The sequence below is a fragment of the Lepisma saccharinum genome, chromosome 1, assembly GCF_977018435.1.
Source record: "Lepisma saccharinum chromosome 1, izLepSacc3.1, whole genome shotgun sequence".
Classification (NCBI taxonomy): domain Eukaryota; kingdom Metazoa; phylum Arthropoda; class Insecta; order Zygentoma; family Lepismatidae; genus Lepisma; species Lepisma saccharinum.
This window is the reverse complement of record NC_139229.1, coordinates 47,486,709-47,597,102: the sequence shown is the minus strand read 5'-3', so window position 1 is coordinate 47,597,102 and position 110,394 is coordinate 47,486,709. Positions and strand designations below refer to the sequence as shown.

The 110,394-nt window shown below is 37.9% G+C and overlaps 3 protein-coding genes across 4 annotated transcripts in view; 2 read left to right on the top strand and 1 right to left on the bottom strand.

The window, feature by feature from the left end:
* The first annotated feature begins 32,528 nt into the window (after positions 1 to 32,528).
* Positions 32,529 to 74,117, top strand: Ufsp1 (UFM1 specific peptidase 1). The gene is made up of 5 exons (XM_083112276.1): positions 32,529 to 32,588; positions 62,063 to 62,220; positions 66,196 to 66,366; positions 69,048 to 69,257; positions 73,980 to 74,117. Exons 2-5 carry the CDS (start codon positions 62,083 to 62,085, stop codon positions 74,115 to 74,117), a joined length of 657 nt encoding a protein of 218 aa, XP_082968402.1. The 5' UTR covers positions 32,529 to 32,588; positions 62,063 to 62,082.
* On the top strand, positions 32,577 to 40,667 carry LOC145994888 (uncharacterized). The gene is made up of 2 exons (XM_083131344.1): positions 32,577 to 33,813; positions 40,530 to 40,667. Exon 1 carries the CDS (start codon positions 32,690 to 32,692, stop codon positions 33,791 to 33,793), a length of 1,104 nt encoding a protein of 367 aa, XP_082987470.1. The 5' UTR covers positions 32,577 to 32,689; the 3' UTR covers positions 33,794 to 33,813; positions 40,530 to 40,667.
* A 2,643-nt stretch (positions 74,118 to 76,760) lies between the features above and the next one.
* Positions 76,761 to 110,394, bottom strand: part of Dhc98D (Dynein heavy chain at 89D) — a 519,777-nt gene continuing 486,143 nt past the window's right edge. Inside the window, exons 73-80 of one of the 2 annotated variants that reach the window (XM_083131330.1) lie at positions 107,525 to 107,696; positions 106,456 to 106,587; positions 104,372 to 104,392; positions 102,338 to 102,549; positions 94,869 to 95,036; positions 90,475 to 90,654; positions 84,592 to 84,738; positions 76,761 to 77,248 (exon numbers count right to left, since the gene is read on the bottom strand). In XM_083131330.1, the coding sequence (XP_082987456.1) occupies positions 77,102 to 77,248; positions 84,592 to 84,738; positions 90,475 to 90,654; positions 94,869 to 95,036; positions 102,338 to 102,549; positions 104,372 to 104,392; positions 106,456 to 106,587; positions 107,525 to 107,696 (1,179 nt within the window). In that variant the 3' untranslated portion in view covers positions 76,761 to 77,101. The remainder of the gene's footprint in view (positions 77,249 to 84,591; positions 84,739 to 90,474; positions 90,655 to 94,868; positions 95,037 to 102,337; positions 102,550 to 104,371; positions 104,393 to 106,455; positions 106,588 to 107,524; positions 107,697 to 110,394) is intronic. The other variant, XM_083131320.1, reaches the window with a different exon arrangement.

Here is a 110,394-nt window from a genome sequence, read left to right as displayed (position 1 = left end):
TTTCAAAAACTCAAAAATATAAGAAGTAACCAATAAACAGACTGTATCACAGTTACAATATTCTTGTTGCAAACAACCAATATCTAGATTTTTTACTTCCACTTGGCAGATATAAAATAATAATAAACTCAGTACTATATAAATTAAAATTCTGATATAATGTAGATTGTTAAATATAAATGTTACCATTTACATTGTGCAATACTTATGAATTACTTCTTGCCTAAATGTATGTAGATAAGTGTATGTATGTTGCCATGTGTTATAGGTATATACAGGGTGATTGGTAATTCGACCTATTCCTGGAAAGGGGTAATACTAGAGCACATTTGCAACAAATTTGACCCTATGCACCGGGGGTCGGAAATCAATGGGTTTCGAGTGATTCCAGTTTGTAGATTTGCGTATTCCGACTTGCGACCAAAAAACTACTAATTGTGAAAAAACTACTATACACTGGACACTGAATCGACATGTTGCTAACAGCTGACGAATGAGTGACTACTGGGGAATAAATCCATGCCCAAAATTCCCATACCCACAGAAAGAAACAGTCATTGGAGCACACGTCATGAAGAAATTTGGAAATTATCGTTTAAATCGAAGAGGATTACTCAAAAAATTGGTAACACACTTAGCGTAAAAATTACGGAAAAAACTTCCTCGTTTCATAAGCTCTCCAAAAAGATACAAATTTTGTCAACTGGCACGCGGGTTGGGGGGAAAATCTGAATAAAAAGCGGAGAAAGCGCGTTGTAGACCTCTTTGTAAAGTGAAAAGAAGTTGTCGGTTGTGAGAAATAAACGAACGAAAATGAGTGAAATAATAATGTTATTTACCATTCTCATGATTCCAGGTTGTCAGAATTAACTGTTACAAAAACTAGAAATCCTGTTAAAATTGCCTCCTCCGGTTACGTATGCAAGCACGCAGCCTGCGGCGTACTTCAGACACAGTCACTCGCGTTGACACTCAGTCTCTTATGTATTGGGCGGCTGTCACAATTCTCTCTCTCAACTTCTTGGGAATCCACTGGTGTACTGTAGACCAACTCTTTCATGTGACCCGAAATGCAAAAGTTGCATGGCGTCAAATCCGGACTCCTCGCCGGCCAGGGGGTTGGGCCGCCTCGACCTATCCATCGCATGGGATAATTGTCGTCCAGCCACTGTCGCACACCCCGGAAATAGTGGGCTGGACAGCCATCATGTTGGTAAATCATACCCCTATCTTGTGGCGAGCGGCACATCCTTCAGCAGCGTCGTCAATTCTCCCCTTAGGAAGTTTTCGTAGGTAATGCCGTTTAGGTTTTGTGGCAGAAAGAGTGGCCCGATCACATGATTGTAGATGATTCCCATCTACACATTTAGTGAGAATTTTCTCTGGTGAGCATTTTCTTTAGAATTTCTTGTCAGGTGATGGGGGTCTTCAGTGTCGGTATGTAGTAAAAATCGACAAAAATCCATCCTTCTGACAGGATCTCCCTCCTCAATAGCATGCGACTTTTGCATTTGGGGTTAGTTAGTTTACAGTACACCAGTGGATTCCCATGAAGAGTTGAGAGATAGAATTCAGACATAAGAGACAGAGTGTCAACGCGAGTGACTGTGTCTGAAGTACGCCGCAGGCTGCGTGCTTGCATAGGTAACCGGGTGAGGCAATTTGAACAGGATTTGTAGTTTTTGTAACAGTTAATTCTGACAACCTGGAATCATGAGAATGGTAAATAACATTATTATTTCACTCATTTTCGTTCGTTTATTTCTCACAACCGACAACTTCTTTTCACTTTACAAAGAGGTCTACAACGCGCCTTCTCCGCTTTTTATTCAGATTTTTCTCCCAACCCGTGTACCAGCTGACAACATTTGTATCTTTTTGGAGAGCTTATGAAACGAGGAAGTTTTTTCCGTAATTTTTACGCTAAGTGTGTTACCAATTTTTTGAGTAATCCTTTTCGATTTAAACGATAATTTCCAAATTTCTTCATGACGTGTGCACCAATGACTGTTTCTTTCTGTGGGTATGAGAATTTTTTGCATGGATTTTTTCCCCAGTAGTCACTCATTCGTCAGCTGTTAGCAACATTTCGATTCAGTGTCCAGTGTATAGTAGTTTTTTCACAATTAGTAGTTTTTTGGTCGCAAGTCGGAATACGCAAATCTACAAATTGGAATCACTCGAAACCCATTGATTTCCGACCCCCGGTGCATAGGGTCAAATTTGTTGCAAATGTGCTCTAGTATTACCCCTTTCCAGGAATAGGTCGAATTACCAATCACCCTGTGTGTGTGTGTGTGTGTGTATATATATATATATATATGTGTGTGTGTGTGTGTGTGTGTGTGTGTGTGTGTGTGTGTGTGTGTGTGTGTGTGTGTTGTGCATGAATGAAAATGTGTTTGTATATTCCACGCAATTTGTATTACATTAACTAAACGCAGTCTACGCCTTCTGTAATTGGAGGTTCTATCCTCTGTAGAAGTACAAAGCATAAATAAATAAATAATGAGTTGTAGGTTTCTATGTGCATGTAGCTGAAACGATAAATTATTTTCGAAAACTACACCAAGATCCGTTGTTTAGTCTGTTCTGTCTATTTATGTGACTGCTATTTTGTAATTATAATGTACCGGGAATTTCAACCGAATAAATATTACGGCCCTGCATTTGTTATGGTTTAGATTAACTTTATTTACTTTACACCATTAGTTGAGATTTTCAGTATCCTCTTGTAATTTAATGGAATCTTCCTCGTTATGAACGCTTCTATAGAATTTTAAATCGTCAGAGAATAAAAGTTTCTCGGATATTTTAATCTGTTTTGGGAAGTCATTAATTATGTCTGTCTTGAGTATCCAACCAACACACACTAGTCGCGAATTAGCAGACATGAAATTCTTGCATAAAATCATGAACAGCAAAATGAAATCCGAATTTCTGATCAGCAAATTTCATCTACGAGTCCCCACACGGCCAACCCGCAACGTAAAAGCTCTTTCACAATCCCACTACAAGGCTCTCCCTTTTACAGCGGTCTCTTTTTCTACACGCTTCCTCGCTCATATAATAACCTGCCTCCAAAGGTTGATATATTCTTACCAGAGCACAATTTCAGAAATTGTTAACAATGAATTATTTTTTTCTGTGCCATCTTGTACTCTACTGCATCTGAAACTTTTGCTAAATAAATAAATAATATATTAAGGGGCCAGCTACAAATTCATTGGAGCTGTAACCTTGATATAACGAGATGGTTTTTGATGTATAAACGCATCAAATCTATGAGGAAAGAGGAGAAATTATAAAATGCTAACTTTTCAATGTTTACGGTTCACAGAAATTTATGTGTACCTGACCTCTGTTGTCAAGTTCAACGGAAATAATTTCTACGAGGTGTGTTAGAACACATCTCTTTGGTACGAATCCGTGCTGTTGCGAGGAGGGAATTGATTATACGTGAGCAAAAAAGTGTTTGTGAAGAATTTGTTCTAAGAGTTTAACTGGTGCAAGAGTATCGAAATTATTCAATAGTTTGAAGTACGAGATTTTTATGATGTTCTTGCTGTGGTACAAATTAGCGACAATTCCCATTTACCAGATATGTTAGATTTTCAGTACACCCCTTGATTACATAGGAGGGGGGATAATATCAGATCAGGCCGTTTTTTGCTGCTGATGGTTCTTGACGGTGGCGTAGCAACATAACGATGTCAGCAAATTTATATCTATTATATATTCAAATATAATATATAAAATTATATATCATATTATTATATTTAAATAATAATAATAAATTACTGACGAAAATGATATTTAATAATTTCATGCACCCTAAAACTGCCTTCCTTGAGTTGAAAAAAAAACGCAAGCATTTAAATGCCTCACGCCTTACATTGTAGCAGTTGGAGGTGCTCTATTGTTAACATATTATAATCGGGAGTGCAAGGTCAAGAGAAAGAAGAAAGAACAAGGCAGTCTTTTTTATTCAATAAAAGAAAAATGGTTAAAGATTTCCAAGCAAGTTATCGTGAATTTTTGCGTAAATGTGTCACATGAGAAATACGAAAATAATTTTTACTATTTTCGAGACCCTTAGGCTTAGTACCCGCCCACTTGTATGTTACGCCCCTTATTTGATGTATTCGTTTAAATTATAACATTTAGCTAGATTTTAAAGTCAGATAAAAACATAATGTTTTAATTTTATTGCGCACAAAAATTACCCTTCTCCAAATTTTGACTCACTTCTATTATTACATTTTTCGAATCAACTTCATGGGACGCGAGGCCACTTCAGGTACGTATCCCGGGCGGTCGGCCACTTCGCCCATCCCTTGCTACGCCACTGGTTCTTGATTGCTTCCTCTACTTCAGTGACTGATATATGTGATAAGGTTAGAGAAGATAGCAGGGTATCGCTTTCAGACAGAGGGGTTGGTGGCTCGTAAGAAGATGGTTCCTGTACGTAAACAAAGTGAAGTGTTTCGCAAACGCTTCGGCAATTCGGTTGTTGCTGCGGACTTCTTAATTTTCCTTAAAGATAAATTATCTGTATGATGATCGTTTCATATTACTTATAAGCGCCTCCCCGATGGCGTAGTGTTAACGTCGTCGTCTTGTAATTAAGGAGTCCCGGGTTCGATACCTGCTGGAGTCACATTGCACAGTGGTTCGGATCCAAGTTTAAGATGTAGGTCCAGTCCCGATTAGCTATCTGTACATAAAGAGGGCTTAAAACAGGAACATTTGTTATGAAGAAGAATAATTGTTTCATGTTCCCTGTTATAACATTACATTCAATGCTTCTTAAATAGCTTGAGTATGATCCATGCATTCTTTTATTTTATATTTATTTATTTTATTTTATGTTACTCTTTTTTCATATGTTTCTGAATTTTGTTGCATGCATTTGGGTAATCCCTAGGTAATGCTTCATTTTTTCATGTTGCTCTACTTGGATCCAGATTTGTTATAATTTGTCGCGTGAACCACCAACAAGGATAGTGGCGGGAAGAGGACTTGAGAGGGAATTAATTGGACGTGACCATCTGATAATTCTTTCACGGCAATATTAACGCTTGCGAAAATTTTAATTATTCCCACTGTATTGATTTAATATATATATAAAGTTAAAATCCGGTTTTCTAAAATTATAGCGCTTCTCATTTGGTTCTGGACTTTTTGATTTAAAATGTACGACATACTTTCAAATATAAGGTAGGGTGATGCTTAACCTCAGGAAGGGATAGAGGCTTTCCCTGGACAATTATAGGTGGTGCAGATTTATTTATTAAAACCAGGTCGAGCATTGTCCATTAAGCATTTTTAATATTAATTTTTATTTGTAGGTGTAGGCCAGTTAGCTGAAGAAAGTTAGAGAATTGTTGACAGCTTTTATTGTTGTTTAATACTTTGCAATCTGTATCGCAAATTTCACTGTGTCGGTGTAGAAAATGAAATACGCATGATAAAAGCTAGAAGTAAGGTTATACTCGGATACTTCGTGCCGCATCTGTTTTTACAGGTTGAAGGCGCTTCAACAGCAATGTTATGCAAAAGTAACACAGTCATATTACCGCGGCTGCTCTTTGGATTCTTTTCTGATTATGAAAGATGTTAAAGGACTGTTTGAGGATCACGTTCAGAATGGCACACAATGACAAGAACGTGCTGTTCTGTTGTAAAACAATAACGTTCGACCATATCGCATTGCCAGAGCCTGCCAAGTGAGTTATAACATCTATGAACTTGACTCGTTCTCGCATTTAACATTTTAGAGGTTCCGCTGAACATTCATTTAAGAGGACCACAGCGAAGTTACAATCTATCACCATTCGATTCGCCTTAAAGTTTTCTTGCAATGACATGAAACATTTTTACTATTTGACAGTGGCGTCTCGTGGCCTCAAATTTGGCCGGGGCATATTTTTTAAAGAATTTAAAATATAATGACAATTCACATGAATTACAAAAAAAAAGGTATTTTTCTCTTCTGGACTACAAAACTGGACTTACTTTTTTGAAAGAATTTAAAATGTAATGACAAATTACATGAATTACAAAAAAACGGGTATTTATCTTCTAAACTACAAAACTGGACTTATTTTTTTAAAGAATTTAAAATATAATGACAATTCACATAATTGACATCAATGCCGCTAGGAGCGCTGTCGTATCCATTGCAACAGACGATGAATTTTACGTGGGTAAAAATCGCCTTTTAAAAGACTGTGTGATAGTTATGCGTTATGGTGATTGATAATTACGTGAATACGTCCGTTTTTCTTTAGGGGCTAAGCCCCGGAAGCCCCAAGGGACGAGACGCCACTGCTATTTGGTCTCCTTTGTGAAAATATTAGCCTATTGTAATATTGGAGATTCCTTAAAATAGTTTGGGTACCCATTTATAGATAGAAGTGATTGATTCGTTTGCCTTTTTTAAGTGGCGTTTGGCTAATCGCGGTATGATTAAATTCACCAAACCCGGCACCCCCTGGCGTTATAGCTCGCTGTGCTAACCACTACTTGGGATTTATATAAATATAGAAGGAAATCATTTGTTTGAGTTTTAGTATTAAGTTCAATTAATGAATAGAGTAAGCCCACTCTGGGTAATCAGGATTTCACACAGTTTAGTTGGGTAAAATTATTATGTTATTGTTCAGAAATTTTTAACAGATTGTAACAAATTTGCTTGCTCTCTATACGAGTGTGAACTATCTTTTGAGTGGATAAATAGAAGAAAACATGAATGTAATACAGTGCAACCTTGATAACTCGAACCTCAACATCTCGAATTCCTTGATAAGTCGATTTTTTTGTAATCCCCTTGAATTGTCCATAACATTCAATACTAATTTTACCTCAACAACTCGAATAAAACCTTGATAAGACGCATTTTTGTACAGTTTATGTGATGCCGTTCGAGCTCAATAACTCGAAGGTAGAGTATGAAAAACCTCTATGAGTCGAAGTTAAATTCTAATCACCTCTATAACTCGAAGTTTTAGTCGCACAGACCTCAATAAGTCGAAGTGTAGGGTGCGTACGTACAATGTCAGGTGATCAACAATCGTGTCGGAACTTGAACTCCCTACCCTGCCGTGTATGTAACCATCATTGTTAATGTGCTTATTGCTTTAGACCTCTATAACTCGAAGTCGGCGATTTTGGCCCTCAATAACTCGAACCTTGGTAAGTCGATATCCTTCATACCTCGATTTTTTCTTTTTTCCCCTCAAGTTCGAGTTATCAAGGTTCCACTGTGTATATATAAAACTACATAATGAACCAATCATACACTCGCATAAATGTATTTCTCATATTTATATTTCTACCGTTGGATTTGGATACAATCGCATGCGGCATATGCAGAAAATAAATAAGAAAAGAGAAACTGTAAAATAAATAGAAATTCATCATGAAAACTCTTGTGGTGCGACGGCCATATTTAAGGAAAGAAGTTCAAAGTATATTTTGATACAGGCATCAGGGGCGCCGACTTGTCAAAATTATTGGGGGGGCTCTGATCACCGAAATAAATGAATGAATGACTCACTCCCTCCCTTTTTGAAAAATAAAAATTACGTCTTCGTATAGCAGTTTTTAAGCAGCTATTATATTCCTCATGCAAATGAAATGTAACATGAAAAACGTGTGTCTGCTCATTTGTTTTTTAGATAACTATTAACATTTTTATTTAAAAGTAGGCTATGTATTAACATTAAGAGGCCAACATAAGTTTTATGCCGGCCTCGGTAGCCGAGCATGTTGGGTGGTCGGCTCAACTCGCTTTGATACGAAGGTCTCGGGTTCGAGTCCCGGCGAGGGCATGGGTGTGTTTTAATGTCCGCAACAGACTTGTAAAGAAAGGACATGTGACGGGTGTAAAGAACCTTAGTGTTGACGTATCCATAAAAATAAAGAATATTTACAATATTTAAGTTTTAATTATTTACATAAATGCTAAGACAAATCGCAGGCAATTAGTTTTCCTTTTTGTTCTTGCTACAATATTTTACTTTTTAAATTTAATTTTGCAATAATAAATAAACACATAGCACGCCGTGGTTTAGCAATAATGCCTTTGATCATAGCCGTTCCCGCTTTCGCAATACAGACTTTTCGTAAGCTTTCCTTGCGTACTTTACTGCAAGCCAGTGTTAAATAAACTCAAAGACTTTAGAATTATTTTGCCCTTATTCTTTGGACTAGAGGAAGAGATTTCGAGGATAACTAAATACCGTACATATCAATATTGCCTGAAAGTCGTGTTTACGACCTCAAAGTGTTCGGAATTCACTAAACAACATACTGGTACATATCACCTCGTTATTTTGAAACTCTTTAGTAAAAATGTTAACAATACTCATAATTATATACTTAGTATATGAGTCATTCCATGCCAAATCAACACAGATATGTGCAATTTTTAACCTGACCATCTCCGATTTTCATGAAATTTGGGGAGTTGAAATTATGCATAGAACTTAGTAACTATGGAAATTTTTAGTCTCGTGCGTCTTGTAATTGTTAAATTATTCAAGGTCAAAGTTTGCAGAAATTGCCTTTTTTGAGCCCGCTTAGCTATACTAAATCTACTGTAACTCCACCCCTATTTTGCCTAGGAAGCTCAAATAAAGCTTATTGTACAGGGAATTGAACAAGCTTTCCAGTGATATATAACAAGCTCACCTTTCGATAAAAATATAATTTTGTCACGTGACCTTGACCTTTGACCTTGAATATCTCAAAACATGTCATCACCAAAAATCGTGAAAAAAATATATTTCGTCCCTCATACCATACTCTAAAACATATCAAAAAAACATTCTGGAACTGCAATGGGATCAGAAGATACAAAATAATATGTGTAACTATGTGACTGATAAAAACCCGATTACATGAACTATGAAGAGTCAAATGTCCCTTAACACCCCCTACAAAATGTGAATGAGTTATCCTGGGTATAATTGGTCATGAAAGAAATAGGTTAGGCACAGGGAGATCCCTTGCCGTTTGTGTCAAGCGCAGATCCGGCATATTGTTGACCGCCATATTGAATTCAAAGCAAAAATTTCAAAGGAAAGGGGGTGATGTGATATATCAAATGAGGCTAGAATTTCACGAGAAATGAAGTGACGAAGGTTTATCCAACATATATTTAACCAGCAAAAATTTATTACTGCATGCTTGTAACCATTTTCTCCTTTTCGAGGTGTTAAAAACAAAGCATTGGAATTCTCCTAAACGTGTTAGGAACTCATCGAGATCCCGCTGACACCTTTTTTGAGAGAAAGAAGTATACGCACCATTGCATATGATTTTAATCAGCTACATTCACCAAATAGTTGAATAGTGAAGAATATTGGGAAAAGTATCTCAAACAATTACGTGACACTTCCTTTGGAATGAAAAATTCTTCAGTGACGAGGCAAATTTTTATGTTCACGTTAAATTAATAAAAATAATACGCAATACCTGTGATTTGCTCAGTCGAATGGTTGTTGCTGGTAAGCTAATTATGTGGTATAATGTATGGCGAACGGAAATGGTTGGTCCATATTCAACAACGGAACCTTAAATGGTGAGGGCTTCTTGAATTTGTTAAGTGATCAAGTTTTTTCACCCTTGCTTACGGGATATGGCACTTTTCGAGAGTTTTGAAACAGGACAGAGTGTGACCACACTATGGAGACATTTTCGCAATTTCTTCATGGTAATTTTCTAGGTAGATTGATGGGCACACGGGAATCTATTAAAAGGCCTGCACATTCCCCAGATCTAACATCTTAGGAGGACTTTTACCTTCAGAAACATTTGAAGAGAATGGTGCATGCACTAAAAGTCCCTGATATTGACCATCTGAGAGAAGGCATAATTGCTGCTTGCGATGTTGTTGCACATGCTACATTACCAAATGTTCTATGCGAGTGTGAGAGACGTCAACGAGTGTGCTCACAGGAACATTGACAACATTATAATGTGCATATATCGTAAGTGAAAGATATGTGTATAACTTTTTTGCTGGCGTAAGACACGTTGGAAAATCCTTCGTCACTTCATTTCTCGTGAAATTCTAGCCTCATTTGATATATCACATCACCCCCTTTCCTTTGAAATTTTTGCGTTGAATTCAATATGGCGGTCAACAATATGCCGGATCTGCGCTTGACACACACGGCTAGGGATCTCCCTGTGCCTAACCTATTTCTTTCATGACCAATTATACCCAGGATAACTCATTCACATTTTGTAGGGGGTGTTAAGGGACATTTGACTCTTCATAGTTCATGTAATCGGGCTTTTATCAGTCACATAGTTTCACATATTATTTTGTATCTTCTGATCCCATTGCAGTCCCAGAATGTTTTTTTTTGATATGTTTTAGAGTATGGTATGAGGGACGAAATATATTTTTTTCACGATTTTTGGTGATGACACGTTTTGAGATATTCAAGGTCAAAGGTCAAGGTCACGTGACAAAATTATATTTTTATCCAAATGTAGGCTTGTTATATATCATTGGAAAGCTTGTTCAATTCCCTGTACAATAAGCTTAATTTGAGCTTCCTAGGCAAAATAGGGGTGGAGTTACAGCAGATTTAGTATAGCTAAGCGGGCTCAAAAAGGGCAATTTATGCTAACTTTGACCTTGAATAATTTAACAATTACAAGACGCACGGAACTAAAAATTTCCATAGTTACTAAGTTCCATGCATAGTTTCAATTCCCCAAATTTCATGAAAATCGGAGATGGTCAGGTCAAAGGCTGTGTTGATTTCGCATGGAATGACTCATATAGTAATAAGTCATGTGTTTTGCTGTCTCCTTTCATAGCCCCCCCCCCCCAAATTTGATGGTCTAGAACATTTCAAATGTGTATTTAAAGTTAAGTTCATGTTGCACAATTCAGAGTAAACTTTACAAGAGAAGCAAAACAATACATGAGATCCTCTTAAGCAAAATTATTTGAGGGGCTCTGCCCCCACATCATTAACATTGGGGGGCTCGAGCCCCCCCCCCCAAGCCCCATGGAGTCGACGCCTATGACAGGCATATACAACAGAAGATAAATGCAGGGTGTGATTTACGGACAAGATTTCAAAGAAAATATATCACCGTTATATCTATTGATATTCCACCTTGGATCGCAAGGTAAACAAACAATAATGTTGCTTTCAAACAATAGCTATGGCATACAGTGTTAACATAATTGGAGTCTTTCAACAATGACTTCCTACAATTGAGTTTTTCTGAACATGAAAAAGAGCCGTGATTGTAGACACATGGCATCAAGGGATCTCTGGTTCGGAACCTGGTGGAGGCACATTACACAGTGGTTCGGATCCCAATTTAAACTGTAGGTCCAGTCCCGATTAGCTTACATGTGAATGAAGTGGACTTAGAAATTAACAATAGCAATTGATTGTAGAGACTTGGATAGAATAACAGTTTTGATGGGGAAAAGGCGTCAGAGCAAAAAGTGAAGTTAGTTCCTGTGGATCTGCATTGCATCCGGGTCATTCAAAAATGTAGAGTCCAGCACAGATATTTCTGCCGTGCGATGCGCGACACAACTCAAGAAGCAGTGTTGCTAATGGAGCAGATAGAAAAATCGCTGCAGTGCACCGATGCACAGCTGTTACGTACAACAAGAAAATTAGAGAATTCAGGTCTATCTAACGTTGAGTTTTAAACGTCATGCATTATACCAGGACTAGGATTAATATGTACTAACAAGTGGCTTTGTATGTAGCTACATATATATGGACTAAAAATTCGCAAAATATGAACTAACACATACGTAAAATTACCAAAAATGCTGCAAAGAAGACTTCTTCATACGATTCCTTATTTGAGTGACTTCAAACAAAATAAAAAAAAAATATTATTTTCCATTGCATTATTGCACTGGTTCTAACTATTCACTCCCAAAACCCGTATACACTGGTACTGAACTGCAACAGCAGATAATAACATGCCAACGTGTCAAACCGCGACAATTGGACCACAACACTCCGTCTCAAGCAGTATTATTATTTCCTCTCTGTGATCGGCGACAGTCGGTTGCCTTTGTTGTACATTTACAAACGATGCCGGCTTCCAAAACATTAACAATATATACTGCCACTAGACGATAACCTGGGCGGCTTTTTCATTTGCTATGAACCAGGGCCGGCGCTAGTCATTTTGCCTCCCTGGGCGGTGGCGGCAAATGCCGCTCCATTTCGAACCCCCACCCCCAACCCCGTCATTATGCAGGAACGGGAAATTGCAAATCAATATATTCCTAAGTAAAACATCAAAATATAAAATAAATAATGAGACTTCTTATGCTATTTCAATACTAATAAGCGCAAAAGAATATCTCGCTCGACCACAGTTTTCAATAGGCTTATTTTTTTCTTCTCTTCAAATTTTGCCGTCCTGAAAATTTGCCGCTGGGGGGGGGGGATGGCACTGTTCGCCCTTCCCTTCCGCCGGCCCTGCTATGAACTTGGTCACACATCAAAGCATGGCAATTTTAACACAGAAAACAATATGCATTGCATTAAGCAGCAAAAATGATTGCCTCCTCTATGCCATTTCTACAAGAACACGTGCCGGAGCCAAGAGTTGAAATGCTGTTGGAGCCACATAATTTATTTATTTTGAACAATTCCAATATTATGAAATATGAACAATTTGTGAATTAAACCTGTTGAAATATGTAAAATTAATTTTCAAAAAAACAAAAAACTTCTAATTGGATCGTATTATCGCCCACATAAGAACTCTCCTATTTCCATCCTAGAAGCCTGCAGGGATTCGGTATTAGCAGCAATGAAAAGTGGTGATATTATGCTATTTGGTGATTTCAACCTGTCCATCGATTGGGAAAGCCCAAATACGGGAACTATAAACTGCCAAAATGATCAGTGGTTTATTGATACGTTCATTCACGGAATAGGGTTAAACCAGTTCAACTTGCATAAAACACGTGGTGACAGTAACCTTGACTATGTACTGGCAACCCTGCCTAATATGCAGGTAACTACAGGAAAAAATCTTCTAACCTCCGACCATGACTCACTCGACGTCACAATGCACCTGCCTACCACGAAGAAAGACAAGGAATCCGTCAAGCAGAACCAACGCCCCCACCACCTATGGCGAAAAGCTCCATGGAATGCCATCCAGCGGGCGCTCAATGTCTACCCTTGGTTTTTGCTGATGGAAGAGGAAGTGAACGAAGCCGTTGAGAACTTTGTCGAAATTCTGCATGCCACGATAAAGGACTTCGTGCCCACTGCGAGACCGAGATCTACCAAATACCCCGTCTGGTTCGACAGAGAAGTTCTCTTTGTGTTAAAAAATAAAAAACAGGCTTGGTACCTATGGAAGCAGCACCCTAATGTTCACACTCACGGTACCTATTGTGACATCAGACGTCATTCAAAATACCTACTCAGAAAAAAATATAGTGAACATATAAATAACATAACAACCGAATGTACTACAAACCCTAAGAGATTCTTCACTTTACTAAATTCAAGAAAACAAAGCCCAGTTATACCTAAAGAAATTGTTCATAATACTGATATTGCTAGTGGAGAAGAAAGAGCCGAACTTTTTAATGTTTTTTTTCATCAGAACTTCTCACCTCCCTCACTTTCCGACCCTCTCCCCCACTTAAATGCTGTCTGTCCTCACACACTATCTTCAATCAAAACATCCCCCGAGGAAGTAAAATACCTTCTCGCTTCATTGCCCCTCCACCGGTCCCTAGGTCCAGATGAAATCCCCACAATATTCCTACGTAAAACTGCCAACTCCTTGGCTCTTCCTCTGTCTGCCTTACTCAACAAATGTTTCTCTAAGGGTGTGTTTCCTAAAAACTTCAAACGGGCCAACATTGTGCCCATTCACAAAACTGGAGATAAAAAATGTGTAAAATCCTATAGACCAATCTCGCTTCTATCGCCACTATCAATTATTTGTGAAAAAATCATCAAAAACAGGTTACTTCAGTTTACGTCACCATATATCAACACAGCACAACATGGTTTTCTTCCAGGCAGCTCTTGCCTAACAAATCTTTCCGTCTTACTTTCGCATGCTGCCAGAGCTATTGATAATAACTCCCAACTTGACACTATATATTTGGACATTTCGAAAGCCTTTGACAAAATTAATCATAAATTTCTCCTTCATAAATTATCATCCAGATTTAACATCCATGGCAAATTTCTCTCTTTACTCCAGGACTACCTCCATGAGCGTGAACAACGTGTTGTTCTTTCAGGTACCTCTTCTAACTTTCTTCCCGTTTTGTCTGGAGTTCCCCAGGGGAGTGTCTTAGGGCCGCTCCTATTCCTTCTGTACATGGATGACCTCCCTGAAAAACTGTCCTCCCTCCCTATCAATATACTTTTGTTTGCGGATGATTGTAAACTCTTTAAGGAGATCTCATCGCATCATGACATGATGATTCTTCAAAATGCTCTCACAGAACTTGTTAAGTGGTGTCGTCAGTGGAATTTAGAACTAAACCCTCAGAAATGCTCTTTCCTTACTTATTCCCTAAAAAAGAACAAAGTGGTGTCTACTTATACTATTGAAAACAAACCAATCCAAAACGTTTCCACCCAAAAGGACCTAGGTATTATCATGGATGAAAAACTCACTTTTAATTATCATATTATCGCTACCACTAAAAAAGCCATGCGCCTTCTCGGTCTTCTATACAGATTTAGCGAAATTCAAAACCCATCATCTCTTGCTTTATTCTTTAAATCTTTCATCTCGCCCATCCTTGAATACTGTTCCCCAATTTGGGCAATGGCCTCAAAAACCAATCTCACCAGAATAGATTCTGTTCTCAGTTTCTTTCTTGCAATTGTTCGCCATAGAATACCTTCCTTTCGACATGTATCCAAATCAGACACCATGGCTGCTCTGAATATTCACGCTCCATCCTTTCGTCGTGATCTAGCTGACATGAAATTTTTATACAAAATAATAAATGGCAAAATCAGAACAGATCTCCTAATCAGTGAATTCTCACTTAGGGTACCCCAAAAGCTAACGCGCAACCTGCAACTCTTCCACAACCCAACCACTAGGCTATCCCTTCTACAACGCTCCTTGTTTTACAGGCTCCCAGAAATCTACAACAAACTTCCCCTGAATGTAGATATATTCCTTCCAGAACGTAACTTTTGTATATTACTGACGAAGAACATGTAAATCTATCCCATCTTGTTATTGTTTTTTATCTTTTGTTATTATTTGTTTCTACTTTATGTTGTTTCAGTGTAAAATGGCCAAATAAGACTGTATCTGAAACTCTGAGTAAATAAATAAATAAATAAATAAATATTTTCCTTAAATATGTAAAAGTAAGTATTTATTAAAGTTACAAATATGGAAAAATATTGACAATAAAATGTACCTTAAATCACTACAAACATTACTATTCGCAAAGATATCACAAAATTTCAGCGATATTTCATCAAACTAAAAGTATGTATTTACCTATAAATCCTAGCCCTGATTATAACCAGTAGATAACATTGAACACAGCTATGGGTTTGGTAAATTGTCTACAGTTCAGAAGCACTTGCACACAACGTCAAACAGGTCAAATACTTAGTATAAAATAAAAATATGGTGCTTCCAATCCAACAAAACTCACCGTCACTTTACCTGCCCTTCCCCTTCCGTGACAGAAATAGTGTTTCATTATTACAGTTGGCAACACTAGTTACTAGCTAGCCAATGAACATGCACTGCATAAAAGAAGCAACCACTACGCCGTGCTATATTGCCACATTACCGTCCCTGCCGAACGGTGTGGACCGCGAGCTGGAGCGTTATTCAATTGTTTTCAATGATGTTTGCGCGAGTGTGTCCAGGAATGGAATGACAATATGGCAACAATAGCGAAGGTTAGCGGGCAGGGTAGAACACGTGATGCTAAGAGAGAGGGAGACGAAACGAAAATTGGTATCTACGCAACGGCAACGATATGTGTGTTGTACTCTACACCTGAATGTCGTGTGAATGTAAATGTGTCGCGATTGTGCAGAAGCGGCTCAGTTACACTAAAACGCGTGTATGTATGTATATACGTAGTACGGTGCTATTTTCTGGCGGTATGCAACGGTGACCATATCACAATATTTTGACTATACGACGCAAGGTTTTAGAAGCGATATCGGGCGGAGTTACGGAGAGCGTGTCCTTGGCGACCAGCCAATATCAGGAGTGCAACGTTGTACAGTTAGGAAACTGCGGTGAGCAAGTTAAGCGCCGTGCTCTGTATTTTATGCGCGCAAGAAGTTCTTTATAAAACTTACCACTTTAAGGTTCATCATTGCATGGGACACGACATTATGAACCTGACTGTCCAAGTCCCATGCATTTCCGTCGCCTACAGCCGGAGATATCGTTTCTCGGAGAAACAAGGGAAACAGCGCGTCTCTACACACACACCATGACCCTTCGTTTTCCTTCAGTGTTCCGTCTTTTTGTTTTTTTATTTGCCAACTTGTTTTGAACGCCACTGAGTTGGGTCTTGGTAAAGCTATGGGTGTCAAATTCGGCTGAATATGAATAATGGCCCTTCATTGTCGTGAGCGTAAACGCAGAGATTGCGAGTCTGAGTCACTTTCAGTTCAGAGTTTTCGTAACAAGGACGGTGTAAGATAATTGTACTCGTACGCCACGAAGAACAGTTGTGAGACGATTCAATATGGCCCTTATTGATTGATTAAATGTTGGTTTATTTTACTTCGCTTTTCTGCTACCTTTGGCTAATCGCAAATATGAGGATGGATGATGATATGATGAAATTGATGAAGGGACACTTACAAACACCTATGCCCGGGCCGAGATTCGAACCCGGGACCCCTGAAGTCCAGCCCTTATGTTCGATAGTTATGCAATAGTGTGTTTTCCGCGAGTGTTACTTCATAATTTGGCTCCCATGGTGGAGTGGTTAGCATATCGCGCTACGACGCCAGGGATCCCGGGTTCAAATTCCGGCCTGGACATGGATTTTGTGAATGTCCATCCATCAATTTCATCATATCATCACTTATTCCCATCTTCGCAATTAGCCAAAAGTGACAGAAAAGTTAAATAAAATAAAGTAAATCAAATCAAATTAATAATGTCGCTCTCGAAACCTATTACAAGTATCTATTACAGATACCAAGGGTAATATATTACGTTCACAAGACAGAAATCTAGTGTATTCTTGCTTCAAGGAATTGGCGTCGGAAGAAGTGCGTGCTGAAACAGTGTTTTTTCTGCGAGTCGAGAACTTACGGCTAAAGCGTGTGGTGTCTGTGTGCACTGTGTTGCGTATTATAAAACATGGTAACGTATCTACCACAGAAATCGGTGAACCCCAGGGGGTGCCCGTTCGGCGGCGCAGATCGTATGCGCAGTTGTCCGTGGATGCATGACGTCATCATCGAAACACTCGGCACGGAAAAGGCTGGTTCCTTATGCAAATATTGAGAAATTTGACAACGAATATCTTCTAAAATATAGTAGCAAGGGAAAAGTCACAACTTTCATTGTTAAGATTCATCCTTTCTAATCAATTTATCACAAAGTTGATTCAAATCTGTAAAATGGTTTTCAAGAAATCGTGTTCCGAAGGAACCCCTATCTTGTTCTCTCCAGGCTTCCAATGTAAGGGAGTTTTAACTTAAGCGCGTTGGATTTCTTTTTGCTCTATGTTTTGAAATAAGATTATTTTGTTCTTGCCAACTGAAATCATGCCTAAATGCTATGGAAAGCTGTGAAAACTATTATCAGAAAACTAACGGAAGAAATCTAAAATATCACAGCTTGATTGATATAAAAAAATGCGAGATTGCCCATTTTTGTGAAAAAGGCATTGTGCGAGATCTAAAAGCAGAATTTTATAATATTGTATGTAAATGTAAGGGTGTAATAAACGTGACTGCTTCCCAGGCACGTATCCAAGGGGGGTGGGGTTAGGGGGCCCAAGCCCCCCCGAAAGTTTACACTAGACAAAATGAGATTTTTTGTTTCTTGTCGTGTCAAATAAAATAATGTGACGTTAATTTAAGGAGAGAAATAATTATCGAGGAAAGACGGAGAATATTCTATAACCCTGTTATTGGTAACAGCTCGTATCCAAGGTGGGAATCAGGGGGCTCAAGCCCCCCTTCAGAAAATTTTCAGTTTACGCTAGATAAAATTAGGTTTTTGGCTTCTTGAATAATATGGTGATAATTTGAGAGATAATTATCTAGGCAAGACGGAGAATGTTCTATAAGCCTGTTATTGTTAATAGCGCGTATCCAAGGTAGGGATCAGGTGGTTCGAGGCCCCCCCCCGCTCCCCAAGGAAATTTTTTCAGTTTACACTGATAAAATTAGGTTTTTGACTTCTTGAATAATGTGACGATAATTTAAGGAGAGGAATAATTATCGAGACAATACGGAGAATGTTCTATAACCCTGTTATTGTTAATAGTGCGTATCTAAGGTGGTTATCAGGTGTCTCGAGCCCCCTCCCCCAGGAACTTTTTCAGTTTACACGAGATAAAATTGGGTTTTTGTCTTCTTTAATAATGTGACGATAATTTAAGGAGATAAATAATTATCGAGGCAGGACGGGGAATGTTCTACGGACCCTGTTATTGTTTATAGCGCGTATCCAAGGTGGGGATCGTAACTCGTGGACTCCCCCCACCAGGAAAGTTTTCATTTTACACTAGATAAAATTAGGTTTTTGTCTTCTTGAATAATGTGACGATAATTTTAGGAGAGAAATACTTATCAAGGCAAGACGGAGAATGTTCTGTAACCCTGTTGTTGATAATATTGCACGTAAACTTTTCTTGCGCTTTCGGTGAACTTGAACACTATGTAGAAGAGACTTGTCAGCATTTGGAAGGTGCACAACAAAGGTAGCGCCGCAGGTAGGGCGATTCAGATTCATTGTAATTTTTTAATCTCTGGAAAGCGCGAGAGGGAACGTTCTTGAAAAAGAGAAGGAGTCGAACTACTGGCAATATTTGCGAATCGTTTTATCTGCGAAACGTTCTAGAATATAATGAGGATATTAATACGCGGCTTCAATTTCCCGGTTGATCTGTACAACAGAATAGGTGGAGACTTCAGAGGTAAGTGTGACAATTCATACAGTCGATTAGTGATCAGTCAGTGTCCATTGGTTGCTTTATAAGATCTAGTGATTCGAAAGAAAATGAAATGGACTAAATACCGTAAAGTAACGAAGTCTACCACTAGTTCCAGTTCGGTCCGAAAGCTAAAGACATTGACGACAGCGGAACTTCGAGTAGTGCTACGAGTAGTTCGGGTCGAAAGACGAAGAGATCGAAGGTCTCTCTCTCTAAAGTGAATATTTCGGCAGTATCGGGCTGGGCATTGGAGCGATTTATTAAAAAAGAAATAAGCTGCACAAATCAACTGAAAATCAAAGTTTTGAGTGATGATTTGGTTGTGCCAGGACCAAATTTTGTGTATGCAGTCCGAGAATTTCATGGCATAAAAAATACTTTTGTTTAAGGCTACTGGGTTCGACACACACTCAACAGACAATTTTGGACACTTGCGAGTGAATATGAACAATTTGGTGGGTTTCGGCTTTTATAAGAGCTGCAAACATGGGAGGACAAGACACATTAGTGGTGTTCAGGCTCGAATGAGAGAGAAATATTCGTGAACTGTCTGATTCCAGTTCCCAGCACACAGTTTGAATCTTGTGTTGTCGAGTGGATTGTGCATTCCGTGCATGTGTAACACCTTCGTAAAAACACTTCTGGTACATAGATGTTTTGATGCCTGACGAGAAGAAATGGACAAACATACATACTGAGATGGTTCCGGCACACAATATTAATGCATGGAAACAGAGGATTTGAGTGGTAGAAAATGTCCCGATTTCACGTTCTGATTAAAATGACAGCCTTAAACAGTGGCGACGATTTAGGAGATAGTTGCTCCCCATTCTTTTGCCTCCACACTATCACACTATGGCCTCTTAATGCTTATCTCCTTGTCCACCCCCTCCCCACACACATTTTGGAACCCAATTGCCACCACTGGCCTTAAACATACAATTGTGATACCCCTTTAAAAAATTGTGTTCAGCCGCCACCCCGAAAGGAATTCTTGGATACGTGCCTGCTGCTTCCCGTAAAATATCACTGCACTCTCCACGTTCTTCTTCTTCTGTCTTTTCTTTGGCGCCGTCAATAGCTTCAACACGTTGTTTTTTATATATATATATATATATATATTTGTCACATATTTGTTTTAATTAGTATTCTGCTCGTTCCGCCACCTGAACGCAGCAGCTAGGGCTCAAAGGGCAGTGCAGTTACACCGGAAGAAGGCTCGGAAATGGCAGGATTCAGAAGTTAACTCATCCAAATTAAATTAAACAGGCATGTGCTCTCTCTAAATTTAAATCATAGTTCACAAATAATTTGATTAAAAGTTTTAAAAGTATCTGTTTTATTTAATAGCTGACCAAGGCAGTAATTTATTTTATTAAAAACATAAACTAAACGTAACGTTTCAACCTTCTAGCAAGGCCTTCATCAGACTCTGTATCAAGTACAAAAGTAACAAGATACCAAAACCAGGGCATTATATATACACAAAACATTACTCCCTCCAGACTATTAGAAAGTTGTTTTGGAACTTCCTAGCAGGTGGCTTTCACTATTGAACTGTACTTTCACCTAAAAGGCGAAAAATATATACTTTCATTTAGAATGTGGATTGGGCTTTATATCTCACGCTCTTTTTCCTTCTTTTTCTTCCTTCTCCTCTCCACTTTCTCTCTTATCCTTTCCACTCTTTCTAACACTTTCTTCCATTCTTTGTTTAACTTCAGTCCCCCATTCCAGTTCATTGTATCTTCTTCACCTTTCTTCTCTATTTCCTTGGCTTCCTTCCATTTTCTCACTAGCATTCTCTTCTCCCTTCCTATCTGCTTAGCCTCATCCCACTCTATGTCATGTCCTGTTTCTCTTGTGTGTTTAAATATCGCATTTCTCTCTCTCTTAAGTCGTACATCATCCCTATGTTGTTTCAACCTATATTTCAGTCTCTTTTTCGTTTCTCCTATGTACACACTCTGACATTCTTTACATTTTACTTCGTAGATAATCCCTTCCTCTTCCTCTTCTTTGTTTTCCTTTTCCTTGTTTGCATTCTTCGCTATTCCTAAGATGCTTCTCCCTCCCTTCCTGTAAGTTTTAATGCCCGCTTTCCTAAGCACTTTGCATATCTTTTCTGTGGTCTCCCCCATACTCCTTATTCCAAACCACCTCTCTTTTTCTTTCTCTTCATCTTTTTCTTTCTCTTCCAATTCTCCACTTCCTCTTTTCTTCATTCTTCTGTTTATGTCCAGTCTATCCTGCTTCTCATAGCCATTCTTTTCCAGCTGTTTCCATAGGCTATTTATTTTGCCTTCTTTTTCACATTCCTTCGTGCATATTTTCGTTATTCTGTCCTCCATATTCTTTATGAAATTTATTTTTGTCACCTCACTTACATCACTTCTTTTGTGGCAGAATACCCCTGCTGCACACTTCTTCTGATGCCAAGCGGTTTCAATTTCTTCTCCTCTCTTCCTTTTCATCAATATATCAAGGTAGCTTAACTTGCCTTCTTCTTCTATTTCAAGTTCCAATAACATCCCTCTTTCTACATCTTGTATTTCTTTGGCAAAAATGTCAAGCTGCCTCTTTGTTCCCTTCCATATACCAAAACAATCGTCCACATATCTGCAAAACAAAATTATTTTGTCACCTCCTTTTTCTATCACTTTCTCTTCCCATTCATTCATAACCAATTCAGCCAATGCTGGGCTTAGGCTAGAACCTATATTCAGTCCTTCACTCATTAACATTATTTTATCTCCCATTATACTGTAACCGTTATTCCAAATGGTTTCCAGCGCCTTCACTACCCTTTCACTATCCCATTCTCCTATAATTTCCTTTCCCATTATCTTTTTAATAATGTCCAAAACGTGTCCCCTCTTGATGCTTGGGAACATACTTTTTACATCTAAGCTAAACATTGTCGTCTTCATCTCATTTAACTTAAGTCCTTTTATGAGGTCTACTACTTGCTCACTGTTCTTAACTGCTCTGCTTTCTTGCTGTGTTACTAACACTTCAATAACTTTCTTTAATTTCTTTTCCAAGGGTTCCAAAATATTGTTTCTGCAATTCATTACTGGTCTTAACTTTATCTCCTCTTTGTGTATCTTTGGAAATCCCTTCAAGCTTGGTAGTCTTCCTGTCTCCTTTATGCATTTCTTGAATCCACTCCTCCTACAGTCTTGTATGACCCTTTCTTTTATAGTTTGTTCTTCTTCTGTTCCACAAATCTCCTCATATCCGTTTTCTTTTAGGTCTTCAAACTTCCTCTCGTACCATTCTCTTTCCATCACCACAATTGCTCCTCCTTTATCTGCCTGCTCTATCACCACTTCATTTCTTTTCTTGATTTTCTTCATCCCTTCCCTTTCTTTCTGACTCAAATTATCTACCTTTCTTTGTTTTCCCATTTCTTTCTTCAGTATGGCTGCTGTTCTTCTTCTAATCTTGTCTCTAGCTGGTTCTTCTTTTATATGGAGTACTGCTTCTTCAATGTCATATATAACTTCCTCATAATCTACATTTCTTTCTTTAACTTTGAAACCTCTTCCTAGTTTTAAAAAAGCTTCCTCTTCTTTTGATAGGTCTACGTTCCCTATTACCACAACTCTTCTTCTGGTATCCTCTTCTTCTTCCTCTTCTCCCCTTTCTTCTTTCCATCCTAGTCCCTCCCCTTTCTTCTTCAACTTCATTTTTATTTTCTCTCTAAATTTCTCCTGTCAGCTTTTCATTTCGTAAAATGTATATTCTCTCGTAAAAATGGTGAGACCATCTTCAATAGCTTTTTCAATTCTTTTAAGGTTCTCCTATATTATTTTTATCTCCTTTCTTCTTGCCCTTATTTCATTCCATATCAGTTCTTTTTCCATTTTCTGAACCAATATCTTCCATCTCCTGGTATTGCAAACCACTCCCTTCTTACTTATTTTTAATCCTTTAGGCGCTGTGTCTCTCTCCAAACATTTTCTCAGAAACTTCTCTTGTTCGTCTTTGTGTATTTCTTTCCTCTTCAACTCCTTCCAGTTGTTAATTTTCCTCATCAGCCTTGGAAAATGTCCAATTATAACACCATTAAGCCTTGTGACCACACTACGGGTCACTACGACAAAATAAATAAATGAATGAATGCTCTTTTAGCCAAAATATGCATTTTTGTGTCGTATGTAACGGAATAATAAAAATGATTGTCCCGGGAAAATATGATTTACCCCTCTATCTTTACTATTGCGCTGTCACTAGCTACAACATATTTTGATTTCTATTGTTCCCACATATTTATTTTAATGTTAGTATTGTGAATCATATTCCCTCACGTAGCCCCCCCCCCCCCACACACAAACACGTACGTACGACGTAGTTTTAAACTAAGCTTGTCAAATATCCACTTATATCTTTGTATTCTTGAGCCATTTAAAAAAAATAATTTCGCCCCTTCTTCTGGACTATTTCATAGCAATGTTTTCCCACTGGAAGCCCCTTCGCAGATCGAGATCCGGGGCTATAGCCTTCCCAAGCCACCGTCCCCTCCAAATACTCTCTTGGCCTCATGAAAGACAAATATATGTATTTCTACGAAATATTAATTTGACTTGGCAGTTTCTCTTTTCGAACAGGAATAAGTTTTAAATTTTAATAGCTTATAAATTTACACTAGCAATTTTGAGTAAAGATTTTGCGTAACCCTAAAAGTACATTTAGAGACTGCAAGGTCAAATCTCGATATTTCAGATATATTAATAATTTTCATCACAACGTCTTGTAATAATTATTTGTTACTTCAATAACCTCCTCGCAAATGTTTCTCGCATATTAAAACATAGATGCCAATTTCTGTTTATTTCCTAGTAATGCTGACCTCCGTGGCGAAGTGGTTAGCACAACGCTTTACAATGTCAAGTGCCCCCAGGTTCGAATCCCCGCCCGGGCATGGGTCTACTTTCCTTTCTTCAATTTCATCATATCATCACGCATCCTCATCTTTGCGATTAGCCATATGTGACAGATAAGCGAAGTAAAATAAACTAAGTGTATTAATGAATTATTTTTTTGAACTCTTTAATTCTTCTTTAGCATGCCACGTTTTTGTTAAAATTATATTACGATTTGTAAAATGACGAAATTCTAAAGAACACGCAACTTTCTTTGTAGCGCATCGGTCAGAAAGTTTCAGGAATATGGACTTTCAAAATACATTTTTTTCACATGTACTTTGCCTCCTTTTAAAAGTAGCGCGTTTTCAATTATGTTACTAATCATTAAAAGGATGCCTCAATACATCTTGGAGGATGACAATTATTATTTTCCCCCTCCTAAAAGTAATAATACACTTTCGCTGTCTGAATCTCCCATATAAATGCTAGGGGCCGTCTGCTTCAGCCGAGCTCACTGCTTCTCCGGTGACGTCACGCGTTCGTGGAAGATCGGCAATCTTCGGATGGCTTTACCTAATCTCTCTATTCCTTGGGTGAACCCCTATTCAAATCTCCTGGGAAACATGCCAGAAAACAGAAACGAGAGCGCTGATGATGACCTTGTAGTTCCTTTATAATAAATACCTTCAAACTTCTTTCAGTACGAGTTTCTCTTATATGCTGCAGTGATATGATATAATCCTGTGTAGAATTCTTTACTATATATTTCATTCTACTCAAATATCAAGTGCATGCATTATAAATAAAAAGCTGAATATTGGACACTGCGAAATCTCTGCGTTTCCTTTCCGCTAGCAGTTGGTTTGGCAGGAGCGCGACAGCACTGGCTGCGTATTGGCTGAACTCATGTTCCTTCTAAAAGCGTACGCCGTATAGTTCTTTCGATGAACACCTGGAACGTAGCCAGGGTGAGGACTAAGGTGGCTGAGCTCCCCCCGAAATCCTACAAATATTTAATTTATATGTTATTGTTAATAACAGAAGAATATAACTACAGTAATAACTGCATTACATCGAAAAAAGTTCAGTGTATAATAGAGGAACCAGATTATTTTACATTCTACCATTTAATCCAAAGCAGGGTTGGCAATTTTTTTAAAAAGAAACAAAACAAACAGTTTTCTTGTTTTAAAAAGTGTTTCAAACAAGATCTGAAAAAAAAACATGTTTTAACAAATAAAACGTTTAAAACATAATGCCAAGAAAACTTATTTGCTAAGAATAATGATTAATAAGGAATCTGTTAATCATCCAAGGATGGACTGTGTTCCAATTATAAAGTAAACAATTTACTAACTTCTTAAAATACACATTTATGTTAGTCTTAAATGTCAAACTCGCATGCAGACCCTTCGAGAACTTAACTAATCCATAGTTGCCAGCAGGGACGTTGTTAGGGGGGCACTAGCCCTACCAAACCTCCATGTGGCTCCGGCAAACTGTTCTGTATTTGTTGGAAATGTTACTTTGATGACAAGCATTGTAAAATAGTTCTACAGCAAATTTTTCTTGCAGTTTGAAACACTGTTTTTGAATTTTCAGTACCATGAACCCAAGGTCTGTTGACTTGTTTGCCGCCTGCTTTGGAAGATCCGTTCATAACGGCTCTTTTGAGTAAGCCGTGGTGGTTGTAAAACTGTGGAGGAAGTTTGGTGATCGCTAGTTTTAGCAAGGGAAACGTGTTTCTCTATTTTTTCCTTGCTCTGATATTCGTGAATATCCAGTTATTTTTGTATGCGATTCATATTGTAGTGCCTGAGTGACAATAAATAATATCTCACTGTGCTGCAAGAGCATGAATATCTCAAGAAAACGAAAAAAATACAATATTGTTTACAGTATATTTCCGTCCGATGAGAAGTTCCGAAGAGCAAATGCTATCGAAAAAACAAATCTCAGTTTGATATTTTTCTTTTTATACCAGATTGTTACGAATGTGATTTAAAATCCTAATAAGTAGTAATTACACCAAAGAAGAGCCTGAAGAAAGGTGCTATTCCTACAATGATAATCCCAGTTACACTAGCTTAGTGATTATAACAGTATTCTTGCAAGACGTGTGAAGTTGGGATTGCTAAATGCGGATTTTTTTACGGAGTATATGAACTGACTACCATGAGAAAGACTCGGGTTCGATCCCCGGCAGGGGAGAACCTGTTTTTTTCTTCCACTTGTTCAAGCGGCTCCTGCGCCCAGTCAGTGTCGTATAAATTGGGTACCTGGAGGAAACTTTGGGGGGAGATTTAGATGTTAAAGGCGGCCATGGGCGTGGTGCTGATCACACAACCACCACCTTCGGCCATGATCGAGATAGTGTGGAGCCCTTACTCCCTCCCCTATAGGCCTTCACAGCGTTGTGTAAAGCACAGGCGAGCACTTTACTTTTACTTACGGAGTATATGGTTGTGAAATGAGGAAGACTAAGCCAAGCGTCAAGTCAACCTTGCAGCAGGTTTTCGCATATGTAGTTCCAAACGTGCGCGCAATAATATAGTTCCACTGAGACTGGTTCTATTCCGACACAACTGCATACTTGCAAGAAAACAGTTATTTAATTTGTAATATACAGACAAAATAATACATCCATTAGCAGGTATGGACTTAATTGGTTTCAATCACTGTGCAGACGAACTTAGAACCGCAGATTCACCAACTGCTTGGTGTATTGCGTTGAAGAGACACTGAAACTTTAGAGCGAGTCGAGCGAGACTGAATGCGTTGCAGAACGCGTGGAATCGGTGATACCAGTGTTGCACATCCCACTATTTTAACCCTATGTTTATTGTAGAGCGGCGAGAATGGCTGAATCTCCTGTTCAGCGCGCGGTTTTACCCGAATGTTATTTTCGGCTTAATCCGAAGGGAAATGCTCTTCAAAGTCAAGCAAGTTGTTTTAAATGCATAATCCGCCTTGCGGCAACAATATCAAAGTAAAACAGGGCGTGAGGTGAATGTGCGCACGAATTGAATCACGGATCTTGAATGATTTGCGGTTTGAGTTTAGCAAGCAAGAGGAAACGATTGTTTGTTGTTTGACGACAAAAGAAACCCCGCGGTATTAAAAGATATTGCAGTGAGAAGAAACATGTTTATTATTTGGACGAGACGTCCTTCAACTCGGTGAGTGGGGGAAGGGGGAATAAAACATCGAAGGATACCACCATGCAAAACCACCGCCAGGGCTGAAGAAACCGACAATGAGGGGAAGGGGGAGGCTTATTGTTTCACCCACTCTCGGCAATGAAAGCTTTGTTGAAGGCGCATATTTACTGTTCCGCGCAAAGAAAGGGTGATTATCAGCAAGAAATGGACAGACCAAGATTTGAATCCTGGTTTAGTGAAGTGATTCATAAATTGAAACCAGAGTAATAGCAGCAGACAATGCACCTGAGTGTATATATCACCAATAACAAATCATGCTTTTTTGGTGGTATAACTTGAATTGCGTGCGTGTGTCTTACAGGGACGGATGTATTGCGGACGAAGCAACCACGTTTTTCATAAATGTATTTCTTTCTAAACCAAAAACAATAATTTGTCATTAAATTCAAGAGGGGCCTATTGTTGTTTACTTTTATATCCGTTTATTTTTCGTTTTGCGTGCTCGAAATATACACACATGCTCTCATGTTTAGAAGTTATTTCGCTCTTATATTAGTAATGACACATTTATTAAATAATATATGCGCAGAAAGTAATTTTAAAATTTTATGTTTCAGGAGACAAAGAGAAGCAAAAATACATTCCACTTGACATGCATGCGGGGTTTTGATGTGTTGTGCGGTTGGCAATACTGTGGATTTTCTCAGTGTCTGCGATGTAAGCAGCTCGGCGGTTGAGGAAAGACTGGCACGGAAGATTCTGAGCTCAGTTCTCGCGCGGATTGATACATAAAACCTGCTGCAAACTTAGCCTGACGCGCGGCTTAACTAACTACGTCTCTAGCCTTCTTAAACCCGAAGGTTCATGGCTGCAGCAACACAGGCCTTCCATCTGTCCCTATCCTGAGCAAGATCTATATACTCTTTTCCATTCCTACAAATTCCCTTTTAGGTCCATCTCAACATTATCCCTCCATCTTTGTCTTGGTCTTCCTACTGGTCTCTTACCATCAGGTTTCCCAACAAGAATCCTGTAAACTCTTTTTTCCTCTCCCATTCGTGCCACATGGCCTGCCCACCTAAGTCTTCTTGATTTAATCATTCTAATAATATCTGGACATGAATACAAATTATGTACTTCTAAATTATGTAACCTTCTCCACTCACCTGTCTCATCATCCCTTTTAAGCCCAAATATTTTCCTAAGGATCTTATTTTCAAATACTCTCAATGTTCCTTTTTCAATGTAAGGGACCAAGTTTCGCATCCATATAATATACAGGCAAAATTACTTTTAGTTTCTTAGATATTAAACGAGAAGACAAAAGTTTATGAAGAGAAAAGCAACATGCATTTCCTGAATTGAGCCTGCTTTTTATTTCTTCTTTAATATTATTTTCAATTATTACAATTACTCCTAAGCAGTGGCGGTTATTGATATTGTTGCAGTGTTACACAACGACCGGATATGTTACCATGAAATTTCATGCTTTTTGTTAGTATTTTTTCCGTTGTTTTCCTATTAAATATATTGAATGTAAACAAATAATTTTACCCTTGATTGCTTCAAAAAAGTTAATTCCATTATGATCCGTTAAAAAGAAGTAAGCAACCTGCGAGATATCACAGTATATGAGTAGACGTAGTACAGGTCGACGTTGCAGCGCCGAAGCAACGCCCTGATGTCTACAGCGAGGAGCATTGGATTGGAGCGAAGTTCAAGGCCGTTGTTCCTATCCTCGTGCCTAAGCCGACTCGTCGTTGCAGAGACTGTGCAACAAACCAAGGTCACGCACCAGGCGCAGACAGGGAAGAAGACTTCACGACGGACAGGCAGGGACGCTAATTCCTTTTTATGCCGTTAGACAGCAACAGACAAAATGTCCACGTTAAGCGAAGATAAATATTTTCCTTTGGGGAGAATTTTGACCTAATTTACTAACCTTATCAATCACCAATTCAAATTCAGTTTAAAATCTAACTTATCGTATATGAATAAATGGAGTGCTAGTTATTTTCCTTGATGTTGTGGCGTGGGCGCTGGACTAATTGTCTATTGTCATACAGGAAGTTGCGATATTTTGTGTACTGTTGTTAAGTCGTGTTCCAACCGGTACCGATACCAATGCTTGAAATTTGGAACAATTTAAAATAGTTCAAAATACTGATTAATATTATTGGGCGAGTATTCCAGCCCAATTAGAAGCATCGATTTATCAGAGTTTTCCTTCAAAATATTCAACAGTTGAATCAGAACATTAAAGTATTTCTTCCTTAATCACAAAAATACAATTCTGCATAATATTGTTGCCAAATAAATGGAAACTTCAATTTTTGCATGATACTTATTAATTATACTCCTCGAAAGTGTTACCTGACATTTTTCGTATCCTGCGAAAGACATTATAAATATATATATATATATATATATATATATATATATATATATATATATATATATATATATATATATATTCGCTGCAACCAGCAACATTCCGAACCAGGAGCCGCCACTGCTCCTAAGTACTTGAATATGGAAACAGGTCCAAACGAGTTGTTATTAATAATTAGATTTTGATCATTACTTAACACTTGGTTTCGGCCTGTAAGCATATATTTAGTTTTCTCCTTGCTAACTCCAAACCTATCTCTTTGGCTGCTTTGAAAAATATTTTAGCATTATTCTAACAACTGAGTCACACCTTGTTTTAACCCATCATGAATTGTAAATTTGTCAGACCTATTAATATCCACACGAATTTTATTTTCTGTTTCACTGATGCATAATAATAATAATAGCCCATGGCTCGACAGGGCCTGGGCCTATCTCCTGGCTGTCAGTCTCCCTCCCACAATCCTACCTAGAGGTATGGAGATCTTCAAACGGTAATGGGGTGACGTGGGGTCAGCACGTCGAACCCCTAGCCGTTGTAGGAGATTTCCGAGACCAGGTTACGCTACTCACTCGTAGCTCCCCAATTTCTTCACGATGGTGGGTTGCCACCGGCCCTATACAGCCCGGAGACTCAACCCGGGATCGAACCCATGCCGTCCCGCAGCCGCCGTCCAAAGCAAGGAGGACTTCACTGGTGCATACTTTTATCATATTAACAAGCTTCTTAGGTATTCCAAAACTAGACTAATATATTATATAATTTATCTCTTTTCACCGAATCATATGCTTTTTTGAAATCAATGAATAGCTGATGGACATTTTGATTATATTCCCACTTTTTCAAGTGCCTGTTTAATGTGAAAAATTTGATCTGTAGTTGATCTGTTACGTTTAAATCCACATTGATAATCACATATAATTTCATTAGCATAGGGGGTTAGTCTTGTTAAAAGAATGTTGGAGAATATTTTATATGTTGTTGAGAGTAGAGAAATTCTACGCCGAACGAGGAAAGCAAGATTGTAAGTAAACATCGTGGGATACTGTCGCTATGTTTAATTAATAATATGCATAATCAATTTACAAAGAAATAGTTCTAAAAAAATTCTTGCTCGCTTCGCTCGCAATTTCTTGATTTAATTACGAGTCATATTATATCTGTATTTATTACTACTGCTTCAGACAGGCAAGTTCGCGCACACCCAAGCAATGCATTCTCACTGATATTTCAATTGGGCACCCCCAAGATGAACTCCGAGTTACCATGGCCGTAGGCAGGAAAAAATTTCGGGGGGGTGGGTTCATTCATAATTGTTCCCATGGGCGTCGCCAGAAATTTGAATAATAGAAATAATAACAATAATTGTACAATAATAAATTTCATAATAAAACAATTTTATTCCATATTAATACTAATAATAATTATTATTATATTATTGTTATATCCTTGAGGTGGGTTACTCAATCCAGCAGATGAGTGAATATCCAGCACAAGTTTTTTTTTTTTTTTTTTCATACAGTGTGTATCTACTGAAATGCACAATTATTATACTTCGTCATTAAACTTTAGATGCCTTCAAGAGAAAAGCTTTAAAAGTTAGATGAAAATTTTAGTCATAAAGTTTTTGTTGTTTGACTTTAAAATTATTTTTTTGGAATTTTGAAAAGTGTGGAACCATTTATTCTTTTTAAAAACTTAGCCTGGTGCATGGATTGTAACCTCAATCGCGAACGTAATGCGCTACAAAACTCGAGATCCTAGGTTTGAACTCCTATCAAGGGGGATTTTCGACTTTATCGGACAGGGAATTTAAAAGCTCTAAAGGGAATTTTGGGACAATCATAAGGGAATCTTCAGTCTATATTCCTTGTGACTCAGGAGCAACACTGGAAAGATGACAGCAGAAGTGATAACGAAGGGGTCGCGGGTGGGCTACGATTCTGAGAATAAATCCTGTTTCACTCAAATTTCAGAATTCCAAATGTATGAAAATTCTAGCTCGATCGTTTCAACATTGTCTCCATGTATTTTTGTGATGCTTGGAAAAAAAAATTGAAAATTTGTTACAGATTTTGGTTTCTGAACTTCCATTAATCCAACATGTCAGAAGTTTTGGGGGGGGTTGAACCCTAGAAACCCCTCCTCTAAATACGGCCATGCGAGTTACACCTACGACAAGAACGTTACAAATAATATGTTAAAATTGTGTGTGTTTTTAATGTCATCTCTTGTTTATTGTCTAACGATTGATTAAATCAAATACTGAACATTATCGGAAAGCAACACTCGAAACGTTAAACTGAAATGTTAACATTATCACAAAAAACTATTTGCCATCTTTTCCTGCATTTGACATATATTTTTTCTTCTGACATGTTGCGTGAAGGGAAGGGAATGTCTGGAAACATCTATGAAAAAATTGAAGTAGGGCGAACATTTTTAAAACGGACCAAAATATGCACTTAACTTCCGCAAACTTACACCCCCCAAAAAAGTTTCCAATACCACCCAAGGGGAAAATCCTGGATAAACCCCTGTACAAATAACTGTTGAGCTGGGTGCCAATCCTTTCTTTATTCCTCTTTTATCCACAGATTTATTCTCTCCATGTCCTTCGGAAACCTACGAAGTGATACTTGACTCTGTAAATTTGTTCCCGATCGAACTTTGTAAACATATGCTACACAGCTTGCACCCATTTTCCTTGTACAAAAAATCTCCACTTCGCCGTTTCATATTAACGTCCATAGCACCGTGAGCCTAACCGGAAGTTCGAGGGCGATCAGACGAGTGCGCATGCTCCACAGTAGCTCCACCTTTAACACCGTTCATAAAAACTCAGCAAGAGCCGATTCGGACACCGCCCTCGTTCAGAATAATCGAAAGGAAAGATTTTCGAAATATTCGATATATCGATTATGTAAAATCGATTATATCCATCGATAAACTGGTGTGACTAACGGGCGCGTAGCCCGTGACTTCCGTAGGTACGTAGAAAAGAAAACAGTTTCGAGGAGTTTCAATGTTTATTTCTTGCTAAACTTTGTGTGATAATTTGACATTCCAAAGTGTCAGTATTGTTTAAATCATGGATACACTGAGCAAAGAGAAACTAGCTATAGGCAGAACTAGGTGTTATATTTTTCTTGCTGCAGTTGTTTTAGTAATTTTAACAGCTTCTGTGTATATACAGGTGATTGGAACAAGCAGTTTCCACGTTGCTTTGCTTGTAATTACGTTAATATTTCTAACAGTCTCAATTTACTTGCATACCATGGGAAGAATAAGAACGTGTGTTGTATTAGGAGCAGTTGCACTTGTATTTCTAACTGCTGTATTTTATTTGCAGCATGTTCTCCCTAGTTCTGGCCTTCTAGATTCAATATCAGGAAATGTTTTTCTTTCGTACAGAGTCGATAATTACGAAGAAGTCCTGGTTAAATGGTACAATTACAGTGAGGACTCGAGAGCTTTGAATGGTCCTTCCGTTAGCTTTAGTGATACAACATTAATTAAAAAAATTCGGGAAAATTTTCTTGTGACACCATCAAAAGAAGAATATAATTTAGATAAACCATTCATTTTCGATACGTCAATGGGACAGGGTGAAAGAATACGTCGGATATTAAACTACTCAAGAAATGGATTTTTTATAGAATGCGGCGCGTTAGACGGAGAGACACGTTCGAATACACTATATTTTGAAAGATATTTAAATTGGACTGGTTTGTTGATAGAAGCAGATCCACTTAATTTTGCACAAATGGTGAAAAAGAAACGAAAGTCGTTTCTTTCACCTTCATGTTTGAGCATTACAAAATATCCTACAATAGTTTCCTTTGAACAGAATGAAAATATAGGGAAAATATCTGATAAACCAGCAGGATATTTAGGTCCAGGGTTCGTGGATGTTCAATGTTTCCCCCTATATTCATACCTTCTAGCATTAAATGTTACTCGTGTGGATTATTTTAGTTTGGATGTAGAAGGTGCTGAACTTGATGTGTTGGAAACAATACCCTTTGATATAGTAGATATTCGAACGCTTTCAGTTGAGTTCATTCATGGAAAGAAAGGCAAGGAAGCACTTCAGTTATTCATGGAAATGAAAGGCTACAAAGTTGATAGTGAAGTTACGCATCCAGATTGGTTGGCAAATGATTTCATCTTCGTAAAAAGCACAATAAGATGAACAGAAGAATTGGGAACAATGTAAGTATTTAATGTGGGGAATTTTGAATGATATATTTTATAGCTGTTTATTATATACTATGCCCACGACTATTTTCACCAGGTGGTGAGAATAGCACGTAAGGCTATTTTCACCAGGTGCTGAGAACAGCAAAAGTAATGGCTCCAGTATCCCTTTCTACACCCTCGATTCCATGCACATTTTAAATATTTTCGTGAAAATATTTAGTTCCTCATAACAAACAGTGTTTGCAAATAGCACGGAAGTTAAGTTTTTAGATGTACGTGCTACGAACCTTACGTTTTTTTTTAAAATTAAAATTCCTTGCGTAGACATGGGTACCTGGGGGTAAAGGCAGTCAGGGGTGTGGTGCTGATCACATCACCCTCACTCACGACCAGATCAAGAAAGTGTGGGGCGTTACCACCACACCACCTATACGCCTTCATGGCATGGTGCTAATCACAGGGGAACACTTTACCCTTTTTTTTTTTTAACCTCAAGAAGGGTTTTCAGATCTTCTATGATGGCAGATGATGGATTCATCTTACAGGCGCAAGTCTGAAGATTTCGGATCATGAATTCATGTCACAGGCGCACATCTGAATTTTTTCTTCTTTGATTGACTTGTGCAATGGGAACATTTGCAATTGCGATACGTTATTTGTGTGATATATTGGCGGGTTGGACATTTCAGACATTGGATTTCATTTATGTGACTTCAGAAATTGGAATTAATTATTTCTTTTTGGCAACTGCAGGCCATAAAGGGGAGGGTTGTATTTTTTAAATGACTTGTGGGATGGGATAATTTGCAACTTATTATTTTTATGATGGGAAGGGAGTGGAGGGTGGTATTCTGTGGAAAAGGACAACAAGGACTTTCAAGTTAGGAGTTACTTCATTTTTGGACTTACAAATTTAACTTCGACCTGCAATTCAGTGCTGGCCTTGGTAAAAAGAGGTAAGTTGCCTTCTTAGGTTTAATTTTAGCCTTCATTTTTGGTATCTTCATGTGTCAATGAGGAAAACAGTGAGAAATAGTTTTGGGCACAGGTGACTCCGGCCAATTTCTAACATACCTTTAAAAGGGACTCTATAGATAAAGGCTGGGCCGTGGTAGCGGTAGGTCAATTACCCCAGGGGCGGAGCCCGGATTCAGTGGGAAATTTGGACTCAACAGTTTCAACTGACAATATCTCAACTTCAAACTTCTGTACATTCATAAATACTTGTTTCCGCAAATTTTTGTTCTTCATAATTAGCATCACATAATCTTCATAAGAAAAAAATCCCTCCGAAATCAAGGGTGTAGAATGGGATACCAGACCCAAAGTAATAACCTGACCATAGCATTGTATTTTATCAAATTTTATTACATTCAATGACAGTATTAGAGGCCTCCCTATGGCATAGTGGTAATGTCTTCACCTTGTAATCAAGGTGTCCCATGTTCGATGCCTGGTGGAGGCACAATGTGGTTCGGTTCCCATTTTGAAATGTACGCCCAGTCCCAATTAGCTTAAGTGGGCATTCACAAACAACCAAGCCCGAGCAGGATTCGAACCCGGGACCCTTGCTGTCGCAGCATGATGTGCTAACCAATTGGCCACAGGGTTCGGCTATTAAAAATTGGTGCAACTACTACTGTCACCAGGTAGTGAGAAAAGCAGAAAGTGTTGTAGGCCAGAAATTACATGATCTGATGTTGGGAAGTATTTACAGAAATAATTTTAATGCTAACAGTCCTAAATCTGACATGCCTAGCCTAAGAACGAAAACATTAAGGAATGCAATACACCTTCATAGTTAAGATCATGTGACATATTACTAGCACCATTTCTTAATGGAATACCTTGCAGTATTTTTCCAACTTCATAGTGTGCAGAAATATTACTTGTTGTCCTTACGAAAAAAAATGCATGCTGATGAAAGCTTGATACACAACAACTAAAGTATGCACACATACGTGTAGTAGGCCAGGTAGTAGATCAAGCACATTCATGGTTTAAAACCTGGTGAAAATAGTCACTCCGTAATTATAGTTTAAATTTCGTTGTGGTTTATTATTTTCACCCATTAAACTTTTTTTGTAGCTCACATTTCAAAAGGCAATCATGCAAGGTGTGATTTAATTTTTAAATTTGGAATCACAAGTGACAAATCATTGGCTGTTTACCCACAGTACCCCCCTCGAGAATTAGGTCAAATTTTCTTTGGTACTATTTTACTATCCTTCGGACACATTTCTTCATTTTTACAGAAGAAACTATTTACCATAATAAGTTCCTGTAGCATTGTCTAACATCGGGAAGGTGTTTTGTTTCATAGCGGAAATTCATGTTCTTTGTTGTAAATTAATACTCTGACGGACAATAGCCTTTGGCGCGTACACCTTCGTACATCATCGTGATTGTGTTTTGTTCATGTTCATTGGGTATCCAGTGTTTCGAACTGCCTGTGTTTGCAACGAAAGTTAGAAACATGACGTGTCGTGGATGCGTGGTGAAATTCATACCGGGTGTGGAAGATCCAGTGGATTTTTTAATTTAATTGAACACTGGATCGTGAAGGAAGGAGAGGAATGTCGAAAATGTGGCAGTGAATGTAAACTACTCGTTAGAAGGAATGGGTTGTGGATATATGCCTAATATAACGTGTCATGGATGCGTGGTGATACTCAGGTAAGGTTTCCGTATCTGAACGGATTTCTTCAAATTTAAAAGTTTGGGGCTTATTTGGGGGCAGGTGACTCCGGCCAATTTCTAACATGCCTTTAACAGGGACTATAGAGAAAGCCGGAGCGGAGTGTAGGTGGGGCCACGTTAGCGGTTGGGGGCGATAGGTCAATTACCCCAGGGGCAGAGACCAGAATCGGTGGGAAATTTCAAACGAAAATAATTTTTTTGTTTAAATTTCCCACCAATTCCGGGACGGATAGCCCCAAAAACCATTCACGCACACCGCCACGAAACATTACAATTTTATTAAATTAAAAAAAAATTGGATCAGATGAGCTTTGTTCACTGGTATTTCTTGGGTTCCGAAGGTTGAAACACTGCATAACGAATGAAAATCGACAAAACACAAGCATGATGCGCGATTATGTGGGAAGGTGTACACACCATATTGTGTTTCAGGCAAGTGAAAAGACTACGAGAAAGAAGTACTCGTAATGTGAAAAATTGCAAGTACTTTGATGAAAAAACGTCAATATATCTTAAGGAATGTTCCGTGAAGCAAATAGGTAGATACAAATGTCAAAAATTGACGAAACAAAGAAGTTATAGGTGTCCGAAGGATAGTAAATTTTTACCACTGAGATATTTGATGCCGAAGAATGGGTCACGTAAGTTGAAACCTGCAATTTCTGAGCATTTTCACAGCTTTTTGTTAGTAAAATCTGTTTATGCACACTAAAATGACAAAAAAACATGTCGAAAATAACTATCAGTACCAAACCTATCAATCCTAACCTAACTATGTAAAATTATAGCTGCTGTTGTGCAAATTGTCATTTTTGGGTGCTATATTCACTTGCAGGAAGCATTCAGGCTGTTCTGCTACACGGTAAAGTAACACGCTAAGGTAACAGACGTACAATACTTCACAAGAACACATTTCTGAAAGCTAAAATCAACTGAAAACGTTCTTGAACAACAAAATCTTCATAAACCATGCAAACTATTTCACCAGGGGGTACAGAGGGTCAAGGGTACCGCAAAGCATTTTGTTTGGAAATCTAGGCCCCTCGACAATTTATTTTTAAACTCAATACATATGTTCTTGTAAGATGAAATTAGAAACAAGTTTGGAAGTAAGCTAGCACACTAAAAACTTCACTAAGTATTATTTACTTGTGAAATTATGATTATGCAAGCATCTGCACTTCCCAGTAAGCAGTTGTTCTTGGCTTATGCTCATCTCAAAAACCAGAGTGCCGATAGATTTTCATGGAAGGCTTGAAGGGTACCCTTGCTTGGTACCCTTCAGAAAATTAATTATTTTCATGGTTTATGAAGGATGTGTTGTTTATGAATGTTTTCAGTTGTTTTTAGGTCATGGAAATATGTTATTGTGAAGTAAAGACATCTGTTACCTTAGCATGTTACTTTACCATGTACCCGAAGGCTTTGTGCAAGTGAATATAGCACCTATTTCAACATTTACAACAGCAGCTATAATTTTACAGTGTTAAGTTTGAAACTGATAGCAATTTCATTTTGTGTTCCTTCACTATTTTAGTGTGCATACAAACAGTGGAGGAGTTAGCATAGCGCTCTACAGCACCAGGGGTTCCAGCTTCGAAATCTGTTGATAAAAAGTAACTTAATTCTCAAAGGGGGTTACAGTGGCTGAACGGCCAGTCATGAGTTCGGCCAGATATTAATGTAATCAGGCTTTGGTAGCATTCAGAGGTGTTATTTTAATGCTAAGAGCCATAAACCTGATGTGTCTACCTAACAACAAAAACATTTAGTGGTTCAGTACCTCGCACCTCGTGTCATGTCACATGGCATAGCAGGAGCAGCAGTCCATATACTAGACAACAGTAAACAAATGGCTGTTAACAAATCTCCACACAGAAGTACATGGAGGAAAAAAGTTGTTCTCCAGAAAACACACAGGGTACTACTTTACTATACTGGAGACACCTATCAATGATTTATTTTGCAATTTTTTACATTGCTACCTTACTATTCTGCGGAGCATTTCTTTAGGTGAAGTAATGAATTTCTAATGAAAATAATGTATATTTCTTACATTAATGAGTACTTACTGATGTTCCTTATTTCCCACAAACCATCTACGGGTAGCCCCAAGAACCATTGACGTTAGCCCAAAAATTCATGATAGCCCCACGAACCATCACGGGGACGAGGTATGCCTCCTAGGTTAAGTTAGGCTGTTAGGTTAGGTTCCATTAGCACTCCTTTCATTCAATTTAGCATGTACGGACAACATCGGAATTACAAATTCCACGGCATCTTCCACACCCGGCAACAACTTCACGACCTCGACACGTCATCTTGTAGCAGCAGCAATACAGCAATAGCGCGTCTGAAATAGATTTTCGTAGAAAAACCACATGCATTCGCATTAAAATGGATCAAAACTACATTTCCGAACATCAACAACGCTACAGAAAATGATTTGCGTAAGTACTTTCTCTTGTAAATTTGAAGAAATCAATCTCCGGTATAGTAAAGTGTTACCCACAGTATATGGTCGCTAAGTCTCTGAAGTAAGTGTTAACAGAAGTAAATTGAAATTGAACCATGTTAAAAATGCATGTACACCATAATTAGTTTGGAATTAAGTAATTGGAAGTGAGCTGACAACCAAGATATTTGGTCTCAAAATGTTGCCTTCCTGTGAAATTGCTTGTGTCCCAGTGTTTCTTCTAGTTTTCTTCTCACTTTTTTTGTGACATACTGTTGCATGTCCACTAGTTGAAAGAAATGCTGTTTTTTTACATAATTTTTTAGGAGGATTATCAGGGTATTGACAAAAAAAAAAGAAGTCAGAGAATTAGTAAGGGGCCAGAGCTGTTGACGGGAGGAGGGGGTCTGAACCAATCCAGCACCATGGGATGTCATGGTACAACATTTTGTCAGATGAACATATTTGTTGTGGTGTACAAGATTTGTCGACATCCTATAAAAGTTGAATGCATGAACTGAACTTGGACTGGAATTTTATTACTCTTTTGGCTCACTTGAACTTATGTAATGTAGCAAAGTACACAAAGTTTCATTTTTTAAAGAAACGCTGACATAACTTATTATTTCTGTAAAGGAAAATATAGGTTAAAAACCTAAAATCCGAGGGCTAATCATAACCACTGAGTTATCACAGAGGCCCAGTATAAATTTCTTAGTATATGTGCAGATATAACTGCAAGCCATACTCGAAAGACTGTGTGATTATATGTTGAAAGCGGAAAATAGGACATTACCTAGCAAATTATATAACATGTTTTGGTTATAAAATTTGCTCAGAAATCTTATGTAACAACACTTGATGAGACGTTGACTTGGTCACTTAGTCTGCATAACATGCAAAGGACCCATGTTTAATCTCTGGTTGTGCCAAAATTTTCAATGCATATCTTCTCTGTACTTTGTCTAATGCACTATTTTCATATGTAGTATTAAGATTGCATATTTTCTTTGCATAAAATCTAAGTATGTGACTTAACACTGTGCAAAATGTCTGTGTAGCCACATTCGGTAACAGTTTCTTACATCGGAGACACATTTCTTCATTTTTACAGAACAAACTACGTTGCATCACAGTAAACTATAGTGTGAAATAAATATTTTGCTGTTTATGTGCAAATATGAGAGGACTGTTACACACAAAGTGCAAAGGTATTTCATGTACAGTCACGAACACTTCTGGGTTGTAATTTTTCAATTGAAAGTCAATGGGGTAGTCACAACCCAGAAGTGTCAGTGACTCTACAACCAGTATGTATTGTTATGAATGTTTTTGAATACATTTTTTGGAGTTTCCCTATTTTTTAAAAAAAAAAAACTGTTTTTTTTTTATTATTATTGACGAAAAATCAAGTATTTTGAATGTCTATTCTTGGTACAGACATCAGCATCTGTTGAAAATGATTGGGATCATTGCATTATAGACTACTGGACTCTAGTATTAGTTTAGGATTATGTTAAGCTTTCACTAAATCATATTAGGGTTTTATATGACTATATTAATTTTGTTTCAGTTTCCATTGGGCCAGTGATAAATGCTCAACTGTGATATAAGAGGAACAATGATTAATACTTGAAAAAATGTGATAAACTAATGGTACGAGTACTTAGTGATGCAATGGAAGATATTGATGATTACGTTCATCCTTTCCCCAACATTGTATACACATCAATTAATGTTCCTGGTCCAGGAGTAGACACCTCACTTCTTAATGAACAATATCTTGGATGCAATTGTAGAGAGGACTCTCTCTGTACAGATGGGTGTTTGTGTGTTGACCGATTTGGGAGAAATTACAGTAATGGATACCTGCTTGAGAATAAGTTGAACAGGCCAGTAGTAGAATGCAATGCCACGTGCTCGTGTGGTAGTAAGTGTACAAACAGAATCGTGCAACGTGGACCTAATAAAAATTTAAGGATAGTACAAGTTGGAGATAAAGGATTGGGTGTGATAGCATCTTCTTATATTGAGAGGCTGAGTTTCGTCTGTGAATATGCGGGAGAAGTAATCGGATTAGATGAAGCAAGACGAAGAACAAAATTACAAGATTTTAGTACATGCATGAATTATATTTTTGTGTTGAGGGAACATATTAGAAATTCAGTTGTAGAGACATGTGTAGACCCAACTTACATAGGAAATATCGGAAGATATATAAATCATTCGTGTGAACCTAATACTGTCATTGTTCCTGTGAGGGTAGACAACGATGTTCCAAAGATTTGTTTATTTGCCTTAAGCCATATTTCTCCTGAACAAGAAATAACCTTCAGTTATGGATGTGATGAGTGCATGCAGATTGGTACAATGGGGAGAAAACCATGTTTGTGTGGTACTACGTTATGTAAAGGTTTTCTTCCATGTGACCATACCTTATTTCAAACATAGTATCCATTCTTATATAAGAGTAATTTTTCCTGGGAGTTTTAGTGATAGAATAAGTTCAAGGTTGTTTTGGAGGGGAGGGGGTGATAAGTGTTTATCATTTTTTATCCTCTGGTAAGTGAATCATTGTAGTGAGAATCAAAGAATGTTCAGTATTAATGAATCAGAATTTCAAACTTGTGCTGGCAGTGTATAATTTTCATTAAATGTTAAGTATCCCCGAAACGTCTGGAATTCCTTTATTTTCTTATTTTTCACATTGGTACTTACATATTCTGCATTCCTAAGGATTCTTGAAGGTGCCATTTCATTTTTTTCACGCAAATAATCTCAATTTTCGACATATCGAGTAATTCTTGTTTGTTTGTTTTAGCTTGCATTACATGCAATATGGCAGAGAAATCTTGACTAGCGTTGTCGATGATCAGTGGTTATGCAGTGTTGCAACCTTCTTCATCGAAAAATACCTACTTTCGTGTTACTGATTCTGTATTTTCTTCCAGGTTCGAAAACCGCACGAACCATGCGTGGATAGCCCCACGAACCATTCATAAATAGCCCCACGAACCATTCATAAATAGCCCCACGAACCATGCACGGATAGCCCCACGAACCATTCATAAATGATGCACAGTTACATGCACGTTCATTTACGTTATACTACTGTTACACAGTAGGAAAACTGCATGTTTGGAAACACTGACCGGTTGTTACGTCATCAAGCGCATGCAAAATTTGGTTCATGTAGTAGAAGGACATCAATGGAACAGGTTTCGTGCATCGGAGAGACATTAATGTTGAAAAATAGATGGTTTTCCGCGAAAATTCATTCAGCGAGGGGAAAAAACACTTCCCAGACCTTCATAGAGTATACAGAAACTCTTTTCGGTAAGTACTTTTCCTGTAAAATTGAAGAAATACGTTTCGGGGATACTTAAATTTTACCTCATTTTCTTTCCTTAAACTCTCAGTTACATGAATTACCTTTGTTTTAATTACATTTAATTATCCTCTTTGGAGGAAAGGCATTGTTGAAAGAGAAGTAAGGTCATTACACTGTGACAGGTTACTTCCCTCCAAGATCATCAGAAGATAGATGGCATCCTGTAGATTACATTATATGTTACATTATATACACACACATTGCAGTCCTTAACACTTGAGATCATTTAATGCTAAGCTTTGGATGTTGTACAGAACTAATCTGTTCTCTGACCTCAGCCTTCAATGTGGACAATGTTTTTGGCAATATTTTGCTAAGTAGAATGTGGATAATCTTTTTGTTGGTAATCCATATACAGATTCTGTCTATCTTTTCCAAGTATCTCTAATTTTATATTTCCTTTCATTTACTTATGATATAGAGAGATGAAGATTGTTTTTATCTCTTACTTATAGAGAGATGAAGATTGCCTCTGTGTATATATAGCAACATGCCTCTTTTACCTAACCATTATCTTTTGTGTGTCTTTATCCATAACACTTGACTTTTATTAAAATAAACCTTTTCTATTGAATTTTTCACACTAATTGTTTATACCTGGATAATCATAGAAGAGAAAGTTCATAATTCCTTGCTGAAGCAGCACAACGTCTCAAGACTGCTGCCATCTCCAACTTTTGGGAACCTTTGAACCGTTGTGAGATCATGTATAGTATGAAATGTTTGTTCCTTTTCTTTGTTATATGGATAATGTAATTTTTATTTATTTTTAACTTTGTAATAGGGCTTTATTAGTGTTTCAGATATTTGTGTTTATTATGAAAAATGAATAGCATGTTAGCTATATTTTACCTAGTTAAGGAACCAGTTACTTTCTTTTGTTATTTATAATGCAGTTAATGGCTATCAATTACTTAATCTCATAAAACCAAATTATTTGCTACAAAAGAAAATATTCTGGCTGTGAAGCTGAGATTTCTAAGAAGTCTTAATTCCAATTTAGCGGGAAAAGTAAGCTGAACTTAAACAAATAATGATTGTACAGTCACTGGCAATAAAAATGGGACAGCTATATCCTGAAATACTCACTTCCCTGCAAGGCGTTGTGTGTGTTGCCTAAATGTAGAGGGGTGGTAGAAGTTTCCATTAAAAATTTGCTATTAAAATCTTATTGCCATAGAGTTAGGCAACACACATAATGCCTTGCCGAGAGGCGAGTATTTCAGGATCTAGGTGTCCCATTTTTTTTGCCTGTGACTGTACATTGAAGTCAACAGTACAGCTCTACCAACATGAGAAAAACTTGTGATCTAAATGGACAGTCTTTTGACAAAAAAATCATTAACATAAATATTATGTATGCTTTCGTTGTGTACGATTTTCCCGTTCATGATGATACGAACGCTTGGCCCTCGATAAGGGTGATGGCGATGTGTTAAAGAAAGCAGATTTTGGCAATGCAGGGCCAGTGTTATATAAGCAGATGATTGCATCACTCATGTCCCTTCACTCGTTTAGTAAATTTGACAACAGCACCAGACGGCTTTTCTCTTCTGGCAGAGCAGTAATGTAAATGCCATCATGTAAGTCATATTTAAAATTGTATGATGTAACGACCCTAGTCAGTAAATAGTTCAGGTTTGTTTTTCTCCTGGTAGCATATATTTCTGAGAATGGTGCAGTTATTGCCAGTGATGTTAGATATGTGTCTCATGTAATTTTCTTTTAGTTGCTGATTTTTTGTTATATCTTACAAGAATGGCTTTCTTGTACCCTTAGTATATTTCCTTTCATTATTACTATTATTATTATCACCTTGTAATCAAGGCATCCCCGGTTTGATAACCGGTGGATTCACATAGTGGTTTGGATTCCACTTTAAACTGTAGGTCCAGTCCCGATTAGCCTATCTGTGCATAAAGTGGACTTAAAACAACAGTCAAATATTTCTGTTAATATTATTGTATTTTAAAAACACTAAGTTGCTGACCAAGGCAGTTTATTAAGATAAAAAAACACTTAACAGGTAACGTTTCAACCCTGTATCAGGGTCTTCCTCAGACTAGTTTAGTTCTTCGTCTGAGGAAGATCCTGATACAGGGTTGAAACGTTGCCTGTTAAGTGTTTTTTTATCTTAATGAACTGCCTTGGTCAGCAACTTAGTGTTTTTAATATGGAAACAAGGCTTAATTATATTACAGTGTTGTATTTTGTATAGTTATATTTTTGGGAAGTGTAAGTTGGGGCATATGATGCCTGAACTGCAGAAAATATTTAGAAATTTACAAGACTTTTTATTTTAAATTCACTGTAGATACAGATGTGGTAGGTTTCACATGGTGATGAGTAGTAATAGTAATAATAGAAGATAATCTCACTGTACAGTTGGTGTAAGAAGTGGTTGCAGTTCATTAATGGAGAGGAATGCACCATCTCCACCCTTATGGATAAGGAACCAAAACATTACATGCCTGTAATTGAAACATACAATTTCCTATAGAGCAAACAGTGATGGAATAGGTAATGTCTTTTCTGGAACCAAACCACAACAACTTTTAATGCACACTGCACATTTTCTACTTTGCAAAAAATAAATGTAATTAAAGAGATTCTTGTAGCACCAATTGTAGCATGTAATAAGAATCTCATACTGTCTGTGGCTCAAGGTAATGTTTGTGTACCTCATTAGTTGAATCAATAGTTTTATGCCTTCATGCCTCAAATGAATGTATAAACAGTTCAATGTACTCAGATTTATTGTCTGGATTTTATAATAGAAGTACAATTATTATCTTGGAATGAGTGTCTTATTTTTAATGTTTTTATTAATATCCTCTGAGGTGAGAATGTGACTAAACCTTTACCGCCATATGAATACTGGCCAAAAATGGTTTATTTGAACCAGTAAAAGTTTAATAAACCAGAAAACCTGGTCTGCCAAGTGCCTTTTTTTTTGCTTGTTTGCGTGCGTGGCTAATGGCTTATCTAGGTATTATTTTCAAAACAATAGATATGTCGTTAGTCACTCACAGACTCAGAAACCAGTGGCTTGAAGATCTGACTAATACTGAAAACAAGATTGTGGCGTAAAAGACGAAGGTCGGAATCTCAGCTAGACAGATGGAGGGTGCTGAAAAAACAATCATTGATAAATGGCGACGTTAAAACCACACACCTGGAACTAGAAACCGTGTGCGACCAATGCAGGGTTAACTCAAATAACAGTAACCACATGTGGTTGTTTCCCTTTGGATTTATGGCTCTGCATAGAGCCGTACTCTCATATGAAATAGTTTCTAAGAAGACATTGTTCCAGGTAAAGATATGGTTAAAGGTTGTTAAAACAAAGTAACTAGATAGGATTGATTGATTTGGTGTTTTAAGTCCAGTTTATGCACAGTAAGGCTAATCAGGACTGGACCTACAGTTTAAAGTGGAATCCGAACCACTATGTGCCTCCACCGGGTATCGAACCTGGTACCCCTTAATTACAAGGTGATGATACAACCACTGCTCAGTCGGGAAGGCCCCCTAACTAGATAGGAGTTAGTGTGGTCATCTAGATAGGAGTTAGTGTGGTCATGTGCAATGTGAAGCATCATTCTACAACCCAGAATTAAATACAACGGAAAGGATTTTCTTTAGGAATGTTGTCCAATGTTAGGACAACTCAAATCCAAAATAACAAATGCTGAAAACTTTGGAAAGACATTATATATATGAGGGTCAGTCAGATATTATCTCCACTTTTGCTGCAATTTTCTTCTGGTTGGCTGCACTGCTTTCTGCATATGTATGCCAACTCAGTCTGAGTTTATCGTTGCTTTAGTTCATATTTGGCATTCATCACTCATTTTCTTTTCTTGTTGCACCACTGTATGTTTGCACCAAAGAAGAATAGCAAGCGGTGTTCAATTTCTTCTGTGCTGAAGGTGTATCGAAGTCAATATCTACCAAAGGCTGGCATCACAATATGGGAGATTAATGTGTGGGTGACTTGCTACTTCTTTGATAGCCACTTGTCAGTTTGTCAGAATCATTGCACAGCTTGTGTGTTCTCTTTCATGCTTAACTCTTGTTTAACCTTTTTTAAACTTCTCAATCCAATCCTGGTTAGGACTTCCCCATATCATGGTGAATTTTGGCCCTTGGCAAACCTTAAGACAAAAAAAAGTGCTGAAGCAACAACAAATATACACTATGGAAATGCATGTAGAAAGCAGCATGGAAAGATTATTACAGCAAAAGTGCAGATAATTATTGACTGAACCTGGTACATATTGTTTATGATATGTAGCGCTCGCATGTGAAAATTATAACTTACTATTTTGGTGTGTGCAAGATTATTTCAACTTTGCTTTGAGGTATAATTTTTCATTATTATTATTTGCAAGAAACTGTATGAAAGAGTGAATTCAATTGTTAGCCAAACATGTGATTTCATGGAGAACCTGTGTGTGACATGTCAAAATAAAAGCAGCAAAGTTCTAACAGAAGTTACATGGAGAGCATTGACAGCAATGCTACAAAACTGTTGGGCTCAATATATTTCACCTCTAAAAAATGTCTTACCTCTATGTTTGGATAAAAGTGCACCAAATATCTACTCCTTCACAGCGGCAGCGCCAGGATTAATCATCTAGGGGTGCTGAGGGTGTGCGGAATGAAATTTAAGGGGTGCGACGTTGAAAATAAAGAAAACTTGAAATATGCATGCATGTTTTAGTCCCTACATCAAATATCAATCAACTTTTAGTATCTCATCTATGATAATATGCTAATGAAACTGAAGAATAGCGACTTCCTTCATTTTTGCTTGATTTTAACACGACTATGTTAAAAGAACAGTTTGTTCAAACGAGGCCAATGACATATGTGGACAACTGGAGGATTTTTTCCATGGAGCCATTAAGGTAAGGCATTTTTCCACGGAGAAGGGTTGAGGTATATTATCCCCCCCCCCTAATAGTGTTGCTCACTCTCTTTAAAAAAATCTTCAGTCTGAAGTTACCATGTTCTTGCAACGCTCTTATAATAGTTAACATAACTGACCGTGACCGAAATGTACAATTTTATATTGACATCCAAAGTCCACTTTATGCACATGTATGCTGATGGGGACTGGATCTACAGTTTAAAGTGGGTTTCGAATCACTATATCTGCCTCCATCGGGTATCGAACCTGGGATCCCTTGATTACAAGGTACAGCCAATTGAGGTAGAAAATTCAGTTAATCAAATGTTAAATCCGTTGTATAGGTTAAAACAACTACTGAGTGTTCCATTTGTGTACTTTGGGTGAAAGAAATAAATGGCTACTATGCAACCTAAAGTTCTGTAATTTGAAAAACAACACAATAAATACGAAATCGTGTAGTCACTTTCATGTAATTTTCAATTCACTCTTTTTGGACTGATTCACTTTTCTGAAAATTTTTGTTGCTTTGTTTCTTCTATGCATTTGTTTTACATAATGCATAGCATACCTTCAGTCTGCCCAGATGCTGTGGTGCGAGGACAAAACGCAGAGTGCGCAGCAGGGCCGCAATGTCCCCAACAACAAACTATAATATTTTTTCGCGAATTTCTGGCCTCTTCGTAACATCTTTGAAATGTCTGAAATGATACGCTTACTAGAATAAATAGGCCTAAATATCAAGGAAACTACCGTCACAATACAATTCGCTTTAAATAATTTCCCGAGAACGACCTGATGATACTTGAAAGCAACTGAAATTTTTGTTCCACTGCGACTTGAAGAAAAGAGGAACAAGTAGGCGGACAACAAAACTGTGTATCAACAGTGCAAAGGAAAACATACAACAACTGACAGTGCATAGCTATACATTAATCGAAAAACTCAAACTACTTGAAACACAATAAAAAAACATTCTTAACAATTCTGAAGAAAGAAAGACCAGGGCCATTGGCTGATGTTTATAGACTGCCGACAGTACAGGAAAATAAATGTGGAGTGTGTCTGAGAGTATGATCAATGCTTGCCTGTTGTAAATAATAATAATAATAACAGTAATCTCACTTCAGTACGTAACTTCGGCCCTCAATATGATGACATGACATAATATGACACTGTAAGAGGTAATATTTTCGGTAGAATATAGGTTTTGGATAGGGGGTGCGGAGACCCCTTCGTGCCCCCCCCCCCCCCCTTGCTTCTGGTGGTGAATCATGTTGACAGCAAATATTTTGTGCACACAATTTGCCAATATATGAGGTGCATGTAAAAAATGAAAAAAAACCAATGATTTTTTACTTGGTACTGGCATCACTGACGAAGCTGCGCGTGCGCGGAAGCATGCTTTAGTATTCTGTGCCTGCAACAGGTATATTTCTCAGTGTGGAGGTGCGTATGTGCGAGTAGCAGGAAGTTGAAATGGGTGCTGTAATAGAAAATCCCGCCAAGTCCAAGGTGAGGTAGGTGATGAGATTTCTCAACGTAAAAGGACTGAGTGCATCTGACATTCATCGGGAATTGTGTGCCATTTACGGACCGACAGTAATGAGTGAAAGAAAGTTAAGACAATGGTGCTGTGCTTTTCGGGGAGGACGTTCAAATGTTCATGATGACTAGCGGAGCGGCAGGCCTAGTGTTCAGACGGACGACCTTGCGCAACATGTTGATGAGAAAGTGCGATCCAATTGCCGTTTCACCATTACTGATCTAGGCAATGAGTTTCCTGAAGTGTCTGATAAAACATTGCACCGAATTGTAACGGACAATCTGGGTTATCGCAAACTGTGTGCAAGGTGGGTGTAAAAATGTTGACAAAGATGAAAGAAGGAAATCAGCATGTGATTTTTGGGCCCGCTGGGAGAAGGATGGGGTTGACTTGTTTTCTCACATAGTGACTGGAGGCGAAGCCTGGATATTGTACGTCACTGGTGAGTCGAAGCAGCAATCCATGCAATGGTGTCACTAAGGTTCACCGAAACCGAAGAAATTCAAGCAAACACCATCACATCGCAAAATCATGGCAACCATGTTTTGGGACCGAAAAGGTGTAACCCTTGTGGAATTCCTGGAACTGGGAAGAACCATCCCAGCAGATGTGTATTGCCAAACACTGTCTAATCTGTGACGTGCCATCCAAAACCGGCAAAGAGGAATGTTACGGTCTGGAAATCTGCTTATTTATGACAATGCCCGCCCACACACAGCTGACCATACTGTTGTGACAATTCAAAAAATCCGATGGGAACGTTTTAATCACCCACCATACAGTCCCGATCTTGCCCCCAAGTGATTCCTTTCTGTTCCTTCATCTCAAAAAGTGGCTTGCTTTGGAATGTTTCAATGATAGTGAAGTTCTCAAGACATCAGTTCTCGACTGGCTGAGATCCCAGGTGGCAGATTTCTACGCAGAAGGTTTACGTAAACTTGTTCCATGGTACCAAAAATGCTTGGAGCATCATGGTGAATATGTAGAAAAATAGCTAGGGTATGCACTTGTGTAGCATCAAAATAAATTTTTTCTTGCTTGGTTATATTCTCTGTAATAGCCAATCGGCCCTTTTTTTTTGACGCCCCTCGTATGTAGCTCAGATAATTTTCATCACGAGGATCAGCGACAAGAACAAGGGAAACTTGTTTTCCATTCTGGCAGATTGTTTCTTCTCTCACTTTATTCAATAGGTTCTGGTTGTAAGATTCATTCCCCAACGTAGAGCAGTTCTGCATTTTGCTTGCCCATGCCTGTTAGTTCATCCACTCAAGGAAAGAAGCAGACCACCTCCAGAAACATTTCAACAAAAGGACACCCTTACTCTCTGGCATGGGGGACTAGATACACTGAGTTGGGAATCCCCTTTAGTTAGAGGCCAAAATTAACTTTTTTCTGTAAAATGAATAAACCCCATGATATATGAAAGTATTTAGGCTTGTGTTATTGTTTGAAGGAAACACAAAATACCTGTCTATAGCCATCTACCATTTTATATCATGTTGTGTAAAGTACTTTTTTGTGTGTGTTTTGTTGGATGTAGGGATTTGGTTGTTAATGCTTTAGGCTATCTAAGATTGCATTTATAACCCCCTGTGTCACGTGACATACCAGATGTTGGTGGATTTGCTACCAATGACTAACATATGATGCAAACTGAATAGCAGGTGCTGGATTTCAGGATTGACATCTGCCATGTCAGCAAGGGGGACTTATGAAGCATCTGTATATAATGATGAGTATCCACATCTGATAATACACAGTTTTCTGCTGTGTCTGTTATGGTTACATTTTTAATTGAGTTAAAAACACTTGAGTAAATTATGAGTTATCCTGTGTGTGACTTAAGCAATGCTGAAACCTGTGTATATTTGTAAGAATGAATGGATTAAAATTTATGGGTGTGTGTTTAGGTGTGGCCATTTTACACTCTTCGCACTATGTGGGGGAAGATCCCCTTATCTAAAATCCTTATCTGAAATTTAGAAAAGGTGTAAAAATCCCCGTGAGAAAGTTAAAAGTGCAAGGTTGTATAGAGAACTGCTTATGACATACACAACACCGAAAGAAGTAAGGAGATACTAAAATACTCCAATGATAACACCATTAAGCCTTATTTCCATGATAACCAAAAATCCAATATGCTGACCAAGGCAGAATTTATTTTATTTCAAAAACATAAACTAAACCTTACGTTTCAACCTTCTAGCAAGGTCTTCTTCAGACTCTGTACCAAATACAAATGCAATAAGGTACAAAACAGGAAGATATACACACACACAAAAATCACTCCCCTCCAGACACAAGAATATTAGAAAGTTGTTTATCTGGAACATTCCTTTCCAGGTGTTCCAGCAGGTGGCCTTCTCCTGTCAACTGTTGTTTCACCTGACAGGCAATTTAGATAAACATTTCCTTTCATCTGGAATGTGGTTGGACTCCTTATCTCATGCTCCTTTTCCTTATTCTTTCTTCATTCTTCTTCTTTTCTCCTCCTTCGCTTTTGTCCTTTCCACTCTTTCTAACACCTTCTTCCATTCTTTGTTTATCTTCAGTCCCACATTCCAGTCGATTGTGTCTTCTTCCCCTTTCTCGATTTCCTTGGCCTCCTTCAATTTTCTCACTAGTACTCTCTTCTCCCTTTCTATCTGCTTAGCCTCATCCCACTCGGTCATGTCCTGTTTCTCTCGTGTGCTTAAATATCACATTTCTCTCTCTCTTAAGTCGTACATCATCCCTATGTTCTTTCAACCTGTCATTAAGCCTCTGTCGTTCCTTCTCACAACAAAAACGTGGATGGTAATTATTCGAACTTGATGCATTAGATAAACATGTGCCCAAAATATTTTCTATGTCTCCAGAATTGGTATGTAACATGCTGCAGTGCATCCCTGAATGTGGTGTACTTTGTCCAAATGTCTTTGGACGAAGGCTGTTCCTTCATAGGAGAGACATATTGGACCAAACATGCCAACTTTCTTAACTGGATCAACTAGGAACACCGCAGGCATACATAATAGGGTGGATCGAAAAACCATTTTTTTTTTTCAAAATCTGTCCGCGGCTTGTGCTTAAAGTTTGTGGTTGGTGGTCCTTATAACCCATAAAAAATTTCAACTTGATCGGATATCTTCAGGCTGCGCTTTTTAGTCAAAATTTTAAATTTTTATGAAAAAATGTCAAAAATTTGCAATTTTACCTGATGGTTTCTCGATATTACTGAAGTGATTTATTGGCAAAAAATTACATATATTGCTTGTATGTTGCTTAACATTAACGATTTAGTGTGTTTGAATCAGGGAAAATGGTTTCTTAGTTCGCCAAAATTCGTCAAAAAATGCCAAATATACAGAAATGTTACGGATGTTGGGTAGGCAATAACCCGCTATAATTACTCGACCCCACCGACTTAAATTTACCAAAAACGATAAGGTTATAGGAAAGGAAGTAAACTGTAGCTATTAGTTCATCGACTATCCAACACTTACCATGAAAAGGTAGATGAAAATACTTTAATAATGCCAGAACATGCGTTGCTTATATCCTGCACCTGTAGGACTCTTCTTCTGTCACCCTAGTGCTCCCATCGCCCGTGCGAGGCAAAGCGAAGGATACCTATTCTAACTTGTTTGATGTTGATGGAGTAAGCACGATCCCAGCGACTGTGCCGTTGCGAGTACGGTGTGTGCGCCAGTCAGTTCGGATGGAGCAACTGAAGCGTGACGGTCTTATAAGTCTACGTAACAAGTGTGATATTGCAAAGCGCGTGTCAAAAACTACTGTTGAATCTTGTCAATCTGTGGATTGACAAGAGTGCGAACAGGAAATATAACAATGCCACCCTTGCCTCGAGGGCAGACGAAGTCAGCTGTGTTCGATATTTTAGGGAAATCGGAGGATCTGAATGAAAACCAGTTACCAACATTTTTGAGTGTCATACAGTGTTTTAATTACATTCAAGCGGAAAAAACAGTAGCTTTGAACGGCAAATCCCCTTCTGCGAGAGACATTGCTAACATTGTTGCAAACCGAATAGTGAATATTTGGATGAAAGCTTCGATCCCAACAGTGTCTTTGAAGAGAGTGAAGGACCTTGTAAACTGTGAACATGTTAAAGTGCAGAATTTGAATAAGTCCTACAGTAAATACAAAAGGAAACCTTCACCGGCATTTAAAGTTCAAATGAATACTTACCTCGAAAGTTCGCGATGCCTATTTGACATCGCTTCCTGCAAGTGTGTGAACTACAGTGCCTGCAAATGCTCTCTCAAAATACCTGAAATGGAGAAGGAATTTTTAGAAGACCAGAGAACAGATCAATAAATGTACATTGGAAGAGAAGACATCCCGACAACGAAAATAAATCTGAAAAGAATAAAAAGGAAAGAAACCGACCAGCTTAGCTTGGAAAAACGTATAGAAGAGCGTTCATCGTCAGAAGTGCGGCAAGTGGAAGGAGCTGAAAATGTCGAAGACAAGGAAGACTTGCCTGGCGATGATGAAGATGGAGAATTCATTCCGCAAAAGAAGAAGTTTAACTCGGGAACAAGTAGTCAGACCAGGGTCAATCTGAGTTTGTTTTCGTGTGCATGTGAAAGGCGTGGTGTGTCAGACAGAGTAGCTGCACATTTGGCGTCAAGTCTTCTGAGTGATATAGATAAAACACTACCTCAAAAGGAGAAATTTAACATTGTTATAGACAGAAACAATGTCAGGCGACAGCGCTCACGAATGCGACAAACACTACAAGCACGACAATGTCCCCAGAACAAGAAAATTTTGTCGTACTTCGATGGAAGGAAAGATTCTACTTTGGTGAAAGAGACATGTGAAGAGGCTGGAAAAACGTACCAACGAACTTGTCAAGAAGAGCGCATTTCTCTCATCGAGGAACCTGGTTCATTCTACCTTCCCCATATTACGCCCAAAACAGCCGATGCAGAAGGAGCAACTGCCGCTATTTGGAACTTCCTCTGTGAAGAAGACATAGATTTGACGGAATTGTCGTGCTTAGGATCCGACGGAGAGAGGAAGAACACGGGGAAGCACACCGGCATCATCTGGCGTTTAGAAGAATATATCCAGCGTCCTCTCCAATAGATTGTGTGTCAATTGCATTCTAATGAACTGCCTGCCCCTAAGACACATTTTTGAGAAAATTGACAGCAAGACATCCGGCCCAAAGGGATTTCATGGCGACTTAGGAAATAGCTTGTCTACAGGATTACACTGCCAAGACCGGCCCATCGTCCAGTTCGAAAAAATTGAAGCAGTTCTTCCTGATATTAACGTTGATGTTCTCAGCAAAGACCAGGCTTACCTCTACAAAATGTGCCAGGCTGCAAACAGTGGAGTGTGTCCAAATGATCTTGCGATGTGTCTTCCTGGGCCCATTCACCATGCTCGATGGCTGACTCTTGCAGGGTGCATCCTTCGACTGTATGTAGCAACATCAAATCCATCACCTGGGCTTAAGACATTGACAGAATTTGTCGTTAAAGTTTACGCTCGCATGTGGTTTTACATCAAATGCAATGGAACTATCAAGGATGCATCAAAAAACCTGTGGCTAACATTACAGAAAATGGAGTACTTACCAAACGATTTAAAGACTTTTCTCTATGAACGTCTTCAAAATCATGCTTTCTGGGGGCATCCAGAAAACATAGTTGTTGGTATGTTGGCAGACAGTCGCCCAAATGTGCGTCAAAACGCGACAAAGAAGATCCTGGAAGCAAGAAAAAGCCAAATCCAACCAAACAACACCATTAGAAAATTTGCACCCCCAGTGATTAACTTTAATGCCAAAGATTACACAGATTTACTGCACTGGGGAAAATAAGAAATAACATCGCCTCCAGTAGCACACTTACGTACGAATGAAGACTTAGAAGAGATCGCAGCAGGAAGAGACGATTCCCTAGGAAAACTGCAGACTTTTTTTGACCTGCCGTGCCATAGCCAGGCAGTGGAACGGTGCGTCAAAGATGTAACTGCTGCTTAAATTGCTGTATGTGGTTATGACTCCCGAGATGGCTATATTAGAGCTCGATTGGAGGACAGGAAAATATTACGAAAGTTTGATACCAAAGCGGACTACCTGGGTGGGTGGGTGGGCGTGCGGTGCTCAATTGCAGCCACCTCCTCGTGGTAAGTGTTGGATAGTTGATTAGTCGTTGAACTAAGAGCTGCAGTTTACTTCCTTTCCTATTACCTTATCGTTTTTGGAAAATTTAAGTTGGTGGGGTCAAGTAATTATAGCGGGTTATTGCCTACCCAACATCCGTAACATTTCTGTATATTTGGCATTTTTTGACGAATTTTGGCGAACTAAGAAACCATTTTCCCTGATTCAAACACACTAAATCGTTAATGTTAAGCAACATACAAGCAATATATGTAATTTTTTGCCATTAAATCACTCCAGAAACCTTGAGAAACCATCAGTAAAAATTGCAAATTTTTGACATTTTTCATAAAAATTTAAAATTTTGACTAAAAAGCTCAGCCTGAAGATATTATCCGATAAAGTTGAAATTTTTTATGGGTTATAAGGACCACCAACCACAAACTTTAAGCACTAGCCGCAGACCGATTTCCAAAAAAAATGTTTTTTCGATCCACCCTAATACATAAGGCAGAGTAACTCAAGGTTGGTGGCAGTGGGTATTCCTGTAAAAGCAACTGAAAGCACAATTACGATCCTTAATTGCTGCACTGATCACTGCAGGTCACCAGGGACTGGCCGACACTTTGCAGATCCACTGGGAAGAAGTATGGAAGTTTTTCAGGTGACCTGTGAAGGATGGTCAAAATTGAGTTGTAATGATAGATGATCATCCACTCACAAAATCAGTAGACAGACTTCATGAAAGGTTAGGAGCGAGACCAAGACTGCAAAATATGAGCCAGAAGACAGACTGAAGTAAGTGGGAATACCATCATTTGATTTTTGTTATTTAGCCTCGCTTTTCTGCCACTTTTGGCTAAACACAGGGATGGAGATGAGTAATGATATGATTAAATTTATGGACACACACAAAGAATGAGCGAGTTAAAATGTTTTGGGTTTGCATGTATGGCCCTTTTGCACCCTTCAAAGTGTATGAGGAAAAATCGTGTTTATAGAGACCACAAGGAAAAGAACCTTCGGCCAAAAGTCTCCTTACACCTTCCACTCCAGCGGTTCAACTCCGAGGCCATAAAGAAGCCTGCTCCACTTTACCCCACCTCTCCATGCAGGTGTATGGTGCACAGGAGTCGCGGTTCTGTGCAAGCTCTCTTGCCTGTGGTTACATTATAAAACCCTCACCTTAAAGTTTTAAAAAAGTTTGTAAAGAGCCCATTGATAAAGGTTAAAAGTGCATATGACCTACACAACGCATTAAAGAGGTAAGGAGAAACTAAAAACTTCCTCAGAAAGAGTGTAAAAGTCCCGCTCCTCAAAAAGCTGTAAACCTTTTTTTTTTTTAAATACTGTCACCATCTTTTAACATGGATGATAAAGAGTTGGGAAGATTAACAGTTTGTCTGAATAAAGTAAAATAGACACATTCAATAAAAATATGGTTAACATTTAAAATAATGTTTCAGACACAAATAACACCCAGGCCAGGATTCTAACCTGGGACCCTTTCATGTCGAAGCATGATGTGCTAACCACTCTGCCTCGGAGACTTCATGGAATTAATCCAAAATCTGCCCCCAGGTGTCTGTACGAAGACAGTGGTAGGAATTGAATGAGTTATTATTATTATTTTTTTTTTAAGGGTGCTTCAACACATATTTTACACCCTTATATACAATCATTACTTTAAAGTTAAAAAGTAAGTGTTGAAATTGCTCAAAGAACTAGAGCAGTAGGAAGTTGGTCATATAAGGAGTGAAGCTCCTAACTAGGTGTGTACATGGAGCAAATAAGACTTGCACAGCAGCAGCTTGGATGAGTTCGCAAACACCAATTGCAACCCTTCCGTGAAGCATGGTGACCCTCAGGAAGCTTGTCTATGCAGTAAAGCATGTAGCTAATTTGAATTGATGGTTCTGATAGTAAAATTTACAGTTCCTCAATGTGTGTACACTCACCTTACCTCAGTACTCCGGCAGTTTGTTTCTTTATACAGCATATTTGCAGAAGATAAAATTCAACTTACAAGTATATCAATATACGCTGTATAAAACACAACTAACTTCGTTGACCTTGTCATGTCAAAGCATGATGTGCTAACCACTCTGCCTCAGAGACTTCATGGAATTAATCCAAAATCTGCTCCCAGGTCTCTGTATGAAGACAGTGGTAGGAATTGAATGAGTTATTATTTTTTTCAGATTCCACTAGGGTTATAACATGACGATGGTGGACTTATCTTTCTATGTGTACTTTTTACAAATTCAATATCTATGACTTCACCCTATATTAGGTCCTCGCATAAGGAGAAAGAGGGTGATGTGCATGAGGAAGTGGGGGTAGGAGTATTGGATTACTTTGAGTGGAGATTTGATTTTTTGGATATTTGATACTACCCCAATTGAAGTACTGGTTAATCTCATAAAATATTCCTTCTTCAGTATGATCTTCAGTTGTGAATATTTATTTACTGTCAAGCGAGAACCAGATGTCACTGGCTTGCTTGAAGAAGAATGAGAAGCTTCAAGAGTACCTATTGTTTATCTTGACATTGCTGGTTTGAACACCTATACTGCGACAGGTAAGGGCAGTAGAAAAAGGCAGACAGTGGAGACAGTGCTTCACTTGTGGAGATTTTTTTGGTGATGACCAGCTCCCTGATTTTTTTCTCTTGCTAGTACGTTGTACACTACGGTGCCAGACAAGGTACTCGCCCTTGCACTTCACACACTTGGGATAAGATGGACATAGGTCCTTGCAATGCTCTGATAAACTTCACTTGCAACAAATGGCAGTGATGATCTTGCAGGAGGGCTGGGGGTGGCAAAATTGTGGCATCTAAAGCCTTGCATATGGGTTGGGATGTATGGCCAGACATTAAGGCTGTAATATCCAGACTACACTTTATCCAGGAGAGAAGTCGCACCAAATGTGAGGATGAGGGAAACAGTTGGAACAAGTTCTCCAGACTTTCTGCTCTTAATATACTACACTGCTGTAACATACTGGTCCAAGAGTTTTTTTCAGGACTTCTTCCTCTGTGGCATTTAACAGATCCTAGTTGCATATTACACCTTTACAACTGTTCAGTTGATGGTCAAGTTTAACCTGAACAGTTAAGTCACCCAAAGTTCTTAGTTTTAAAGGTTGTTGCTCTCATGATCTGTGTGTGTATTTGTGAGAAAACTCCATTGCACAGTCTTTTGACATCAGGAACATTAATGCCAGTGCCATAGTAAGTTGCTTCTTAATAGGTCCTTTAATGTAGCAGATTCACCTTTGAAAATGCCATCAGAGCTATCTTTGTCAGCCATTTTGACTGCTAAATATGAGATAATGTGTGGCATGGAAGTGAAGTTACATGTCTGAGCCTTGCATGCTTTCGGGATTTCCCCTTGGTATCCATACAAATAGGAATTTTATTCCAGGATCCAAAAAAGAAGTCACCTCAGCCTCCCCAATATATCAAGAATTGATACTACTCCCAAGAATGAAGGCTACACAAGGTGCAAGCTGAAAATCGTGCAGTCATATGTGCTTCTGCAAGTACCCGTGCAGTCAACACTGTTCCACTGCACGGTGTCTATCAAAATAACATATCCAAAATTCTTGACTTTTTCATGACCTTTTTTTTTCATTTTTCTTTATTTAACCCCTGCTTAGCAATTACAAAAATAAATATTTTTTACTTAATGAAAAACCTCTACCAAAAGGTAGGTTGAGATGGAAACTTAAGTTGCACATTAACAAGAGAATCAGACTTGCTTTATGTATTAATGCATATAATATTTGGTCTAGGAATTAATTCGTGCGGTTGTTACGCACACATTGAAGCTGTAGTTCAAACATAAAATACATAAATACCTTAAGAAAAATATTGTCCATCGTGAGCCACCACTTTTCCCCATCTGTCAGGTAAGTTATGGATTCCGTGGCGAAAGAAGTCCTCATCCTTTGAAGCGATCCAGTCAGAGACCCATTTTTCGATATCTTCTGAAGAAGTGAACCACTGTCCAATCAAATCGTTATTCATGCAATCGAACAAGTAGTAGTCCGAAGGAGCAACGTCTGGTGAATATGGCGGGTGGGGTAAAACTTCCCATCCGACATTTTCTAAATAGGTTTTGACCGGTTTTGCGACATGTGGGCGAGCGTTATCATGTTGAAAAATAAGTTTATCATGTCTGTTCTCCCATTCTGGTCGTTTCCTGGCCAGAGCTTGCTTCAAACGCATTAATTGTCGTCGATAACGTTCTCCATTAATAGTTTCACCTGGTTGCAGCAGCTCATAGTACACCACACCTTTCATATCCCACCATATGCACAGCATAACCTTTGCACAGTGAATATCTCGTTTCGGTTGTGATGGACCTGGTTCACCTGGCTTCACCCAGGCCTTTTTTCATTTTGGGTTCTCGTAATGGATCCACTTCTCATCGCCAGTAACAATGCGATGCAAAAACCCCTTTCTTTTCTGTCTTTGAAGCAGCAATTCGCAAATGGTTTTTCGTCTTTCAACGTCTCTGTCTTTCAATTCATGTGGAACCCAATGTGACATCTTTTGAATCATTCCCATGGCTTTGAGGCGTTTGGAAACTGTTGTTTGATCAACGCCTAATGCTTCTGCAAGTTCTTCCTGCGTTTGACACCAATCCTGATTGAGCAATGCTCTCAATTCTTCGCCTTCAAATTTTTTTGGCTGTCCAGGTCGCTCTTGGTCTTCCAGGCCGAAATCACCACTTCTAAACTGTGCAAACCACTTCTGACATGTTCGCTCAGCTAGCGCATGGTCACCATACACTTCCTAATGTTACTTGTTATATTTTGCCTAATTGTGATGTCAAAGTGTATTGATGTACTTTAATATATGATGAGTTTTTGTTTTTGGATGCACAGAAAGCAAGGAGTATGAATGAATGGTATGAAAAAAAGGATATCTAATATTGTGAAAGGTGATATAAAGGTAAAGTTCACCATGCATATAGCAAGATACCTTAGGGGATTTGGGGGTAGGGCTGCATGCATTCTCGTTCTTGACCATTTTGGAGGTAATGTGATCAGCACCATCCTCCGGCCACAGGGTTGCCCCCAAGTACCCATTGATTTGAGGCTGGGTGAGTCCCAAAGCCACTTTATCCGGATCGAGGCTGGAAAAATTCGTACTGTAGATTACCCAGCCTGAAATTAAACCCGGGTCTCTCACGTGCCAGTCAGACAATCTACCAACTAGACCTCTGTGGATAATCCAAAATAACAAAGGAATGCAATACATCCACAAGGATTGTATGTTGTGAAAAATGTAATGCATGACAAAAACGAATTATAATTTAAATTCTGTAAAAGTTTGAATTTGTTTTTATTAGTGAACGAACAAAGACATATTTTCCCATAATCTGGGGTGATAGGGTTGTATTCTGTGGATCCTAATGTTCAGGTTTGCATGTGCTTATCAGTGGCGTAGCGTTATAGTACGCCCGTACGCCCGGCGTTCCCAGATTTAAAATTTCAAAAATGCTTAAATGCTGTGAATATAAAGTAAAACGTGACTAATTTCATATATGTTTGACCTTCATGGCATTATAATGGCTATTTTTTGTGATCCGCTTGCAACGCTCCACTCTCATCACACATTCTTGCATCTCTTTTCAATGCCTTTCCCGGCCGGACGCCGAGCAGGTTCGGCATACAGGACTCTATATTCCTTGCTGCCTTTCTGGAGGGAAAGCTTCGATTTATACAGCACGTGCGTAAATGCTCTCTCTTACGCCAGCGTACGGAGCAGAGAGGTCTACCGTGATTGGTTCATGTGACCCTTCCTGCCTTCTGAAGCAGACGACAGCGGTAGAATTCTTACCCGGTTCTTCGCTCTTCGCGCTCATGCAACTCGTGCTATGTGATGCTACAATATGCAATATTGACTGACGTAACTTTACCAATCTCAAATATACTGCTTCTTAATGGCCACTGCATTGTATGATTTATCACACGAACAGCGATGTGAATTAGAAACTAAAAGATCAACACAGTTTTTGTCAAGTAAGTTGGTGAAGTCCTCGTGGTAGAAATTCAGCCTGTGGCTGCTCTACCACTTAACCCACAAAACTATTAATTTTTTTTATTGTATTTTTTCGTTATTATCTAACTACTTAATATTGTGTCAATGGAAATGTTTAGCATTCATTTGAAAACTCTTAACATCGAATGGTCTCTGGACAAAATTATTTTAAAATGTTTATCAGCATTCTGAAAATGTAAGAAACAGTGGTCTGAATTACTAATCGGCACTGTTACGTCAGTAGATTGTACAATATTTGGATCATCCACTCTGCTTTGCACAGTGCACCAAGACGACAGAGGTCCCTGGTTCGAATCCCGGCGTGAGCACGGGTGTTCTTTGTCAGTATCCCTTCATCAATATCATCACTCATATTCATATTTGCAATTAACCAAAAGTGGTAGAAAAGCAAAATAAAATAAACCAAATCAATCAGTAGTTGGATCATCCACAACAATGACGTCTACTGTTGTGCAGAGGCGCTTGTGATTCAGGTAGGTTTTTAATGACTTGCGTCATGCAGAAAGGTATAAAAAAAGGTATAAAACACCAGAGTTCAAAACATTTGTGGCATAGTGAGGCATCTAATTTTCTAGCTAAAACATGCATGGATGATGTTTTATTGAAAACCCAGCTGACTTCAGGCAAATAAACAATACCTGTCGCGACTAATTTCATAAGTAAATTATTAAGCAAGAAAGGGCCGAGCCTTCCTTCGGACTTGGCGTTCCCACCTGAAATGTCCATGCTACGCTACTGGTGCTTATATCAGTAGTGTGTTTTACAAAACACATTTTTTGAAATTTTCGTGCAACATGGAATCAGATTGTTTTGTTAGTGTTTACTGTAGTGTACTCCTGAAGTGTAATTGATTGGTGATTCAATTGGGAATTCTTTATAGAAAGCACCAATAAAAGAGAAATGGAATCCAAGCTCTCAGCTTGCCACCTGCCTGGTGAGAGAGGTGAAGTGGCAAAATTTTGTACATGGATTTTTTTCTCCAGTATACACAAGTCAGTAATTTCTTTTTCAGGTTTTGTTTACTTTACTGAGTGTTACATTTTCTTGACAGGTACAGGCTTTATAGTCCTAATGGCTCCAAATTATGTGGATAATCTTCTGACAAATGTGCATGAAGGCCTTCTTCCTCCAAGCACAAATGGTGAAACAATACTAGTTAAAGGACTCTGCAGATACTACCATTATGGTTGTGATGGCTTTGATGACAGAGTAAGTTTCTAAAAATCTTAAGAAGTAAAACATAAGGATTATTTCTGTAACATGTATTATGAAGATCATTTTAAAGAAAAAGTGACGACTCAACAATATATCCACTGTTCGTGACTGGTAGCAAAAATGAATTGTGGATTCAGATAATGGCTTTACTCCCGCTCTAGACATGACATTTTGGAGTTCACAGATTGATGTGTGGCAGGAGCACTGCACTGACTGTAGCCGTATTCAGTAGTAAAACAATGTTCTCAGGAAAAGAATAAATTGCTTTATTCAAAATTCAAGTTGAACGTGGAAGAAATGCTGTTAAGTGTCACAGAGAACTTGTGCAAACTTGTGGTGATGAGCACTTCCATATCCAACAGTGGTTCATTGGTTCACCATACTGATTCGCCAAAGCTGCGAAAGTTTCAAGAAGTGCCTAGCAACATTAAGGATTGCTTCTTGTTGCCTATGAGTATGAGGTCATTCTACTTTGTCACACAGTAGCAAAGGGAGTCACAGTGATATCAGTTATGCATTGGAAATAACTTATGCTTCTGGTGAGACATATATCTGATTCTGCTGCACCACAACTCCAGGTGAAATGTTGCAAATTCAGTGGGGCAATTGCTCAAGGGGTGGGATTGGAAAGTGCTAGAGCACCCCTTTTATAGTCAGGACATGAGTTCTTGCAATTACATGCTTTGGGCTGTGGGACGTGCACAGGTTCGAGTCTCCTGGGGAAGTGTAACAAACTTTTCTCCAGAGATTTCAGCCTGTGTATGAGACCGGTGGCCATCCACCATCACGAGGAAATTGAGGAGCTGTGAATGAGTAGCATAACCTGATCATGGAAACCTACGACGACGACTGGGGGTTCGTTGTGCTGACCACACCTCACCGCATAACTGGTTGGATGATCTTCCACCTCAGCAGGTAGGGGGTGAGGCCGGCAGTCAGTAGGTAGGCCCTGGCCCTCACGGGCTGCTGTCTTAGGTTTGGGCCGGTCCCTCGGTGATGTACAGAAAAACGATTCCACTGACGGCATGAGAAAATTGCCAGAAATTTGTCAACATGTCCTATACAGGCCGGAGACTATTACAAAGGAATGTTGTTACTTCGTCCTCCACAATAATATGAGTAGGCAGTGAGGAGCATGTAATCACTCTTTTTTAAAATGATCCTTGTATATTTCTGGGTGGTTTATGATCAGGGGTTGCAATGAATTAAGAAATTATATGGCTGACTGAGCATGGTTCTCACTCACCTGGAAATAATGGAAAAATCAAAGAAATAGATGTATGTCTGAAGAAGTGGAATAGTTGTATATATTTTATGTACTTGCCTTGAATATGGATTGTTCATATATTTGTAAACTCGATTTGATGCAAGTCATTTCTGAAATATGGCAACTGAAACCACAAGATTCATATTTGCACTAAAAAAATGTGCTTTAAACAGAGTTGAGTTGAGTAAGTTTCCGAAAATTATTGAAAACTTATTTGAAAATTCCTGGCAAACCTGGAAAAACCCAGGAATTTGTTTGGGCAAAACGAGTGAGAACCATGCTGAGGATTTTATGAGTTTTTATTATAATTAAATTTTTTATATTGCAGGAAACACATATTTCAAACTAAGTGTAATTGTGATTGTCATGTGATAATGTTGGAAACTAGCTTGTTCACATATTTTTAGAAAAAGAATTAACACTACAAATGCCAATGGGGAATTATTACCAATTGGTAGGAAAAGAAACAAACCTGTATCAGTTTGTAATGACTAAATACAAATAGTACTAATTCAGTGGTGCAACAGCTAATTGAAGGTCAGTTCCAAGTGGGACATTTCTTAATGAGTGATGCATAGTCAGTGTATTAAGTTCAGTCCAGATCATTGTTGTTATTTCACTTTCTATACCAGAGTCTGTTACTGCACCTTTGACAGTTAAAAGTAAATGTTAACCCAATCTTTCAACTTAAAAAAGATATTGATCAGGTCAAGTTAAGAGATGGCTGACAAAAGCTCTGTCAAGTCGGTCAAAAGTCCAGTCCAGGGTAAGGAAATTTTGAATGGTTCATAACCTAGATGAGCCATCAGTATTATTATGAAGCATTCACTCACCTTCCACCATCTTCAGTTTTTATCCCCCACCCCATCTTTTCATTTGTCCTGATGAAGATCTTTATTTGTACTGCTCTACCAAGAGGAAACCCCTTTGCATTCTCGTCGAATGTTCAACTGGAAGTGAATGATGGGAGCTTGGATGATGCTATCAGGTGCTTACTATGTAATCTTATCCTTATGTTGCCAAAATGTACGTCATTCTTCAACATCCTCGTCACCTTTATTCAGTTTCATGTGTTTGCATCATCACGAAGAAGAAAACCATACACAAGAAAAGTAAAGATGTAATATCTAAATATTTCACGCCCACCACTTCTATTTTTCCAATTTTTCAACTGAAAATTTGCATAAAAATCGAAAATAAATTAAATTTTCCCCTAGGGTGTTCCCAATATTTCTGTATTATCTTCATAAAAACATAAATGTAATGTAAACAGGAGGTTTACACTTGGTGGTATCAGATGCCATGTTTGAATGTGTGTGATTTGAGACACTCGTGCCAGTGACAGTGTACAATTAGGTGGTAATGATGGTAATTTTTGTAATTATTATAATTAATAAACAACTGCATCTCTATAAACAAGAAAACATTAATGAAAAATTATTAAGGTTTTTGTGAGTTTTAGTGAATGGTAAAATACCGTATTTACACGTGTATAGTGCATGTGCGTGTATAATGCGCACTCTGGTGTGGATGGGTAAAAGTGACAAAAAAATTATATCTCGTATATAACGCTCAGTACAATCCATTTCAAGAAATGGCTTGCTTAGTTATAGGTTGTAAATCTGTTGCAATGCTGTCAGTGAATGATGTCATACCTATTCAATTGCTCCTTCCTTCTATTTCAAAATATATACTTTTTTCTTTCTGTGACTAATGTAACATTTATACGGTACATTCAGGACCTTCCAAATAGCAGTTAGCAGCACAAGCTTTCTTCCATTAAGGAATTTACATACTCCATGTACGTATGTCATATTATTTGGCCAGTAATACATTTTAATTTTTATTATCTTTTTCCTTATGTTTTCTTTCATCCAAAGTACCATAAAAATCAGAACGTTTCTTCATTTTTTGATGAACTTATTTCAACCGCATTTCACATTAGTGTCGTTATCTTGTATGGAATACTGTTTACATATTCAGAAACTGCAGGATTCAAGCCTTACAACGATCTATAACATGATAGGGTTCCGTAAACATGAAAAATCAATACAAGTGTCCCAAAATCATGTAATGACCATGTTGGCTGTCTGAATTATTCCATGCATAATACGCACCACAGTTTTTGGGGGCAAAAATTTGGAAAAAAGTGTGCATTATACATGAGTAAATATGGTATGTGTGCGACATTCATGCAATAATTGGTTGTTATTTTTATTAAGGATGATAATTTTTGTAATTATTATAATTGATATATAACAGCACATATATAATCAACAAAGGAAGCAGTGACCCAATTAGCCGGCCCCAATGATGGAGTGGTTAGCACATCATGCTACGATGCCAGGGGTCTTGGGTTGAAATCCTGGCCTAGGCATGGATGTGTGCGAGTGTTCATTCATCAATTTCATCACATCATCACTCATCCCCATTTTTGCAAATTAGCCAAAAGTGGCACAAAAATCGAAGTAAAATAAAGCAAGTCAATCAATCAATAATTCAATAACAAAATTGTTTCTTGAATTTCATTGATAACAAAAGATTGTGAGCCCCCCCCCCCCCACCTTCAGGTAAGTTTCTAGTATGGCATAGGTAAGCTAGGATTAAGTTTAAACACAATTGGTGAGAAAATAAATAAGTTATAACAGCTTAAAAATATTACTGTGCATATTACTAACTACATTGTCAAATATCTTCCACAGGGCTGGGGATGTGGTTATCGCACTCTTCAGACTTTATGTTCATGGGTAAAGGAACAGTCAAATTCTTCAGTCCCTGTTCCTAGCATCCCACAGATACAGCAAATATTGGTAGACGTAGAAGACAAGCCATCATCATTTCTTCATTCAAAAGATTGGATAGGAAGTTTTGAAGTAAGTTTTATCATAAAAATCTCCAATTTTATCTTCTGTCAGATTTATATTTAACTTTTCTTGTTTTTACCTTAAACCATCTTGACTTGTTCTTGTTATTTGTTAGAGTTTTCAGTGTAAAATGGCCTTAAAAGTGCTGTATCTGAAACTTTGAATAAATAAATAAATAAATAAATAAATAAAGTTAAAGTTTCAAAAATTTTTGAACTCAATAGTACTATATGCTTAACTTGGCTTTATGGTAGTATTTTTGAGAGTGCTTCAATAAATAAGTCAGGAGAATTAAGAATGCAAAATTAGAGACCTGAATAATAGTTTATACAAATACAGCTTAAATTTCAACATACACACTTTTTTAATAGTTAAACGTGCAGCAAAATGTATACATCAGAAACTAAACACATAAATGAACATACTTCCCTTAAAGTGTGAGCTTGTTCAGTCTGGTCTTTGAGGATCTTCATTAAACTGTTAAAAATAATAATTGAGAACAATGTTTGAACATAACACTTTGTTCAACAGCGTTCAATCTTTTCCTTCCGTCTGTGTAGTAGTAGCTTCTGCTTATTTGTACGTACACACCCAAATAAATATGCAATGCAACTATTTTTTTATTGTAGTTATTCATCTCCTTCAAAACATAGAATGTTCCCACGCTACTTCACCTGCTTCACTTCATCAGACCTCAGTTGGCTACAACTCGATTTGTGTTCAGCTGGCTGCTGTCTGTGTGGAGAAAAACCGCAAAACTGGTTCCCTCTTCTGGCTTGTGTCATAGGAAATTTGCTCGCACCGAGCCACGCGTGTGCGTATCTACGATTCGAGACCGTGTTACACCATGGCAAATTGAGTGATTTTAAAGGGACACCATCTCACCCACCTTGTTTCGTGCATGGCAGGGGTAAGAAAGAGGGGGGTGAGGGAGTGGGGACAACAGAAAGCGAAACCTATGTCTTGCGTTGTAGACAGAGTGAAGCAAGAGAGGAAAGTTATTATAAAGTACGAAGCACGCCAGCTTGGAGTGAGTAATAACAAACATACGTTATATATATATATATATATACAGGGTGGCTCAATAAGTCACTTAACACCCTCAGTACAAGGCCACTGCGGCATGGAATTTGAAATTGGCGATGACCAATAAAAATCATCGAATATTCTGTTTATGAACTTCCTTATGAACATAAACATTAGCCTTGTCACTGTGAAGGACTTTTAATTCAATGGAAGCGTCACACTGTAAATTGTTCGCGACAACCATTCATAATGCACAGCTCTTCATGGATGTATCCGATTAAAATAATGTGCAATGGCATGCGAACATCTCTCCATAGACGTCACTTTGATCTCGATGCATTACCGAAGCGCTAAACAAATTTTAAGGCATTTTTCTAACACCTCGAAAAGGAGCAAATTGGTACAAGAATTCAGTCATAACTTTTTACTTGTTAAAGATACGTCGAAAAAACCTTCACCATTGCATTTCTCGTGAAATTCTAGCGCATTTTGATATGTCGCATGACTCCCTTCCCATTTAAAATTCTGAAGTTGAATTCAAGATGGCGGACATCAAGATGGCCGCCGACCGTGTGGGTGGCGTAAATGTGGTTCCCCCTTGGCCTGATAACGATTGGTCATCACTATTTCCATGTTGCGCGTTGCAGTGGCCTTGTACTGGGGGTGTTAAGTGACTTATTGAGCCACCCTGTATATATATACATATATATATACATCCCCCCTTGATTTTACTTTATTTAGTTGGTTCGGTCATAAACAACTGCTAGATAGATTACAATTGATTTTATCCATGTGGTATTCTGATCAGCTTCTTTGGTGTATGCAAATGTTATTATTCTCCTTGTTCACTATTATCAGCACAGGTGGAAAGTTTTTACTACATATTTTTCAAATCAACAATAATATTGATATTGTGGATCGGTATTTCTTTGTTTTGAGTGATATCATCAGGTTATTGAATGGTGGAGTCACATTGTGATTCAGATCCAGTTTTAAACTGTAGGTTCAGTTCCCATTAGCCTTTCTGTGCATAAAGTGGATGTCAAAACCAAACTCATTATAGCCTATCATCTTTCTCCTCATGATCGATGGAAAAATCACCGAAGTATTTCAATTTGCAAAAAAAAAAATCATATGTTAAAAAATTTTCTACCTTGCCGTAGTCTCATTATCAGTAAAAGGCAGTTAACTTTGGTTGTCAATACATTTAGCATCATTATGTGTACAAGAACGGGTGTGAGTAATTGAGAGGGATGATAACTCCTCCTAGACGTGAAGCTGAAGTGCACACAAACAACAACAGACGTGAGTAAAGTCACAAGTATCATACTTCAGTTTTCTGAAGTTTTGGATCTACCTAGAGATTCTTAGCAAGACGTTCTAAGTAAAAAAAATAGTTAAAATAAAAGAAAACTACATGCAGGTGGAAAAACCCACATTAGTATTGTGCAAAATTACATGGTTCTGGGTTGAAAGTCAGTTTCATGATTGTTCATTCATGCTCACCATTATCACCAGTAGCAATCATTGTCACCATTGAAATTATCGTTATGAATATTCAATAGAAAACAGAAAAACAACCAAATAAATATACCATTGTACACAACCATCATCAATGAATATCAAAATACATTGTAGTAATTACATTTTTTTTCTTTCTTTAGATCTGTGTTGTGATCGATCAGCTGTATAACATTCCTTCTAAGATTATACATGTTCAACAAGGAAGGCAACTCCAGGATCATGTCAGTAGCTTAAAGAACCACTTTGAAAATTTTGCTTCCCCAATCATGATGGGAGGTGACAAGGATTGCTCTTCAAAGGGCATCTTTGGACTTCATCACTCTGAAGAAAAAACATTTCTTCTCGTTGTGGTATGTATTTGTTTCAGTATGTTCTCTCTCTCTTTTTAATTAATGTAAATTAAATAGACAGTCTTTAAAGTGCATTTTCCCCCTTGGTTACTGAAACAGTCTGATGGGGAGGGGTGACACACACCCCAGTTCTTCCATTTCTTTGTTATCAAAAAAGTTGCATTTTGACTACAATGGACCTTAATATTAACTAGAAATTAAATTTTTCATAAATTAAAATCAAAACTTCTGCGATCACAGATGTTCATTATAGGGTGTAATTGTACCCAGTAATCAATAAAAAAATAACAATTGCCAATTAGCATGTCTTGCAATTAGTTATCTGAGTACTTTGAAAAATGACACTTCACTGAGTGTGGTTTATATTTTTTCATCCCAATCAGCTCTGTTATAGAATGTAAATGTTTTAGTTCAGCAATGCATACAAGCAGTGCTTTTTTTCTGGAAAGTTCCGGTACTCTTCAAGTATGTAAGGAAGCTTTCTGAGTAAATTGACAAACGACAGGCGACACAGGGATTTCACACCAACATAATAAGAGACAAGCGACATGTGCCCCATGCAGTCTGTGGGTATGTGCTATCAACATATCGAGGCAAATTGATGAATATTATTGAGAAAATGGTCCAGTATGAGCGACACAGAAGTGACACATGCATATTGTCATGTCGCTTCGGTACGAAAGGTAGCATTTATTTCTAAAGGTTCATTTCCAGTGGATGCATGTCACATGTCGCTTTGGTCTCAAAGCTTCCTATTTTGTTCCTTGTAAGAACTATGAATGAATGAATGAATTAATTAATTAAAATTTTTGGGTGTGTGGGCACTTAAGGCCATTTTGCACCCTTCAATTTATTCGGGGAAATATTCCTTATCTAAAATTCTGACTTAAGAGATTAAAACAAGGGGTGTAAAAAGCCCCTTGGGATAAATTAAAATGGCAAGGTTGTAAAAAGACCTGCACAAGACAAACACAACACATTAAAGGGTCAGAAAAAACTAAAAGCTTCCTCACAGACGGTGGAAGAGACCAGCTCTTCACAAAAATCTAAAAACATTTGATAAAACATTGTTGCCATCACCTAACAGGGATTACAAACAGCTGGGAAGATAAAAAGTCTGTCTGAGGATAGCAAAGTCGGCACATTCCATAAGAATATGCCGAACACTTAAAACAACGTTACAAGCACGTCACATTGGAGGGTCCAGCCCTTGTAGCAAGTGACCATGTGTTAGACGGCTGTGTCCTATATGCAGGCGGGTAAGAGTAACTTCTTCTCGGTGAGAGGAAAGGAATAAGGAATGCCAAGCACCTATGGTGGGCTTAATTGTGTGAAGCTTGTTCCCCGTTTCCGTATCCCAATCTTCCTGCCAAGTGTCATAAAGGCAAGAACGAAACACATGCTGCAGGTCGCTAGCTGGCAGAAGGTGGATGAGAATGTCACCGTCTGCATCAGTAGACTTGGTGGCAGCATTGGCTGCTTCGTTCCCCTGTATGCCCACGTGGCTAGGGACCAAACAGAAGCGGACATCATCACGCACTGGCAGATAAAGACACGAACCATTTGAAAATGTGTTGCACTACTGGATACCGGGAATTCGGCGAATCCACAGTCTGCAAGAAGCTGGTTGAATCGCTGCACACAAGGACTTTCTTCAGACCATTGACGTCTGCAAAGTCCAGTGTCTTTAGAATGGCATACAACTCTGCTGTATAGATGGAGCAGGCAGGATGTAGCAAGTAACTGGAACTTTGATAGTCTAGGACGAAGGTGCAACAGACTGATTTGTCTGTCTTGGATATGTGGTTTTAATGTCATTATTTATCAATGATCGTTTTGTCAACACCCTCCCTCTGTCTAGCTGAGTTTCTAACTTTCTTCTTTTCAGTGTTAGTAAGATATTCGAGCAGCTAGGGAGGGTTCGTTGAAGCTCCTTGCTGTCTTGAGTCTATGCACGACTACAGGCGTACCTAGTTTTTACTGAAAATCCAGTCTCCCATTTTGTGCCCGAGTAACAAAAAGTACCTTTCTGTAATTTTATAGAATTTCAATTTTTATAGTTTTATAGAACCACAATTGTTGAAAGAAAAGATCTAATCGTAATAATTGAGGATTTGTCATTTTATATTATTAATTAAACATGTTTTAAAAACTCTGTCTCTGGCACCGTGCGCAACCATCGACGTAACTTTTCTCGCACAATCCACAAAGGGTTAAAATAAAATGATAGTTTTATTTTCACCTATAAAAAGATGCGGATATGGCATATCATCGTGTTCTGCCAGAAAAAAAAGTATTGCATACAAGTATTCTGCCGGGGGGACACTTTTATTATGCTAGAATCAAAGAAAATATATAGGTGCTCTATTAGCATCAGGTGATGTAGTCATATGGGTGCATTAGTAAATTTTTTTTACCAATTTGATTTCCCTGTAAGTACGAGGGTCGGTCATAAAGTCTTTATTATCGTAGTGATGAAATTGAGCTGGTGTCATGAGTGCCTGGGGTGGGGTTAGTCCTTCTCTACATATTCACCACACAGAGCGACGCACTTCTCCCAGCGATGGATGAGCTGGTGGAGTCCCTGGTTGTTGAAGTCCCCACTTTCGCTGCCGAAGACCTGCTCCACCTCAGCAATCACCTTGTCGTCATCCTGGAAATACCTTCCACACAGCAGGCTCTTCATGTGAGGGAAGAGGAAGAAGTCATTGGGCACTAAGTCAGGCGAGTGGGGCAAAATTTTTTAAAAACTCAACGCAGCTGCGTAGATTCAGCTGGTGTGTTGTCATGGAGCAGATGGACACCCTTGGAGAGTTTTCTTTGGCGGTTTGATTTGATGGCCTCCCGTAACTTGGTTAGTAGGTCCTGGTAGTACCTTGCTGTGATTGTTTGACCCATTCCGAGCCTTATCTGCGAGGAGTATGCCCTGGCAGTCCCAAAAATTCTCAGCATCACCTTTCCCAATGGTTTCTGCATCTTCCCTTTTTTGGAGGTGGCAACGCCGTGTGGTTCCGCATTAAAAGCACCTGCACCACTTTACCACACTGTTATAGGATGGGACCTTTTTGCCATACAAACTGATCAGTTCTGCATGAATTGCCTTCACGTTATTCCCCTTCAAAAACAGGAAACTAATCGCTGCGCGAACTTCCACTGTCTCCACTGGAGGTGCCATCTTGGAAGCAACACTCCAGCAGCGTTCCACAGGACTGTGGTGCTGTCTAGTTCTGTTGGGCTGACACTAGAGGAACGTGTGCTTATGTAAAAAACACAAATATTGGCTTCAGTCTTGTTTTTCACTACGATAATAAAGACTATGATTGACCCTCGTATGTCATGTAATTTATTGCAAAACTCTTATCATTTTTTAATAATGTTTATGAATATAATGATGTGTCAATACATAGTTTGTTTCTTTTCTTAAGGTAAAACTCACTTGTATACATTAATTAAGGAAGTTAATGAAACCACTCACGTTTTGCAAGGAAAATTCGCAACTTCATCTCGTATTGGTAAAATATCGAGTATGGGTATTGTCAAAAATTTCATATTGGTCCCTATTATATGTACAAAAGGTACATAATTTTATTTTTATTGCATAAATAACTATTGTAGATACACAGAATGAGTTCACAGATGAATGAGAAAATCAGTACATTCAGGGTTTGAATTGAGGGGACTGGGGTTAATGAAATTCCTCCCATTCAGAATTTTCTTTTCCAGGTTCTACATTGGTAATTTGTTTTCAACTGAGGGATTTACCAGTTTTGAAAATAAGAATTATGTGTCATCCTTATTTTCTTATTCTGTATCTACAGTTTGTGGCATAAGAACTTAAATGAATAAAATTCATGGTACTTTAATTGACAATAAATGGACAGAAATATAATTTCTGCTCATGCTGAGCAGTAATATAACTGATAATCAATGTTCTTACCAATCCAATATAAAATCACAAGTGTTCCATGAATAATGTGATTTGTTCATTCACCACCTTAACACTAGAATGGCAGGAGGGGTAAAAATGACTCCTACCTTCAATGTTTCTTTAATAAATATCCCGTTTTTCTTATTTTTTCCTCGAAATTTTGTGACTTTTCGTAATACTTTGTTCTTTTTAAGATGGTATATTGAAATCTACAAAATATAATTTATTTACGTGAAATTTCATGTTATATCCCTAGAACAGCTGGAGGGGTCAATTAAACTCCTGTAAAGTTTTGTTTATGTGTGCTGCAATATCAGTGTCAGGTTGCGGTTTCTGTGTCACAGTTTACATGCCGTCGTGTAGGTAGTGTTCTTGGACCGGGAAGGACATCTCCGAACATGTCGCAAGAAGTAGCAGTTTATTTGTAATCAAAATAAACCTAAACATTTTGATTGTAATACATAAAACACAGAATGTAATATAAATTAAAAATATGTTCCCATTCTAAAATAATTAGAATTTTAAATGTGTTTCTTGTGAGGGGTCAAAATGACCCCTTCCTGCTGTTCTAAGGGGTATCAGATCCTTCGCCCTTCTAGTGCTAATTGATGTAAATAACCAGGTGACTGAAGTGGGTTTTGACTTAGAAAAAGAAACTGTCAGGCTTTTGATCTTTGAGAATATTCTTAGCCTTTTACCAAATAAATTAAAAGAAACCAAAAAGCATTTCAACTTTTATACATTTGCAGATTCAGAATAATATGCAGATTGGTTATTTTTTATTAATCTTTCAGGACCCTCATTTCTGGGGAAGAGCTCAAGACAAGACAAAGCTTCATTCATTGGGTTGGATAAAGTGGCAATCACTGGATGAATTTGTAGATAGTTCATTTTACAATTTATGCCTTCCTCAACTGAAACACTGTACATGATTCTAATAATAAAATTGTCAAAATGATAATTTTGAGCTATTTTCAATTTTCTTGTCCAAATTTATTTTGAAACACTGAATGTTGGCCATTTAAAAAAAAGGTAAAATAAAAGTAAAGTGCTCCCCTGTGCTTTGCACCACACCATGAAGGCGCACAGGGAGTGTGGAGTTAGGGTCCCACACTTTCTTGATCATGGCCGAAGGTGCAGGTGATGTAATCAGCACCAAGCCCCTGGCTGCCTATACCACCAGTGTTTCCTCCAGGTACCCACTTTATACGATGCTGGGTGGGTGCTGGAGCCACTTGAACAAGTGGAAAAAAATCCTGGTTCTCCACCGCAGAGGATCGAACCCGGGTCTCTCGCACGGTAGTCAGATGCCCTAATGACAGCTTACGCAGCTCAAAAAAAGAAAATGACTGTAAATTGATTGATTGATTTGGTGTTTCAAGTCCACTTTATGCACTGATTTGGTGTTTCAAGTCCACTTTATGCACAGTAAGGCTAATCGAGACTGGACCTACAGTTTAAAGTGGGATCCAAACCACTATGTGCCTCCACCAGGTATCAAACTCTTCATCACAAGGTGACAACTCTACCACTGCACCATCGGGGAGGCCCAAAATGACTGTAAAGAATATGTCAATTGGTGAACCATCCAGATATTCGCATTAAAAAATAAAAAAAATAATAGGGTCGTCCTGCACAAGACTTCATGTCACAACCAGTGGCATGCCCAAGGGAATTGGTGGGGGTCATAACCCCTATTTGGCTGTTCCTAAAAAAAAAAAATTAAAAAAAAATGCAGAAAAAGGTGGCAAAATTAGGGCTGACTACTAAAAAAGAATACATAACACCCTACTCCCCTTTTGAAAATCCTGGGCACGCCACTGGTCACAACATACATTTGACTTCTGCAGTTGAAGACACCCCCTGAGCAGTGCTGTTGCAAATTGATTTGAAAACCAAAGAAGAGTGTTTTGAACACCAAAAACTGGTTTAATGAAATAACATTTTTTTCAAAAAAACAATTATCTGTTTTTCAAAAAAGTGGTTTTCAGCTCTGTGAGATTAAGGACATCAAGTTAAAGCATATTCATCAAAATATACTGAGGAATGCAAGTGTGTTAAGCCTGGTCCACACATAATGTTTTGTCCCCAGTCTTGCATGATCATGTCAGATGGATCAAACAAAACATTACATGTGGACAACAAGTTTGACATCTTGCATGAACTGAATGAGGTTTCATGACCTCTTCAAAGACGGATGAGCTGGATCTTTGTTTTCAAGCAGCATGGAAGACAAGTTGTTGCATATAGATGCACATCTGTCTAATCGGTAAAACTTTGCTTCATTTTGCACCAGGTCACGTTGATGTTGGATGAATAATGTCTTGTTTTTCACTTTCAGGGGTTACTAGCATTAATAATTTGCATTAGGTGTTCATAATCACACATAAATATTTATGCCAATCCCCATGTTCGGTTCCTGCTGTAATTCACAGAGCAAATTGGCATGTGAGAATTTACCTCTCTTAAGTAACCACTCTCGAGACCACCATGAGCAATGTAACATGAGGATGGAATTTGTAGAAAATTTTCTGTCATGACATGTTCAATGACCCAAACTGTTTTGACAACATTTTGTGGTGGGATGAGGCAGTTTTTCACATTGAGGCTTTTGTTAACAGTTACAACTATCATTATTGGGTGGGTTACAATCTTCACATTTGTGTTGAAAAGGCACAGCGGCATCCGAAGATAACAGTATGGTACAGTAACACACCTTCCACAGCTGTTGTGCCTGTTTCATTATGAAAACGTGTTGAGCTCGCTGAACGAAACCTCATAGAGTGGATTATATAACAACACTTGTTGAAACAGAATTGGTTAGCAAATAAAGAAGTTATTATCATTTCAAGATAGGACGTGACTTATCAGACACCCTGTACAGAGAGACCAAACTTTATACCAGTCTTCAGAAGAAACTTGCTACTTGTAATGCTACAGGGTAGTGCATATTGTATCTACCAATTTGAGTTGGCAACCCTGCCAGAATGCATGTGTGGCATACCTACATCCATGAAGAGTTGGGAGTCGGACAATTAGTATACCATGGAGCGTTGGCCAGTGCAGACGTGGATTGCGGCGGTGGAAGCCTTCATCCAAACAGGCACCGGGCACCATGCACCTGTTCCAGTGACACACATCATTCTGAGGTGGGTTAGACTTGGACAGTGGAGAGCCATGGATAATGTTGTGAACTGTCAGTCACCGTGAAATACGTGCTATTCCACAGGACATGTTGCATCACAAAAGCCATCCCACATTACCTGAACAGCACATGCAAGCAGGGGAAGGATTTAGAGGATGTTATTTTCAAAATCCTGCCAGGGATTGAACCTGGAACTCTCGCATAGTAGTCAGACCCCCTAATGACTGAGCCACCATGGCTCTATGAAGTGCCTATGCATATATTTTTATTTTATAACAATATAAAGTTACTAGAAGCACTCACCATCTTTCCGTTGTCATCTGAAGTTGGTAGATACAATATGCACCACCCCACCCTGTATTACATTTAACAAATACTTCGCATAACTGCAACTTAGCTAGTTGAAAATAAAAACAAGACAAATCAGAAGTACAAATATATTTAAGTAAAAAAAAATAATGGAACATTTAAACACACTTTCATAATACAGTTGTCATTTGAAATATTTACGTTAGAACCATATCAAGTGAAAATAGATACATTTCTTCCAAGCAGTATGATCCTGCAGACTTCAATGAAATTCCTATCATTACACTAAAATCTATAACTATGAACAAGTAAACAACTCCTCTCATCATACTAAAGAGCTAACAATTTTTACAACTACCATCATCACAACATGAGAATATTTTCATACATAACTTACATGTAACAATGCAGAAAGAATGAGATATCCGTAAAATATAAATTCAAATCAACATTTACACAATGTTAGTCTGCATTAAGAACTAAACATACTCCCTGTAGCACCCAATGACTGCTGTGCTCTTTTGTAGGAAGGTCTGCTTCGAAAGTAAGTCCAACTCCCATCGCATTTCGTCTTAATGATGTCGTGTACACTGGAGTACGTAATGTGTTCTGCAATGATAATGATGATAATTGTAATCCACAAATATTTTAATTATTAGGAGGTAGAAATGGGACTGAATCAGCAATATTGATATTTCTGTGTATCTATGATAACTAAATCTTGCATGCATAAAACATTCATGAATAATGCAAAATAACTGTGTTAGATTATTTTCATGTACAAAAAGTGGTTATGCGGATCTTCAAGAAGAACATTGATAACATTTGAATGAATAAGCAAATATAGTGTACAAAAATTCATGGGAAGAACTTGCATTGTTAACAACAATTACAGAATTTGTTAATCATTGTAGTTGATTCTTTGACTGCATTACCACTTTGTTTCGATTTCTTCCTTTGAACAAGAATTTATTTTGTAGGGCATAAACAGATTTGTGTTTGTACATATATATGTTTCTGCAGTAAAATAAAATAACAATAATATTTCGAGAGCATTCCAATTTTAAATTTTGATAGCCTGAGCCTCACGTGCAGGTGTTCCCATTGAGTCACTACCGTGATCTCTATTAAACTGTGCAAACTGCAGACTGTCACTGTGAGGGGTGTCGCCACGTTGAACACACGTCTTGACTCTATTGAATAAAAAACTGTATAAAATTGGTTTCACAATATGAATTGACAATCATGATGGGTTTTAAAAACAGCTGCAAAGAGCTTCAAAACAAGACCAATATCGTATTTGTAGGACTACCCAATACTAACAAGGGAGGTTATCTAAGTGTCCCCCTCCGATTTCCATGAAACTTGGCAGGTGTATAGAGGGGCCCAAAGGAAGAAATATGTGTTTTTTTTGTTTCGACTAAAAAAACTGTTTTAGGGGGCAAAACCTCCCTCAAATGTCAAGATGAGGACAAATTGAAGTGGGGATCTGACCCCTGTGTCCCCCTCCGATTTCCATGAAACTTGGAAGGTGTATAGAGGGGCGCAAAGGAAGAAATACGTATTTTTTGTTTTGGCTAAAGAACTGTTTCAGGGGGCAAAAACTTCCCTCTAATGTCAAGATGAGGACAAATTGAAGTGGGGACCTGACCCCTGTGTCCCCCTCCGATTTCCATAAAACTTGGATGGTGTATAGAGGGGCGCAAAGGAAGAAATATGTGTTTTTTTGTTTCGGCTAAAAAACTGTTTTAGGGGGCAAAACCTCCCTCAAATGTCAAGATGAGGACAAATTGAAGTGGGGATCTGACCCCTGTGTCCCCCTCCGATTTCCATAAAACTGGGATGGTGTATAAAGGGGCGCAAATGAAGAAATACCTGTTTTTTTGTTTCGGCTAAAAAACTGTTTTAGGCGCCAAAACCTCCCTCAAATGTCAAGATGAGGACAAATTGAAGTGGGGATCTGACCCCTGTGTCCCCCTCCGATTTCCATAAAACTGGGATGGTGTATAAAGGGGCGCAAATGAAGAAATACGTGTTTTTTTGTTTCGGCTAAAAAACTGTTTCAGGGGGCAAAAACTTCCCTCTAATGTCAAGATGAGGACAAATTGAAGTGGGGATCTGACCCCTGTGTCCCCCTCCGATTTCCATAAAACTTAGATGGTGTATAGAGGGGCGCAAAGGAAGAAACACGTGTTTTTTTTGTTTCGGCTAAAAAACTGTTTTAGGGGGCAAAACCTCCCTCAAATGTCAAGATGAGGACAAATTGTAGTGGGGATCTGACCCCTGTGTCCCCCTCCGATTTCCATGAAACTTGGAAGGTGTATAGAGGGGCGCAAAGGAAGAAATACGTATTTTTTGTTTCGGCTAAAAAACTGTTTCAGGGGGCAAAAACTTCCCTCTAATGTCAAGATGAGGACAAATTGAAGTGGGGATCTGACCCCTGTGTCCCCCTCGGATTTCCATAAAACTTGGATGGTGTATAGAGGGGCAAAGGAAGAAATACGTGTTTTTTTGTTTCGGCTAAAAAACTGTTTTAGGGGGCAAAACCTCCCTCAAATGTCAAGATGAGGACAAATTGAAGTGGGGATCTGATCCCTGTGTCCCCCTCCGATTTCCATGAAACTTGGATGGTGTATAGAGGGGCGCAAAGGAAGAAATATGTGTTTTTTTTGTTTCGGCTAAAAAACTGTTTTAGGGGGCAAAACCTCCCTCAAATGTCAAGATGAGGACAAATTGAAGTGGGGATCTGACCCCTGTGTCCCCCTCCGATTTCCATAAAACTTGGATGGTGTATAGAGGGGCAAAGGAAGAAATACGTGTTTTTTTGTTTCGGCTAAAAAATTGTTTTAGGTGCCAAAACCTCCCTCAAATGTCAAGATGAGGACAAATTGAAGTGGGGATCTGACCCCTGTGTCCCCCTCCGATTTCCATGAAACTTGGATGGTGTATAGAGGGGCGCAAAGGAATAAATACGTGTTTTTTGTTTCGGCTAAAAAACTGTTTTAGGGGGCAAAACCTCCCTCAAATGTCAAGACGAGGACAAATTGAAGTGGGGATCTGACCCCTGTGTCCCCCTCCGATTTCCATGAAACTTGGAAGGTGTATAGAGGGGCGCAAAACCTCCCCTCTAATGTCAAGATGAGGGCAAATTGAAGTCGGGATTTGACCCCTGTGTCCCCCTCCGACTTCCATGAAACTTGGAAGGTGTATAGAGGGGCCCAAAGGAAGAAATACGTGTTTTTTTTGTTTCGGCTAAAAAACTGTTTTAGGGGGCAAAATCTCCCCTCAAATTTTCAAGATGAGGACTTATTGAAGTGGGGATCTGACCCCTGTGTTCCCCTCCGATTTCCATGAAACATGGCAGGTGTATAGAGGGGCCCAAAGGAAGAAATACGTTGTTTTTTTTATTTCGGCTAAAAAACTGGCAGATACGCATGTGGAGCATTGGAGATATGAAGTGCATATCACTGGCAAACACTGCTATCACCGACCAGACGAAGTAAGGCAAATATGCCACGCAATAGCATACAATGTCATAAAATGCATTACATAACACACGAGACATGGTTGACACAAATCAAGTGCAACACACCCACCACGAGTTATCACCTATGGGCAGTCTGTCAGGAGATACCTTACAAGCAGAGGAGATAAGAGTAAGGAAACGTGAAATGGTGCCTGGAGGCCACAGTTAAACACAATTATCAGGTGTGCTGTAGTGGGATGGTATGCACGATAAGACATCATGAATCCAAATTCCGTATGTGTGACCCCGTATATAAAGGCTCACAGAAGAAAATATGGACAACAGTTCTGTATGGAAGTACCATGTTGAATGTAGTGAATATGGCCACACTGTTAGTACAGGCATTTAATGCCAGTAGCCCATCTCCTTTAACAGCAGAGGAGGCATATGTCGCAGACATTGTGAAGGATATCATTGAAAGATCTACCAAAGATCCTGCGTACATCGTAGAATTTGCTACTTCCTTGGACTTTGACCAGCAAGACAATACATATGCACACGCTTTGGAAAATACAGATGATGTATGCACACGCTTTGGAAAATACAGATGATGACACGGAAGAAGACTATACTGACCATTGTTCACCACATACTGTATCCATTGGATATAAACGAAGAGCTGTTGACTTTTGGAGGAGTGGACAGAAGTGACGTTTGTATCTTACCACCGTGCAAAATCAGTATAAGGTTACCTAAACACGGCAACTACGAAGATGGGAAGAGCAGGTACACACAGGACGAACGCGGAAAGAAAAGCTGTGTCAGGTTTCCAAATTAGTTTTAGAAAACTTTAGTGATGTCGTGCAAGCACAGGTTCCATTCATGATATTGATATTTGGAGATGGGCTCTGCAAGCTAAAGCTGAATTGGACGTTCCTCAGTTTACAGCGTCATGGTTTTGGCTTTGGAAATTCAAGAAAGCACATCACATCGTTTCCCGGAAGGTCACCAAATTCATTTACACGCACATCTGCTGGCAAGGGTGAACATGTTCAGAACGAACGTAACAGCTTTGTGGAAAGTGTTAAATCATGTATTGCACAGTACTCTGTCGGAAATGTGTTTAACCCTGATCAAACTGGTTTTAATTTAGAAATACACAGTGGTCGCACCCTAGTTATTAAGGGAACGAAGAAAGTGGAAACTATCGTGCAATCTGTTGCATCCACAACACACAACTGCACCATTCAACCAATTATTTCAGCCACGGGAGAGGTGTTGTCTTCTCTCTTCGTTGTTCTGAAGGAACCTGAAGGTACCTTTGGACCATATGTCAACCGAACACTGTTCCGTCCAGCAAATGTGTTCATTGCAACCTCTACATCAGGGAAACTGACAACAAATCACTTTAAGACCTGGCTCAAGGAGGTGTACTTCCCAAACACAGGCGATTTCGGTGCTCTGCTATTGGATTCGTGTTGTGGACATAGTGATATTGTTATGCGAGAGGTGACACCACGGGACAAAAACATTACTCTGTTGACAATACCTAAAGTATTGACTGGCACTCTCCAACCATTAGATGTGTATGGATTTAGGATTTGGAAAAATTTCGTGCGACTGTTTTCCGATCTTGTCCTGTTACTACACAGTGACATTAATCTCCACCTACACAATAACATTATCAAACTACAATCACTCACACATAATAATTGTCCTCACCCAGGTTTCGACACGTCTTCCAATACGCATGGTATAAGAGTGGGTATCTTCCCAAAAGACCACCTCCATTTGAGAATCCGGTGGCATTCTGTTTTGGTGGTGACAGTAATCCGATATGTGATGTTTGTGGTGCAGTGCAGTAATCAGATGTGTATGGCATAACCGAACATTATGTTTAAATCATTTTTTTTAGGAGTACCATTATTGTGACGAGTATGTACATTGACACCGTGGAAGCATGAATGGGGGCGGTTTTCAATGTGATGCATGGGTGCATTTCTTTACTTTGTGTTGGCAGATCGGTTACCATAACGTTGTTTCGTGTTACTTTCTGATGGTAATAAATGTTTTATACATGTTGTGTATTCATCTGTGGAACTATCCTCTTTTGTCCTTGGCTATGGATATCACCTATATGATATCTAGGTCATGCTTGATAGGGTTATGGTTCCCGTGTGCGGCTATTTTGATTTACCCTGCTCTGGTACGTCTATTGTTATGGCCATCTCTATCCGGGAACAACGGTGTCTATGAATTCGGCATCTCTCTACAATTGCACTGCGTTTGGTACCGACAATCCTACAGTTATGTGCTGTGTGTGTTACAATTATATGAGTGTGTTCTTCCTATGCCAGATTTACGTGGTTTCGGGGTCAGATCCCCACTTCAATTTGTCCTCATTTGATATTTGAGGGGGGTTGCCCCCTAAAACCGTTTTTTAGCCGAAACAAAAAAAACATGTATTTCTTCCTTTGGGCCCCTCTATACACCTTCCAAGTTCCATGGAAATCGGAAGGGGACACAGGGATCAGATGCCCACTTCAATTTGTCCTCATCTTGACATTAGAGGGGAGGTTTTGTCCCCTAAAACAGTTTTTTAGCCGAAATAAAAAAACACGTATTTCTTCCTTTGGGCCCATCTATACATCTGCCAAGTTTCATGGAAATCGGAGGGGGACACAGGGGTCAGATCCCCACTTCAATTTGTCCTCATCTTGACATTAGAGGGGAGTTTTTGCCCCCTAAAACAGTTTTTTAGCCGAAACAAAAAAACAAGTATTTCTTCCTTTGGGCCCCTCTATGCACCTGCCAAGTTTCATGGAAATCGGAGGGGGACACAGGGGTCAGATCCCCACTTCAATTTGTCCTCATCTTGACATTAGAGGGGAGGTTTTGCCCCCTAAAACAGTTTTTTAGCACGAAAAAAAACACGTATTTCTTCCTTTGGGCCCCTCTATAAAATTGCCAAGTTTCATGGAAATCGGAGGGGGACACTTAGATAACCTCCCTTGTAAGAAAAAGTTGTTTCACAAAATTCATAAAAACGTTTTTTTTTATCAATTTAAAAAATCTGAAAATCAAGAATTGTGTTTGAAACCTTTCTACCTGCACTGTATTTAAATTTCAACACGATTGGACCACAACTTTTTTATTTACAGAACTTCAACATGAGTTGTCATTTGAAAAACATTAAAAACAGACACTTTTTTGTTCTCGCGACAATAAAAAATTGAAGGCATAGTCGAAAAAAAAAAAGTGGTGCTCTTGGAAGAAGGTGTTGGAAAGAGTGGAAAGGACAAGAGCGAAGGAGGAGAAAAGAAGGAAGAAGAATGAAGAAAGGAAGGATAAGGAAAAAGAGCATGAGATAAGGAGTCCAACCACATTCCAGATGAAAGGAAATGTCTATCTAATCGCCTGTCAGGTGACAGGAGAAGGCCACCTGCTGGAACACCTGGAAAGGAATGTTCCAGATAAACAACTTTCTAATATTCTTGTGTCTGGAGGGGAGTGATTTTTGTGTATATATATATCTTCCTGTTTTGTACCTTATTTTACTTGTATTTGGTACAGAGTCTGAAGAAGACCTTGCTAGAAGGTTGAAACGTAACGTTTAGTTTATGTTTTAAAATAAAATAAATTCTGCCTTGGTCTGCATATTGAGTTTTTGGTTATCATGGAAACAAGGATTAATGGTGTTATCATTGCAAAATGGTGCCATTATGTTATAATTTTCATAATATGCTTTAGTTTACTAAAGTAAATATCTATTAGGTGCATCCAGAAAGTAAGTTTCCCTGGGGTCGTGCACAAAATTAAACATTATTTCATTCAATGATTTATTGCCACAGATACAGCACCTTGAAGTAAAAATAAGGAAAACTACAATAGCACTTAATAGCTTTTATCCCTTTGCTTCAGTAGTTTAAACCACCAAACAACGGGTTTTATCGAATTATTCAACAACTCTCTTGTAATTTATGCAAAAAATCAACCTTTCATTTTCAGAGTGAAAATAATTTTTAAGTAATTTGTTAAGAATTTTATGGTCATTCTATGGGTGATTTTTTGACAATTTTTAGGTCATCCACTTCCGAGTCCTATATATCACCACACCATTTCCACTCATCTGTTGTTTCATTTCTTTTAGGTAGCAATTAATACATCCCAAACATAGTATTTGATATAAATAATGTATAAATGTGGGCATTGTTGATTGTTATTTTGAGATTATCTCCATGACAGAGTGGTTAGTTCAGCACACTATGATGTCAGGAGTAACAGGTTCAAATCCAAGCCTGGGCATGGGTATTTTTGTGAGTGTCACTTCATCATATAATCACAAATCCTCATATTAGCCAAAAGTGGTTGAAAAGTAATAAAGCAAAATAAGTCACACTAATCATGAAGATGGAATCTACATGAATATAAATAAGAAATAAATTATACCAAAGATGATACTTTCCAACAACAATGATTTACTTACCTGAAGTTTGAGCTTATGGGCCTCAATGGGGGTAACAGCTAAGACAGGCAGCTGTTCAATTAGAACTTTGGGTTTTGAACGAGCCAAGCATTTCTTTTCTGGATCCCATCTAGCACCTTCAAGGTACATGCCTCCCACATAACAGCCCTTAAAGTAAGATTGAATCAATTGAATGAAACTAAATTTAAATTAAATTGAAAAAACCTAAACACTGATGATGCACACTTAGGTTATTTGCACTGATCAAACAATGTAAAGGTATACAGTTAGAATGTTACAAAGGAGATTGTAAATTAATCTTAAGATTCATCTGGAAATTAACTTTAACTACAACAGCAAGTTTTGTTTAACTGGTGACATAAGAAGAGCAGAAGGAAAGGAAGTTGCCAGTAGGAGGAATTGATTGATTGATTTGGTGTTTTAAATCCACTTTATACACTGTAAGGCTAATCGGGACTGGACCTACAGTTTAAAGTGGGATCCGAACCACTATGTGCCTCCACCGGGTATCGAACCCAGGACCCCTTAGGGGGAATTGAGTATGGTTAAGTAAAGTGGAGGCTGTGCTGCATAACAGTAGTGACGTGCATCTTTTACACAAGGTTGCTGATGACCTCGATGCAGTTTTTTAATCCCAAGTCTTTTATCTTTTTAACCACTTTTATCTTTTAATGAAATTTTTTTGGGGGGCATCCTTGAGGAAGGATCTGGCAATGGGTCTGAAATGTTGGTATTTGGAAAAGACTACTTGTAGAGCACATACAAGTAGTGACTTGTGTTTTGTTTTACATAGATTTGGGGCATTCCATGTGAAAGTGTCCCTGATCCTCAATTTTTAAAATTAAATGCAATGGTGTAACTTTATCTTATCTTCTGAGTCAACAATCTAAAATTATCTTTTGCATAAAAATTCGAGTATTATACATAATAAAGTTAGATAGTAGAAGGTATTTTACATATCATTTGTTTATTTTAACTTTTGATTTATCATTGTTTTCTATTGTGTCCCACCCGTGACAGCAAAAAGTGATTAACTTCTCCTTTAACTGTTACGTTTCCCACTCAACTCCACTAGAATATTCAATTACCTTCTCTCTTTGTCTTAAATAATTTATTTTTCATCATTTGACAATTCACAGAAATTAAAATAAATTTCTTATTAAGTGAAGAGGCAATGTTTCCTCTTCACTTAATTTGACACAAAATTCTTCACCTACCGCTATAAATCTGGAAAAGTATTTTAAGGGTAGTTATGTTTAATCAACATTGTTCAGTTTCATATTTCATTACACAGAAACTGTAAGAAAAATGTTGCTTAACTATCAGTAAAATAGTTGCTTTAATATAAAAAAATGTAGCCTGCGGGTTCCACCTGACAATGGAATATGTACATAACCCGTGGCTCGACAGCCCTTGAAGGGCCTAGGCCGACCTCCCAACTGCCAGTCTCCCTCCCACAATCCTACCTAGAGATGTGGAGATCTTCAACCAGTAATGGGATTACGTAGGGTCAGCACGTCGAACCCCCAGCCGTTAGGAGATTTCCCAGAACGGGTTACGCTACTCACTCGTAGCTCCCAAATTTTCTCACGATGGTGGGTTGCCACTGGCCCTATACACAGACCGAGAACCCAGGCAGACTCGAACCCATGCCATCCTGCAGTCGGACTCCAAAGCACAGCACCTTAGACCGCACGGCCACGGAGGAGGACATATATGTACACATACACACATTAAAAGACTGGAGATACATATATTCACTTCAATATCAAATTACCTGTACCCTTAAAAGTATGCACATTTCGGCAATTCTCTGAAAAGTGAAACCAGAATATCAAATAACGAAGTTGCAATATTAATTTTATATTCATGGTATTTAGGTAGAGTACAATCCAAACCATCACGAAAAACAAAAAAGCAGGTAAATATTAAAAATAAACATCTGTAAAGTTGAAGGTCAATTTACAAGTGAAAAACTCTAAAACTTTACCTCAGGTACGGATATATGTTTATAGATATATGTATATAATTGACATATTTCAATTATTTTTATTTATCAAATAAAGGTTTACTTAGCTGCATATTGAATATGGAAATAAGCAAATTAGTCTTTTAATACACTCCAAAACTGGCATTTTTAAAGTACTCCACGGCCTTGTCTCATGCATCATGCAAAATATTAAATTTTTCTTGTGGAGAAAGATATTTTTGTAGAAAAACATTTCGAAACTAAAATATATACTTTCAATACACAGCATGAAGTACTGGAAATTATTACAATTTCATTCAAGCCACTGAGACACCAGTGCAAATAGTTTTCGTGTCCCGTGCATCACACTTCACAGCATAACATCTTGAAACTTGAACTGTCCTCAGGAATTAACTACGAGAGGCAGCCTATTTTTGCATGGTTGGGTACAGTAACTTATTAGTCTTCAAAGGCCACTTCCAGTAGTTGGTTTGATTTAATTTGATTTGGTTTGGTTTATTTTATTTAGTTTTTCTGCCACTTTTGGCTAATTGCGAAGATGGGGATCAGTGATGATATGAAGACAAAAATTGGTAAACGCTGTAAGTGCCACAATAATTCAAACAACGTTTTCCACATTAAACTGTGAAATGTGGCTGGTAGCCTTCTAAGTAGTTCAAAGGCCATGTAACTAGTGTGCACATTCTTATGGGCTGATGTGCGGAACGATGCGATTTCCCAACACTTTCGCTTTTGGCACAACACTTACCACTTTTAGTCCTCATATCATGAAATTTATGAATGGACACTCACAAACACCCATGCCCAAGATGGGATTGGAACCCGGAACCCCTGGCGTCGTAGCATGATGTGCTAACCACTTCGCCACAGGGGCTGGCCAAGTGGTTGGTATCACCAGCCTTCACCATTACGGATATCTCATAATCATCAGCAACTTTTCTCACAACTGCACCACGATAGTTCGTCATCATATCTTACTATGTACCAGTCACCAGTGCTGTAGCCTGTACTCGCATTCACATGAATTTCTAATTCATGAGGCGGAGCGTTCTCAGGGGTATATAAATATCTACCTTGAACAGCTTTGATGGTATGTATAGATTTGGTGCCTACAATTGGCTGAGCATCATCCCAACTTCTCTCTCGTGAAATGCTTCTTCATTTATCAAAATAACTTTAGTTTGGGAATGAGATTTCTAATTACTTCTGAAAAATCTGAAGTAGTCTGTACAATTGGTGCAGATTTACTTTTACTCATTACATGAGTACGAATAAGTGATTTTGCTTGTCTGCTGATTCCATCTACTACTCCCTTCCCATGTGAAGTTGCAAAATACTTCCGCATTAATGTTTTTCTGTATTTGCAACCAAGTTCTTGCAAAAACAATACCTTTTACTTTTGAATTCTGAAGATGTTCGTTCATTCGATCATATAACTCCATCAATATTGGCGATGGTCTCTGATTTAGGATCAATTGCTTCATACAAAGTACCAACAAAGCAAGAAACAGTATTTTTACCTTAAAGCATGTATCTTAGCACACAAGATACATCTGACATTCACCATGGAATGTTGAAGCAGCTGTAAACAATGTACAGGATATAGGATTGATTGATTGCGTTGGTGCTTTAAGTCCACTTTATGCACAGTAAGGCTAATCGGGGCTGGACCTACAGTTTAAAGTGGGATCCGAACCATGTACCTCCACCAGGTATGTAACCCGGAGCCCCTTGATTACAAGGCGACAATGCTACCACTGCGCCATCGGGGAGGTCCTTAGGATACAGGAGTTTAGTCCTACACTGTTATCTGCAAATCTGCAATACCATTATGCAGAATTAAATAACATATAGTTGAATATATTTATGAGGTAATTTTTCTTAAAGGCTTAAAATACCAAATCTTTTGTCCTTGAGATACTTTAAAAATAGTGTTGCCACCTTTTGAGAGAGTTTATAGAGACAGATATCACCTGCAGTGGAGTGACAACATAAGGGAGAGAAATGTCCCGTGCATCGCACAAGGAAAAAAAAATTTTTTTTTCTTTTTTAAATATAAAAATTTTCATAATTGGGAAAAGAGACACGCGGTAGTATATAAATACGGAGAAACTAGTACTCACTTTGATCCGTGAAGCTGTTTTTTCTTTTTCGATTAATTTCAGTGGCCACTGCCACCATCCTCGTTGGAACTTGCTGTACTGTTGCATGGCATGCATCTTTTGTTTAGTTCTCTGGCTGCCGCTAGGTGCGCTGTTGTTAACTGTGCATCTGGGTCTGTGTCGTCTGCTATTTCCGGGTGATAACTTTTGTAGTAGGAGAATCCAAGTGTGGTGCGCTTGCCCGCTATCGATGTTTAGCTCGTGCGGGAAGTGCATTATGGCGTGCTTTTTTTTGATTTTGGTGTCTACGAGCTGTGGGCAGTGTGTTTGACTTGAACCTTTTGAATTTTATGGCTATTGTATTTGATATGTTTAGCAAGACCAGTAGTGGGTTGGGCTTTTTTTGCATCTGCTAGGTGCTGTTGGATTCTTTCATTAACAGATCTGATGGACCTGCCGATGTAATGTGCCTTGCATTCACACTCTGCATCGTATACACGTGGGTTATCAAGGGGTGAGAGGAAGTACCGTTTGTGTTTGTTCAGTTTATCAGCTATTTTGGAATTGGGTTTGTGTGCTACTTTGATGCCATATGGGAGAAGGGCTTTGGATATGCGGTTGGAAGTGGTGGGATGGTAGGGGAAGGCAAACCATTTATATTGGCCGCTGGACGTTGATTGTGGGTGGCTTTCTTGCGGATGGGTTGATTGTGGTTGGTTAGTGTGTCTGACCTGTATTTCCACTTTACTGCACCAAGTGGAATGTTGTGCTTCAGTGTAGCCATGTTTCAGGGCTATTTCAGTGATGGTGGCTATCTCCTCTCTGGTCTTGCTAAACATATCAAATACAATAGCCATAAAATTCAAAAGGTTCAAGTCAAACACACTGCCCACACGCTCGTAGACACCAAAATCAAGGAAATGCACACCATAATGCACTTCCCACACGAGCTAAACATCGATAGCGGACAAGCGCACCACACTACACCCCTACTACAACAGTTATCGCCCGGAAATAGCAGATGACACAGACCCAGACGCACAGTTAACAACAGCGCATCTAGCGGCAGCCAGAGAACTACAAAAAAGACGCACGCCAAGCAACAGTATAGCAAGTTCCAACGAGGATGGTGGCAGTGGCCACTGAAATTAATCGAAAAAGAAAAAACAGCTTCGCGGATAAAAGAGAGTACTAGTTTCTCCGTATTTATAAAAATGTTGTTCATCGCATATTGTAGTACAAAGTCTTTAGCAAACTGTGTCTAAATATGGTACCCTGAAACTTCTTCAAATCACAGAAATAATCAATTAAAAACAACTATGTGCTTCTCACATGTTTTTCTGAGTCCCGTGCATCACACAGGTTTTTTATTTAATTTTGCATTGTTAATTTGAGAAAGGATTTTATTTCTTGGCATATGGTAAGCAACCACCCAGTATTAAAAACAATGAATATGAAAGATCAGTGCAATATCAATTAACTAGCATACCAGACTCATTTAACCATGTGCGAATGTCCCATGCATCACGTAGAGAATCACCCATTTGATAAAATATTGGTGTGATTCAATTCATAGATATACAAATATTTTCATGACCCAGTTTGTTACTTTATCATATTTATGAAGACAACAGTTTAACATATATTCTCAAAAATTAATTATTTGCATGAAAAAAAAATCATAATTATTCATTAACATGAACTGTTTCTATGTTAGGGTGTGGAAATAAAACGTATTCTTCAACTTAGAAAAACTTAACTTGCATCTATCACACAGCAAAATCTACTTACCTGCTCATGTCGTTCTCTAACATATTCAGGATTAGGAAAATCTGTAACACTGGTGTAGAGAGTAGAGCGATCCAACGGCCAACCATTAGCTCTGCATTTCATCTGAACCACTGCAGTTAAGTAAGATTCTGGTATATGCAGACCAGCTAACCACACTGCATTCAGATCTCCTGATTCCACCTGAAATTAAATTCTTGTTGTTATCTACATGATATTATAGTACGTAAATAATAGGTTACAGTCTGCACATTTTCCACTGATGTTTGCAGAATTTTTACTCACTATTGAGAGTGAAATTGAAACATCACAGAATATTACCAGCAACAATATAACAGACTCCATAAATAAAGTTCACAAATAAGATTTGTAACTTGTATAAGTAGTAAAATATGAAATAAGAACACTCAAGAGAGTTGCTGTTGTTTTAAGTTCACTTTGTGCACAGATAAGCTAATTGGGACTGGAACTACAGTTTAAAGTTTGATCTGAACCACTGTGCAATGTGCCTCCACCTGATATCAAATTTGGGATAACACTCATGAGAGAATTCATGATGGTTGTGGTAAATGCGGTTTAAAATTACTTACGTGAAATTTAGAAGATTTCACACTTCCGCATTGCACAATTTAATAGTTCGATCCTATTTATTTCGAAGATCCACTGTCTTCATTCACAAAAGGGTACTACCGCCGCCCGGGAACAAACAATGCAGTGACGCGGTACCATCTCTGCTCATAACTAACTCATGAGTAAGTTTAAGAAATGTAGTAAATTTAATGGACACTACAAGTGTTATCAAAATTAGTTGAATGAAATTTTTGTTATGTTACAGTTCTCAAGTCCAAACACAAAAATGAAAATAAAAAAAAATCCAGTACTCAATTCTTCAGATTCTTGATTTTAAAAAATAGAAATAAGGTAATTACTAGTAATTTTGTATGCAGGTACCATGGACCCTGTTCACTGACATTTATGATAATTCTTCCTTCCAATGCCTTTCACACACATTCTCTCTTCTCTCTCTGTTTATAGGCCTCCCTTATGGTGCAGTGGTAGTGTCATCGCCTTGTAATCAAGGGATCTCAGGTTTGATACCCGGTGTAGGCACAAAGTGATTCGGATCCCACTTTAAACTGTAGGTCCAGTCCTGATTAGCCTTTCTGTGCATAAAGTGGACTTAAAACAACAATTCAATCAATCAATCTTCCTGTTTGTGTGTGCATGTATGGCTATGGTAAAGATAGTGCTTGAGAAATTGTGCATGACCCTTACTTAGACTTTCAAGGTCTGACACCACTACAACTATGGTGCTCTTTGCAACTCTGAACCCTATCTCTCTCCAAGATTTCATGGCTGGTGGAGTGGAGAAGCTAAGGAGACTTTGAGTTACCTCCACACAGATTTTGTTGAAAGGGCCTACACTTTGATCCAAGTTCCGAGTCAAGGTTGTGGACATCATTCCCTTTCAATTGCTCCCTTCTTCCAATTAACTTACTTTTGTGAATTTTCAAGCTAAATACAGTAAACGCTCGTTAACACAAATCCCAAGGGACCGAAAATTAAAGAGTTCTTGTTAAAAAAAATTCTTGCTAACCGGGGACTCAAATTTTATTGTTGCAATACAGTTCTTTCTACACATTAACCATTTACAATACGTATTATGTATGTCATCATAGAAAACACTAGTACAGTACTACAGTACTTAACTTTTAAAAAAAGTACTCCCAGGTCATTTTCTGGTGAAAAATTCCTTTATATTGCGGTTTTGCAAGATACGATAAGACCTCTTCATAAGAGCAATAATGCCTTGATCCAAAGGCACTTGATGTTACTCGTACTAGCTACGTCTTAAAGAATAGAAAAACACATCTGAACATACAACTGAATTTGTTGGTTAAATACGTATAAGCTCATTGTTGTTGAGCAATTGCACCCAAGTTTTAATCTTGATGTTATTCATACTGGCTATGTTTTAAAGAATAGAAAAACATATTTGAGCACATTGTTGATCTGAATCTGTTGGTTACAATACTGTATAAGTTGATTGTTGACAAGATGATAGAGATTGTTGACCGATTTCTTACATACCTAGCAGAGGAACGACAGAGGAACAACAGAAAAAAAAGTTATGAAAAACTTTGAAAGTTCGTGTTAAATGAGATCTAATGATGCAACAGACTAAGAAGCAGTTCGTAATTCATGGTAACCGAAATTCGCGTTAACCAATAAAACTTTCTATAAGATATAATACATCCCTGCCGGGACCAACATTTTGTTCATCTTAAGTGAGTTTGTGTTAACAAGGGTTTACTGTATATCATTTCTCAGTCCTCAAAGACTTAATGCATGACATTCTAAATTTATATTCTCCATTCTCAATGTTCCTAGAGCAAAATTTTCTGTCATGTGACTTGTCTCGGAGGCATATATGGTTTTATTAATTAATACTGAATACACACTAATTCTCGATATTTGATATTACTCCCTTTTAAAAAATTAAAATTCAGTATGATTCAGAAGTTGCTGAAGGATTTCAATCATTAATACCTCAAAAGTTATTGAAGATAACAACTTATGGTGCTTCACATTGTAATCGTCAACTGAAAAAGTTTTTGCATATTCAACTAGATGTATGTAGTAGTTGCAGCATACCATGAGTGTGCTTATTCAGAAAAATGGAGGTGCAGAACAAAGCACAGCATGTAAGATGCATGTAAGATTTGTTATACAAATACAAATAAACTTCAAAATGAGGTATCAGTGGAAATCTCCATCTGGAAACAAAAATTAAGGTTTGGTACAAAAAAAATAATTCTGGAGCGCGTAGTATTATTGAAAGGAAAAAAGTGCAAGTTCAAAGACAAATGACAAACATGTTGAATGAGTTTGTGAGTCATTTGGGCAAAGTCCACAAAAGTTGATTTCGAGAGTACACAGAGATTGATTGAATTAAAATTGTATTGGGTGTGACAGCACATTAGGCCATTTTCCACCCTTTAATGAATGCGGGCAAGATCCCCTTACCTAAAACCCTTACCTCAAAAAAAAAAAAAAGGATAAAAAGGGGCGTATAAAGCCCCTCAAGAAAGGATAAAAAATGCAGTTTGTAAATAGACCTGCATTGGACAAACACAACACATTAAAAAAAGGTAAGGTAAGCTTAAAACTACCTCAGAAAGAGTGGAAGGGACCTGCTCTTCTCTAAAACCTAAAAACATTGGTTAAAACACTGACATCGTCACCCAACATGGATGACAAGTCCTTGGGAAGGTTAAAACTCTGTCTGAGGTTGTTAAAATTGGCATGAAGAATGTGTCAAACACTTAAAACAACGTCACAACTACGGCACAACGAAGGGTCCAGTACTTGCAGCAAATGGCGATGCATTAGACGGCTATGCCCATTTCGGAGCCACGTTAGGGTCACTTCTTCTTGGTGCGAGGGACGAGACGAGGAACACCAAGCACCAGTCACGGGCTTGATAGTACAAAGCTTGTTCTCCCTTGTCTCATCCCACTCGACTTGCCATTTTCAAGAATGCAACAATGATACACATTCCTAAGGTCCCTAGCTGGGAGACGGTGGATGAGAACGTCGCCGTCTGCATCAGCAGACTTAACGGCAGCATTGACTGCTTCATTCCCCTGTATGCACATGTGACTAGGGACCCAACAGAAGTGAACTTTGGCTCTAGCACACAAGGACACTAGCTGCCGGAAGATGCGCTGCACTACAGGATGTCTGGAATTGAGTAATCCCAGACACTGAAGCACACTGGTGGAATCTGTGCATACAAGGACTTTCTGCAGGGAGTGAATATCAGCGAAGTCCAATGCTTTGAGGACTACACCCTGCCATGTAGATTCAACAGGCAGGGTGTAGGATGAAACTGTAGCTATGCGAGTCTGCAACAAAGGTACATCCCACTGATTCTGCAGATTTGGACCCATTTGTGTAAAACACATTAAAATTGGGGTGCTGAGTTCGAAGCTCTAAAAACCTCTGCTGGTATTCTACCATTGGTGTTTCTGCCTTTGGGAGGGTAGTAAGAGACAAGTCGATAGAAGGAGAACACACAGAGAGTTCTGACAAAATACAACTTGTGAGTTCCCGATTTCAATGAAAAAAACAGTAAGTTGCTATTTTCAGCAGCTTTTCAGTTATGAAGAACTGAAATTTGTCAGAGACTTATGCAACACCTTGTAAAGTAACAATTATTTTCTTCTAACAGGCAACACTATGCTACTTATTACCTTGATGACCTACAAACATATCATCATGTCACATTACTTTGCACATTATTAAATAAATATGCTGGAATGAAATATGAGTTAAGGTTTCATAATGAGGAAATTAATTTTATACATATTTTAATCATTCTACACATCACATACCCAATTTATGTACTGATTAGTTCTTCTCTGGAAATGTTCCATCCATCCTCCCAAGTTCTTGCATGTTGCAGGGGCAAGTTTTCTCCACACGTCCGGCAACTGGCCATTGAAAAGGGACGTTGCTATATTATCCAGTTCAGCATCCATTCCTACTTGTCCAGCAAGAGCCTGTTCAAAAAATCATAACAAATGTCAGTATGATCTTTAGCAGCACTTCATTTTAAGAGTTGCTGATATTTCACAACCTGACCCATGAGTAAACAATATAGAAGTATTGCTGAGATGGAATCATATTATAAAGAACTCAAAGTTTGTTTCCTCTGCAATTAATTGTGTTATTAGCAATGTGCATTACATAAACATATATTATTTCATGCAGCTAATCTTTGCATTAAGGTAAATGTTAAGCATTTCTGAATTTCTGATTATTTTTTTTGAGGGGGAGGGGGGAAGGGATTTTTGAATACTTCTCCTTTGTATTATGTAATTTTTTTGTAAATATACAACACTATACTGCCAGCATCTCCTTCAGCATAAAATATGGAAATATTCATACGCAACAAAAAATAGATACCAAATTAGTGACCAGGCACACTGAGTGTTTGACTCATGATCTTAATGCTAAAGGTTTTGGGTTCAAGTCTAGGCTTGCAAATGGATGTTTCATTATGTTCATTGTTTCATCTCTCACTGTCTGACTATTAAGTAATTGTAATTAATCTAAAGATAGAAAATCAGTTAAAAGTATGAAATACCACACAAAAAACATAGTTCCACAAAAAAATTATAAATGCATTTACAATATTGTGACCATTTTTCATTACTTGTTTAGTCATTAATTCCTCTTTTTACTTCTAAGAAATTAATACCAATTTTATATAGTTGTATATGATTTTCCATCTACACTTTTCTCCTCCCTTTCATTAATTGCTTCTTAGGTCCTGTATTTCTCTTCAGTCAGGTGTAATTCGTGCATTGATTTCCTGGGGGTTCAATGAATTCACGTGCCAAATATTCAGTTTCTGAACTCGTACTTTTCCGCCAAACAAGTTGGAGGGGAGACGGACTGAGAATGCTTACCCAGTATAAGGTTTTATAGTAAGGGTGGAGTGTGCAAGTAAATTTAGTAACGATATGACAATAAATTGTGATTTTATGAAAAATTTGCGAGTTGTCTTGGAAAATAATGAGAAACTGTTAAGAAGGTGTTGGACACGTGTGGATGAATCACTGACCTAAATCAGGGTGGCCACTCTAGGACCACAATAAAATTAAAGTATAATTCCCGGTTTTCAAGGTAAACTTTCCAAAAATTCAAGGGTACAAGCAGATGTTTTCTCCTTTCAACATTATGTATTACCACCTCGTACTACCCACACACATACACAAATATATTATAACTCCATTAAGCCTTGTTTCCATGATTATGAAAAACTAAATATGCTGACCAAGGCAGTAATTTATTTTATTAAAAAACATAAACTAACGTAACGTTTCAACCTTCTAGCAAGGTCTTCTTCAGACTCTGTATCAAGTACAAAAGTAACCAGATACAACAAGAAGGGTAATATATATACACAAACATTACTCCCTCCAGACTATTTAGAAAGTTGTTTGGAACTTTCTAGCAGATGACTTTCACTTTCCAACTTTACTTTCACCTAAAAGGCTAAACACTTCCATATAGAATGTGGTTGGACTTTTTAATCTCACGCTCTTTTCCCTTCATTTTTCTTCCTTCTCCTCTCCTCTTTTTCTCTTGTCCTTTCCACTCTTTCCAACATCTTCTTCCATTCCTTGTTTAACTTCAGTCCCCCATTCCAGTTCATTGTGTCTTCTTCGCCTTTCTTCTCTATTTCCTTGGCTTCCTTCCATTTTCTCACTAGCATTCTCTTCTCCCTTCCTATCTGCTTAGCCTCATCCCACTCTATGTCATGTCCTGTTTCTCTCGTGTGTTTAAATATTGCATTTCTCTCTCTCTTAAGTCATACATCATCCCTATGTTGTTTCAACCTGTCTTTCAGCCTTTTTTTCGTTTCTCCTATGTACACACTCTGACATTCTTTACATTTTACTTCGTAGATAATCCCTTCTTCTTCCTCTTCTCTGTTTTCCTTTTTCTTGTTAGCATTCCTCGCTATTCCTAAGATGCTTCTTCCTCCCTTCCTGTAAGTTTTAATTCCTGCTTTCCTAAGCACTTTGCATATCTTTTCTGTGGTCTTCCCCATACTCCTTATTCCAAACCTTCTCTCCTCTTTTTCTTTCTCTTCCAATTCTCCCCTGCCCGTTTTCTTACTTCTTCTGTTTATGTCCAGTCTATCCTGCTTCTCATAGCCATTCTTTTCCAGCTGTTTCCATAGGCTATTTATTTTGCCTTCTTTTTCACATTCTTTCATGCATATTTTCTTGATTCTGTCCTCCATATTCTTTATAAAATTTATTTTTGTCACCTCACTTACATCACTTCTTTTGTGGCAGAATACCCCTGCTGCACACTTCTTCTGATGCCAAGCGGTTTCAATTTCTTGTCCTCTTTTCCTTTTCATCAATATATCTAGATAGCTTAACTTGTCTTCTTCTTCTATTTCAAGTTCCAATAATATCCCTCTTTCTTCATCTTGAATTTCTTTGGCAAAAATGTCAAGCTGCCTCTTCGTTCCCTTCCATATGCCAAAACAGTCGTCCACATATCTGCAAAACAGAATCATTTTGTCACCTCCCTTTTCTATCACTTTCTTTTCCCATTCATTCATAACCAATTCAGCCAATGCTGGGCTTAGACTGGAACCTATATTTAGTCCTTCACTCATTAACATTATTTTATCTCCCATTATACTGTAACCGTTATTCCAAATGGTTTCCAGCGCCTTCACTACCCTTTCACTATCCCATTCTCCTATAATTTCTTGTCCCATTCTCTTTTTAATAATGTCCAAAACGTGTCCCCTCTTGATGCTCGGGAACATACTTTTCACGTCTAAGCTAAACATTGTCAACATACACAAAGACGAACAAGAGAAGTTTCTGAGAAAATGTTTGGAGAGAGGCACAGCGCCTAAAGGATTAAAAATAAGTAAGAAGGGAGTGGTTTGCAACACCAGGAGATGGAGGATATTGGTTCAGAAAATGGAAAAAGAACTGATATGGAATGAAATAAGGGCAAGAAGAAAGGAGATAAAAATAATAAAGGAGAACCTGACAAGAATTGAAAAAGCTATTGAAGATGGTCTCACCATTTTTACGAGAGAATATACATTTCATGAAATGAAAATCTGGCAGGAGAAATTTAGAGAGAAAATGAAAATAAAATTGAAGAAGAAAGGAGAGGGACTAGGATGGAAAGAAGAAAGAGGAGAAGAGGAAGAAGAAGAGGATACCAGAAGAAGAGTTGTGGTAATAGGGAATGTAGATCTAACAAAAGAAGAGGAAGTTTTTTTAAAACTAGGAAGAGGTTTCAAAGTTAAAGAAAGAAATGTAGATTATGAGGAAGTTATATATGACATTGAAGAAGCAGTGCTCCATATAAAAGAAGAACCAGAAAGAGACAAGATTAGAAGAAGAACAGCAGCCATACTGAAGAAAGAAATGGGAAAACAAGGAAAAGTAGATAATTTGAGTCAAAAAGAAAGGGAAGGGATGAAGAAAATCAAAACAAGAAATGATGTGGTGATAGAGCAGGCAGATAAAGGTGGAGCAATTGTGGTGATGGAAAGAGAATGGTACGAGAGGAAGTTTGAAGACCTAAAAGAAAATGGATATGAGGAGATTTGTGGAACAGGTGAAGAACAAACTATAAAAGAAAGAATCATTAAAGACTGTAGGAGGAGTGGATTCAAGAAATGCATAAAGGAGACAGGAAGACTACCAAGTTTGAAAGCCTTTCCAAAGATACACAAAGAGGAGATAAAGTTAAGACCAGTAATGAACTGCAGAAACAATATTTTGGAACCCTTAGAAAAGAAATTAAAGAAAGTTATTGACGTGTTAGTAACACAGCAAGAAAGCAGAGCAGTTAAGAACAGTGAACAAGTAGTAGACCTCATAAAAGGACTTAAGTTAAATGAGATGAAGACGACAATGTTTAGCTTAGACGTGAAAAGTATGTTCCCGAGCATCAAGAGGGGACACGTTTTGGACATTATTAAAAAGAGAATGGGACAAGAAATTATAGGAGAATGGGATAGTGAAAGGGTAGTGAAGGCGCTGGAAACCATTTGGAATAACGGTTACAGTATAATGGGAGATAAAATAATGTTAATGAGTGAAGGACTAAATATAGGTTCCAGTCTAAGCCCAGCATTGGCTGAATTGGTTATGAATGAATGGGAAAAGAAAGTGATAGAAAAGGGAGGTGACAAAATGATTCTGTTTTGCAGATATGTGGACGACTGTTTTGGCATATGGAAGGGAACGAAGAGGCAGCTTGACATTTTTGCCAAAGAAATTCAAGATGAAGAAAGAGGGATATTATTGGAACTTGAAATAGAAGAAGAAGACAAGTTAAGCTATCTAGATATATTGATGAAAAGGAAAAGAGGACAAGAAATTGAAACCGCTTGGCATCAGAAGAAGTGTGCAGCAGGGGTATTCTGCCACAAAAGAAGTGATGTAAGTGAGGTGACAAAAATAAATTTTATAAAGAATATGGAGGACAGAATCAAGAAAATATGCATGAAAGAATGTGAAAAAGAAGGCAAAATAAATAGCCTATGGAAACAGCTGGAAAAGAATGGCTATGAGAAGCAGGATAGACTGGACATAAACAGAAGAAGTAAGAAAACGGGCAGGGGAGAATTGGAAGAGAAAGAAAAAGAGGAGAGAAGGTTTGGAATAAGGAGTATGGGGAAGACCACAGAAAAGATATGCAAAGTGCTTAGGAAAGCAGGAATTAAAACTTACAGGAAGGGAGGAAGAAGCATCTTAGGAATAGCGAGGAATGCTAACAAGAAAAAGGAAAACAGAGAAGAGGAAGAAGAAGGGATTATCTACGAAGTAAAATGTAAAGAATGTCAGAGTGTGTACATAGGAGAAACGAAAAAAAGGCTGAAAGACAGGTTGAAACAACATAGGGATGATGTATGACTTAAGAGAGAGAGAAATGCAATATTTAAACACACGAGAGAAACAGGACATGACATAGAGTGGGATGAGGCTAAGCAGATAGGAAGGGAGAAGAGAATGCTAGTGAGAAAATGGAAGGAAGCCAAGGAAATAGAGAAGAAAGGCGAAGAAGACACAATGAACTGGAATGGGGGACTGAAGTTAAACAAGGAATGGAAGAAGATGTTGGAAAGAGTGGAAAGGACAAGAGAAAAAGAGGAGAGGAGAAGGAAGAAAAATGAAGGGAAAAGAGCGTGAGATTAAAAAGTCCAACCACATTCTATATGGAAGTGTTTAGCCTTTTAGGTGAAAGTAAAGTTGGAAAGTGAAAGTCATCTGCTAGAAAGTTCCAAACAACTTTCTAAATAGTCTGGAGGGAGTAATGTTTGTGTATATATATTACCCTTCTTGTTGTATCTGGTTACTTTTGTACTTGATACAGAGTCTGAAGAAGACCTTGCTAGAAGGTTGAAACGTTACGTTAGTTTATGTTTTTTAATAAAATAAATTACTGCCTTGGTCAGCATATTTAGTTTTTTTTACAAATATATTAACAATCTATTTGATTGCAATGCATCCAAAAATTCTAATTCAATCCAATTAAAAGGTATAGGAGGAATCAAGATATATTTGAAATATTTGAAGGGCTCAGGTGTAAAACATGGTAAGTAACATTTTGGTCATATTTGAGATACAAAGTAAAATGTGCCATCCTTCAATTTTCGAGTGAAATTTCCATGTCAAACAATTTGCATTGGACTCGGTGAAGCCTTCTGAAATTGGTAAACACAAAACAAAAACAATTTATCTACAGTATTACTCCTAATAATCTATTTTCTTAATGAACTTAGAAATGACCGAAATGTCACTTACCATGTTTTACACCCGAGCCCTTCATTTAATTCAAGGTGCATAGTTTACATTTACCATTTCACTTACTCAGACTAGAAAAACATCTACACACACAAGTCTCAAATGTTACGAAATACTAATCTACGAAAAATGATTACTTGCATAAGAATTTCAAACTCAAATTTACCTAATCAACTTCAAGATATCTTATCTTGCAATAATCTTCCGTCTGTCAGATAGATTGTTCTGCAAAGGGCCTTAACAAAGTAAATGGATTGAGAGAATTCTGTTTTATTTTCCATGCAGCTTTCTTTTCTTTTCCTTCCTCGATAAAAATAAAAGTTAAACTGTGAAAAACTTGTCTCAAAGCATTTATAAATTCAATGGGATTTGGATTAATAAAAGTTGCAATTTTTCACATCTACGGAGAAAAATTCACATAGAATTCACGCATAATTCCCGGAGCCAATAATTCACACATAATTCCTGGAATTCAAGGAATTCCTGGTGAGTAGCCACCCTGTACATCCTTTAATACAGCCTAAATTATAATGAATAAAATATCAATTGTAAACTATACATGCAATTAAAAAAAATGACTAATCAGAATTGGTCCTACAGTTCGTAAAGTGGTATTCCAGCCAATGGCATGTGCACACTAAACATTGATTGAAATGCCACAGCTTTGTTCAAATCTGTGATGAGGCGACCAACACACACCTTATCTCTAATTTCCTTTCAATGGAGGAGAAAGTTTATTTACGTCAATTACGGAATATCCATTTCTATCAATAATTTCCTCTCTGAGGAGATGGTAACAGAAGTTCAGTAGTTTTACTTGCAATAAATTTTTGTAACCCCTCAATATATACCATACAATAAATTTTGCCTTCATCAGCATTTGAATGTTTTACTCAATTATTTATGAAACACCTGGTATTATGTTCTTCCAACAACAATAAATTATTTTAACTTACCAAAACTAGTTAGATACTATGAGAAATAGCTTGTGGCACAGAGGATATATATAAAAAAAAATACTGAAGTTTTGTAAAATGAGTGGCTCAACCAGGGATGAAACCTGCATTTTTTCCATTGTGCGCCAATGGTTTAATTTTTTCTTATTTAGATCTTTTTTTATCACTTTTGACTAATCATGAAGATGAGGATAAGTGATTTTATGGTGAAATTCCTAAAGGGACACTCCCAAAGAACACCCAGGCCCAGGCTGAGAACCTGGGACCCCATTGTGTGTCTGTCCACTGAGCTATCAGCCAACCCATGGCCTCTGCTCAGTTTCTACAATTTCCAAATCTCTGTGTAAGTTTACAATGTCCACTACATGTTGCAGAAAGTGTGGGAAAGCTAGAAGTTGGATTGGTAGAGCAATGGCACAGAATGCCAAAGACCAGATTCGATCCCTAGTTGAGCTGCAATGTTCACACAACTTTTCAGCAAGTTCTATTACGGCATTCATGTACTTACTCCACAATGAAAAGTATAGTAGGCATGCTAACCTTTATTAGAAGATTCAACGTGCGAGATAGGCAGACGATTAACTTGTTGAACCGCTCCAGTTCTTGAATAAGGACAATCACGGTTGGTGTGAGTAGTGCTGGATGTCTCTTTCTTAGGTCTTCAGGACTGAAGAGTTTAGGTAATTTGCGGATTATGCCTTCCGCAACACCCTCAATAAATTTCTCTCTGCTAATTTTACCTCCCGATTCACCTGATAAAGATTAATTTAAATGTTAATTTAAAAAAAAAAAAATTACATAAGAGTCAAAAGATTCAAATAGTTTACTTTCTTCATCAGTGCTGTGATAAAGCAAGAAATTTATCAGTTCTGATGTATATTATTATTGAATAGAAACGATGCTGAAAATAAACATTCTATAAAATTTCCAGTTATTTACTATAATATCCTCAGGTATTTTACATGGCTGTAGAAGCAGTTATTAACATATATATGAAGCAGAAGGAAAGTATATGAAATTTGACAGCATTACAAGGAAGTACTACATTTGTTAAGTGATTTCCTTACAGAACAGTACAACACAGCATTTTATCAAACCTGAAAAAATAATAATAAAATGTCTTTAAAAAAATTATAAAATGTCTTTAAAAAAATTAAACTTTTGAATGTAAGAAATTGAGTGTTGGAATTGACTTAAATATCAGCTTTGTGTTGATTCCAACCTGGCCAATTTCTGCCAATATTTAGACATCAGAAATCAGCTTTATCACATTCCCAATATTCATTTTATATATTACATAATGCCGAGGCAAGTGAAACTGAGCCAACCTTCCCCTGGAGCGAATGGTTTCATTCTGTTACGTGGCATTAGGTGCGTTGGCTGCAGCGGCCCCTGCGCTTTCATTCTGCACATGGTCGCATGACAAGGCTCTGGAGTTGGTGCATGTTAAACAGCAGTCTGTCCCAATGGAGACTCCAAAAGAGGAACAGCATGGTGTGGTGAGATTTTCAACTGTCAAAGGTGTGTCACAACACAAGATTTATAATACTGGAGATGTCTAACTACTGTATGTATGTATGTTTCTGGATCCCACTTTAAACTGTAGGTGCTGTCCCGATTAGCCTTACTGTGCATAATGTGGACTTAAAAACACCAAATCAATCAATGTATGTATGTGTATGGTTCTCTTTCTGTATATAAGCAATGTGGTATTTAAGAAATTTCCAGTGAGGGGGAAAATCTACTGACTGTCTAGGGACAGCATGAGATAATGACTTTATGCCATATAACATTTCCCCCATGGATAAAATTTATCAAGCAGAGGGGGACACAAGTACCCAGAGGGGGTAAATCCCCCATCCCCCATACGAATACCACCCTGTATATAAGAATAAAAATACTTGTTTTGCTGTATAAAAATATCAGCTTGGCTCACTTTCGTTTGACTTGTGCTTATACATAGAAACAAACAGATTTTTAATGTTTATTAGAATTTTGTATTCTATATGCTTATAATAAAATATGAATGAACTGATACGAAAATTTTGCTAATGGCAATAAACTACTGATATAAAATTTGTCAGTACGTATTACTGATATTCTACCAATCCAATATAACATTTTAAATGTTCCTTGAAAAAAAACATGAATGGTTCATTAACCTTCATAATTAATGTATGTAACCAGGTGACTGAGGTGAATTTTGCCTTTGAAAAAGAACTCCATATTTTGACATTTACCTTACCAAAGTATGACATATGCATATTAAAATAATAATACTAAAATGTCAGACTTTGCACTGAATTACAAGTTATTTATAAATATATTGGATCAGTGGAATTATCAGTAATTTCACCAATAAACCAATCTTCAATAGGTTTATCATAAATTACGCACAATTTCATAATTTCATATGATACTGAGTCCATTCTTAGCCCACTAAAACAAAATATCTTAAGCTTTTCTTGCTTCTGATCTTGAAAAACTGAATGCTTTTAAAGAAATCTCCAACAAAAATACCATTAACATACCATCCTAAGTTAATGCTGAATTTAAAAAAAAATATATACTTACATATTTTTTGTCCTCGTCCAACTAAAAGTATAGATTTATGTAGCATAATGAATTAAATAGTTAAGTAAGAGGATTGTTAATTTAAAATATGCTAACGCAACAGAGGTGAGCATGCTTCCAACTTATTTCCTTTATATTATCTACAGTTCTCTATAATTTAGTTACTTCAAATTCCCCCTATTTTTTTTACAGATAAACTTTGAAATTACTTTGTCATTATTTGTTTTAACATTATTATTTGAGTACAACTTACTTGGAAACCTATATGTGTTCTTTCACATACATTCTTAAATGTTTTCATAATTACAATTTCTCACTGATTGAAACACATTCATTGAACTGATTAAAATGTTGAGTTGCTCAGGAAGCCTGACGGTCAGACAGATAAAAGATGGCAAAGATATGCTTCTGCTTCACCAGCAGCTTTCAGTAGTTGTTACAATAGTTTATTTCTCTCTTCCCTTTCTTAAAAGCTGGTTTTGAACCTTATTTTAAATGCTCAATGTTAGATTCCCAACAAAGAATGGCAACAGGGTGAAAAGTCGGAATAAGATAATGGAACCATATGCAAGTGCTCCAGTCTTACAATTTTATTAGTCCTTTTACACTGCTCCACAAAACTTAAAGAACACCAAGGGAACAGAAGAGAACAAACACAAAAACAGGGTTCACCCCGTGTACCATTTTGCAATGTTGCTGGTCATTTTCGTTGCATGTTGCATCTGTACCTTATTGGTGTTCATAACCCCTGATCAAGAGCATCCCAAACATGCTCGATAGGATTGAGGTCCGGTGAGCATGCAGGCCACTTAATACGGGTGATGTCATCTGTTTTCAGGAATTCTGACACAATACGTGTGCGATGCGGGGGAGCATTGCCATCCATAAGCAGGAATTCCGGACCAAATGCTCCATGGAAATTGCGAACATATGAACGCAAATGGTTGTTTTTCTCAATTTCGGATGGGGCTGTAGCCTCATCAATCCCTCTCTGTGTACGTCAGTGTAGCGTGACAAAGCTTAAATAAACTTGAGACGACGACGTGAAAAAGAGATATTTTATTGTAATGTTATTCTCTAATACTCTACTTGCTCTCATAATCCCTTGGTGTTCCTTAAGTTTTGTGGAGCAGTGTATATTGTCCTATTTGCAACAGGAACTCCACAGCACTATTATTCTTAATTATAGAATTTGACTGAGTACTGAAGATCAAATTAGAAAGTTTGTCAGTAACAAATGTGAACATGTGTTTTCAAATAAATACATGCTGATCAATAAGAACATGTCAGATAAAAATTTCCTTCCAGCACTTTTACCATCATTGGGAAGTGGAATAAATGAGGAGAAAAGAATAAATAAATAAATTATTTTTTATATTTTAAAAGGTGTTTCTAATAATTTAATTGCAACCAAAATAGCAAATCCATATACATTCTGTAAGTCATGCATGTTGAGTGGTTGACTCACAATCGTGGCAGTTCCTGGTTCACGTTCTAACCAGACATGGGTATTTCTTTTTGAGTGTCCCTTTGTCAATTTATTCTCATTGTTACGATTAGCCAAAAGTGGCAGAAAAGCGATGTAAAAGAAGAAAAATACGAATGGCTACATACATTACTACATCCAATGAGAGAAACTTCAATCAAGAAAGAAAGCAATGAAGAAGGAAAGTAAGTAATAGAAGTAACAAAACAAGACAAAATGAGAAACAAGACGTATGTGCAGTCACTTTCTGTGTATTGACACTTTTGTACCTCCTGACAATGATGTGAGGTAGTGCTGAAAATATTTGACAAAATGAATGATACCGACACATCATGTCTTTGTTTTATCCTATTTACCTTTTAATACATGTAATTTTATCTAAAGAATTATCTGCTGCTTCCTGAAGAAGACCAATGTTTGTTTTTTCGTTAGAATGTTGAATGAAAACAAAGCACACTGCAATAAGGTGTTTTCATTTCATGGTTATGAAAAAACTGTTGTGAAAGTTTAAATTCCTTAATAATTAAGTTGGCACTACATGATATTACATGTTTTATATTTTTGATCATCAATAAAACAGCAAAGGGAAAGCAATTACCTGTTTGTGGCTGAAGTTCCACTAGTTGCTGCCACATTCCTTTAACAGACTGAGTGTAGTAACCGATTTCGGCATTTGGATGAAGCCCAAAGACTTCTGGGCTGTTCACAAGAGGCAACTGCTCAATAGCTTCTACAAGAGATTGAGAGAATCTATGTTTCAGCTATCATAAGTGACACAAATAATAAATGACAACCAAATCAAATATTTTGAATTTCTGCAAAATAATATACGGTTATTTTTAATTGGTTTTATTTTATTTTTCATGCGACGTTTTGTCCTGGTTCCCAGAACTTTCTCAAGCCAAGATAAACCCCCACACACACCTATACATGACTAGTCATTCTACACTTCTGTAAAATAACCATGTATTATTTTTGCATCTATAAAAAGTGATGCTGTTTTCTGGCTTTCAAGACTGGAGTCTACTATTGCCTTCAAGTAGCTCTCACTGGGAATCGAACGTTGGACCACTTGCACAAAAAGCAAGAGAGAGCTAACCATTAGGTTACATAAGGGCTCTACAAATAATATGCATAATATAGAAATATGGATAATAAACAAATATATAAATTACATGCCTTATGGATGAAAAATTGAGGACCAGAATTCTCTCCCTCTACATATTTTAAATGCATTTAACACTAAAGTTTGAGAAACACTTTAAACTCAAAATGTTAAGAAAAGTAATGCAACATTCATTGCTTTATTAATAAAATAGCTAGGGACATGTTTACACCCTCTAAAGAACTTGGCAGAACTTGTTGATTTCTGGACTCATAATGCTTCTATGAAAGGTTCTGGATACAACTACTGCCCAGGGCATGGGTGTTATTTCTTGTATTTATTCTTTCACATGATTAATTACTATTCATCCTCAACACTGAAATTAATCCAATGAAGCAGAAATATGAGGTCAAAAAACAGAATGGAATCAAATCAAGGACAAGGCTCATGTTATTTAAAAAATAAAAGATGGTTACTGGTGAGCATCTCTAGCATAAAAAAAAAGAAAACCATAAGTAACTGATTTCAAAACTAGAGTTACAGTAATGTATTTTAATCTTACCTATATACTCTTCTCTGTAACCATCTGGGGGTATTTCATAGTTAAGTTTGTCATCTTGATAAAAATGGAATGGTTGAAAAACATCAAATAGGAAGTCACCCATATATTCATTCATGTATGTATCCACAATTCGCCGATCAAAATTGTCAATAACACGACCACCATACATCACCTGCAATAGAAAAGAATGCTTTACATATGCTTATCATCAGGGAACGGATTTACATGTAAATAGATATATTTATGTATGAAGCTGAAATCAGTTATATTTTGTATTATCTTTGTGCATCATGGTATGTAGACTCGAAAATTCAGTTTTTATTTTCCATATTTGTACATATATTAGGTTTTGGCTCATATCTGACATATTTGAGTTATTTTTACATATTATTTCCCTATTTCAGAACATTTCTCAATATATGTATACTTCATATTCAGGCAATAACTACATGTCCTACTGTGACCAAAACAGTTGCGTGAATTTCTTCCGAATAACTGACAAATATGAAATACATTCCCATTACTTCTCGTGATACTGAACACAGTTTTAGTCAATATAAATCCATCTTGGGAGACAACAGAAGGGAATTCACATTTGGACACTTACAACAAGATTTTGTGATTCATTATTTGGGAAACAAAATGAAAAAAACATTTTGTATTGTTTCACAATTAGTGTCAATGTAAGCATACTGTATTTGATGTAGCTCATGTATTAAATACTTAAAATTTATATTTAACTCCATATTTTGGTGAAAATAACTAAATATATATTTACATATTTAGCATATTTTTACTACATATAAATCCGTTCCCTGCTTATCATTTTCAGATATCACCTTCAAGATTAGCATGCCAGCTGATAGCCAGCTAAAAGGTGATATTCTACAAGAGTTTCTTATGCATAGGTGTAATTTCTCATTACAATTGAAGGGCCAGGGGGAAAAACGATGAATGTTCATTCGAGACAATTTACCAGGAAATGAAAAACAAAGTATTTCTTTCCATAAGAACGTTAATATATGCCAAAATAATAATGCGTTTTTCAGGCACTTCTCATCGTTTCCAAACCAAGGCCGTTCTCATTCTTATAGTACAGCTTCTGAACTATCAGATGGCGTTGCGATCTCAAAATGGGCGAAAAATCGACATTCATCGTTTTTCCCCCTGGCCCTTCAATTGTCTTAATTCAAGATAGATAAGTCTTAAGGATATTATATAATAAATACATATTCTTCTTGCTGAAAATTTACCAGAAATCCTGACAAGTATATGTGATGCTGACATTTGTACAATTTGTTTGAACAGGTTTGATTACAATGTATGTAAAAATACAAAACATATACATCATTACCCTGACATTAATTCACAAGACTTCAACCTTTTTTTTTACATGACACAACAAAAAAACTTACAGGTAATCAGTATTATGTGTATGTTTGGATGTTAAAACTACTGAATTAAAGGGAACAGCTGATGGCATAGTATACATTATTTCATTCCTTACAAGTAATTTCAAAATAGCTTACTTGGGCCTTCTTAATGGCATAGTGGTAACACTATCACTTTGCAATCAATACGTTCTGGGTTCGATACTCAATGGAGTCACATACGAGGGCATACCCAAAAGAAACCAGAATTTTGTCAAAAAAAAATTGCCGGAATATGCCAAAAAATATGAGTGTTATTAACTTTGAGTTACAAATACCTTAGTCTCCTTCAAAGTATTGTCCATTTGACACGATGCACTTATCCAAACGACGTTCCCATTGCTTGAAACATTTTTGCTGGGATATTGTTCAAGGCCTGGAGCGCCATGCGGGGGAATAAAAAAAATCACAAGGTGCAAGATCCGGTGAATACGGAGGGTGAGGAACAACGGGCATCGTGTTTCTCGCCAAAAACTGTTCGACACGCACAGCTGTGTGGGCTGGGGCATTGTCGTGGTGGAGCAACCAGTCGCCACGCTTCCACATTTCTGGACGTTTTTGCCGCAATTTTCACGCAATCGCCTCAACACACCCATGTAGAAATACTGATTAACAGTTTGACCTTGAGGAACAAATTCCTTGTGAAAAATCCCTTGCACTTTTTCAATGTTTTCGTCATTTCTTGTTGTGGCAGGTCGTCCAGATTGCGGCTGGTCTTCCACTGACATTACCCCCTTTTTGAAACATGCAAACCACTCATACACTTGTGTTTTACCGAAGGTGTCTTCTTTAAATGCTTTTTTAAGCATCACTACAGTCTCAGCTGCAGTTTTCCCTAATAGGAAACAAAATTTCACACACACTCTCTGTTCCTTCTGATCTGCCATAGCAAAATTTGCAGCAAACATTTGACAACACAAAGAACGTGCGGCTCAGCACAGCTCCACGTCTACACAGGGCAACGGTGCTCAGCACACTGGCACGTCATATCCTGCCAGATATGCTTTCCGATTTCTTTTGGGTACTCCCTCGTAGTTGGAATTCCACTTTAAACTGTAGGTCCAGTCCTGATTAGCCTCTCTGTGCCAGAAGTGGACTTAAAACATAAATTCAAAAGAGCTTACTTTAAGATTAGCATTATATAGTCCCCCTTTTGTACAGTCATGGACACTTCTGGGTTATAACAAATCCATTAACTTTCAATGGAATCGTTACAACCCAGAAGTGTCCATGACTGTATGTTTGTGTTTGAATGTAAGTATTTAACAAGTCATGTACCAAAGTAACCTTATGTTTGGAATATACAGGGTGACTGGTAATTCGATGTATTCCCTGAAAGGGGTTAAAGTAGAGACAATTTGCAATAAATTTGACCATATGATACCCCGTCCGAAAATTAGTAGTTTTCGAGATAATCGAATTTCAATTGTTTTTTTAAAA

Excerpts from the sequence above, each read along its gene's own strand:
- LOC145994888 (XM_083131344.1), top strand. The coding sequence starts at position 32,690 with ATGGATACACTGAGCAAAGAGAAACTAGCTATAGGCAGAACTAGGTGT.
- Ufsp1 (XM_083112276.1), top strand. The coding sequence starts at position 62,083 with ATGGCTCCAAATTATGTGGATAATCTTCTGACAAATGTGCATGAAGGC. Across the intron at positions 62,221-66,195 it reads GTGATGGCTTTGATGACAGA|GGCTGGGGATGTGGTTATCG; the intron begins GTAAGTTTCTAA and ends TATCTTCCACAG. Across the intron at positions 66,367-69,047 it reads ATTGGATAGGAAGTTTTGAA|ATCTGTGTTGTGATCGATCA; the intron begins GTAAGTTTTATC and ends TTCTTTCTTTAG.